The sequence below is a fragment of the Haliotis rubra genome, unplaced genomic scaffold, assembly GCF_003918875.1.
Source record: "Haliotis rubra isolate DU_JTF1 unplaced genomic scaffold, ASM391887v1 Scf3, whole genome shotgun sequence".
Lineage (NCBI taxonomy): Eukaryota > Metazoa > Mollusca > Gastropoda > Lepetellida > Haliotidae > Haliotis > Haliotis rubra.
Genome location: NW_025766968.1, coordinates 7079546 through 7223724, shown reverse-complemented (window position 1 = coordinate 7223724; position 144179 = coordinate 7079546). Strand labels below are relative to the sequence as shown.

Sequence of the window (144179 nt, the reverse complement as noted above, 5' to 3'; positions counted from 1 at the left end):
CAACCAAAAATATGAAATTTTAATGCATTATGTAATGCTTTACGAAGATGAGACTGAACGTCTTGTGACAGTTGGTGCAGGCAATGTAGAGACACGGAACAAATAAAGTAATTTTCGATCATCCGCGGGACGGAAAATCATTAAATTATAAAGCAATTGATGCAAATTTTGTAATTTTCACCTCAAGAGTCTTCACGGGATTTCAGCGCGTCAACACAGCCCTACTGTTCGACTCGAAGCCACCAACATTTGTCCGTGCGCTTTGTTTTCAACCACAAGCAGATTGCCTTCGATCTTTGTGAATACAGCTAGTTCATTAACGGCGGATTGCGGTTACGGTTGTTCAGAAGCTATGGCAGGCAAACCACAAACTCCATCCGATCACGCGCACTGATTCGCGTTTAGAACGCGCTCGCCCACAAACCTCAGTACTGTAAAAAACGGAAAAGCTACACGCAAAGTTCAGCTTGGCAACCGACAACCCGAGAGCGATCGATTCCACGAAGTTTCGAGTCTTTTGCCTAAAGTCTAATAACAAAACAGCATACTGGGCAATAACTTATTACAATTTTGCGTTAATCCCTATTGATTTTTCAAATTTCGTTTCAAAAGTCGTTCTGCGAAAGGAGCAAAGCATCTGACAGTTCAGTTTTTGCCAGAAACCGGCCTGGTGTCAGTATCGAACAAATCAAGGCAGGCTACTCTCGGCGTAAGAGTGTCAGATACGCATGCAAAAAGTTCAAACTAGCGGAGGAAAAGAAAAGTGATTTATTGCATAAATTCATATTAACACTTTTGTTTCTATGAAATGCCGTGAACACCATTTAAACTACGCGCTGGCACGAGGGACTGCAAAGAAATACATTGATGCATCTGAATCCGCCATCACAGAATACCTTCACGTGGAAAGGGAGGTAACTGAATACGAGCAGAGAATTATTCCTTTGAATTGATTTTTGGGTATGGATATTCTGCAAAATGTCATAAACGACAAATTAAATATATGGAATATTGTTTCTGTTGGTTAATAACTGTTTAAGTGCTCAATATCTATCAAAAATGCTTATTACTGAAAATAATGTTGTTCGGCTAAGATTCAGAAGATGGCGCCAATATGATACTGAACTGGACTGTTAATTTCTAAAATAAGCAGCCTATTCTTAACGTAAATATCACAATATAATAAAGTATTAAAAATGATTAATGTCAAAATTCATTCACCCCATAATAATGACTGGGCAAGATTTCTCCTGGCGATCAAGAATGGTTATCTATTTCACCAGAAACATATCGAGAATAGCAAGACCGAACTTTACTTGAGTGCGCATGCGTAATGGGGCGGAAACCCACAGAGCGGAAGTACTGTTCGGAGGCTCGTTTTCAGCCATCCGTGCGCAGTTTCAAACCATTCTTTGCTATGAAAGGAGAGAATTGAGACTATTAGTCTTTCTGCGTATCGCTAAACGTTGGTAATTTGTTACGTCAGTTGTCACAATGGGACAGGCAGTGACACGTTTAGTCTCGTGGACCTTCATCTTTACGTAGCAACACTATCACTGAATCACTTTGTTCAGTTTCAATGTACATCACAAGTTTTTATATCACTGCTTATATAACATCTTCTTAAGTTTTGAAATTAAAATAGGTTGAATATCTATCAGTTGCCATGCACTCAATAAGAATTAATCCAAGATGTTTTCATACCAAGAAACTCTTTAATCAACGTCTTTATTTTACATTAGTTCCTAACGGAAACACTGGACAAAGTTTTTAGATGAATAATCAAACTATCTTTGTAACTTCCTTAACTGCCAGTTAATTATCATACATCCTTATTCTTGGCTAATCCTAGACAGCCTACAGAAAAAGCATGATTTAACGAATTGGTTTCCAGTGCAGTTTCAAACGAATAAACAGGAAAGTTTAGTCCCCAGAACCAATAACATATCACCCATATTTACAGATGTGTCTTGCACATTTCCTATGTTGTATACGAAAGCCAGCTCTCCCAGATGTAAGTAACGATAAGTAATCCACCATCGATAGGTACTGGGTCACGGTCACCGTGACATTACAGCCTGCATTCAACCGCCCTTACCTACATCAATACAGCCCTTATGAAGGCGTCTTCTATCCACGGGCCACTGTTAAACGCCTACGGGTGGGTCTTGTCAGTTTAGGAAATAATGAATAGATTTTCACTGCGATTGTTGCCAGCGTCGGCAGGTTAATCTTTCTGGAAATGTATTTCAAATTAGTATAAAGCCCTTTTGGAATGGACCATTGAAATTCACCACTATTTGCCGGTTTATGCATCTCGGGTTGAGGCTTGTTCGTTTAAACGCCATTGTGATAGTAAAATGTTCACATACCGGTCCACGGTAACAGACACATTATGCAATAAAGGGGTATTAGTTGTCACTGACCTAAGAAAACACGCACACTTTGAGGTGGCGTTATGTCTGGCGTGTCTCCAAGTTGAACACAAACGCTGCACATACCGAGAACTCTTTGAACAGTTTAAATATGAGACATAGCATTTAATTACCGATTAGGAAAGACATCAACCTACTTCAGTCGAACAACAACATTTCTTTTAATACACCTGGTCTAAGAATACTGCCTTGGGACACACCTGTATCCAAATTGTTTCTCGGAGGCGTGTTTTAAGAGCAAAAATAAATTTTTATGATGAATTACTACATATTCTAAGTCCTCAAAAATTAATGACAGTATGTCTGTGGTTGTAAATGAAATATATTTAGTGAGGATTAAAGGAAATTGTGTAATATTTGCATCTGACACAAGTCTTCCTTAAACTGGTTACGGTGACCCTGGTGAATAGCGTATATCAATACTTTCCAACATAAGAAATTACCTATTGTAAGCATATGGTGATGAATTTCTCCTCAAACCAATAAAACCGATGCAGTCGTCCATGTTTACATTTTAGCAATAGCCGCTGTTGTCGGCATTGCCTTTCAAGTCACGCGTATGCTCACATCAAAGGACACCGTGACTTGTGACGCTCCATCATGTATGCGCTCATGGAACATGTGTCACGTCGAAACACATGGTCGATATAATTCTACGATTGTGAGATGTTAATGTTAAACTTTCCGTATATTGATGTTTAAGCTTTTATTATAATGTCTTTAGTGAAGAAAAATGAGTTTATATAAGGTCACCTGGTGTAACCAAGAAGTTATTTCATCCCTGTATGAGTGAGTGGGTTCTCACATCATTTTCTACTGTGTTAGAGCTTCAAACCTCAAAATTGATAATTGTTGTGGGCCCATCTATTTATTCATTCATTTATTCATTCATTCAGATAAAGTTAACTTTGCTTCTGTGTTTATAGCTATGTCTGAAGGACAAAAGGAAGCTTTGTGGTTCATTGTTTGTGAAGCGAGACAAATCATGACAAATACGACTTCTATTGACACAACACTTCGTCCACATTCCTATAGCCAAGTCATTACTTATCATCACTCCTACACCCCAATATACCAACATCCCTTCCCCATCCCATACTCCCCTAACCTACCCCATACCTCCCCAGCCCATACTACCCCTTCCCATTCCAGATTTATAGCCAATTTTCTATTCTATTCTATTATATATTATACTGATTAATACTATATTATCACACCCCATACTCCCTACCCCCAAACCTCCCACCTCATATACTCCCCTACCCCTACTCCCCACCCCATACTCTCCTATCTCATACCACCACACTGCCCTATTCCAAACCTCCATATACTACTCCTATCGCAAACCTCCGAACCCTATATTCCAATACCCCCAAACATCCCTAATTTTTTACTCCCTACCCTAACCTCCCAATCCTATATTCCCTCTACTCCTAAACTCCTCCAAACTCTATATATTTATTTCCTACCCTAACCTCCTCCTACTCCCTATACCTCTCTACTTACAAACTCTCCACTCTCCTATATATTCCCTATCCCAAACTTCCCCTACTCCCAATACCCCTACCTCTAAACATCCCCTAATCTTTACTTCCCCTACTACCCTAACCTCCCCACCACCCTATATTCCCTACTTCTAAAACCTCCCACCCCATATTTCCCTACCCCTAAACCTCCCCACCCCATACTCCCCCTATTCCAAACCTCCCAACCCTATATTTCCTTTACTCCCAAACCTCCTCCCTTCCCCCACGCTCCCTATCCCAAACCTCCTCACCACCCCATATTTCCCTACCCCAAACCTCCTCCCCACCCCATACTCCCCCTATCCCACCACATACTCCCCTATGCCAAACCTCCCCAATTTACGCTCCCCTATCCCAAACCTCACCACCCCATATTTACTCTACTCCTAAACCTCACCACACCTCATACTCCCCTCTATCCCACCCTATACTCCCCCTATCCCACAACATACTTCCCCTATGCCAAACCTACCCACCCCATACTCACCTACTCCTAAACCTCCTAAACCTCCTATATCCTATACCTTTATGAAACCTCCCCTATCCCACACTTTCCTAGGTCAAACCTTTCCTACTCCCATACTCCCCTATCCTTAAACCCTCCCTACGCTATACACCCCTTATCTCATCCCATACTCCTGTACCTGAAACCTCCCCACCCTATACTCCCTACCTCTAGAACCTCCCACCCTCCTGTACCTGTATCTCATCACACACTCCCTACCCCAAACCTCCCCACCTCCCCACCTCTATTTCCCCACCCCAAACCTCCCACCCCATATATACCTCTATCCCAGACCTCCCCACCCCATACTACCCAATCCCAGCCCATACTCTCCTATCCCAAACCTCCCCCACCCAATACTACCCCATCCCATCCCATCCCATACTGCCCTACTCCTAACGTCCACACTCCTACCCACACATCACATCCCATACACCCCACCCAGCTCCATACCTATTCCCCATACTCCCTACCCTGCACCTTTCTCCTCCCCCTCCCTGTACCTGTATCTCATCACACACTCCCCTACCCCCTAAACCTCCTCCCTCCTCATACTCACCCCACCTCCCAAACCTCCTCCCACCTATACTTCTATCCCAGACTCCTCCCTACACCCCATACTACCCAATCCCCCAGCCCATACTCTCCTATCCCCCAAACCTCCCCCACCTATATACTACCCCTCCCATCCCATCCCATACTGCCCTACACCCTAACGTCCTACCTCACATCCATCCCATACACCCTTACTCCCCAGCCCATACTCCCTACTCCCCCCATCCCATACTCCCCTACCCCATACCTCCCCATCCTATACTCCCCTACCCCCTACCCCTCCCCATCCTATTCTCCCCTACCCCATACCTCCCCATCCTATACCACCCACCCCTACCTCCCATCCATATCCTCATACCCCCATTCCCCTACCCCCATACCTCCCCCTATACTCCCTACCCCATACCTCCCCATCCTATACCTCACCTACCCTGTACCTCCCCATCCTATACTCCCCTAACCCATTCCTCCCCATCCTATACTCCCTACCCAATACCTCCCCATCCGATACTCTCCTCCTACCCAATACCTCCCCATCCGATACTCCCTACCCCATACCTCCTCCCATCCTATACTCCCCTACCCCATACCTCCCCATCCTATACTCACCTACCCCATACCTCCGCATCCTATACTCACACCTACCTGTACCCTCCCCATCCTATACTCCCCTAACCCATTCCTCCCCATCCTATACTCCCTACCCAATACCTCCCCATCCGATACTTCCCTACCCCATACCTCCCCATCCTATACTCCCCTACCCCATACCTTTCTCATCCTATACTCCCCTACCCCATATACCTCCCCATCGGATACCCCCCCTACCCCATACCTCCCCATCCTATACTCCCCTACCCCATACCTCCCCATCCTATAATTACTCCCCTCCAATTCTGTACCCATACCTCCCCATCCTATACTACTCCCCTATCCCATACCTCCCCATCCTATACTCCCCTACCCCATACCTCTCCATCCTATACTCCCTCCCCCATACCTTCTATCCCATCCTATAGTCCCCTACCCCCATCCTATACTCCCCTACGCCATACCTCCCCATATACTATACTACCCCCACCCTGTACCTCCCCATTCTCCCATACTCCCATACCCCCATCCTATACTCTCCTACCCCGTAACCTGCACTCATCCTATACTCCCTACCCCATCCTATACTCCCTACCCCATACCTCCCCATCCTATACTATACCTACCCATCCTATACTCCCTATCCATATACCTCCCCATCCCTATTCCTGTTCCATGCCATTCCATCCATATTCTCCCATGCCTCCCCATCCTATACCTACCTACTCCCATACCCCATCCGATACTCCCCTACCCCGTACCTCCCCATCCGATACCCCCTACCCCGTACCTTCTCATCCTATACTCCCCTACCCCATATCTCTATCCTATCCTTACCTACCCCATACCTCCCCATCCGATACTCCCCTACCCCGTCCTCCCCATCCGATACCCCCTACCCCCTGCACCTTCTCATCCTCATACTCCCTACCCCATACTATACTTACCTACCCCGTACCTTCTCATCCTATACTCCCCTACCCGATACCTCCCTATCCTATACTTACCTACCCCTTGCCTCCACATCCTATACTCCCCTACCCCATACCTGCCCATCCGATACTCCCCTACACAATATCTTCTCATCCTATAGTCCCCTACACCATCCCAGACTCCGAACTTCCTCATCCCATACATCTCTACCCTAAACCACTCCTACCCACACTCCTTATCCTAAACCTTCCTATCCCATATTCACTTACCCCAAACCCATTCTCTCCTACCAAATACCTCCTCATCAAATACTCCCCAACCCCAAATCTCCCCTACCCATACTCCTTATCCTAAACCTCCCCATCCCATCCTGCCCTACCCCAAACTTTCTCATCCCATACTGCCCTACCCCAAACCAGTACCCCCTATACCATACCTCCCCCATCTCATCCTAATACCCCCTCGCCGACCCTCCAAGTCTTACAATCACGTCCCCTCCCGCGCTGTTTACAGAGTGTTTTCACATTTTCACGCCAATGTTTCTACATCCTCGCAAAACTTACCCAGAGGCCACATTCAGCTCTTAATTTGCCCACGCTTCTTCTGTCATATCTGACACAACAAGACGAAATTTGGGTCATCGGGGCTTGTAGGGTCTGCAAGAAATGACAGGCTTATAATTGCATCGGCTAAATTTCTGTAGCTCTCATCAAGCGAGCTTCAATTTTTGAATTTAATCATTTTCAAAGAAGTCGTCTGCTTGCTCTGAAATTGACATCACCAGAATAGACCCTTGTGCGCAGCAGATTGGTGTTACGTCAAGGTCATGTCAGGTCAAGTGGGTCACGTGGCCTCTCTCCGAGGTGTCGCCTGGGACCCCGGTTTCCAATTATATAAGTTAGTACTACAATTCCTCGGATATGAAATTTCAATATGGATAGACCCCTTTTGGCTCGGGGGCCTTAGATGGGATTTGGTGATTATAATTCAAGACACGGGTTCAAGTGGCTGAATTTCTGTCACATTGTGATGTCAGTATGTTTTAGAATGTCAGGCTACTTTTTGTTATTATAATGTTTTGGAGAGCATGCATTGTCCGCTTCACCAGGCTGTGAGACAACATGGCTAATTGTAGACTTATTTCATCACAAAGCCGCTAATTTGAGGCTTTCAGTTGAAATATTCATGCGCGATCACGTTTGTGTTCATAGAGGTATTTGTATATATGTACGTAGCACCTGGCCTGATATAATAATTAATCTGAACACAATTAAATGTATATGTTACCATAATGATATGCAAACATTCGGACGGTATTTGTGGCCTGGAGTTGGGACGCGTTTGCTATAACGCCAATGAACTTCCTAAATTTATGTACTGAACATGACACTGACGTCATCAAACTAAAACACGTAACAAATTTGCCAGGATTTCGCATGTCACGTGACCATGTTTACATTTAGCTGGAGGGCAACTTGTTAACCCCAACAGGTTTTATTGTGACATTAATGGAAAGAATAACAATATGTTTCGTCACCTGTGTGTATCTTGCCACAATGTCCCATTTTTGACGTTGATACAACTCGTCAAAAGTCACTCACCCCAATGATAATATACCCCTAACCCCATATTTTAATACCTTTCTCAAGACGACCTGACGTATCAACCGGAACGACATATTCATGTCACGAACGGAGAGAAAATCCTATTTTCATACGACACTGCGAGTACTGTGTCTCGACGGAGTACAGCCGAGACGCTACCCATATGCTAAACGGGTAGACGCATGGGTGGATGGACGTCATACATCACTTGTCAATCAAGGCGTCATATTTTCAACACAAGTCGTGCGGAAAACATCTTTTCAAAAGATGATCATCCGAGCTGATGCAAATGAGCAACCGACGACTTATAACCACGTGTTAATGTCCATTATGCTACAGGTGAATGCTTGACAAACCAACACATCTTTCTTTATACACATGGAATGTTTTTCTTGCGAAAGAGCAGATCAACTAATAATTAATCTGTAAGGAGGTATAACTGCCTTCAAAGAAACGCCATATTGAAAGAATGGCAGTTACTTCCAATGTTCTTTTTGTGCAAAATCATTTGAAATCCCTTGCTTTTTAACTAGGCAGTCACAGGTGGTATTGGGTAGACACCTTAAGGTGTGTATCTTTTAATGAGGCATATACCCTACCGACACCTGCCCTATACACCACCTGCGTCCAGTAAATAAAGACGTTTTCTTATCACGCTGTGACCTGATGTACCTCTGTCAGATTATGTAAATTTGTATATGAAGACGCTAAAGACGATACACAATAAAACCCGTGTCTTATAATAAATAGCATGTCAAGCGTTGGGGTCCCACTGCTGCTTCCTTGGGTGGGAGTGTTGAAACATCCGGGTCCTTTGGTGACCTAGCAACAAGAGAGACAACTGCATGATGATGTCAGTATTGACTGCCGCACGAAAGAAAGCATACCCTCAGGTTGGAGTGTGCCTGAAACAAACAAGAAATCGTTGTTCAGTTTTGATGTATTTGAGACGAACATTATTGTTGTCTGTTAAACCAATAGTTTCCAGTGCTTCGGCGACATTTTTCAGCTGAGTGACGTTATTTTAACCTCTGTAGTTGTATGGTCAAATCCAGTTTTCTAGTGTATGTTTTCTTTTGCCTGGACATATACATGGTATAAACGGATGGGGTTCATATTCTAGAGGCACACTATACACACAGTAAATTACGGTTATAACGAACTCGGAAGGACTACAAATTTCAACTCGTCATAACCGTAGTTCGTAGTACGCCGCCCCACTGAAATTTTCAGCAAGTGGTCGACCCATAAGACAGTTCGCTATATCCGTCAGATCGTTATGACCGTGTTCAATTCAAGGGACGTTTTCCTTGAGGATCTACTCTGTCTGGTTGAAGATTATCATCGCACTCATCAGTGGCCCAACCATGTGACGGTGGACTGCAAATGTTCGAGTCTCCACCAGAAAAAAAAACTGATATCATGAACACCGTCGGAGTACCATGGTAAACAGCCATGTTACAGAGCCTGACCAGCCAGTCTATGTTATCAGTCTAGTCGCCTGATACGACCAGAATAGGCTGCTTATAACATCTTTATCCCCTGTGATTGTGTAGGGCAGCCACTGCACCCACCAGGACATAAAACTCTTACCTCTACAAAAGGCTAAGCTCTGTTCGATGTTTTTACTTTTATAGAATTGAAAAAACTTTTGATAAAACTGTTTTTAACTTGAGGAATATAGGAAAGTGCTACATTGAAACGATGTTTGCAAAGAGAGTTAACTTCCCTTGTGGAAAGATCGCGAGCCGTGGACGGTTACCCAAATTCTCAAGGTTCTCTGTTTTCTTGAAGCTGTCTTGGAGTCCTCTGACACAGGTATAGACGTTGTTCAAGCCCTGTTCAAGCCCTGAAGTCCTGAACGAGTTAATGTTAATGTATGGCACTTACGACTATCGTAGCGCTAAGAGAGCTTCGAAAATCTAGGCCCTGGTTCGTTTAAATACTCAAACGAGCGTTGTCTGTTCTCTCACACCCTGGTTCTTCTGATCTGGACTAGAAGATTCACACGGGCGCTGTTCATGTTTTCGATTACATTTTTTGTTTGTAAATAACGCTAACTAGGCCGTAAAATAACACTCACTTACTCACTCTTCACATGAACGTGTGAGGTTGGAATCTTTGAGGGATCAGTTTCTGAAAATAAAGAGTTTTTCTTAATTCAGCACAGTCAGTAATTCTTTACTGTATTTTGCGCATGACGTATGAAGAAGTCATCCACACAAAATTATACTACTCAAAATAAGTTGAGGATCACCCGATGAATATCATTCTCTCGGATAGTTAAAAGACTGCAGCTTGTTATACGTGAGTTATTGTTCGCGCTCGTACGACAAATTATGTCACATGTGATATATTACTCATCAAGCTTCTTACATATAAATCGCTATATTTGTCAGAACGTTTAAGTTTTTTCTAGATAATAAATGCATCAAAATCCCCATTTCTTCAACCATTACAAACTCAACAGATTTGATCATGAATGGTTTTTCACTATCACACAGCTTAACTGCTGGCTTTGCTCCAATGCTCTTCTTAATGCTAAGCCCATGGACGTGTATTAATTCTGTTCTTTATAGAGGCAAGTCTAGGTAGGATTCCAGTCTGTTATTTATATTTTCTCAGAAATGTTCATTTGAATTATTATAATTATTACCTTAGAGACTTGTGCGAGTCTACCTAACGGCCAACGACTGATTTGATAACATTTACTATTGAGAGTTTCTGGGACTTCAGATGCCCCACCACGAAGCATCTCAGGCAAGTGAGTTTGTTCAAGAATTGCCTCTGTTCACCCAGCAGAAAATGGGTACCCGGTGGGATAAGTCATGTGACTATTAACCTCCCAGCGCCTCATTGGCAGCTCGGGTTACCTAGTGAATGGAGTTTAGCGTATTATGAATTCAGTATAATAAAAAAATGCTTCTTGATGTGATTTTATTTTCAATACCCACTCCCACATCGACCACGGTAGTCCGACAGAAATCTTCTATATTACACAAATATCCTGATACAAGGTGTGTGAATGTAGACAAAACCCACTCCGTTTCTCTGTTTAGCAATATCAGTTTAACAAAATAATTTAATATACTGTTGAGAAAAGTATCCACATCCTCGGCTATAACCGATAGCTTTAACCACTAACACTAACCCACCTTCTAAATATATATCTGGGGTAGTCAAGTGGTTAAAGCATTCACTCGTCACGCCGAAGGCCCGGGTTCGACTCCCCACATGGGTGCAATGTGTGAAGCCCATTTCTGGTGTCCCCCGCCGTGATATTGCTGGAATATTGCTAAAAGCGGCGTAAAACCATACCCACTCACTCACTCACTACCTCATCCTACTTTAAATATAAACATCATGATCACATCCTCATTTTACAATTAAACCAGGTGTATTGAAGGACGAATCCAAAAATCTAGATCTATGTCTATCATTGAAATTACCTTGATGCATCTTAGTATCATGGATTCAAATATTCGATCTTTTTCCTTATTTTCTTTTTTCTTACGTTCTCGGATGATCCATTTTATTTCAATAAATAATGGTTACCAATAAAAAGGCAACTGTGTGATACACCCAATCTCTTGCCTCGGGCCAGAGAGCATCACGGATATCGCTGTGAGGATATGCTATCTCTTTGATGGCTTCACCTAACTTTTATGAAACCGAAACAAGAGATAGTTAATCATAATAATCCAGAGTGTTGAGAAGATTTTTTATCAAAAGAAATCAGAACTTTCATGCAGTGTGTTATCATTGCATTTTTATTAGGTAAATATCAAGGGGACGAACTCACTGATAGCATTTCTACGTTTTCTGCTGACGACTAATCTCAGTGGAGATTTAATCTTTTTTTTATCCATGCTATTTAGAATATCGAAAAAACACACACGAACGGGGTACGCTGTAGGTTGGTTGTACATCCACGAAGCTGAGATACTGGCTTCTCAGGTGGGAGTTTTATCTTAGTCTCATTATCTCACTAGCATCGTGTTTAATTCCACACGCTAGAATAGTCAAAAATTGTAATTAATATTTAATTTCCCTCCACCACATTTCTGATTAATCAGCGTCTCATGATAACCCCAGCATGTTTAACGGTAACCTTACTATTTTATCACAATTTCAACATCAACGACATATGTCGAGTTCGACAGGGTGGACTTAATAATTAATAATTATGGAGGTTTGGTAGTATCCCACCCTTGCTTGGATTGTCATATCAAGAAAACATCAATATTCATACCTGATTAAAAGAAGTCCATGGTTGCGCACACATGGGTAATTAGCTAATAGGCAGCTAATTAATGGATCAATTATTCTTCAATTTTACAAAACTAAAATTAAAACAAAAAAGTATTCTCGTCTTATATTGATCATGACTTCTGACATGAATATTGCCAATCTGTTACATGTTTAAACTTAATTGTTTGAAACTTTTATCATTGTCGAGATCATTAAAGTTTTATTCACTTTGCAAATAGGATTGTTTTGACTTGACTTCTGTCCCTAGTGTTACTTAACACAGACTTTAAGCATTTTTTAAATGTGTGTGATAAACCTCGCTTGTAAAATAAAAAGCGTTTGTTGAGGTCGAGCAGCGATGGATGTGGCCTGCAGGTGGGTGTGGTAATGTACTCTTGAGGTATAAAATAGTAAGATTGGCACAAATAAAATATTACTATATTTAAAGAATATTATTTATATTACACACATGTAGGTTCGTATTTCCCCAGACCGGGAACAAAATAAACATATTACACATACCTGCCTCCAAGTACCATATTTAAACGTATTTTGGTATGACGCGGTCGGGGATCGAACGCACTATCTTCCGCTCTCCGGGCGGACGCTCTAACCACTACACCACGGAGGCGGTCACATTGTATAGGTAGAAAGACATAATTCTGTTAAGTTAGACTTGGGTTAGACATCTGTCTAATTGATTCTACACACTTTTAATACTGTAGGGTCTGGTATACAGACTAACTGTTGGGGCCTTATCGATGTTAGTGTACGCTCATCACGCTGAGGTCACGGGTTCGATTCCCCACATACCGTATTTCCTCTAATAAGCGCCCGGGCAATTTATTACTCATTTCTCTTGTTGACCGTTCGTGTGGTCAGGAGATTTATCTACCGAGCATCGATACCATTAAACACAGTATTTACAGATCTAAGGGGAACCTTATGCCGACATAATAATTTCAGACCAGTTTGAGGTATTCAGTACATTATTTATATTTATAAATTCATTATAAATTACATTTTAATATTTCTAAATATAGATCGTAACATGTCACAATAATAACACATAAAAACCTGGATAATTTCGGGGCCCGAAAGCCACAAATACCTGCAGCTTAGTCACAGATAGAGTTACCAAGCAGCGGTGGTCTGATAAATAGGGTTGTGGATATTCCAGGGTGACAGTGGTGTTGCCGTTTACCATAGTTGGCGATTTATGAAACATATAATCTCCCAAATATGTTAGATAGGATTCAAGATAAGCTGCACGTCATGAACATTTCAAACATACGTTTTATAGGATATGAAATTACGGCTGGTGACCTCCGACTGAAGACGGGAATTATCTAATGTCAAAATACACAGTCAAATGTCGCTCAAATTGGTAATATTTCATAAACAGGAAGTGCCTATTTTCCTGAGGATGTCATCTGAGCGATGAATCAGACTCGTTCGAAGCAACACCGCAGAAAATCATCACTTGAAAGCTTTACCAGAGATACACAATTTTTAAACGCACAAAAATATTTTGAGTGGCTTTCCTGCAGTTTGGAGTACCTTAGCAAACAGACGCTTTTCCTTTCGCAAACAACTCGTAATAGTGGTGTGTTGAGCTAAATAAGTTTCTAAGTTTTATGTATTATTTTGTTATTGTTGACGTAAACATTCTATGGAAATATATGATCTTTCCAACATTGTCAGACGGAATTCCGCTGACAATATATCAAGCCATCTTCAATGTTGTCGCATTGGAAACAAGATATTTTGAAATATTCATTAAATTGGGTTGGTTTGGTCGTTGTTTAACGCCGCACTCAGCAATATTCCAGTCATATGGCGGCGGTCTGTAAATAATCGAGTCTGGACCAGACAATCCATTTGGGATAGGATGACATGTGTCAACCAAGTCAGCGAGCCTGACCACCCGATCCCGTTGTCGCCTCTTACGACAAGCTTGGGTTGCTTAAGATCATTTCTAACCCGGATTTTCACGGGTGCACAAAACTTGAATTACAGAGATATCTCTTACAGTGTAACATATTTCAAATTACATGTTTTGTTGCTCGGTTGCCTTGTTGTTTGTTTGTTTGTTTGATGTTTTCCAACTATGTAAACAATCGTGTCTGGACAAGACACGCACTCCAGTGGTTGATATTATGGCAAACAAATCGTCATGATGGCCGGCAATGAACCACGTCATCAAGCCTTGCAGTATAATCTTTTAGTCCCCTCTTGCTTGCTGGTCACAAGTTCTAACTCGGAATCCCAAGCGATTTCTAACAAAATACAACAGCGTTGACTCATGGATACTTATATTCTATACCAGATGTACTGATATGATATTGAAATATATATTAACAGTATATGCATCAGCAATTGCTTTCATGTCCATACTTACCTGAATGCCTATATCAATTTGTGCGAATATGTACACAATAACAGGTATTCAATTTAGTTCTTGCTTCTATAGAATTATCAATATTTGCATATTATTTCACATAATGCCTTTGCATCTGTCTCTGTTCCTCTCTGTATATTGTCGTTGTGTCAAAGTAAATCGACAAAACCCTTCGAGGGCCATAATGAATCACTGCTGAAAGGAGAGTCGATTGTACGATTTCGTACAATGAATCACTATGAAATAGTGATGATACTTGGTGTTTGCGAGGTGAGCGTATCCAGCCCCAACTGTGGCAGTCGTCATAACTATATACAAAACTAGCCAATTGTTCACCTGAAATAATACTGGAACATATGGTACACTTGAAAATAGGAAATCTATTTTGCGTTATTTATCCCGAAGAGTATACCTTGACCTTTTTGTCTGTAGTTACTTCTCCTTATACACGTATACTTAAAGGTCACATGCAACGTAAAACACAACTTTGCAGATTCTGATACCTTTCGGTATGGACTTACAGATACAAATCATCAAAAATGCAAATTCATCTTATAAAGTTGAAAAATAACGCGATGAAAACCCCCGCGAAATCGGAGTTCAATCGATTCACTTAATTCACCCCAGCTCTTGGGGTGAAAAGTGGTTTCAACAGCTGTGCTGCGCATGCGCAGTGAAATAGGTTCGCGCAGCCTGGAAGCGGGATGTCCGGATTATAAGGTCGTGAGCAGGAGTAGTCTAATCAGGTGTGATACTTGTACACATGACATGGTAGGATGTTTGTTGATTGCAAAATGTTATACACAAAAAAATGAGCATGTATTTACAAAACCCAACATCTCTATATATTATACACACACACAATGAGTCGTGAGGCCGCTCTGACTGGGTTCGGTATCCCGGGGCTTCGTTTCGAGGGAAGTAAACCCAAGTACAAAATATTGCACTCTTAATTTGCGATTGTACGCTTATAATTTTGTTTATATGTTTTTTCATAATCAGCAATGTATATTATATGTCATGAAAAAGTGATAATTGTGTTTTAATTATGTTTGATTTTTTGGTTGCATGTGACCTTTAATATAGATCTGTTTTCGAACTCAGAGTCTTTTCTCATCATCACTCTTTCTGCATCTATTTTCCTCTATATTTTTGTCTCTTATATTTGACGTCATTTTCGTCCTCTTGAAGCCAAGATTTTCTTCACCCTTTACGATACGGCTGAACTGTAACTTGTAATAGCGTGAAACTACACTCTCTCTCATTCATTGTCACGCGCCACCAATCATGACGTCATGCCTTTCCATTTCCCAGATTTGCCAAGCTCCATACTGCGACACTTCGTTCCCTACCGAGAGCATAACGAATGTTTCACGACGTGAGGCTTGTATGGCCTCGTTAGGAGCTGTCTGTTTCTTGGGACGATCGCCCTATAGTTAATGTGTCATTATTTTGTGTGTGTAGAGCAATAACGGGCGAATGAAAGATTAGAACAGCAATGTATGTATTCTAATAAAAAAACGCTTTTATTTCCACCTCTTCCACAGAAGTATAATTCACCAATCGTGACAAATCATTGATCCTAACGACAGAGTTGCATCCCTTTTGATACGCTAGTCATGCGTTCGAATCCAAGGTGGTGGTATCATTATTGTAGATTTAGCCAAACCATATCCGTTCTTGTGATGTCGTTTGAGATGGTGAACCTATGTGACTCTCTGTACAAGTAACACTCGCTCCCTTAAGTTGTATCACCAATTGTTCAGCCATAAAAAGTTAGTTTATTTTTACGTCCCTTTCAGCAATACACCAGCAATATTACGGCGGGGGACGACAGAAATGGGTTTCACACATTGTACTCATGTGGGGAATCGAACCCGGCTCTTCGGGCTGACGAACAAACGTTGTAACCACTAGGCTATCCCACCGCCCCCTCAGCCATAAAAAATGAGTGGGTATGGTTTTACGCCGGATTTAGCAATATTCAAGCACAATCACGGCGAGAGGCACCAGAAATGGGCTTCATACATTGTACCCATGTAGGGAATCGAACCCGGGTCTTCGGCGTGACGAGCGAACGCTTTAACCACTAGGCTACCCCGTCGCACCCTCAGCCATTAAAAGACAAACTAGGTACATGAATTAGTGTATCTATACCACACGAACACATCACTTCCAAAGTCGAGAAAGGGTTGGTAAATACACCAGCAGTAACTAGGCACCAATGTAACCAAATGGCTTAGTGTTATATATACTGCTCACAGACACGTTGTCCATTTGACGAAATATTAAACAACAATGATGGGATTGAGAGATAGCCTCTTACAATGTAGACAAGGAATATATTGTAACCGAAACCTGGAGTACGATGACTTTCAACATCTAGGTAGATTAAGCACACCATATCGCTTTCTAATACAACAATGCTAAATCGTTTCCTCAGGACGTAGTGTTAATGATATGTCTTGAGTGAGAGCCTCAAAAACATTTCATATTCATGAAGATATGGGGTGGTGGGGTAGCCCAGTGGTTAAAGCGTTCGCTCGTCAGGCTGAAGACCCAGGTTCGATTCACCACATGGGTACATTGTGTGGAGCCCATTTCTTGTGTCTCCCGCCGTGATATTGGTGGAATAATGCTAAAAGCGGAGTAAAATCCAACTCACACACTCACTCACTCACTCATAAAGATATATATGTTGATAGCAGAATCCATTGTACTATTCCGATTATTCAATGAGCTGGTGTTTGTGAATCACGATCAAATAGTGCCGATACCAGTTGTTCGCGAAAAGGTGAGCATTTCACTGCACATCTCTGGCATCCATCACAAACACTTGTAAAGGCTAGTCAATTCTTTACATACGGTAACAAAGGGCACGAGTCAAATAGGGAAATATCATAAGACATAAAGTTTTTCACCAAATTTGTCAAAGTTTTAAATGTAATCCACATGTCTGCCATAGAACGGTTTTAAAGGATTGCCGAACTCTTAAATGTTATAACCTTGATCAGCTTTTTCAGTTATGCCTTTGTTTTAACGTAAGTAAACGTATGTTTGAACACAATGCTAATGTGACGGGCAAATGCACTGGCTAGAAACATTAATATGATAATTCTTCCGTTCCGATCGTTTCCGTTGCCCATTAATTGCCGGAATAGTCGATCGACCTTTGTACTTCTTAATGTACAGGTTACTTCCAAAATAAACATGTCAATTGCATTCTCAAAGATGTAAGATTTGTTGACAGATTTAGACTGACAGAAGACCCGATATGTCAATTCTTGTTATAAACACGATTAAACGGATCAGAACATCTGTTGAATTATTCACGGCTGTTTATCTAAATAAATCCGCCTTGGCAACTCTGAATAAACACAAACCATTACCCAGTGAAGTTACAGTTCCCTAGTCATACGTCATTAATAGTTTAAAATTATTTCAATTATAACAGGTACGTAAATCGCTTCCAACAATTATCACGATCGACCCATGTTTAATTCTTTTCATTATCACACACATATTCACTCAAATTATGAATTATTTCCTTTGAAGCCGTGATAGATTTCAACCCATGAATATTCATGAGCTATTGACAAGGGTCTTCGCAGTGTACGCATGAAATACCATTAATTTCTTCACTTCTTTCCCGCTGAAGCATAACAAAACCCCACTGCTCCTTAGGGTTACACATGAAATAACGCTTGTCTCATATTATGAATGCACCTCAACTGAAGTCTTTGACCTATGTCAAGAAGTAGAGAGTCTTCGGCATGTCGTTTTATCAAGGCTACACAAGGGCCAGGCCACGTGGGAGCGAACTAATCGCTACCAAACTCTACCTCTGCAAGGTCACGATAAAAAAAATTCAATTCAAATTTTATCTGGTGTGCAAAGCAAATCCGTTTAACCCCTTCAATTCCAAGGGTTTGATACCCTTTTAGACCAAAAAGCACATTTACATAATAAATGCTTGTTCAATACAATAAGTAAATGTATACATTATTTCACAATCTGTATAATCATATTATGATTATGCAGTAATATCTTATATCTCTAACCGGATATTGTATTTAGCTGTGCAAGGGTTAAGTTAAAGTAAACACTCGTCTTTATTTATACTCATGCTTTCACGTGCACAAGTGAGTTGCTCGTCATGAGTTTTCTTTTAAAAACATGATTGTAGGAAATTTACCAGTCCATACAGATCCCCTTATATCATAGCTCAGTGTATATACGTTCATATGAGCTGAAGTAAAACATTTACCTTCTCGGGTATTCATAGCTCTTCTAGATTTATGAATTACTTCTATATAAGGAAGAATGCCCACTGATTGTGTTACTCTGAATAGATTACCTGCCCTTGACCTGATTTGTGTGGTGATACTGATATGGATGGAGGAGCTACAGGGTAGTATACAAGGGCTCCTCGTACAGCAGTCTTAAACAGATCGCAGAAAGAAGACTGCATTATGTATACACGTGTTTACGTGTCACTGTGTAATGTATACAACACAGGCTGTCGATACATGTATAACAAAGAGTGTATTCATGCATTTGCTTCAATATATAACTGTGTGTACACGTGCGTTAGCGTTCATATATACCACAGTGTGTACACGTGCATTAGCGTTCATATATACCACAGTGTGTACATGTGCATTAGCGTTTATATATAACAGAGTGTGCATACAGTATTGGTGTCCATATATAACACAGTGTGTATACAGTATTTGTTTCCATATATGACAGTGTGTATACAATATTTGTGTCCATATATAACACAGTATTTGTGTCCATATAGCACACTATTTGTGTCCATATATAACAGAGTGTGTATACAGTATTTGTGTCCATATATAACAGTGTGTATACAATATTTGTGTCCATACATGACAGAGTGGGTATACAATCTTTGTGTCCATATATAACACAGTGTGTATATAATATTTGTGCCCATATATAACACACTGTGTATATAATATTTGTGTCCATATACAACAGTGTGTATACAATATTTGTGTCCATACATGAAAGAGTGGGTATACAATCTTTGTGTCCATATATAACACAGTGTGTATATAATATTTGTTCCCATATATAACACAGTGTGTATACAGTATTTGTATCCATATATAACAGAGTGCGTATACAGTACTTGTGTCCATATATAACACAGTGTGTATACAGTACTTGTGTCCATATATAACACAGTGTGTATACAATATTTGTGTCCACATATAACACACTGTGTATACAATATTTATGTCCATATATAACACACTGTGTATACAGTATTTGTGTCCATATATAACAGTGTGTATACAATATTTGTGTCCATACATGACAGAGTGGGTATACAATCTTTGTGTCCATATATAACACAGTGTGTATATAATATTTGTGCCCATATATAACACAGTGTGTATACAGTATTTGTATCCATATATAACACAGTGTGTATACAGTACTTGTGTCCATATATAACACAGTGTGTATACAGTACTTGTGTCCATATATAACAGAGTGTGTATACAGTATTTGTATCCATATATAATAGAGTGTGTATACAGTACTTGTGTCCATATATAACACAGTATTTGTGTCCATATAACACACTATTTGTATCCATATATAACACAGTGTGTATCCAGTATTTGTGTCCATATGTAACACGGTGTGTACACAGTATTTCTGTCCATATATAACACAGTGTATGTACAGTATTTTTGTCCATATACCAAACAGTGTGTACACAGTATTTGTGTCCATATATAACACAGTGTCTATACCTTATTTGTGTCATATATAACACAGTGTGTATACAGTTTTTGTGGACATATATAACACAGTTTGTATACAATATTTGTGTCCATATATAACACAGTGTGCATACAGTATTTGTGCCCATATATCACACAGTGTGTATACAGTATTTGTGTCCATATATAACACAGTATGTATACAATATTTGTGTCCATATATAACACAGTATGTATACAGTATTTATTTCCATATATAACACAGTATGTATACAATATTTGTGTCCATATATAACACAGTGTGTATACAGTATTTATTTCCATATATAACACAGTTAGGATACAGTATTTGTGTCCATATATAACACAGTGTGTGTACAATATCTATGTCTATATAACACAGTGTGTATACAGTATATGTATCCATATATAACACAGTGTGTATACAGTAATTGTATCCATATATAACACAGTGTGTATACAGTATTTGTGTCCATATATAACACAGTATGTATACAATATTTGTGTCCATATATAACACAGTGTGTATACAGTATTTGTGCCCATATATAACACAGTGTGTATACAGTATTTGTGTCCATATATAACACAGTATGTATACAATATTTGTGTCCATATATAACACAGTATGTATACAGTATTTATTTCCATATATAACACAGTATGTATACAATATTTGTGTCCATATATAACACAGTGTGTATACAGTATTTGTGTCCATATATAACACAGTTGTATACAGTATTTGTGTCCATATATAACACAGTGTGTGTACAAAACCTATGTCTGCATATAACAGTGTATACAGTATCTGTGTCCATATATAACACAGTGTGTATACAGTATTTGTGTCCATATATAACACAGTGTGTATACAGTATCTGTGTCCATATATAACACAGTGTGTATACAGTATTTGTGTCCATATATAACACAGTGTGTATACAATATTTGTGTCCATATATAACACAGTTAGTGTACAGTATTTATGTCTGTATATAACAGTGTATACAGTATCTGTGTCCATATATAACACAGTGTGTATCCAGTATTTGTGTCCATATGTAACACGGTGTCCATACAGTATCTGTGTCCAAATGTAACAAAATGTTTGTACACAGTATTTGTACCCATATATAACATAGGCTGAAGAAGGATACTTTCTGTATACATGAGTAACGAGAATATATAACATGGGTAGAAGAAAGTATAGGAGTGTACAAATGTACACACGTCATATGTGCTTAAATATATAATTATTATATGTGCCATATGTTAAGCACAGTGTGGGGTGTACATGTACACACGTCAGTGTATATGTGCCATATCTTAATGTTTGTCACTGTGTGCTGTCCGCATCATGCACTATCAGATCAGTCATTTTATTTGTAAGGTGATTATATCTGCCATTGTATGCCCCATGTTCCTGGATCCGGTATTATATGCACTATGTCCCTGGGGCTGGTAGTGTATATACCTTGTACCTGGATCCGGTATTATATGCACTATGTCCCTGGGACTGGTAGTGTATATACCATGTACCTGGATCCGGTATTATATGCACTATGTCCCTGGGACTGGTAGTGTATATACCATGTATTATATGCCTGTCCCTGGATCCGGTATTATATTATATGCACTATGTCCCTGGGGCTGGTAGTGTATATACCATGTACCTGGATCCGTATTATATGCACTATGTCCCTGGGACTGGTAGTGTATATACCATGTTCCTGGATCCGGTATTATATGCACTATGTCCCTGGGACTGGTAGTGTATATACCATGTACCTGGATCCGGTATTATATGCACTATGTCCCTGGGACTGGTAGTGTATATACCATGTACCTGGATCCGGTATTATATGCACTATGTCCCTGGGACTGGTAGTGTATATACCATGTACCTGGATCCGGTATTATATGCACTATGTCCCTGGGACTGGTAGTGTATATACCATGTACCTGGATCCGGTATTATATGCACTATGTCCCTGGGACTGGTAGTGTATATACCATGTACCTGGATCCGGTATTATATGCACTATGTCCCTGGGACTGGTAGTGTATATACCATGTACCTGGATCCGGTATTATATGCACTATGTCCCTGGGACTGGTAGTGTATATACCATGTACCTGGATCCGGTATTATATGCACTATGTCCCTGGGACTGGTAGTGTATATACCATGTACCTGGATCGGTATGCACTATGTCCCTGGGGCTGGTAGTGTATATACCATGTACCTGGATCCGGTATTATATGCACTATGTCCCTGGGACTGGTAGTGTATATACCTGGATACCTGGATCCGGGTATTATATGCACTATGTCCCTGGGACTGGTAGTGTATATACCATGTACCTGGATCGGTATTATATGCACTATGTCCCTGGGACTGGTAGTGTATATACCATGTACCTGGATCCGGTATTATATGCACTATGTCCCTGGGACTGGTAGTGTATATACCATGTACCTGGATCCGGTATTATATGCACTATGTCCCTGGGACTGGTAGTGTATATACCATGTGTCCTGGGACCTATTATATACCATGGATATTATATGCACTATGTCCCTGGGACTGGTAGTGTATATACCATGTTCCTGGATCCGGTATTATATGCACTATGTCCCTGGGACTATGTCCCTGGGCACTGGTAGTGTATATACCATGTTCCTGGATCCGGTCCGGTATTATATGCACTATGTCCCTGGGACTGGTAGTGTATATATATGCATGTGTCCCTGGATCCGGTATTATATGCACTATGTCCCTGGGACTGGTAGTGTATATACCATGTACCTGGATCCGGTATTATATGCACTATGTCCCTGGGACTGGTAGTGTATATACCATGTACCTGGATCCGGTATTATATGCACTATGTCCCTGGGACGGGTAGTGTATATACCATGTACCTGGATCCGGTATTATATGCACTATGTCCCTGGGACTGGTAGTGTATATACCATGTACCTGGATCCGGTATTATATGCACTATGTCCCTGGGACTGGTAGTGTATATACCATGTACCTGGATCCGGTATTATATGCACTATGTCCCTGGGACTGGTAGTGTATATACCATGTACCTGGATCCGGTATTATATGCACTATGTCCCTGGGGCTGGTAGTGTATATACCATGTACCTGGATCCGGTATTATATGCACTATGTCCCTGGGACTGGTAGTGTATATACCATGTACCTGGATCTGTACCATGTGATCTTTTAATTAATTTCCCATGTACTTTGGGCGGTCGTGTAATGTACCACATGCCTATACCTTTCAATGTATTTGGCATGTGCTTTGGTCAGCCGAATGGTGTACCGTGTGGATAGATCTTTCCGTGTATTTCCCATGTGCTTTGGGTGGCTATGGGATGTACCATGTGAATAGATCTTTCAATTTTTTTCCCATATGCGTTGGCCAGTTTATGGATGTACCATGTAGATAGAGTGAATAGATCTTTCAATGTATTTTCCATGTGCTTTGATCAGTTTATGGATTTATCATGTGAATAGAGTGAATAGATCTTTCAATGTATTTCCCATGTGCTTTGATCAGTTAATGGATGAAGCATGTGAATAGTAGATCTTTCAATGTATTTCCCATATGCGATGTACCATGTGGATAGTGTGAAGAGATCTTTCAATGTATTTTCGATGTGCTTTGGTAAACAAAGGGATTTACCATGTGAATAGATCTTTCAATGTATTTGCATGTGCTTTGTTCAACCTTGGGATGTACCACGCGAATAGATCTTTCTATTATTTCCCATGTGCTTTAGTCAGCATAGGGATGTACCACAAGAATAGATCTGTCTATTATTTCTCATGTGCTTTGAATAACTTACTGATGTACCATGTGAATAGATCTGTCTATTATTTCCCACGTGCTTTGTTCAAATTAGGGATGTACCACACGAATAGATCTGTCTGTTATTTCCAACGTGCTTTGATCAACTTAGGGATGTACCACACGAATAGATCTGTCTATATTATTTCCCATGTGCTTTGGTCAGCCTAGGAATGTATCACGCGAATAGATATGTCTATTATTTCCCATGTGCTTTGGGCGGAAACAGGATGTACCAAGTACAAAGTTCTATCACACCTCCGCCTTGCACTGAATCACCCGGAACATTAAACCATTATTGATTTGTGTCGCTGTACTTCATTAAATTTCCATCAGTGAGAATAAAGGACAACTGCCCACTCGTTCCCCGCACCTGCGTGTGAACGTATGCTGAGGTTGCAAATAAAAAACTAGATCTATCCAAACTTCCAACCGATGGAACTCTCTACAGGCCAAAAATGATCTTACGAAAACATTATTTTTTTTATTGTTTACCTTTCCATCAGTAATTTATGGCTTTGAAATGAATTATACAAAACGTAAACTTGATCGCCATCGTCGTCTCTGGGAAGCAGACAATGACAGTATCCTCACCGTCCCCTCCGTCCAGATGTCACAACAACACAAACCACAGGCTATTCAAATACTTGCCTCAATGGAAGGGTTGGTACCTTTGCAGCGAGGGACTCTATCTTAGTGAATATTTAATGCTTTGTGGATGTGTGTTGTTGATTCATATTAGTGAGAAAACCTATTCCACCGTACATTAGGGTCTCAGAACACACAGAGGGTTTTTTTCGAAAGAAACCTTTTATTCTGTGATATTGGCAAAGTGCAAGGCCGTTGAGGTGGACAATCACTGATTGACAATAGTGGTCAAAACAAGCCGGGCAGCATGTCAATGGAGCCACTTGATTGGTCAGATTATGATGATGTCCAAGCTTTGCATTGTGAAGAGTTCTAGAGTGGACATTGATAGGAGCCTGTGTGTGTGTGTGTGTGTGTGTGTGTGAGAGAGAGAGAGAGAGAGAGAGAGAGAGAGAGAGAGAGAGAGAGAGAGAGAGAGAGAGAGAGACAGACAGACAGACAGACAGACAGACAGAGAGACAGAGAGAGAGAGAGAGAGAGAGACAAATGTCCCGAACATGGGTGATATATGCAAACTCTGTCCTGAACATGGGTGATATATGCCAACTCTGTCCTGAACATGAGTGATATATGAACACTACATCCTGAACATGGGTGATATATGAACACTACATCCTGAACATGGGTGATATATGCCTACTCTGTCCTGAACATGGGTGATATATGAACACTACATCCTGAACATGGGTGATATATGAACACTACATCCTGAACATGGGTGATATATGCCTACTCTGTCCTGAACATGGGTGATATATGAACACTACATCCTGAACATGGGTGATATATGAACACTACATCCTGAACATGGGTGATATATGCCAACTCTGTCCTGAACATGGGTGATATATGAACACTACATCCTGAACATGGGTGATATATGCCTACTCTGTCCTGAACATGGGTGATATATGAACACTACATCCTGAACATGGGTGATATATGCCTACTCTGTCCTGAACATGGGTGATATATGAACACTACATCCTGAACATGGGTGATATATGCCTACTCTGTCCTGAACATGGGTGATATATGAACACTACACATCCTGAACATGGGTGATATATGCCTGGGTGACTCTGTCCTGAACATGGGTGATATATGAACACTACATCCTGAACATGGGTGATATATGCCTACTCTGTCCTGAACATGGGTGATATATGCCTACTCTGTCCTGAACATGGGTGATATATGCTTACTCTGTCCTGAACATGGGTGATATATGAACACTACATCCTGAACATGGGTGATATATGCCTACTCTGTCCTGAACATGGGTGATATATGAACACTACATCCTGAACATGGGTGATATATGCCTACTCTGTCCTGAACATGGGTGATATATGAACACTACATCCTGAACATGGGTGATATATGCCTACTCTGTCCTGAACATGGGTGATATATGAACATACATCCTGAACATGGTGATGATATCCTGAACATGCCTACTCTGTCCTGAACATGGGTGATATATGAACACTACATCCTGAACATCAAACATGGGTGATATATGCCTACTACATCCTGAACATGGGTGATATATGCCTACTCCTGAACATGGGGGTGATATATGAACACTACATCCTGAACATCCTGAACATGATATATGCCTACTCTGTCCTGAACATGGGTGATATATGAACACTACATCCTGAACATGGGTGATATATGCCTACTCTGTCCTGATCTGTCCTGAACATCCTGAACATGTGATATATGAACACTACATCCTCAACATGGGTGATATATGCCTACTCTGTCCTGAACATGGGTGATATATGAACCTGAACATGGGTGTGATATATATATGCCTACTCTGTCCTGAACATGGGTGATATATGAACACTACATCCTGAACATGGGTGATATATGCCTACTCTGTGGGTGATATATGCCTACTCTGTCCTGAACATGGGTGATATATGAACACTACATCCTGAACATGGGTGATATATGCCCTACTGTCCTGAACATGGGTGTCCCACTCTGTCCTGAACATGGGTGATATATATCTGTCCTGAACATGGGTGATATATGAACACTACATCCTGAACATGGGTGATATATGCCTACTCTGTCCTGAACATGGGTGATATATGAACACTACATCCTGAACATGGGTGATATATGCCTACTCTGTCCTGAACATGGGTGATATATGCCTACTCTGTCCTGAACATGGGTGATATATGAACACTACATCCTGAACATGGGTGATATATGCCTACTCTGTCCTGAACATGGGTGATATATGAACACTACATCCTGAACATGGGTGATATATGCCTACTCCTACATCCTGAACATGGCCTACTCTGTGATATATGAACACTACATCCTGAACATGGGTGATATATGCCTACTCTGTCCTGAACATGGGTGATATATGAACACTACATCCTGAACATGGGTGATATATGCCTACTCTGTCCTGAACATGGGTGATATATGCCCACACTACCCTTCATGCGTGTCAATGACCACTCAGTGGCCACTAGAACAGGTGATGCTCTATTTAGTGTAACTGTATACTATGAAAGAATACCAGTGCAGACCTCATGAGGTCTCCTTCATCTTTCGATGTGAACTGATTGCTGGCTGTCATAAACATTGTCAACGATAATATTTATTGAAAATAAAATACTTGGTATTCAAAGTACCGTAAGGTTATTATTTGCATCAAGTGTGTAAGAGGGGGAAATAAGGAACAGGAGTTAGACACTCAGCAATATTCCAGCTCTATTGCGGCGGTCTGTAAATAATCGAGGCTGTGGATCAGACAACCCCGTGATCAACATCATGAACATTGACCTACACATTTTTACATTTTTTTATACGATGGCATGTGTCTACCAAGTCATCGAGCCTGACCACCCGATCCCATTGGTCGCGTCTTACAACAAGCGCGGGTTGCTGAAGACCAATTCTAACCAGGATCTTCACGGGTCACCATAACAGTAATATACTGAGTAATTACTGTTACAGAATGTCGCGTAATGACCACCACGGGACAATACAATTGTGTAGGTTACCATCACAGAACAATGAGTAATTGTCATAACAGGAGAAATAAATGCAAATAATTATCGTCATGGTACAATATTAGATAATTACCATTCCAGGACAATCAATCAAACCAATTCTATTATCATTAAATTCTCTCATGGGTAAATATATGAAGCTAATTTCTGGTGTTCCACGAGGTGATACTGCGGATATGGCTAAAAGCGGCGTAAAACAATACTTGCTCATATCATACATTAAATGTCATACATATGTCCGGGTTTTTTAAACAATAGGAATCTTCACTGTGTGTGATATATGTGAAATATACATGCACGTGTGTATTTAGCAGGTTCTCCCTTGAAACAGACATGCAAAATAACAGATATCCGTGCAGCCCACACTTGTATATTTCATATGAGATCCACACCACCTTCAACCTAGCGAAAAACCAAGGAGCCAAGGTGCACACACAACCTTCGATAGGCGGCGAAAATCGGGCGTGACCTTAATTAGTCCTTGACCTTTCGTGACCTCCAGACACCGGGTTAACTACCTATCATGCTGTTGCGCAATCGGTAACAAGAGAAGGCAACATGTGTACTCGCCTACAGTTGAACCGCGCTGGGATTACCATGGTAGTGGATGCGGCCGTTTATCATCACACAGGAAGCTGCAAGGTTGTGCACAGGTGTGGGGAAATAATTCGGCGTGTAGTGGTCGTATATGACAGATTAATGTAATTATGTTTTATAAGGATATGTAGTTTTAATAGAGTGAGAACAGCACCTTGGAGGATATTATCTTCCTAGCTGCCGTCAGTCACATCCTGGAGATGAATGATCAGACAAGTTGGTTTGTGGCGGATCTGTAACTGATTATTCCGATACGGAAGCGTTTTCGTTTGTAGTAGGCTGTTCCACACTGTTGTGCAAACAAATACTGTTTATCTGTGTACAAAAACATTGAGCGGCTGAACGTTGATTGCAACAGTTTTCGCTATTCGGCATCGGCATAATCGGGGGGGGGGGGGGCTTAGCCCTCCGAAATTATTTCAAGACGAACCATATCTACCTTACCTTAACTACAATTTCAATTTTCATTTTCAATACTTTCCATAAAATTAGATCGATGCTCATGCTTTTGATCACTGGATTGTCTGGTTCCAATTATTTACAGACATAAAGTCACATAGCTAGAATATCGCTGAGTGAGGCATTCAACACAAGAATCAAGCAATCAAACCATGAACTTGTGTCTACTTCTGGCAGACCAAAGATCACAATGAGAGGGTGTGAGTGAGTTTAGTTTTACGCCGCACTCAGCAATATTCCAGCTATATGGCGGCGGTCTGTAAATAATCGAGGCTGGACCAGACAATTCAGTGATCAACAGCATGAGCATCGATCTACGCAAATGGCATGTGTCAACCAAGTCAGCGAGCCTGACCACGATGTCCAATAATGTCATCATGTCCAATAATTCGGGAGTACAGTGGATATTGCGTGAACGTTGCTGTACTCATCATATAACCTTTGACATACAGCAAGTTGCGGTTATAACTAAATCAAAGGGGCAATAGATTTTAGTTCGTTATGACCGTAGTTCGTTACACGCATATCGACTAAAATATACAGCAAGTGGTCGAGACAGAAGAAACAGTTCGTTAGAAGCATGTTCTATATAAACGTAGTTTACTGTAATTGAGCAGAACTAGACGAACCCATGGCTTATCCGAAACACTAACCTTCTCCTTCGGGCACCAATGACCTGATGGCATATTCCCTATCACCCGTTGGTGGACAAAACAAACACGTTCAGTCTCACCTGCATTGGTCAATGAGTGTGTGACTGGGCTGTTGTTGTTTTTTAACTCCAGGCTCGTCTCACTAACCCGTGAAGATCTGGGTTAGAATATTGATCTTCAGTAACCCATGCTTGTCGTACGAGGCGACTAACGGGATCGGGTGGTCAGACTCGCTGACTTGGTTGACACATGTCATCGGTTCCCAATTGCGCAGATCGATGCTCATGTTGTTGATCACTGGATTGTCTGGTCCAGCCTCGATTATTTACAGACCGCCGCCATATAGCTGGAATATTGCTGAGTGCGGCGTAAAACTAAACTCACTCACTCGTCTCACTATCCGATCCAGAGACAAGTATGGGGCACTGAGTCCCTTTACTCGCCCAGCATCCCCACCGAGGACCGGGCATTGACTAGATGTATATTTACTGTACAAAACAGGTGTCCTCGTGGTTCAAGGTTCCGAGATACGGCATTTGGCAGGGCCAGGATTCGCCAATCTTGGTTCGAATCACAGATTTGATGCTCCTGTGAAAACTCCGAAGGTTTTCTTGTACGTTACTTGTTGGGTTTACAAAAGTGACAATGTATGTTCCTTACTATATTAAGCCAATAAAAGCGACATAATCCTTTCCATAATTGTACAAAATTTTAGTTAAATGCGTAATCGACGGTACGATTACGACAATATCAGAAGCATGTGTTTGTGAATCATTATCAAATAGTGATGATACCAGGTATTCACGAATAGGTGGTTGTGTCCTGCCCCACCCGTGGCCCATGCAACATACACACACGAAGGCAAATGGCCTGTTAATATGAACTAAAATTGAGAATTACATCAACACCATGACAGAAGTCCGATTAATTTTTCTGTTTTCATAACCGACTGATTTAATAGAAAGGAAGGAGTAAGCATACACTCCTAAACATCGTGTTATTCACAATAAATAAGTTTACATCCATAAATCTTGCTTTTCCTAGAAAGGAAGGGTTTATTTTAATCATCTGTTAGATTAGAAGTTTATTATAGTAAATCTGGTTCTAAGGCGACCTTCCATGGCAATACACCCTGAAACTTCAGTTACAAAAGGTTAGAATTATGTCCAAATCGAAAATTGAATTAAAACGACCTTTCGTATAGATCCTAAAAGAATTACACGAAAATATAAGAAATAGTTATTACCATATCGGACGAGATCGGAGAGAACAGAAAAATGTTTCAACATGCCTAACTGAAACGCTTTTCAAAGGCATTAATAGCAATAGTTCATAGTTACCTATGCTTTACTGTACAATGTCTACTGTATCAGGCAATGTATATCGCCAATCCCACTCACGCCTTACTGATTCCAATAACGCTAAAAGCTACGTAAGCTCGACTCCATCGGTGCATGCACCGTATCAATGCCCCCTAAAATCAAAACGTTAAAGGTTAATTTTTACGACTGCCTTGAAGAAACATCCCCCAAGCAAATACAAAACCTCTAAATCATGCAACCACAACGACTTAACGCCATAAAATAACTATAAAGATTAATTTAGCCATTACTCATTACACATTCTGGCCAGGCTACGCTGTAAAAAACAGAAACAGAGCTCGTTAGTTGTTTCCCGTTCATATCAAAGGCGGCCGCATCACTAATTGTCATTAGATGTCGATTACACCGTTGTCACGGATTTCACCGCAGACCTGTCATTAGCGCACCTGTTCATCGCTTGTATATATCAACATCAATTTGTCATCTGCTTCACTCATTTGCACGAGTCGCTGCTTTTGAATGATCTGGACAGTTTTTCTACCGTTTGACCACCCGAGCGTGCAATGACCACGCCTCTCTCATGTTGGACGTCCGCCACTCTTTGTATGGATGCGAATTTCTCAATTAAGGTGTTAGGGGACATGTGGTCGAACACAGCCAACAATTGTCAACATGTTCAAAGTCGTACGTACGGAAGTAATTTGAAAATTATTTTGCGCTCAAGTCAGATATTTCTCTTTAAAGTGCTGGTGCATCAGTGAAATGTTTGCCGGGCAGGTCATTTGCTGGGGAGTGTAAACAACCTGTAATGAGCAATAGACACGTGATGAATGAAACAGTGTCAATAGACACCGATTGTGGCATCCGTTATCACGAACAACGAATAGAGCACTCTCACACCACTGGAGACACAGATAACTGGTCCTGATAGCGGACAAACACGTCATTGAAGTATCTATTTTGATCAAAACCAATACAAATGTGTGGCATAGCTTATTTTTAAATGCTTAAAACGATCTCCATTGACCTGGATTCACAGCGCTGCACTCGTAGGAGGGTACTGCGAAACGATGTGAGAGTAGTGTCCCTTTATCACACCAGGATCAGCAGGCCATTGGTTTGAAAAGGAAGATGTATTGAGACAGGTGGCTCAGCTGACTAAATTTGCTGTGAAATGTTACGTTCCTGGAACGTGTTTGTTGGTCGAACCCCGATTTGGGTTGATTATTCATGTCTCTGGGTTTGCCGGGACCATTGGCGTACTCTGGGTTTCATCATAGTGTTTTATATTTACCACCTGTGGCACATTAAGCTTGAGATCCTGGGGTAGCCTAGAGGTTTGCTCGTCACGCCTACGGTCCGGGTTGATTCCCTACATGGGTACAATGTCTGAAGCCCCGCCGTGATATTACTGGAGCATTGCCTAAATGGGCGTAAAACCATGCTCTCTCACATCAAGCTGTGATACATAACGTAAAACACTAACTCACAAATCTATGTTTCTATATGGAGGTCGTAAACTGCAAGGCTGTTCAAAGCAGATAACTGTTAACGTTATCAAAAGGTCACCACACTGGAAACACTGCAAACTCAAGGTCAGAAACCATGATACCCATATGCAATATATCATGTAACAGTGCACTTACTTTTGCCCGAAAGCGTATATGGTTCATATGTGATAATACATGATCCTATGATTTGTAGTACATGTATTTACTGTATTTTTAAACCCGTGAAGATCCGGGTTAGAATTGATCTTCAGTAACCTATGCTTGTCGTAAGAGGCGACTAAGAGGTGTAAGAGGTGGTTAGGCTCGCTGACTTGGTTGACACATGTCACTGTATCCCAACTGCGTAGATTCATGCTCGTTGATCACTGGATTGTCTGGTCGACAATCGATTATTTAAAGACCGCCGCCATATAGCTGGAATATTGCTGAGTGCGGCGTAAAACTAACTCCCCACTCAAAAGTATTTATGTCATTTGTAACTGAAATTTTATCACTGTACAACTCTTTTTTGTTTCCGGATACATCAGGTTACGCCGCATCCTGACTGCTTGTCCTGACCTCGACATATGACCTCTCACTGCACGACCTGCACGCAGTTTAGATACAAGTGTAATCTACACACCTGTCCATGACATGCACTGGCTTAGTACCAGTTTTTAAACTTTCTGACGTCATTGGTCACGTGGTCCCCGTGCAACAACATTCAAGTTCACCAACCACATGCATTCCTAATTCTCCAGATTTCCATCCCGGCCTAACTTCCTTATATTCTCGAGTGTATCCTTGTCGAATTTCGGTCAGAGCATGTCAGTCTAGACACCTGGTACACAAGTGCATGTTTTTTATTTTATTCCCTTCTAATCAGACTATCATCCTTGTCTAAGGTCCTTGCAAAACGAAGCTATCGGTCGTTACAATTAGGATAAGGCCATCAACATGTTGAGTTGTTTCACGTCAGTCTACAATCAGAGTCACGCCCAAAATATAAAAAAATGATTTTCATGTCCACCCAATAGTGCCTCACTCTGAAAACAATAAAAATATATACTTCCCTTTTTAAAACGAAATCTTTTTTCCACCGTCCCTCCGACCAACTGGACATTGGATGGCATTTAGAAGTGATACAATTAGGATATGTTGAACAGTTATGGATGTTAACATCGGTAATATGAGAAAAGCGACGTTTCGAAGTATATTATTACTCCTTCATCAGCTATTAGGTGCCCATCATTGTCATCTCATCACTGTTGTTGCTTGACATGTACTTATATATCTACCTGCTTCGTAGTTTTATTCACCTGATGAAGGAATAAGAATATACTCCGAAACGTCGTTTCTCTCTCATTATAAATATCGACATCCATTAATTTTCACCTTTACAAACATTAAATAATACGAATTGCCAATGTGATAAGCAGTAGTACTCCAAGCTTTTGATGTTTTAGTGTTACTTTGTAATATGAAGGTTGTTTGTAGCAAGAATGTAGAAACGTAACATAATAGAAGTGGTCACGCCCCCAACTGACACTTGTGAAGATCCGGGATAGAATTGATCTTCAGTAACCCATGCTTGTCGTAAGAGGCGACTAACAAGATCGGGTGGTCAGACTCGCTGGCTTGTTTGACACATGCCATCGTATCCCAACTGCGTAGACCGATGCTCATGCTGTTGATCACTGGATTGTCTGGACCAGACTCGATTATTTACAGAACGTCGCCATATAGCTGGAATATTGCTGAGTGCGGCGTTAAACAACAAACAAACAAACCCACAACTGATGTACAGCTGGAATAATGCTTGCATAACTAACAAACGCAGCTCACAGTTTCAGCTAGTGGCAATACTGTTCCATATCACTGGTATGGCTGTCAGTTTTTTTGGTTTTTTTGTCCGTTTTACAATTTTTTGTTAAACGCCGAAATCACCAGATGAGACACTTTTAACGCACATTGACGCATCTCACTTAAGTAAGGTTGCGGTTGAAGTACGCGCCTTAATTCATCAAGGGAGACAATCAGGCATATTACAAACATTTATTCGCATTCAATGAGTGGACTCTCATCATACGCTAACTGACCAACGGACAAAATCACTCAGTAACAGTCCCATACCCTTTCAGTGCGTCTACTGTCATCAGTAGAATCGGTAATTATTTCTAACTCTCGGGTACCCATTCTACAAAGGAGCTTCAACCTATTCGAGAGACGAATCTGACAGCGCACCAGCCGAACCAGGATCATTCAGCTTCAGGCGATTCCAATTGCAAGTCCGATATTTCACCATCAGTTACCGCCTCCACCTGAACATAAACATACCGCGGAGTGAGACTGACAGACGGATAGAATCCACACCATCCAATCCATGAGGCTATATTAGTAAACAATACAATAACGACACTAAAATGAAATTAGGCATTCAAACCACACTGGCACTTTCGTTCATATTCGCTAAACGCCAAGCAACTTTCAGAAGTTTCTAAAGAGACACATTTTTTGTACAGACAGAAGGTTTTTTTCGCATTTTCAAAGTTGATAGTTACCGTTGCACATAAATATTCATGCTTGAAAACATTTACAGCTTTTTGACCTTTGGGTCCCTCTAGCCAGCACACTTAACTTCAAAGATTATCCTCTGAGGTATTCCTTTCAGTAATTCAATGAACCTCTTTCGCAGAATACACCGCTTCCCCGCAACATAAAACGTAGGTTTAGAGCAATATATGCCAGAATACATATGGTATTTTCAGTTACATAACGAAAACATTAGGAAAATGATGTTCCATAGAGGTTAAAACGTTTTTTTCTTACAAAGAATGCTATGGCCAAATGTTGTACCCAGCAAAAAGGCATGACGTTTACATGTAAACAATATGACTGTTTCACATTGAATATTTAGCTTTCATCGTTATTGCAAGGTTGATAAACGGATATGCCCTATGTAGACTGAGGGGCAAAAGAAAGTATACACCTATGTTTGATGGTTAAAAGTAACAAACAGGAAAGGTTATTCGTTTGTTGATATATTTTGTATATTTCAGTCAACTTGTGTTTTTGTTCTTAGGCCTACAGGGTTTCGACGGCGGCTTTGTGCTCGGAAACATTTTGATAGCGTTTGTTATTTATTGGTGAAATTCAATTTTCAAGTTTAACCGGCAGTTCAATCGCCTTTAAGATGTACGTGCTTGTTTCAATATGATTAGGGTGGCATCCATTGCCACAAAACTTACTTCACAAAGTTTGTATAGCTTATTTTTTTGTCATATAAAACAAAAGAAAGTTTACATTTGAATTCGGATTTGACAAAACAGTAAAACCTACAACGATTCCTTAATCAAATACATCACCAACGAGGAACCATCTCCTGGTTGTTTCACTCATAGTCACCTTCAAACTTTGGTGCATACTTTTATTTTCCTGGTTATAGTCTTATAGTACATGTAACTTCTAACAGTTCAACGTAAAATGAAAGTAAAGATCGGTGTGCGCATGTGCATAAGACGAGATCTCCAGCGTGAGAGTTCAGAGACTCGTGGGCCACTTAGCTATTCTGTAAGTCCGGCTATGCACCTTCTTTTGGGGCTCGGTGTTGACATCAACTATTCATGATGTAGATTTTGGTATTTATTGCCGTCTATTAGACAGAAGCTAGGGATTACTGTTCTATTGGTATCCTCAATGGGCTCAGGTTGTTTGGAGAAGCTTCAGCCCAGCGCTAAATTACTATTCTATCACATCAAGAGGTTTATTTCACACCTTGGGGGCGGTGGGGTAGCCTAGTGGTTAAAGCTTTTGCTCGTCATGCCGAAGACCCGGGTTCGAATCCCCACATGAGTGTCCCCCACCGTGATGTTGCTGGAATATTGCTAAAAGCCGCGTAAAACCAAATTCAGTCAGTCAGTCAGTTATTTCACACCTTGAAACTAGTTGAGCACCGCTCACTGTATTTGTGAATATAAACAAGGCGTTTTATAAAGTTTTCTTTTAGTTTATAAAGTCACATACGTATATCTACTACGGATACTGAAATCACATATGTACATATATGTATATGTTTGAATTGTCCGATGAAAATATGTATTTGGCTACCCTTTTCAATAACCCTCTCTTTGTCAAAAGATACCAATTTCACATGGAAAATAGCGATACTGGGTAAGAAGAAATGGTTGCTGCTTAACGTATCATGAGTGTATCTGATGCGGCTGTTTAGAGTTAATGTTTGAGCCAGTTTTAAAACATGTTTCCTCACAGTAGGTATGGGTGGGGGGATTGGGAAACGGAGTCATCTGGATTGATATCTCGGCCATGCACAGTGGCATGCTGGGCACGGAGTTCAGTACTTTTGGCATGTATGGCTTAGAGTTAGTATGGGCGGTAACATAGTGTCACGGAGCTGATGTTCTGTATACTGGGCATGTAGTTTAATGTGTGGGGCGTGGGGCATGGGGCATGGAGCTTGATATGTTGGACATGTGTAACGTGATGTTCTGTATCCTGGGCATATAGTTTGATGTGTGGAATGTGGAGCTGGATATGTTGTACATTCTATATAGTGGGCATATAGTTTGATGTGTGGAATGTGGATATGCATTGTATATAGTGGGCATTTAGTTTGATGTGTGGAATGTGGAGCTGGATTGATATGTGGGCATTTAGTTTGACATGTGTGGAATGTGGATATATGTGGAGCTGGATATGTTGTACATTCTATAGTTTGGGCATGTGTGGGAATGTGGAGCTGGATATGTTGTACATTCTATATAGTGGGCATTTAGTTTGATGTGTGGAATGTGGAGCTTGATATGTTGTACATTCTATATAGTGGGCATATAGTTTGATGTGTGGAATGTGGAGCTTGATATGTTGTACATTCTATATAGTGGGCATATAGTTTGATGTGTGGAATGTGGAGCTTGATATATTGTACATTCTATATAGTGGGCATATAGTTTGATGTGTGGAATGTGGAGCTTGATATGTTGTACATTCTATATAGTGGGCATATAGTTTGATGTGTGGAGCATGGAGCTTGATATGTTGTACATTCTATATAGTGGGCATATAGTTTGATGTGTGGAATGTGGAGCTTGATGGAGCTTGATATGTTGTACATATATATAGTGGGCATATAGTTTGATGTGTGGAATGTGGAGCTTGATATGTTGTACATTCTATATAGTGGGCATATAGTTTGATGTGTGGAATGTGTGGAGCATGGAGCTTGATATGTTGTACATTCTATATAGTGGGCATATAGTTTGATGTGTGGAGCATGGATATGTTGTACTTGATATGTTGTACATTCTATATAGAGTGGGCATATAGTTTGATGTGTGGAGCATGGCGCTTGATATGTTGTACATTCTATATAGTGGGCATATAGTTTGATGTGTGGAGCATGGAGCTTGATATGTTGTACATGTGGGCATATAGCTTGATGTGTGGAGCATGGAGCTTGATATGTTGTACATTCTATATAGTGGGCATATAGTTTGATGTGTGGAGCATGGAGCTTGATATGTTGTACAATCTATATAGTGGGCATATAGTTTGATGTGTGGAGCATGGAGCTTGATATGTTGTACATTCTATATAGAGGGCATATAGTTTGATGTGTGGAGCATGGCGCTTGATATGTTGTACAATCTATATAGTGGGCATATAGTTTAATGTGTGGAGCATGGAGCTTGTGCAAAATGTGTTATAGTGAATCGTGACTGAGATTTGGTGTAAAATGTGGTCTCCTGAATTATAGTTGGGAATTGCCATATGACACTGTTTGTAAGAGTGGCCCTACTATGAGAGAGACCGTTCGATATTGATTGCGTGGTCAACTAACACCCACTGACCAGAGCACAAACTATGTTCTAAACATGCTTCGTTTCAATTCCTAGCCTTGGACGTTTAATCATTTCCTTAGGCAAAAATAGCGCCAATCACTTTCAACTTTCAAAATTTAAAACGATTCTCCAGTAATAAACAAAGCTCGAGTCCACAGGTTCAAACCTCAAATTGGGTTTTGCTACGGAATGGAGAGATTGTAATTACCGGAACATGTTCATGTCATTACAGAAAGACGAGAGGTCATAGGTTCAAAAATACATTCGACCCAAAAGCGATACGAAATGGATTTAATTTGATATTCAACCACGAATCTTGTTTGTAAGAGAAATTTCTTCTTTTCCGCAATCCTTGTGCTTTGGTTAATTTAGTTCCGCAGAACTATCAAACAGATTAAAAAAGGAACGAGAGGACATTGTGACTGACATTCGTTGACCTAGGAAAATTAGTTAGAAGCACTCTCAACCACAGCCACAATGAAAGCCCTCAAACCATGTTCATTTCAATCGTGTGTCGTTCGTGACCTTACGGGGTCGCACGCGCGCTGTCCCGTGACCTCACGAGGCCAAATCACATCTCCCCTACAGATGGCGCTGGAGCGAGGATGCGCAGACAGGCTGATAACTGCAACCCCCTTCTCCTCAACCCAATCAATCAAGACGCCATCTTGAAAATTTGAAATTTAGAGTTGGATTTGAAAAGGCAAGACAAACACTCAAATTTTGATAAATCCCCTCCCCTGCACTGTCCGTAAATCAAAGTCCCTCCTCTGCTGAAAAATACCCCCTTTGCAAACACTTGACACGATGAAACGCGCGCAAAGTAAACACGCCACTGACTGCTTTATCCCCAGACTGACAATTTTTAGACAGTTTTTTGCTCCTAACAATCCCTCTGTAGCCTGCATTTTCGGGGTTCAAATAACGAACAAAAGAGATAGATCTAAACGATATGGCTTGTATTTGACGGAGGCAAATAAGTCGTGCTTAGAATTTGTATCATCCTTTGATGTTCAGTCTAGGTAGATCGGAAGGTAAACACCATACATCTACTGCTCCATTTCAGCTGAGGTACATGTAATAAAAAAGCAGGTCAGTCGCAAATTGTACACACGTTCTGTTGACAATTGCCTCAACGAACCAAGATATATTGCCATGTTCCTTGACGAGCGTCGCACCTCTGTCTCCTAAATATCATCAAATAATTGACTCGTTTACATTGATGTGTTTATTAACATGCAATTGGTCCTAAAGATATTGTGCTATTGGCGAAATAAATCGCAGCATACCTTCCCAGTAAGTAATGTACTCAGGTATAGCTTTTGAATGATGTACTACCCGACTGGATTCGCAGACTTCAATTTCGCAATCTTGTATTTCATTACCTATGTCTTTAGCTAAATCCAAACTTGTCAGTTGCAACAGACATGGATAAAGGTGCGGTGATTTAAAATATTCCAATCTTCCCATATTATAGACTAAATAGAAATCGCAAGCAATGCAAAAATTCTCCCTAGAGCTGAATGGCACCTTTGAAAAATAAAATGATTTACGAGAGCGGCTATGCATATTGAAGTTGTGTGAGAGTTATTAAACAATTATGCGACATAATTATCATTGTCTCTTTGGGATTCCTGAATGTCAATTACGAAGTGGGCGCGTCTCGAAAATTCTCTTGCAGGATAAGTTATTGAACTTGTTCTGCGATGCGGAAGTTCCGAACTCAACTTCAAACCAATTTTTATGGCTGACATGACAGTTGAGTTTGCCAGGGCCGAACCCCGAGGTTAACCAAGCGCACGTATGGATAATATAGCTAGGTGGCAGTGATAATGCGTTTTGAGATTAACAATTTATTGCCGAAGAGCCATTAAGTCATTGGTTTTGTCACCCAATGATCGTCCTTCTGGAGTTTTTTCTCTGTATGGATTTTCCATGTGACTTCTTGAAAGCCATAACGCTGTGGCCTAAGGTAGAACTGCATATATTCCCAAATAGACCACGAACCTGCGTGAGCCGCCACACGTTAGGGAATCCGTCAAAAGGATTTGGATGTCAAGAGTTGAAGTAAAACTAATTTATGCTGCTTTCAAATTATCGTGAATTAAAACTTGGTGGAGCGTAAGGCAGAGAAATAGGCATTTATTGATATCCTTTGATCTGTGGGAGAAGGGCATCACTCGTCTCGATAACTTTCCATATTTGGCTGCATTTTAGAAAATGATATAAAATCGAATTCCATTCCCAAAGTAGGTAGTCGGAAACCAACAGAATTCACATAGGGACGGTTCCGAGAGGTGCATTAACCAAAATTCCCATTGCGGCTCACAAGCCGTTTATACTTTTAGTTTTGATACGTATATAATTCGTATATTATATAAAATGTGAATTTTTTCATGTTGGTTGAATATTGCTGGTGTGACTGCTGCATCACAGCAACAAAAATAACAATAATAACAATAATAACAATACAAATTCCTTTATTGGTAGGTCTAAAATATATCTATGTATATATGTAGAGTGCGTGAAAACACATAGCTCTCTGTTTTTTTGGCATTAAACACTTTACTACTGGTCGAACCCTGGAAACGGGTGGTCCAGGCGTATTTGGCTCTGAGCGCCATTGTACAAGCGTCCTCAGCACTACGACTGTCGTAAGTCTTTGTTAAGTATGGGAGTTGCAATGATCTTTGCGCTGACATCGCTTTGTACAACGACTCCTCGATATTCGCTGTACAGAGTTATGTTTAAGCGTGTCAGGAACCTATGGTCTGGCGTCTGTTATTATTCTCCAGGTTTGCCAGCACCATGCCGTGCTCGCTAGCTTCACCAATGTGGTAACAGCGCAGGATTGTGCTACTTCGGGATTTCCTCAAAGTCATACAGACCCGATGGTATAGCCAGTGTAAAAGCTACTCACTCACCATACCTGTCTATAGTGATAGGGGAACCTTGGCATTAAAGGACACTGACCACACAATTCGGTCCTTGGGAGGTCTGTAGAGGCATACACACACTATGTTTAAAATACATCAGCAATGTTTTAACATGCATCACACAATTTTATGCAAAATTATTTTCACCTTTTTTCAGAATGTGCTCGGGGTGACCTTAACAAATTATTACTTAACTCGCCGCTGGTCACCTTTCATAGTCCAACAGCCTTAAGGCACAAGTGAACGAACCCTTTATTTGGGTTATTTGTAGATCAGAGACTTTCGTGAATACTGAATCGTAGATATTGTTTCACTAACTCAGCAACTTTGAACAGTAGAGGTTTCATGTTCTCAACAATGTTGAATAGTGGAGACAGTTTCATCAGCCAAACTAACGATATGGTTTTACGTGTTTCACCAAATCAGCAATGTTCAGTTGTAGAGAATGTTTCACCCACTCAACAATGTAAAATCGTAGAGCGTGTTTCACCGCAGTCATAGAGAATGTTTCACCCACAGATCAACAATGTAAAATCGTAGAGCGTGTTACACCGAAGTCGTAGAGAATGTTTCACCCACTCAACAATGTAAAATCGTGGAGCGTGTTTCACCGAAGTCATAGAGAATGTTTCACCCACAGATCAACAATGTAAAATCGTAGAGCGTGTTACACCGAAGTCGTAGAGAATGTTTCACCCACTCAACAATGTAAAACCGAAGAGAGTGTTCGACCTCTCAGTAACTTTAAATCGTACAAAAATGTTTCGCCTTCTCAACAATGTAAAATCGTAGCAAGTGTTTTACCTCCTCGGTAAGTTTTAATTGTAGAAAGTGTTTTGACTGCTCAGCAATGTTGAATCGTACATTGTTTCATCCACCGAGCAATTGCAATGTTGAATGTTAAACACGCGCACCCTACCTCCGAATAGGTACACGAAATATTTAAAATTTTCTTCAATACCAACAGTTTAACGACAAATTGTCTTTCAGCTTGTCAGCTACATGATCATTATCTCAGCAATACCGATACATGACAAATAATAGTTACAAATTAAATTATTACTCTTGTTCAATACGCCGGGAATTATTTCAAGACGAGACAAATTATAGGACACTATTCCTTTAATCAGATGCCACTGGACAATGTCCGACAATTTCCCAGACCCCACTTGACCGGACAACATCAAACGTCTTTGCCATCTGACCAACGGAGGTTAAGGTGAAACGCCATTGGTCGTATCGCTGGAACTGCGGCTAACCACGAAGCCAGATTGCTCAGCCCTATGTGGTTCAACCTTGGTTCAAAGATCGATGCTCAAGCAATGAAATGGACGCTGTACATCGATTCCACACGCGAGCATCTCTTCATCCCGATTAATTCCATAAGGGAAGGGGAAGAATGTAATTGGAAGTCATGAGCCTGGAGGGAAGAGTCATCGAAATGTTGACCCCCTTACTCTCCAGGACAAAGGGGATTTCGGGGAGGAACCGGCGAATCAGGATTCCGGCATTGGTAAAATTAACTCGGATTTGGTTGCCCGTAAAACTGATTGGTTTAAAGATGGTGAGGATTTAGTCGTCGACTGGCGATAAACATTCAAGTGATCAGGCATTCGTTCTCATTCTTGCTTGCCGAGTTTTAATCTTTATGTTAATATTTAACCATGGTATCGGCGTGATCAGCGCTATTGCATACAGATTTCATGTATTTTTTATATTTTCTGTAGAAGCTGAAAATTACTTGTAGTATTAACGTCTCTCGCACGCGCTCCTCTTGAGGCGGAAGTAGGCTGAGAATTTTTAATTAAAGTGAACAACAGTTCTTGGTTTTTGAAGGTTTCATCGCCTTATGTCTCCATGAACGCATTGGTATAAAGTTGCAAAATACATACCAAGTTTTAAGAAGTTTTTTGCGAGATAATGAAAATCACATACTGAAATGCTATCTGAGATTAATGCTGATTGATTTTCTAAATTCAGCGATACGTGTGTTAAGAAAATCCCTGATATACATTTCCACTTTTGGAATGGATTTTTTCATCTTTTCATATGATACACAATACTGATTTTCACATGTGGAATGCGTTTTTATGTAGAAGGACGTATTTGATTATCGGTATCAAAAGTTGAGTGTTTACATGCTGGCATATGATGCATGTATACTTACTGCTTGTGTGCATGTATGTTGGTTGTACGTTGTTAGAATGGAAGGAGCGTGCACCTCGGCGAATAACTCTACAACACATTTATTGATAGGTCAAAAATAAACTCATAAACCATTATACACTTAAAACTTTACCAACACTTGAATAATTTCAAACATTATCAAAACGTCACTGGGTTGAAAACAGTCGCCAAAACTTCAAAGTTTCAAAGTTGCTGGAATATTGCTAAAAGCGGCGTAAAACCAAACTCAGTCAGTCAGTCATTCAAAGTTTCAAAACTCCGCAGAGTTCAAATGTTTAAGTGAGTCGGCAATATTTCAGCTATATTAGGGGGCGGTGGGGTAGCCTAGTGGTTAAAGCGTTCGCTCGTCACGCCGAAGACCCGGGTTCGATTCCCCACATGGGTACAATGTGTGAAGCCCATTTCTGGTGTATCCCCGCCGATATATTGCTGGAACATTGCTAAAAGCGGCGTAAAACCTAACTCACTCACTCACTCACACACTCTGACATATCAATCCAAGTGGTCAATATATCGGGTGAGACGATGTATTTCTGTTAGTACATTAAGCCAAACATCATTCACATGGCTTGTAATAGTTAAACGTGCTTTTAAAACAAGTGTTTAATTCAGAAATTCGAGTCCTACGGATATTCATTTTTACATATCAATGAAATATCAAACAGGATCCACAAAAATGCACGAGTGAGTATGGTTTTACGCCGCTCATAGCAATATTCCAGCAGTAGCACAGCGGGAACACTAGAACTGGGCTTCACGCATTGAACTCATGTGGGTAATCGAACATGGCGTCACAGGCCAACTTTTTAACCAACAGCCTTTCCTAAATATTCATGAACTACCGATAACAGATTTAAAAGAACAAAGTTGTGTGTCATGCGCAGGAAGGGTCTTCAATCGTTAAGAATCAAATTTTCACTAAAACAAAAAAATGCAACATGGATTTTGGTACATACTGGAATACGTCTATGTGTAGGTGCATCTCAACTGACATAATTTGTAACCGCATCCATCTGACGAAAACATAAAATGGCAACCAAAAAACAGCCATTCGTGTTAGTGTAGATTCACTGACCGCATTGACTTCGAAAATCAGAAAGAACAAACGCTACCATGTCCTGCCCTCTACATACGTAATACTGCGACAGAAACAAATGGACATATTTATTAAATCCTGCTTCCATAATCTTTTTATGGAGATCATTTATTGTCATGAATTAAATCAGAATTGCACTATTGAAGAGGCATAAACCAGATAAAGCGAACGCGCATTGTGGTGGGACTGGCAGCAAGCTCCCAAGGGGTTTGTAAACGACTTTATCCATTAAAAGAAGTTCTTTATATGCAAATAAAAGTACATTTGCTTGAAAGAAACACATCTTAATATCATTTTACGAGCGTGCCAATGTGAAGCGTGGATTAGACTTGAGAGGGAGGGGGTGGACGTGATAGGGGGTCGTGATTTGAATAGCGAGGAATTGTGCAAGTCAGCTGGTCATGTTAAGACATGCAATTTTGTTTTTCTAGCGCGAAGTTAATCAAGCAGAATGGCGATAAGTTTGGTGTTCGCTCCGCTTAGTGTTTCTCAACTATCTGCCAAGCTCTGCTCCTTTCTACCAATCCTTCAAAAACGCAGATGCCTTATTAATAACCCACTCTACGGTTAATTAAACACTGCGGACAAAACACATGTGATCTTGATGCATTGATCAGAAGGGTAGGGGTATCGTAGCGCCCCGACCCCAACCCCCAATCTCTTTAACTAACCGAGAAGGCGCAAGGATGAATTTTAGGGATTCCGAACCCTTTTTCCTATTGTCTTTGGGAAGAAAGACCTGTAATGAGTCAGCAGGTTCCTAACATAGGAGGCCGCAAATGATGTGCCGAAGCATGAATGGCCGTGGTTCTCTTAGGGTTATTGGATAGCAGGAAAATGCAATTAGGCCTGCGATGGACATCTTTTTGAAAGGGGAACAATTAAAAGACTCTCCCAGTGGATGTTTTGTGGTCATGAATGTCCGCAAGTCGACCGCAGGAGGACCTCAGGCTTTGACAGTGCGTTGTGCTGGATTTGCACGTTTTTGTATTCCCTCGATCGGAAAATTTTAATCTGATTAGCGTCACAATCTATGAATGCTGCCAACATCAAAGACCATTGGTGCACTTTTTCCTTCCTGTTATATTTTCTTTACAGAAGCAGGCCCACCCCCCTGGGCTTGATTATGACGGCCATGCGCCGTGTATGCATGTACATATATCATAGCTCGGCCACTGTGGAACCTCTGAGAAAAACAGAGATATTCTAGCGGACTTATTTGATGTTGAATTTACTATTTTTTATCAAAGAGCACGCCCATTCCAATAGGCTACGGTGTCGCTTCGGGCCATGTGTTTTCATGTGATGAAATTAATATGCCTTGTAAGACAGCATAAGTTCTATCTTGTTAGATGTTACCAAACTGGAGTTGGTGTTCCAGCCATAAATAGGTTAGCTTCAACGAATGGCCTTTACTTGTTGTTTTTGGTGTTACGAAAGAGTGGCCTGTCAGCTGACAAGGTCCTGCTGAGCTACATTAAACACATTGCCGCCCTCGCATATCTTGTCCAGATATTGCTGGGATTGGGCATTATAGAGAGTGAGCGAATCCTGTTACACGCAACTGTACTCAGTATTCTATAAGTACATAAAACGAAATTGAACCGATTGAACCGGAGTGAGTGAGTGAGTGCGGAAATATTCCAACAATGTCACCGCAGGGGACACCAGAAATGGTTCACAGATTTTATCATTTGGGGAATCAAACCCGGTTTCGACACCGACGAGCGAATGTTTTACCCACTGGGCTACTCTGCCGTAGCTATGAATACATGTAAATGATCATGATGAGAGTTATCTCCCTTGATAACGGAATCACTGGATTGACACATTCTATGGGTGTAAGTTAGTCATAACTTTGCCTCGATTGAGAAGGTTAGTGTCTGGGTGCTGTTTTGCCACTCAGCTCACAACAGCTGATGTCCAGTACCAAAGCTTTCATGCTGAATCATCAGAAAACAGTTGATGAAAGATCAAAAGACCAAATGAAAGGATAAAAAAGAGCAAAACAAAAATATGTCAAAATGGCGGCATCTTGCCATTCTATAAAACAGTCACTTTGGTTCCTTGTATCTAGACAAACAACACTGACAACACTCTCTGCAAAGTACTACATCTAGTTAACACGTACTGAGAGAAAAAAGCCATTTCAACTTTGAAATTCTACTGTAACCTACGAACTGCAGGTTTACCGGTAAAGCTTTAAAGGACATTAACATCATCAGGAAATTTGTGGACTGTGTGAATTTGAATTAAAAAATCACATAGGGCTCCAGAAGATTTTTATAGATAGATTTAACAGGGAGCCTGAAGAATCGGTTACTTCACGAAACAATTTAATAAGGTCTACGTCATAAAAGCAACATAGTTTCGGAGATATGAAGAGGGCCTAGAACGTCAAGCAGAGACTCCCCGTCAACTTTACAACGAACACATTGCATAAACCTACAGTAATATACTAAGCCGATACATGCCCTCACATGCCTACATTAGTGCACGTGGCACTCATTGCTTTGACTTACGTCACTGGCGTTGAACAGGATTTTGCACCTTCCACTTACCATCAGACCAGTCCTTGTGGCATGTGTAAACCGTATATATGATAAAAACTGACTCAACGGGATATGTATTAAAACATGAAATAGGGAAGGATATACTTATGCATAAGACTATGTCTTACTTTATTGAAAGTAGGGTGTGTGGGATGGGATGGGGTGGGGAAGGGATGGAGTTGAGGGGGGCTGAGGTTGCAGGGGGTCTGGAATTTCGTTTTTACTACTATATTTTTGCTGTTAAAACTGTGAACAGAAATTTCTTTTTTTACATAGCCTCTTGCACAGATGTATCTTCTTAGGCCGGCTTTTTGTAACAGTCTTATTCTATGAAAATCCTTAGCCCCCATAACCCCACTCCCCAAACACACACATACTCTCTCTCACTCGCGTACGCACGCACACACACGCTATCAAATTGCCAGTCCTTTTAAACGCATACTTAGGTTATAACTTTCAAAAATATATTTTTAAGTTTTCGTAACACTTGTCATCTAACGTATTTTCCTTCTTCTAATGTAATCGTTTATTATGCTAGAGTTATGTGTGCCAAGAAAAATATATTAAAGTGCACTTGTTACGTTTATTATGGATAGCTTGGTACGGTGTATTTCATTTACAGTGATGCTGTGTCTCCGTGCTGGATTATAATAGGACGGTGTAGAGGACGTTTATGGCGCGCTCAAAACGATATTATAAGTTTTATTGACTCTTTACGTGCGGCAGCCTACATGTGAGTCAGGCCTGTGAGTGCTTTGTTCAGGTGTCTATGGACTCACACCTGGAGCGGCTCGGTTGTAAATATCTTCCAAAGTGCATGAGATGTGCGTCTCAGACATAGGTGGGCGGCCAGCTCTTATGTTACGTCTATCGCCTTTAGCTTTTTTATCGCACGAAATTGTTACTTTTTATTTCGATGGGTTTTTTTCTCATAAGACTCGTGGAATGATGATTGGCGTAAGCGTACTTTGATATTTTGTCCGGTATTCATATTTTCGTTTAAACAGTGCCTGATTAAATGCCGATGTATGTGAAGTAATTATGGTGTGTTGTTCGATCTCTGCTTGCAGTCTTCGACTGTGATTGCTTTTAACTATTTTCCATATACATCACGGAGGGGGTATTATTACACTTTACGTCCATGTTGGGATTCGAACCCGGGCCCTCTGGTGTGACGAACGAATGCTTTGCCCTCTAAGCTACCACGCTGACCCTTCGTAGACCAATGACTGGTGCTGCAAATTGGCAATCCGTGTTGGCAACCATTAGGATTTATAGGGTGAATGAATAGTGGTTTAGCCTAGAGGTTATAGAGTTCGCTCGTCACGCCAATTACCCGGGTTCGATTCCCCACATGGGCACAATGTGTAAAGCCCATTTTTGTGTGTCCCCAGTCGTGCTATTGCTGGAGTATTGCTAAAACCTTACTTACTCACTCACTCAGTCTGAAGATCGCACGAACAATCTGCAGTTTGGTGTTACGAACATCACCAGCGTCTGAAGAGTGAGTGAGTGAGTTTGGGTTTACGCTGCTTTTAGCAATATTCCAACAATATCGAGGCTAGGGACACCAGAAATGGGTTTCACACATTGTACCCAAGTGGGAAATCGAACCCGGGTCTTCGGTGTGACGAGCCAACGCTTTAACCACAAGGCTACCCCACCGCCCTGCGTCTGAAGAGGTACTAAACAGATGAAAAAGAACAAACGAGACGGAGTTATCAACATCATGCGCATCGATGTACTCAACTGGTATACGATGACAAGTGTCAACTAAGATCCTGTTAGTCACCTCTTGCGACAAGCACGTGTTGCTCAAGAACAATTCTAACCCGGATCTTCACGGGTTAAGAGAACTGTGAAGGACGTGTGAAGGGTACGGCGTGTCCTGTACATGCATTTAACACACGAAGACAACAGTCCTTGCATGTCTTTTGTTGCTAAAGTCCACTAGCATAGCTATGGTGCTGGCAAACCATGTAGAGTAATCAAAACGAATATGGGATTCTAACTCATTATCTGGAACGTCAGGGAGAGGCAAATCTGTTTTAATTTCGGCGCCTCAGCCGACTGGACCACCCGTGTCCCGAATGGGTTTAAGAAATGACAAGAAATATTCTCCAAATTATGAAAACACCCCTTGCCTCCTTCTACAATATTACATAACCAGTTCCGCAATACGTTTGCTTAACTGTGCGGAGACACCAATGTTTTAAATGTTCTGTTCTTTCGTAGATTCGTTTGTTTAATTGTTTGTTTACTTGTTTGTTTGTTGGTTAACGCAGAGTCCAACCATATGACGGCAATTGTATATATTCGAGTCAGGACCAGACAATCCATTGATCGTTATCGTGAACAATAAACCACGCCACTGGAGGCCACGCAATTAACAAAGTCACAGAGCATGTCCACCCGAGCCATTTAGGCCTTCTTACGACTAACATAGGTTGCAGGGGGGCTGTTTTAACCAGATATTCCCCGAGAGGGGCACAATAGACGTTATTAATGAGCACATCATAAATCACTTTAAAAAACCATTAACTCTTTTCTTTTCGTTTTTTTATTGGAAACATTATACCTCTATTTTCACGGACTTCACGTAGTCTCGTCATTTATATATCTGATGATAAACATTGAAATAAGGTTATTTGAATGGCCACTGGATCAAATTATGCATTCTTCATCACTTGATCTCACGACTCTAGTCGTAGGGGAATCGCTGTTAGAACATGACCCTTCTTTGCGGTACGTTTATGCAATAAATATTTGATTTGAATGATATTGACAAGAAATATCTGAAAGACATGGCAACTAATCAATGTCAATTTTTTAACGCATGTGGTTCACAGTTCGTGCTGTTGTTGTGTTAGTTGATGCAATTTTAATTCACGGAGCACAGGGAGCTCGGTATTCATCCTGTGTTAGTAAAATGTTCGGCCTCAGAAGGTGTAGCATTCTGAACTCGAGACAAGGGTTCGTGTGAACTGTTTTTATCATAAGAGTAGGGTCTGACAAGTTTCATTCCATCTGAACATCCGTGGGAATTTCATATCAATAAAGTATTATCTATTTGATGATTGTATCATAAAAATATATTTGCAATACAGACGTGGTATAAAATAAGTCCCAAATGAGTTATATAAAAACATAACATTTCTGGAGAGAGAATAAAAACGTTTAGATGTAGATTTTTTTTAAATGTTGTAAGCTAGGTATGTTCTTTGTAACACTTTTATCGACCAGTTATGAATACGTTAAGCGTTATTGTTGCATGTTTACACCATTACCGGCTTGTATCCTTATCAATAAACCAGATAAGATCGGATTACAGACTGCTGTGCCTCCCCATGCTAAAAGCCATACAAAATATCTTCAGAGTGTCAGACGCTCTTTGAACCGCAATAGTCACGCGATGTCAAAGAAATTAATCTCTGTCCGTCGATTACTGAAAAACGGTTTTGTATTTTAATGAGAACTTCATTTGGAGGTAACGATCAATAAAATTGGTAAAAATTAAAGACATTTAGTGAATCATGAACAATGAACAATCGTATGAATACACATCATTATAATGAAAAACATGCAGTCGAAGATTCTGTAACGGGTTTGCCTGGTCCAGATTCGATCATTTACAGAGAACGGTGATGCACCTGGAATATTGCTGACCGAGGCGTTACAGAACAAACAAACGGAAACAAAACAAAACAAAACAAGTAATTATCCTGTCAATTTCATCATCATGTCCATTACAGTCACGCCTTACCACCGTGAGGGGGATCCTACACAACCAACACTACTTGCCAAGAACTACTCCAGACACCTGGATCTACTGAAAACAGGGGCGGCGGGGTAGCCTAGTGGTTAAAGCGTTCGCTCGTCACGCCGAAGACCCGGGTTCGATTCCCCACATAGGTACAAAGTGTGAAGCCCATTTCTGGTGTTCCCCGCCGCGATGTTGCTGCAATATTGCTAAAAGCGGCGTAAAACCATACTCATTCACCACTGAAAATATTGCTAGAACATGGATGTGAGTCTAATTGTCTAATATTACAATTATGTATTTTCCTGTCCAAAATTTACTTAGTGACATTTAACAACAGACATGTATGGTTTACGAGAAAAAACGAAAATTGATTAATTAAAAAGATTATCATTATTGAAACTTTGGTTATTTTTTAGAAGAAAAGAAAACTGGTGCGACTGATTGGTTTGGTTATTGAGAAGAACCCTGATGCAATGGTGTCAAGTTTCGTTATTATTACTGAGAAGAAAAAAGATGCCAATGAGTTTGAGTTTTGTTAAAAATCTAATGTCATTGATTAAAGTTTGGTTATTACTGGAGAGAAAACTGATACTATGATTTGAACTTTGGTTATTGTTGAGAAGAAAATATGCGATTGCTTAAAGTTTGGCCATTGTTAAATTTTCAGGCACCGTTCTGGTATCGAACCATTCTGTTATTGTCGCATTCAGTAAATTCCTCTAATACCAGCACAAATCGGGCAAGATGTGCGTATTTTCATCCTACTCGCCTCTACGTGTAATTTGTTTTGACTGGTTATTGCATCAAGTGTTGATTTTAAACAGAAACGACCAGATTTTCAGGAAGCGCGAGCGCTTGGAATAGGACATAACATTAGCCAGCCATGTGCGTTAGACCTTGCCATTTGAATTTGCTAATCTGTGATATTTGAGAAAACAACGAAAGCCACGGTGAATTACATACAGTTTGGTTGTCTCAAGCGAGAGGAGGTTTTCCAAAACACAATGTAACTAAACAAGCGAGCTCCGGATAGTCTTAAGGTTAGAAAAATAACGCCGATGTTTTTGAAACGTGTTTTTTATAGAGTCACAGTTGCCACTTAGGGTTGACCTTATACGATTGCATGAATGTTTTTGGCGCCGACTGAATAAGTTAAACTTTTTATGCGGTTTAACGTGTATGGTTTAGTCAAAGGTCTGGCCTTTCATGGCATGTTCAAACTGTACCTCTTAAATGCCTAGAGAATTGAAATTATTGCAGGAATGAAGCATAAACTCGAAGTTAACTTGGTGCCGAGTGCCTGGTTTTATTTCCACCTTTTTGAAGGCTGGAGAAATAGACTTTGATGAATGGTCTTTTTTGTTTATATTTAAAAAGATGTCTTTGAATTATTTGCACTTTAATTTATCATGAACATTTGTAAATAGAATTCATGAAAATACGGGTTTCAAAATTAGACTAAAGCTGAGCTTCTGAAACATAATTTTGATAGTAATACAAAACCCATTTAAATTGAAAAGGAGCCCCAGTCAGATGAGAAATCCTGAACCGAACCTGAGGGAATCTAAACTTCCTTTATTTAGAGCTTTATTATTGCAGGGAGGGCCAGGCAGTAGGGAAAATATTGTGGTTCAGGGACTGTGAGACAGACTAGTTTAAAAATATACTCATGCCAATAATGGTTGTCACCCCCTTCAATTTTTTTAATTGGAGAGGGGGTGTGGGGTGGGGTTGTGAGGTGTGTGGGGGTTGGGGTGGGGAGGGGGTGACAACCATTATTGGCATGAGTATAATTATGTCATGCTTTTCGAAGAATATACAATAAAAATCTCCCAAAAATAGTTTTACATCGTACTTTGTCGCACAAAGACGTTTTTCATAAGCATGACCTAACATACATTGTATATATACTGCGTTTAATGAGCAAGACTATCACAAAGACTGAGCGAAGACAAATTGTTGTATGTAAATAATACTAGCTAAATACGTAACTGGAAGCGTGGGTGTACTGTCAGTCATTATAGCGGCGTCCCTTTGATCAGTCCATATCTCATAACTCATAAGAGTAATAATAAACTGTATGTAACAAATTGTGAAAGATGTGTAAATTGTTAAGCAATTATCAATGAGATACGCCTGACCTTGGGTCAAGGGTGACGCCATCTTGTTAAAATGGCCGCCGCGGAAAAGAGGCATTTCGCGGCCTTTGCCTTGATGTTGTGGGGGTGATGAGAGACATCCTCAAATCCGCCTATCGCTGGCGCCAGACAAACACAGCATCATAACACTATTCGTGATGGAGGCTAATATTTTGACTACATATTGCAAAACATCCCTCGTCAAAGTGGCGTCGGGAGGGAGTCTCCGGCGTGATGTGTACGGCATGACTGTTACCTTGGTATCTCCCCTTCTGTCCTCACGTCTGTCACTTGTTTACTTCACACAGTTTACATGTATCCACCATACTGCATCTGTGGTATTTTTGTGATTACTTATTTGATATACATGCCTTTAATTAAAGTTCAATATGGCTTATAGCAAGTCCGTGAAGATCCATGTTTGAATTCGTTTTCAGCACCCCATGTTTTTCGTCCAAAGGGATCGGGTGGTCAGGCTCGCTGACCTGGTCGATGCATGTCATTGTATCTCAGTTTCGTAGATCTATGCTCATGATGTCAGTCACTGGATTGTCTGGTTCAGACTCGATTATTTACAGACCGGAATAGCTGCAATATTGTTTGAGTGTGGCGTTAAACAATAAATAAATAAAGTTAATGCCGATTTGATGCTAACTTTTTATTCATGCCAACGTTGGGATATATGCTGTGAAGAAACGAAGCCGATAAGAACGTGCAAGTACAACATGAATCAAGCTATCCGTTACTCCCTAGCCTACTGTCTATAGTTTGCCCAGAAGAGCATCATTACGTACCTGACTCTCCTTGATCAGTTCATTCTGAAATCTTGACAGCTCGAACACAAGTAAAACATGGAGGCCACTATCATTGGTAAGTACATCACCCAACGAGCTATCCATGGCCAGTACACCAATATCCCTCCTATCCATGGTCAGTGCACTAATAACCCGACTATCCATGGCCAGTACACCAATATCCCCCCTATCCATGGCCAGTGCACTAATAGCCCGACTATATGAGGTCAGTGCACAAATAACCCGACTATATGTGGTCAGTGCACTAATAACCCGACTATCCGTGGTCAGTGCACTAATAACCCGACTCTCCGTGGTCAAGGCACTAATAACCCGACTATCCGTGGTCAGTGCACTAATAACCCGACTATCCATGGTCTGTACAACAATATCCTTACTATCCATGGTCAGTGCACTAATAACCCGACTATCCGTGGTCAGTGCACTAATAACCCGACTATCCGTGGTCAGTGCACTAATAACCCGACTATCCGTGGTCAGTGCACTAATAACCCGACTATCCGTGGTCAGTGCACTAATAACCCGACTATCCGTGGTCAGTGCACTAAAACCCGACCCATCCGTGGTCTGTACAACAATATCCTTACTATCCATCATCAGTACACTAATAACCCGACTCTCCGTGGTCAGTGCACTAATAACCCGACTATCCGTGGTCAGTGCACTAATAACCCGACTATCCGTGGTCAGTGCACTAAAAACCCGACCATCCGTGGTCTGTACAACAATATCCTTACTATCCATCATCAGTACACTAATAACCCGACTTTCCGTGGTCAGTGCACTAATAACCCGACTATATGTGGTCAGTGCACTAATAACCCGACTATCCGTGGTCAGTGCACTAATAACCCGACTATCCGTGGTCAGTGTACTAATAACCCGACTATCCGTGGTTAGTGTACTAATAACCCGACTATCCGTGGTTAGTGTACTAATAACCCGACTATCCGTGGTCAGTGTACTAATAACCCGACTATCCGTGGTCAGTATACTAATAACCCGACTATCCGTGGTCAGTAATGTAATAGCCCGACTATCCGTTGTCTTTGTACTAATAACCCGACTATCCGTGGTCAGTGCACTAAAAACCCGACTATCCATGGTCCGTACAACAATATCCTTACTATCCATGGTCAGTGCACTAATAACCCGACTATCCGTGGTCAGTGCACTAATAACCCGGCTATCCGTGGTCAGTGCACTAATAACCCGACTATATGTGGTCAGTGCACTAATAACCCGACTATCCGTGGTCAGTGCACTAATAACCCGACTATCCGTGGTCAGTGCACTAAAAACCCGACCATCCGTGGTCTGTACAACAATATCCTTACTATCCATCATCAGTACACTAATAACCCGACTATCCGTGGTCAGTGCACTAATAACCCGACTATCCGTGGTCAGTGCACTAATAACCCGACTATCCGTGGTCAGTGCACTAAAAACCCGACTATCCGTGGTCAGTGCACTAATAACCCGACTATCCGTGGTCAGTGCACTAAAAACCCGACCATCCGTGGTCTGTACAACAATATCCTTACTATCCATCATCAGTACACTAATAACCCGACTCTCCGTGGTCAGTGCACTAATAACCCGACTATCCGTGGTCAGTGCACTAATAACCCGACTATCCGTGGTCAGTGCACTAAAAACCCGACCATCCGTGGTCTGTACAACAATATCCTTACTATCCATCATCAGTACACTAATAACCCGACTTTCCGTGGTCAGTGCACTAATAACCCGACTATATGTGGTCAGTGCACTAATAACCCGACTATCCGTGGTCAGTGCACTAATAACCCGACTATCCGTGGTCAGTGTACTAATAACCCGACTATCCGTGGTCAGTGTACTAATAACCCGACTATCCGTGGTCAGTGTACTAATAACCCGACTATCCGTGGTCTGTGTACTAATAACCCGACTATCCGTGGTCAGTAATTTAATAGCCCGACTATCCGTTGTCTTTGTACTAATAACCAGACTATCCGTTGTCTGTACAATTATGTCTTTACTATTCATGGCTAGTACAGTAATAACCCGACTATCCGTGGTTAGTATACCAGTCATAGGAAGCATATGTCCATGCTCCGAAACTAATGAAGAATTTCTCATAATGGGTAAGTGATAGCGTCCTTATATCTTCGAACTCAATCAATCATTTGGTGATGGTATGACCTTCAGGTATTGTATTGAACCTATAATAAAATATAATCTATTACCTGGGGCTGTCAATGATATCCAGTCGCTTCTCAGATTGCGAATTAAAGACTGGTTTTGCTAGTTACTTCAGGAATTCATACTCGAGTAGCTGAACTGTTTTTGTATTCGTCAAGTCTAATCAGGATGAAATTACCACCTCGATGAAATTGACAGTGTCGTTAGCAGTGATATGCAGAAGAGACGGCTGACAAAGCATCAGGCATCCAAGCAATGTACAAGCCGTGTAGGATGACACTGACCTTACCAAGGTAACAGGAAACAGACCCCCTTTGTCAGTCTGCACTTAAGTCGAAACTGAACAGATCAACTTTTAAAATGTAAGAAACAAATGAAAATAAAGGATAACAATTACAGAATTGTTCCTCATTCCTGAAAGGTACTTGGAATTGTCGTCACATCGTATTACATTACGGTATCGTGTTACGGTTCCACATCATGTTACGGTGCAACATCGTGTTACAGTATCATATCGTGTTACGTAAAAAATCGTGTTAAGGTACAGCATCGTGTTAAGGTACTACATCGTATGACAGTATCACATCGTGTTAAGGTACAACATCGTGTGACAGTATCACATCGTGTAAAGGTACAACATCCTGTTAAGGTACAACATCGTGTGACAGCATCACATCGTGTAAAGGTACAACATTCTGTTAAGGTACAACATTGTGTGACAGTATCACATCGTGTTAAGGTACAACATCCTGTTAAGGTACAACATCGTGTGACAGTATCACATCGTGTTAAGGTACAACATCCTGTTAAGGTACAACATCGTGTGACAGTATCACATCGTGTAAAGGTACAACATCCTGTTAAGGTACAACATCCTGTTAAGGTACAACATCGTGTGACAGTATCACATCGTCCTGTTAAGGTACAACATCCATCGTGTTAAGGTACAACATCCTGTTAAGGTACAACATCGTGTGACAGTATCACATCGTGTTAAGGTACAACATCCTGTTACAGTATCACATCGTGTGACGGTATCATATCGTGTAAGGTACAACATCCTGTTAAGTACAACATCGTGTGACAATCATCGTGTAAAGATTGTACAACATCACATGTTTAAGGTACAACATCGTGTGACAGTATCACATCGTGTTAAACATCCTGTACAACATCCTGTTAAGGTACAACATTGTTAAGTGACAGTATCACATCGTGTTAAGGTACAACATCCTGTTAAGGTACAACATCGTGTGACAGTATCGGATCATGTTAAGGTACAACATCCTGTTAAGGTACAACATCGTGTTACAGTATCATATCGTGTTAAGGTACAACATCCTGTTAAGGTACAACATCGTGTTAAGGTATCATATCGTGTGACAGTATCACAATCGTGTTAAGGTACAACATTGTGTGACAGTATCACATCGTGTTAAGGTACAACATCCTGTGACAGTATCACATCGTGTTAAGGTACAACATCGTGTTAAGGTACAACATCCTGTTAAGGTACAACATCGTGTTAAAGTATCATATCGTGTTGCGTTACAACATCCTGTTAAGGTACAACATCGTGTGACAGTATCACATCGTGTTAAGGTACAATATCGTGTGACAGTATCACATCGTGTTAAGGTACAACATCGTGTTAAAGTATCATATCGTGCTATGATACATCATACGTCACAGTGCAACACCATGTTACAGAGAAACGTCATTTGTTAAAGTTGGTCGGTTCGTTTGTTGTTTCACGCCACACTCAGTAATATCCCAGCTATATGGCGGCGATCTGTAAATAAGACAACCCAACAGCATGAGCATCGATGTACACAATTGGGAACCGATGACATGTGTCAACCAAGTCAGCGAGCTTGACCACCCGATCCTGTTAGTTGCCTCTTACGACAAGCATGGGCTACTGAAGACCCATTCTAACCGGGATCTTCACGGGTCCATTTGTTGAAGAACAACAGTAAGTATCTGTGTTGTGTAAGAACGCTCTCAGCAGTATTCTAGCTATGTGGCTGCTACCTGTATGCAAGCTAATCGAGGCAACACAAACTAGTGATTAACATCATGAGCATCGATATGCGCAATCGGAATACCAATATATACCTCAGTCAGGTCAGCAAGCCTGACCACCCGATCCCGCAGATCTCCATTTTTTTAAGGAACGCAAGTTTTGCTAAAGACCAATTCTGTCCCCGGATCTTCAAGGGGAAAATCCTGTGTTACAGAACATGGTACAATACGGAGTACAGTACAGCATCACGTATTACAGAAAAATCACGTGTTGCAGTACATCAGGTGTTACAGTATAGCACCTTGTATTACAGTAATTAGGTGTTGCAGCACAAAGCAATATGTTGCAGTATGGCATCACGTATTACAGTAAAACACAATATGTTACAGATTAGCATCACGTGTTACAGTACAACGCCATATGTTACAGTATAGCACCACGTGTTATAGTACAGCACCACGTGTTATAGTACAGCACCACGTGTTACAGTATAGCACCACGTGTTATAGTACAGCACCACGTGTTACAGTATAGCACCACGTGTTATAGTACAGCACCACGTGTTACAGTATAGCACCACGTGTTATAGTACAGCACCACGTGTTACAGTATAGCACCACGTGTTACAGAACTGCATCAGCACCACGTGTTACAGTACAATACCACGTTTATAGTACAGCACCACGTGTTACAGTACAGCACCACGTGTTACAGTATAGCACCACGTGTTATAGTACAGCACCACGTGTTACAGTATAGCACCACGTGTTACAGTATAGCACCACGTGTTATAGTACACCACCACGTGTTACAGTATAGCACCACGTGTTATAGTACAGCACCACGTGTTACAGTATAGCACCACGTGTTACAGAACTGCATCATGTGTCACAGTACAGCACCACGTGTTACAGTATAGCACCACGTGTTATAGTACAGCACCACGTGTTACAGTATAGCACCACGTGTTACAGTATAGCACCACGTGTTATAGTACAGCACCACGTGTTACAGTATAGCACCACGTGTTATAGTACAGCACCACATGCTACAGTATAGCACCACGTGTTATAGTACAGCACCACGTGTTACAGTATAGCACCACGTGTTACAGAACTGCATCATGTGTCACAATACAACGCAGTATGTTACAGTTTAGCATCACGTGTTACAGAACAGCACATTATCCCACGTATCTGTACAACATTAAACACCATTTCAACCTGAAATACTAGTCCTGATTCATCCATGTCAGTTTCCCACCCTGGAAGGTATTTAAAGTACACCAGCAGACACAATCTTGATTCTGTGATCACCGTAAGGGTGGGTCAAGTAGGTTTCCCTGACATGTAATCTGTTCGATATCTGCTAATAAAATACGCTTAAATCCAACAAACAGAATTAATTCCCAACTCGAGTATTACCACAATAAATGCACCCACTTACATAATCAGAAACACGTAATGCAAACACATGAGGAACTGGGTCAACATGTTCAGTCTATCTTCCTGCACGATACATTAATGTATGAACTCCGTATACAGACGATTCTTGTTGATAACAGCTCTGCGCCGTATACCAAGGTATCAACACGTGTTTTTACGCGGCCCGGTTGCCCAGCGCCTCTTGAGCACAGACCCAGTTTATTCTATAAGAAGTCACAAGTTGACTCGGAGCGAAGACCGAAGCTTAGGCGACATAAGATTGCTTTTGAACCCGTGTGCTTCGTAAGAACATAGCTAATATGTCGACTGCGGGACAGACCCTGACTGATCTACCCGAGAAGGCAGGTGATCCTGCAGGTCGAAGTGACAGCATGTTCACAGGAACACCATAGTCAGTGTGGAATTTAGAGATTTAATGTGCAACTCTTGCCCTCGTAAGGAGGCACGGGACCACTGAGGACAACCCCGGTCTCATATATAAAAGAAGACGTCAAAATGCATTTCAGGAGCGCAAGAGATCAAAGGAAACAACAAGAAACTGTAGAGTCTCTTCCCGACTGGGGGCTTTGTCCTCAGCTGATTGCACGCCAGATTCCAGGTTCGAGTCCGCTCACTTCCCCAACTGTAATCATAAGATTGTTCGAACATACTTCCTTTAAACCGTACAGGGAGTGAAGGGTTGCGCTAATCTGGCCATTAAACACAGGAGATGTTCTGAAGGTTTCCAAGACACACCCGACATCTAATTTCTGACAAATGGCGGCTACAAAGCCCTCCGGTCCTCGTAATAGCTGCGCCATAAGAATTACACAATGCAATAAGACGTCTTGCTGGTTACTTTATCTGTCTCCGACCCGAAGCACAGTGAAAGAAGATACCATGCCATTCTGGCTCAACTGACTGTGTAATCCCCCTATTGTTTGCGAGGTTGTAATCGCTCTAATCCTCGTCTCAGCGTGGTCCCATAAGTGTAAGGTTTTTTCCGGTTTTAGTTTTAAGACGGGTAGGAAATTGTATGTTGGACGTAAAGCTCAATAAATCAAAGTGTTGAATTTAAGATTTCTGTCCCAATTGCTGTGTCAGGGAACTCAATCCAAGTACACCAACCAGTTCTGACTTCATGACATCTCATCGGACAAACATTGTTTTGTAAAACCTGTCAATAAAACAGAAATGAGATAACAGACAAGAATGAAACAACAGTACGTTCAGTCAGTACATATACTCTGGATCACGCAACATTGGGGATGGTATACGTGATTGATATAGAAGTATATGCATCAGTTTGAAATCTGAAACAGGTTTGCTCCTTAAAGTAATTAACCTAACGAGATGTAAAGATAAGGGTGAGTGAGGGAGTATGGTTTAACGCCGCCTTTAGCAATAATCTAACAATATCACGGCGGGGGACACCAGAAATGGGTTTCACACATTGTCACCATTTGGGGAATCGAACCCGGGTCTTCGGCGTGACGAACGAACGCTTTAACCACTGGGCTACCCCACCGTACCCCGTACAGATAAGGAACGTATTCGCAACGGACCCACCTTCCGCATAGCAATATTGTTATAATATTTTCAGTTAAAGTTATTGACTTGTACGCCACACATGTTACACCCGATGCAACAATGGCATGTTACCGTGCTAAAACGGATAGCTATTGGTCTAGGTTCGAATCCCAGGCTCACTAATGATGTTTCTGGGTTTGTCAGCACAGTAGCCATGCTCGTGGATTTACCAAGTGAGTGAGTTCAGTTTTACGCCGCACTCTGCAGTAGTCCAACTGTATGGCGACGGTCTGTAAATAATCGAGTCTGGAACAGACAATCTGGTGATCAACATCATGAGCATCGATCTACGCAATTGGGATACGATGACATGTGTCAACCAAGTCAGCGAGTCTGACCACCCGAACCCGTTAGTCGCCTCTTACGACAAGCATGGGTTGCTGAAGATCAATTCTAACCCGACGGGTTGGATTTACCAAAGGTGTAAGCACCAAAGCCAAGCATCACCTCGTGTGATTTAGCTGAAATCGTTTCCACCTGGCTTTAACAGTTTAGATACACTGCCTGAAACTGTTATTGTTGATAGTGGTTGCACATTATTGCAATTATTTAAAAGCATTCGTAGTTTAATCCAACCAACTAGCATTGACATCCCCTCTACCATGACAAAATGTAACACGAACGGTTGTGCGTTAGCTATAATACGTGATCTGGCATCGAGTTAGTCTCATGTTGTGTGTAGGCTGCTGATTTGTATTCAGAGGTCACTGATCATTGCACTTAAGTTGAACTTAACTAAAGTGCCTGACTATATATAAAACCATCAAAGTACATGTATTTGCATGGATTCAGCCCATTCAGATCATGTAGCACAGCAGATTTGAAGGCAGAAACTCAAATGTCCTTCAAAATTCTGCTCAACAGAGTCTACAGGCTCTCGGTCCACAAAGCGTTCGTAGCATTACGACCTGTCGTAACTTTACAGTTTATCATTGGCTTACGAATGACATACTGCTACGAACGTTTTGTGGATAGAGCCCCTGTTCCTCAACCTTGTTCAAACCTGATACTATAAACGCATTTTGCGTTCTTTAGACGAAATACACACCTCTTGAAAATATTATCAGATTTCTGTCCAATATGGATACCGGATCTTGGCATTTCATAACCTGTAAGGTAATAATATCAGTGTTTCGAAATACTAACCGTTCTGGCTTCAGAAATAATGACTTTCTCTTATTCATTTCGCAGTGATGAGACTACTTGAATAAGGTAATATTATTGCCATTTGAAACCTCTGAATTACAATGAAGAATTGAATCTAACCAAACCAGATTATATCAGTGTCAACATGCAATAGAGGAATGTGGAACACAGCTGTATTCACATTCTTAGATAGTCAATATATAGCAATCAAACCCGGACCTTCGGCGTGACGAGTGATTGGTTTATCCGCAAGATTACCAAACTCCCTTGATAATATTTAAGGTCGCATGGTGAGAATATACCGTTAAACGTTCAATTTGAATGTATTTAAGGCGTTATGACTTGATCCTTGTGTTCCATGGCCCCTGTTCTTGAAGCGATGTGACGACAGTGGAAGTCTACGTAACAGTAAAGCCTTACTAACACCTTAAAGCTATGATCGCTTTGTGAAAAGGACCCTTGATGTCGTAGGTCTGAGTATATTTAACACATGTGTATATACATTAAACACCAACCTCCAGACATCTTCAAATAATTCCCGATTAGCATCATATTTTACTTATAATGATCCAGAGGATCACATCAACACCGCAGCCTATCAAGTGACATATCAATAAACGAATCTGTATGACTCGAGACCAAAAGTAATCTCCAACCTTCCATCTTGAAAATGTACCCTTTGTAGATAATCTGTAAATATGGAAGCTCGTCTGATGTAAGAAGATAAAAGGCAGATAGGACGGTGATTGGCTCCCGGTTGCAAAGAAGCGAGACGTTTAATCCATAACTGTTAATATCAGTTACAAATATTTACTGAGATATGCTCGCATTTCATACAGAGATTTAACGCTTGTGAATATGGTTTCTCGTGTCGCCCTTCTGTTCAGCGTAGCACTCGAAACCAAGACCCGGGGGACAGAATGAAACTGTTGCCTGACCTGGTGGTAAAGATTAGCTTCAGAGTACAACCTTGTTGGGCCGCAAAGGTCACTAGGCATGGCATGGAATGTTTTCACGACAGTGATCTTAGATCTTGGTTTTCAGACATGAAGTGAGAGAGCAGCGAAAGAGGATCCGTTTGGTTCACAGAGTCCGTGTTGACTGTACATAATAACTGTTTAGATGGGAGTGTTGCGTTCCGTGGGCGGAAAGGTGGGTGAGTGAGTGAGTTGGGTTCGCCGCTGTTTCGTGAAGTGGTTTTGTTGGAAGAATAAAAGCAGATACATTTTGTTTGTTGAAGTACTGTTTGTGTGTTTGTCCGATCTCGATGGTCGCTTGTTACAAGCATGGGTTGTTGAAGACCATTTCTAACCTGGATCTTCACAGATCACCATAACGGTAAAATACTGAGTATTTACTGTTACAGAATATCAAGTAATGGACATCACAGGACAATGAGTATTTGTCATCACAGGAGAAAAAATACAAATAATTATCGTCATAGTACAATACTGAGTAAGAGGCGGTGGAGTAGCCTAATGGTTAAAGCGTTCGCTGGTCACGCTGAAGACCCGGGTTCGATTCCCCACATGGGTACTATGTGTGAATCCCATTTCTGGTGTCCACCGCCGTGATATTGCTGTAATATTGCTAAAACAGGCGTAAAACTATACTCACTCACTCAATACTGAGTAATTACAATCACAGGACAATACTGATTCTAAAAGGGGATATCCATGGGTAAAAAAGCAGAGTTGCTGGTCTTGGACGAGTAGTGCTGACAAAGGAAGGATCGCAGTTCGAATCGGGATGATCACAAAATCCCGGCACATATAAGGGACGTAACTCTATACAGTGATTAGCATCGCCTGAGATGTAAGACCTTACAAATAGAGCAGCATCTCAATAACTTAAGTTTTGTGTCCACAGATAAATACATGAACCTATTGATGCTTTAATCAGTTTTAAGTCACGTTATTGCTGTGTGTGATGCTAAGAGTGGATAGGTGATCCGGTTAATTTGTATTTGTAACGATTGTGTGAGTGAGTATGGTTTTACGCCGCTTTTAGCAATATTCCAGCAATATCACGGCGGGGGACACCAGACTTTGGCTTCACATATTATACCCATGTGGGAAATCGAATCTAGGTCTTCGGTGTGACGAGCCAACGCTTTAACCACGAGGCTACCCCACCGCCCCTATTTGTAACGAAAGCTCATATCAGTCATTGGATTTTGTGGTCCAGACTTCATCATTTACAGACGCCGTCACACAGTTTAACTGTGAAGCGTTAAGCAACAAACAAACCTCCCACCAGTGTAATATTCAACGATAGAGACACCATTCACACACACGTGAAAGAGGCTTGCGAAAGTAAGATATTTGAATCTTCCCACCGAGACGTGCTGGTGGTGAAATAGACAGAAGAGAATTAAATACTGTTCACATTACTGTTAATAATTTAAAAATGAGATGGCAAAAACTATTCTATAAGATTCTACGATCAAAGAAAGACTAGTTTGTTCATCATACGAATTGATCCAAGTACACGTATAGCCAATAAACTAGTTTCTGTTGACAAGTGTTTACTTTGGGGTATGCATTAAGTGCCAGCACGTTCTGCATAAACACGCTATCTTTATGCATGCACGTAATACATTACGCTCTACTTTAGGTAACTCTGCATAATCAAATACTTAAGATATATCACAACAACTTTTCCACCATAGTTCCTATTAATTTCATCATTCATCCGCCGCTGAGAACGCCGGGCGGAAAACGTGTTAAGCGAGGGGGACTTAGCACTTCTCCCTGTCTGACCAGCCTAATTCTTAATTTTAATCCCACAGCCATTTGCCTTCCTCTAAGGAGGGATTTAAAAGAAAGGGGTTAGCAACCTATGTCATTTCTGGAGAGAGAAATGTGAAAATTTGAATATGGGGATTAATATTCTTTGTAATATTACCAATAATAGCACTGGCATATCCGCCACGACGGACAGCTGGGCTTAACCCATTACCGTATGACGGCCACAGATGTTCTGGAAAAATACCCTCATTTTTACGGATTAATCAATTTGTCTCAAGTCTTTAGAAGAGATAAGTGAATTAGGGAGGACAGGGCACCGAGAAGTATGCCGTTCTTATGTACCAGCTTAAAGTTCAATGTGAACAATCAGCGTATATCGCAAACTCCGGGCGTAAAATTCAAATGTTCTATAACAGTGAGTGAGTGAGTGAGTGAGTGAGTGAGTGAGTGAGTGAGTGAGTGAGTGAGTGAGTGAGTGAGTGAGTGAGTGAGTGAGTGAGTGAGTGCGTGAGTGAGTGAGCGAGCGAGTTTTCATCGCAAACTTTTCTCCTGAAATACAGTGAATGGGTTCCATGCTTTTCGCAAAATAACCTGGGAGCACCAGATATCGTTTTCACACATTGCACTCAGGGAACAAGCGAACGCTTAAATTTTAACCGCTAGGCTATCACACCTGAAAACCATTTATGCATTTAAAATAAACAGAGCAAAGGCAAGCCTGTCAATTAATAAATTTATTTTAAAATATTGAATACAAAATACAACCGAATTCCTCGTGCAAACACAATGTACATCAATGATTTGAAATCGAGGGGTTGTCACAGTACACATATATCAACATTTTCAAATAGTAACAAGTCAAATACCGACACCACACGTTGAACATACGGCATCTTACACGGCATGTTATCATTCAACTGCATTTTCACCACATAAATCAAAATCTAAGACAAACTACTACATGTACTCTCACTTCTCCGTAGATGTAGCAGAAGCAAAAGATCCCACATTAAGATTTACAGATTACAAACTCCCATTCTAAGAGCTATCGACAAATGTAAAATCGTTTGCTCCTGGGGTTTTTGGTTGCAATCAAATTCCTGTTAAGTTATATGGAGCGTTAACACAGTGTAGAAAGAAGATAGTCCTTTGCAAGAAACATGCCGAAATTTTACTCTTCGCGCGCCTGAAGTGACACGAGTAATTTAATATGTTGAAATGAACAGATCGGGTGCAAAGAAAACAAATAAAACATATAATAAGTTGACAGGGGAAATACACTTTGTCCTATTCAAAACGTCTTTGCTGGGCAACTGATACTACCATTTTTGTTGGAATGATGGCGATGGCCTGTGTTGTACGTTAGTGTGACGCCTACTGGAAAGACGTGCGCTAATAGATATCGCAGTACGGTTAAAAACAATGGCTCAGTTGACTACAATGGTTTTACAATTGCAAACATGTTTCTCTTCCAGTTAGAGGCTGAACACCATCTTAACGAATTTTCAAGCTGTCAGCTTTGTAGTGGTGGTAACAAAAGCATACGCGTATGACATGATGGTTAAAGGCATAACGTCATAAAGGATCCTGATAACACGAACACTTGCCATATCGAAGAGTGAGTAAGTTGAGTTTTACGCCGCTTTTAGCAATACTCCAGCAATTTCACGGCGGGGGACACCAGAAATGGGCTTCAGACATTGTACCCATGTGGGGAATCGAACCCGGGCCTTCGGCGTGACGAGCGAACGCTTTAACCACTAGGCTACCCCACTGCCCCTATGTCGAAGGAATCTACCCCAATGAAAGTTTCCTTTGTAAAATATAGTAAAAGGTCGGTTGAGGTCATAGGGGAGAGAACTGATTGCTGTTATCGAAATTGTGGTAGTTATAAAAAAACCCAGTAAATTAATGTAGCTTTGTAATAAAATAATAAGAGCATTCCTGATAATTCTATTATATTTAATAAACAAAAGTTTCATCATGATGAGAATGTTCTTGACTTAAAAGTTGCCCAAAGTAATAGAATCCGCAAACAGCATAATATCCGCGGGTATGGTGAACATTCAGTACGTGGATCACGCGTTATAAAATTATTTCTTTGATTTAAAACTTATCAAATAAGATGAAAGCTGATACTAAAAATGAAATTTCTAACGCAAAATGTTTCATGTTCTGAACGTTTCATAATTCAAATTACCCACAGAAAAAAAACAAGTTACGACCGGCGATAAGGTCACAAGTACATTCAAAACAAACTCAAAATATATCACTTTCAGAACCTTGAAACGAGGAAAGACGGCCAACGTGTACTGGATCGTTCGGATATATACAACACCTCTGTCAGACACGTGAACTAATAAGTGATATTTATATTAAGTTGGTTTGAACACTAATTGTGAAGTTGAGTTGAATCAGGTGTTAGTATATCTTACAGCTAGCATCCCCCTCATGTAAACAGTCCCACGGGCATCAAAGATGAAGGTAAGTCTCCCAGCTTTGGATCCGTGATGCAAATCTGCAACTGCTCGTTACCAACACCCGCAATATCAGAAGCTCCCAAGTAGGTAAGCATCTTTGCTGCACTCAAAGAACCGCAGCGCACGTCTAGGTCATATCCTGCTGCAAAAAACATAGTCCCAGCTTGAAATATATTCTAAACTTTGATGATGGTAGAGTCTTTTGATGGGTGATTTTGACGCAAATGAGGTGAAAACTTGTCTCGAATTATCCCGCTACTTGTGATCTGCAATATTTCGTTGAAGGTCTATTTTGGAATTGATTTCATAAGCAGATCCCCTATCAGGTAAGCGGCCGTAGTTATACCAGAACAGCTACCTAGAGGGATGGTTCTGAGGGCACGTTCTGTGTACGGTTCCGCGAATTTAAACGGTTCTGGTTCGCTGAGAAACTAAACAGCCCTTTACGTGATACTGACGAAAAGATGTTACAGGTTAATGCTTGCTGTTGATTATAGCAGATCCTAAGAGCGTCATGAACATAAAAAATCATCCCCGAACGTGCCTATCCCTTTAACAGTTCCCATGTTTCATAAAAAAATATGATTTGTAAAATGAAAACAAAACCTTCGAGGGAATAAATAAAAAGTCGATTTTTAATAAATGAACTTGTTACACTTAGAAACTTATGCTTGATTATTGATAAGAATTTGGTCCAATTACTTCTGTTTCGGTTTGTTTTGTCACTTATATGTAAATAATACATTCCCCATCCTGAAACAATCAGCCGCTCATCAGATCATAACAGTAATATGGTTCCAACTGAGTCTTATGATCGAGATCTCAATTTAAAATGGCCCCGTACGTTGGAAGCAAGTGTTGTGCGAACCTTGACACCACTGTTTAGAATAAAACACGTGTAACTTTACATGTAAGTCTAACCGACTTTCAAACAATGATAATGGTTTCTACAAGTCTTAATGTCATCGACATCCTTCCTATCCAACGACCATAGACAAATATACTTTCTTTCCTTTCAAAACGGATAAAGAGATGCTGGCAACATGATGGTTCCATGGCCGTTGTTGAATGCAAGACTGTGTATTTGCTAAAGCACATATTGTTTTTACAGCCCTCGCCATATGCACTTTCCAGAGGGCTAATGACTTTACCATATGCATGTAAAGGCACACTTGTCCCGCGTAAAAACTTCGCTCAAGTGATCTTTTTCCTTGACATAAGCGGCTGTACCGTGTACAGTGTTGATACCGCTGATACAGTAAATTTGGGATCTTTTAAGTTATTTAACTTAAGGTGCCACATATTTTAAAGACATTTTATCATCCACGTTTGATTCGTGAAATATTTGCCAGTATTGAAATGACACACAATATTATAGTTGTACATTGGCGTTTTCAAACCGTCCGACGAACTATACCAAATAAAACCGTATTCTTGAGCATGTTTCAAGCTCGTTAAAACTTTTTAAAAAGCTTATTTTTCAGTTATTTATTTTCATTATTTACCTTTTGTCGTCACAACTTTCAATTTCCTGACAGAATATTGCGGTTTACATAGGAAGACGTCATCAACATGCATACACAGAGACAGTTTTCAGGAAAATTTATAACACGTTCATGCTTAACTCGTAAACAACAAATGTGATGGCTTCGACCGTGAATAAAGTAATCATTCCCTTTTTCAAATTAATGGAAATTTTCAGGTTTTCGACATAAAAGCACTTGACTGGTTTAACACCACGCGACAAAGTAATATCAAAAACCACAATATCAAAGGGCATTAAAAAAGCGACCAAACACGGGAACAATAATCTAGTTTTATACAACTTTAAGTAGATTGGCAGCCAAATGAAAAATGGCATTAAGGAAACGCATGTACCCCGGAGTTGTCAGTGGGTTCCCACGCCTCGCCAGTTCGGTACTGAGAGATCCAAGAACCACGACAGCCGTTTGCGCAATTCATAAGCAGCGAGTACGAAAACCAAAATGCCCATCTGGTGCATCGTTGCTCTACCAGCTGTAGATGGGCGCGTTGGATTTGCATATCCGAAACTTCGGGCTGCATTTGTGAAATTCTTATTTGGAGTGACGTGAGACAGTAGACGTCACACTGTAACGTCACGTTGACGTAATTACGTCTTGCGTCGCTCCGGGTTTGTTACGATGTATATGGAAATGGGGTGTTTAGGCCATGTCGTAATGTTGATAGGAAATGACATCCGGATTTGCTGATTCACCATATTGCAACGTTTCATCAGGTGACGTCATGAATTCATCAGGAACCGAAACGCATCCTGTTTTGATATTCTGGTAAATGAGGCTGAAAGCAATTACCATAGAAAAGATTATGTCTGGGGCACTAGCGAGATTTTTTTTAAACGATCATAGTTGGAAGAAACTGTGAAACTGTATGATATGACATTGCCCTCTCCATAGCTTTTAAATGTGCGTTTCATGTCCGTCGATCCTCTTTGCAGGCATTTTATTAACAGGCTCAAACCCTTCACAATTTACGTACAAAAATTCCTTGGTCTGCCACTTTCTTTTGAAATATAAAAGCAGCTTTCTCGTTAGGAAATGAGATAAATGAACAAAATTGACCATTTTAACTACAAATCCTACAATTAGGTTGCAAGGCACAATATAAGGATGAAAGCAGTTAACAGTTATTAATCATTAACCGTATGACTTCATCATCTTTTACAGTTATTCGCATGTCTGTGGTCTCTCTCTGATGAAGAGAGCGGAGCATCCCGAGTCCACTGCAACAGCCGCAACAATGAAGTACCGAGTCATTTATGGCCGCTTCGTCATCTTTCTCCCATCTCTCGTCAAGGCATTGTTCTCGTGTCGGCACCTGGCGTCGCGCTTTGATGTTTTCGCCAGAGGATTAAAACACTGTCAAATGAGGCACATTCACCCATTTCTGTAGTTCCTTAAAAACGACGGAGGATCGCAAAAGAAAAGGCCCAGCAAGCATTCTCCATTGCCTGACGTCGCATAGCTCCTAGGAAGCGTTACGTCAGCCAGAGTGTGTAATGTATACTCTTGTCTATGGGAAAGTACGGAAAACGAGCTTTCTGATCAATCTGGCTAAGACAGCGGAGGCAGGTTGCGTGCAACCGGTGCATCCCGCCCTGGCTTCCAAAATAGAAACCCTCATCCTGCATTTCCGGTCTCTCTCATTCACTAGATGATTATTCCAGTCAATTTGGGAAGGTTTTGACCTGTACACCTCTTGTTGGGGTTAATCGTAGGTGTTTTAAGGTGGTGGAACTGTACCCCGAGATTCCTCACGAGTTTTGTTTGTTTGTTCCCAGCGCGTGTGCATCGAGTTATATTTTGAAATGCTGCCTCATGCTTCCCGCGCTTTTTATCACCTAAGAGTGCGTGTGTATGCATGACCAACCTCTTGAACTGAAAACATTACAAAACCATTACATCGGGTCATATGTGCTTGAAAAAAACCCCGTAAAAATAGAATCTTAACTTAACTTTGGGCTTAGACGCAAGGACGACAGTTTTATATGTGTTATTCTTTTATAATTCTCACAGAAATTGGTTGCCATGGTTTAAGGTAACCAGTGAGCGAAAAATGGTTATTTATGAAAGATTCACAATAATTTTAATTTTAATTTTTAAAAAAGAGTCGTAACGGTGACGTTTCTGCAGCTAAACTGCACCGTTCTCAAACGAAAATTCAGCACCGTCACAGACAAGAAAAGAATGCCACATTTGCAGGCTTCTAACCATCTGAGATACCATCAAGCGTAAAGTTCGGAATTTCTCATTAAAAGCAGCTTTGATCCACCTCGGCTGTACTGAGGCTTCCGTTGACAAGTTTTCGTTAACCCGTTCGTGCAGCTGCGAAAAAGACAAACCCCTGTTCTACCGTTTGTGTGATTAAATCTGATTGCCTGTTCCCGTTGCTCATTTATTACGTCACGACGGTCGAGTTTAGGACAATACCGCTCCCGCTTTGTCCGTCGCTATCTAAACGCTATTTACGTATAGAAACGCCGTTTATGAACTGCAAACCCAGTTAACGGTAGTAAATTATGCATATTCGCGCCAGCTCGTCTTTACCGCTGTTAATTTGCTAAGAAGTAGCGCAGCGTGTTTGGATCTGAGGACATGCTAACTGCTCCGCGCTTCTCTTCGTCGGTGAGTATATGTAGACATTTTGCTTTTCTTTGTCGTTATCAACCTCCACATAGTTGCTTAGTTGGTACCGTTGGGTCTTGCAAAGTTTTTGTTTACCGTTAGAAACGGCCCTGCCCCTTTGCATTTAAGAGCAGTGGGGGCTAGCGGTTGCTTTCATGGATCTTCAATAAGTGATAGTTTGGGCGCTGAAATGCATTTCTGTCTGATTACATAAGAGCAGAAGGGCTTGCCTTACACCCTCTCCCCGTATTCAGCGCACGAAATGGGCTGACCTATCGTCGAGACAGTCTTTTCTGTCGTAACCTCAGCCCCACTTGAATGAATAGAGGTGATTATTTACCCAAATACACCCGCATACTGCTTCAGCGCACGGGTAGATCGTCTGCACACCCTCTAAAGCAGGTACAGGGCTGGCGGGTGAAAGCAGACGACTACGCGTTGAATCTCGCCCCTTCTCTTCTGTCGTCTGCCAGACCGTGGTGTGATGTCTGCGCGAGGTGGAGCATTGGTTCAGAACGAGGTCACTTTAGGTTAATTTGCATAGGCGGGAGACAAACGGCGGAATAGCTCTCGGGATTAAAACCTATTACACCAAATCTACACAAGTATAAAAATTCATTTTGTACCGTTCTCCCCTTGAAATGATGGACAGGCCTGCAGTGAAATGTCAATATCACTATGTCCCGGGTGCCCAGTGTTAGATCTGTCTAAGGGTTAAGGATATTTGCTTTGCAAGGTGCGCTCTTACACGGCTCTCTAAACTGCCGTCTGCCAAACGCACCGCGGTTACGTAACCTGCATGTGTGTCTCAAGGAGGATAGCTAAGCTATATTTCTTGTTTGGAGGGGTTTACAATCCCTGAACTAGATAAAACACAAAATCGAGATCATGGAGGGATATTTTGTTTTTATATGATACATTAGTGGTAAACGTTTACATTATTTTGATCTATAAACTTTACTTGTGACAATCACGTTTTTTTTAAATAATTCATATTTCTGATAAAAATACTACATTATTTGAATCTGTCTTAATATGGCTGAGCTGATAAGACCAGGAATTATATCATTCTTTGAAACTTTGCTTCTAAAGTAATGGATTTTTGGTTTGTTTGTTGAAATTCTTTTAGATTCACAGTTTCAACAGTATTAGGGGACGATGGGCATTTCCGATGCTTATAAATACACACAATCACAGACAAAACTAATAGTTCATATGTTTGAAACTATTCGGTTGACATAAGTTTTTATGTTCAGTAGCAAGTGATCAAATAAAACAGCATGTTTAACTTCAAAATAGCGGAACATAACTTGGATACGAAACTTCATAATTGTTTTTTTATTATGTATGTTGTTTTCAAGGGTCCATAGTTTTATCGTTCACACTATTCATTAATGGCAATCTCTGTGCCACCAGATTTTGCACTTTAAGAGCACATTAAGGGGACACTGTGCTTGGCTGGCGGCACCAATTGTTTGACATTTTTATCGTAGTTTGACATACATTTCGTTTGTTTAGCAAAACATTATATGTAAAGGGAAATATTGTATTGGGGAGTTGTTCCATATAGCTTATTTACCACGGGATTTGGCCACGCTACGTCGCCCCACACTGTGAACAATACAATCTCAAATGTAAGGAAGAAACGAAGCAATAGCATAGAACCAAGCCACATCCAGATATCGATTTTGTTTCCGTGAGTTCTTTTCTTATTGTATACAACAAAACTTAACAGATGTGAACACCATACGCTATATATGTGTGAAGAGAAACACAATATGAATTGGATTGAATGAACTGTTTATGTGTATCTGGTGACACATTTATGAAACATAAATCGAGAACATCTGCTTTTTCCGTTTGATGTGTTCGTCAAATAGCTATCGAAAAGTACGCGAATAACAGATTTCTTTTAATTTGATAGGGCAGAAGCAAATGGTTTTTATCAGAGATTCGTGTTAAAGATATCGATCTGTGTTATACCTACAACGTTTGCTGACCCAGGTGGAGAGTATGCGTCTCGTTTCATCATGTCAATTCACCTAGTTATAAAACCGACGTATATTCGCGTATGATATTCAGCTGTTGGGATTACTGGATTTGAACATTAAGAATATAAACAGGTTGTTGTAAAACAGATTGTTGGTATATATAAAAGATAATGCACACTGTTTGTAAATAACCATCAATATTTTGAACCATGAGCTAATTTAATTATTTTATTATTATATTTTATTTGATTATTTAAGACACACGTGAAATCGTTCATTATTTTCATGTGTTTCTACGGTCATTTTAGACGCCGTGTAATTATTGAACCCTTGAAACTGTCCGGTTTGAGGAAAGATACATAACAGTTGTAATGAAGAAATCAACAAGGCCATGTGCATGTAATAGACCTGGTGCTATGTGCTCAGTTATGCACAAACACTAATTGTGATATTAAACATATTCATTCTGTTTTAAATCATTTTTGAACTGTGGTATTATCTGTTTTCAATCACAAGAAATTTGTCAATATCAAATTTGAGGTATGTAACATTATGTGCCTTCAGCTCAAACTAAATATAAACTCCAAACAAACACAAGGTACATGCCCAAATACCATATAAGAATGTGATAATTTAGATGAGGTTAAATTTGTATCTACAAGCTATGTACGAATCCATGTTGAAATGTACACGAAAGCTGCAACCGCACAGGCGCTCTGTTTGCACTGTATAGGGAAATGAACAAGCCTGGGGTGGTTATTGACAAGGGAGAATGTAGACAATGACATGATACTAACTAGTTTATCAGTCGGTGTACTCAGGCATAGTCTAATCATCACGGGGGTCGAGCAAGCACTAATAAGGCAAAATTAATTTGCATGGTAGGTCAGTTTAACGCGCTTGTGGTCAGAGGCGAACGAGCAAAACACCTCGGTCAAAGCGGTCAGCTGATGCTGCGAACCTTCCTGGTCTTTTGGTCTGCTGGTCAGACTTAGGTGGAATGGTCATTTGGGAATGGCCAGACGGTTCTACAGCATTTCGGACAGTGTCCCTCGCTACTGTTTAGGATTGGGTTAATCGTTAATTCTCATACAAAACCATACACATGAATTGTGAGTTTTTAAAAGTAGAAACTGGTGAATACTATTTTAGTAAAAACAATTTGGTTAATAAACAAAAATACTCTAAATCAGGGAATGTACCATCAAAACTTTGAAACAAAGATGAAAAGAAATATGTCCACATATGGACCAAATTTTGTTAATTTTTTTAAAATTGTTTTCAGTTTTCCTATATTTATATAATAATTATTTAACATTGGTCGCCATCATTCTGCTTTGCAAATTACATATTTGTATCTGACTATTGTAAGGCAATTTGACAGCTATACAATATATAATTTCCCACGGTTTTTAATCTGCCTGGATAGAGGTTGGAGAGGCAACTTGAACGACACACCGCCTCTCAACGACCACGCAATAGTTAACACATCATGTGTGTATTTGACAGCAAATTAACCAAGCCTTCAGGCGGTGCTGGCATTTGTGGATAAGAGGGCTAAAAAATATCGGCTAATACCGCAGGGGGCTCTCCATTATATATACCAGCCTTATAGAAACACGATAATTGTACTAACTGGAATAAAATAAATATACATTTGATCACCCTCCCAATATAATAAACAAAACGTTTTCCTCAATTTCCGATTTTGTTTAATCGTTGATTTTAATCATATATTTTTATATGTTCGAATTCCTATCATCGATTGGACAGAATTCCATACATTGTTTAATTTAACAATTACGCTGAATAGATTCTGTTTTTCAAACAAAATAATTAGTTTTTTTACTGCAAATAGCACACGTGATTTTATTATCTATTTAATGGAAAGCATGACTTGGTTGTACAGTCTGGACCATATCAATGTGATAGGTTTTTTTTGTGGCACTATGGAATTTTGCTTGACTGACATAGGTGTTAAAACTCCCGCACATGGTGTCAACACAAGTTCAACCAAGGATGTTATATTCAAATATTCAGTGTTTTACAGATAACTGAAGGTCAGTGACGTGAATTGGGACTTAGTCGACATCGTTTCGAAAATATATGCTCACGAGAGACTGAACACAAGTCAGTGGTACCGTGTTCTACATTGCATGGTTGACTTATTAAAGGCTGATCAATGTTTATATACATAAAATGCACCTGTGATCTGTAAATTTATATTAACAGGTGTTACAAATGCAGGTATCTCTGATCATATCTGCAACACACCTTCATATCTCTTTTATGGGCTCTCCCGCACATATGAGGCTGTTAAACATCAAATAATTAACATAGAACACAGAAAATACGTTTACTTTTATATAAGTGTGGCAACGGGGGAAAATCCCCATATTGAGTAATTACATTTTGCTATAAAACTGATGGATCTTTTTAATTTTAATCAAACGTAACTGATGTTTGATGATAATGATTCCGTTTGATCCTATGTTCGAATCAGCGACGTCCTTACCTGGGTATTTGTGAAGTGTCATACCAGTGTTATAGTTTCAAAAGTACATTTAAAATGGCAAATCCTTTCTTGAACATGTACATCGTCAAATATTGTTTCACTGGCTGAAAATCGACATTTGTCATATAACAGCTAAGGTAGTTGAAATTAAAATTATGAAATAAGGAATATGGTTGTGAGGATTGATTTGATGCACATAAAATTTCTTGCTTCATGTATACGAGCTCGTCTTTGCAGTCGTAAAACTGAAGTATCGGGTTATAAAATTCAACGAGGTAAGTTTAAAGATGACTATGTAAGTAATTCAAGAATGGGTATTGGATTGAATCATATAATATGCAATTTTAAAATATCATTGTCTTTGATCTCAGTCGTGTAACATTTAACAAGATATGTTGCAGCGAAATCAGGTAATAACGACAAAACAGGTATTTCAAACCAAGTGCCTTCATCTTCCATTTCTACAATGGAACCAGTTTCAAAGTCACAATGCACGTATTCGGTATCAAATATTATGTCCATATCATGTCAATATCACGTCAATATCAGATTAATTCCACCATTACTCTAATCTCCAATCATCTTTCCATGTATATTGCATGGATGTCTAAATCATATTTCATATTTATAGCACAGGCCTAACCTCGCCTGGGGTCCTTACCTCGTAGCCTGGTATAATTAAATTATTTCTGTGTGGTCACACCAGAGAGTGATTGTCCCTGGAGTGCTACCAGCAGGTCCTGACCACAGTCCGAGTTCGGCCACCTCCCCCTTTCATTTGATCTCCAACCTCATCTGACCACTGGAGCCGTCAGGTCGGGACTAGGACTGCTAATTGTGATTGAAATGCAAATCCGGCCCAAGGCTAAACTAATGAAAACGGAATATTGAAGAAATTACCAGTCTTTATTGTCTGGGCATTAAAGACGCCCTTCTCGTTTTGGTGCTTATGCTTCTGTTTTTCAGGCACAAAATCCGAAGCAGCCACTATGATGATTATTAAGACAGATTTAGAAAACATGCCATCAAATACTTCTACAGATCGATTAACAGTAACATACCAGATGCAAACTGTAATAAAAGCAAGTTAACGATCTGAAATGAAATGTTACACAGAAAATTTGACATCAAAGAAAAACATAACCACAAAATTTAATATATATGTAATGTCCTTTTTTTCTAAATGTTGATTGTGTTTCACTGAATATTATTATCGAGTATGTATCATTGCAAGATGTTAATTGTGGTGCAACTCTGACTGAATCTTACTGAAAAATATCAATGTGAAAACAAAATACATGGTATTGAAGGGCGTTTTGCATGGGCCTATATCAATGTAAAAAGACAAGATATGAATTTGAAAACACCAAGTAGACTATCGAAACAGTTTATTAAGAAGTATATGTAAACAAGAGGCGAAATGAAGACGATACATGTGTTGTAAGAGAGTTCCTCGTCGTTGGTGTCGTTAGCAGCGGTTGGAGTTACATCTACCGCCCCAGCATGGTCACTAGAAGTGGAACGTTTTCATCGTTGTTTGAAACTTCTTTTACTAAATGATATTCTTGAAAATGATAGCGGATATCTTCACAAGATGGATTTCATTTTGAAAAAGTTTTATGTTTCAGTTTTGAGTGGAACTGTTTTTAGACTGAAAAAAGTGAAATGTGATAACAAGGTGTGATAAATAGCCATTTTAGACGTCTTTTGAAATAAACAACCTTGATTACATGTCGAGGTGTTAAAAAACTATTTGTATCATTTTGATATGATCATTCAAATTCAAGTAAATCAGAGGCTTGTATATTTCATTTGTTCAAATCCCTCTACATCATAGGCATGTACATTTCACTTGTTTATTTCAGCCTCCATCTTCATGGGCATATTTCCGTAAATCAATCGCGATGTCCGAAGCCAATCTCTTATCTGATCATAATTCAATCATAACTGACAAAGTCTGACATTTTGTCCACTCTTTATCGCTTGTGTCAGTCTGAAGGGCGGTCAGTTCTGACCTACAGTCTCATTACCTCCCCCTTGACCACAGGTGACCTCATCCCCCACCTCTAAACTCACCCCCAACCCCCTATACACCTTTAACCTCGGTCCAACATTTATGTCTAATTGAAACGGCTTGACTAATCAATTTACCGAATGACCCCCAAGACCGCTCACTGTGATCCCGTTTGCTTTTCCGTTCGCCCCCAAAACAGAATAAGCATAATGTTACTATGATGTACAACGTAACCCCGTTAATCTGGACTTAACTGCCCCTCTTAAATTCTGGATTACTTAATATCAAGATTAACGAATCGTATGTACCTAGCACTGAATATCCTTCATCATATATAAACGTATATAACTGTACATATTGCGGGGGTTCCAGATTACCGAGGACTTGATTTATAGAGTACATTATTCCCAGCTTATAAAGATAATGGCATAATATACAATATCCAGTTAGATTAGTTTTATACTGAGGCAAATATATTGGAAATTGGTACACATGCACCCCACTCAAATCTCAAATCTCCACAACCTCTGATGGTTGATCTTTGTGAATACCATTAGTTTGATTGACACATGTGAATACCAGCTTTGAATAAGGCAGGCGTCCGTGTCAGGTGAGAGGTGTAAGTGACACAACAGGTAGTTCCACCTGCAACTTTCAGACACAACACCTAGATACAGTCAACCCTGATTTATCTGCACATCTAGACAGTCGTGTCATATTCTGTAGTAGCGTGACTTCTCCTCATAACTTACGTCTCTTTAGCGTCTATTGTAAAATGAGAATTTTCATTTTTAAATGACCTTTTGTGAAATTTATGCTCATTTTGACAAATCCTCAGGTACTGTCCAAATTATTAAGCCTTCAAGTTCTAAATTTCTCACCATGTCACCTAGATGTCATATCTCACGACTCATCTTATAGGGTTTATGAACCTGTAAATTCACTCATTAAGAACACCATCAAGGAGTGTCGAAGACGATCAAGGCATCTATTAACTTTGTGTGAATCTTCTTGTGTCGAAGCGAATGGTTCATCACAAATATACCATAAAACTGGATGGTCGAGAAACAGCTGAGTACGTTCGAATTGAGTTTCGAGATAACAATATTTCGTAATAGCCGATTTCGTTTCAACGAATGTCGATTTCGCTTACTTTACTAAAAACCCGACAACTTTTTTTATGAATGCATAACTTGAACATACCTGTACTGATATTTTTCTAAACTGATCTAAATTCACCTACTATGTTTTTAATACGCTTTTAAGACGAGCAATTCCAAACAATCTAATCTGAACAACTAATTTCCTTCTATTACACATTCTGACCCAACGGTCTAGCAACATGTATCACTCTTCCACGCAATGCATTTATCACATCACTATCACTTTGTTGTATATTTCATATATGTTGATATTAATTACCCACTCAGACCTGTCTCATTACTGACCCCGGTGCAATATACATTGATATATTTCACTATCAGTGTGAAACTCCACTTATCATGTATTGTCTTTGACCGCTAATATTTGATAACCGGCGGTCCGAGCCCGTTGTCAATGCTTATTAATCAATATCGCACAATTCATGAAATGGGTCGAGTATGCAAAGAATGTAACATGTGGGTGTTACAGCTGTAACAGACAGCGAGAGTTACACGTGTCATGTTTGTTAAACAATGTAACATATACTTAGATATACCCAAATTATATGTCTGTTTACTAATTCTCATACATTCGAAGAAAGTTGAGGATCAAGAATTTAATGCATGATGGCAGACTTAAGGATGGCTTCTGGTTAATTCAAACCCCAAACTTTAAACTTAAAAGTTTGTCAGCATATTTATCATATTTTGTATGAATTTGCTTCTCCTAAACTTTAATGGTACGATTATAGCAATATATAATAATATTAACAGAGCATAATAATATGTATTGCAACATTATAAATATATGTTATTGCTACTTATTCAATATGCTGAAAGTTTGTGACAATAAATTTAATTCTTTCTCTTTTGATGAACCGAACAAGCAATTAACTGTATATCATTTACCCCTGTAAAAGCCTCTAGGGATGAAATCCGACAAAAGGTGCTTGGGAACTACCTAACGTCTATTTAGAGCCTGTGGAGACATTTGACTCGTACACTTAACATTTAAAATGTATGTGATATGAGTTTTGATGGAGAGATAGAACTTTCAAATGATAATATTTTTATGAAATATAAACCAAACCTTTGTTACTGAATCATTTCCCTTAGTATATCCAGTCTTTGTTGAATTGATCATTTAAATGTTCTTTCGAAGTATGACAATTTAGTGTGTATTTAATCAATATGTAGAATGTTTTCACACATTCCACTTCAATACGTTTCGTTTCACCCTTCCTATACAAAGGAATACATGTCAGTTTATAGTGATATTAGCGTCGCATATAATGATGTTATGGGATAAATTAAAGGGTTTGGAGTATTGTCCTGTATTCCTATAGTATGCAAAACTCCTTCGCTATATGCGCGTAGTTCCTTTGATGTACTGAGCAAGAAAAGCACTGAAATCTTCAATGAATGCAACGAGATTTTGTTTCGGATATTTTTATAGCGAGCCAGCAACGCCCCATTGTTAGATTTGCGATAAACAGCCGCATTTTGTACACATTAATGCCTCATAAACCGAAATATTTTTTTCTGATTTTTTATCAAGAATGCATCACCTTTTAAATTCACCTCATAGGGTTAATGAACGATGTTTTATTTCACTTGATGCACATTTCTATTCGACGAGAAGGTATTCCTATTCTCTATGTGCACTGCAGCTATAAGTGCCATATCACGGCCCTACGGTGTTAAATAACTGTGACTATACGCTCTAGAGTCGTAGCAAAACGTCAAGTTTATTTAACCCGTGTTCATTTCACATTTACATGCACATAGCAATCATCCCCATGAAATAGACATACTTGGCCCAGCTGGGGGGTGGTTCTACAATTATATTTAATTTGAAATTGACACTGTAGATTTAGTTAGATATATCTCCAGTGATGGTATCACCTCCATGGCTCGAATGCTATTTCTTATGATTATGTTGTATTACGTAGGGGGTGACAGACTGGCCTGTAACAAATGGCTTTACTCAATAGAGGGATAATTTGCTATTTATCTTACGGTCGTTATGGCTGTTTATCTCATCATCTCTATAATAAGAATAAATTACCTCGTGACCTTTAAGGGTAAAAGTCGGTGCTTGCAGCTGACTTTTTGGAAGTGATTATATAAGTTGAAAACGCGACACCGTGCCCTTTGAAGTTTATACAGCCAAATTGTTTTAACTCCTTACAGGCGCTGGATTTAGTCTGTATTGAGATTTGATTGTATCGGTGCTCGTTGAGGGTTTAGATTTGTATTCTAAGTATGTGTATTACGATGAACAGGTCTGTGGTCCAGTTAGATTTCTAGTAGGGGGACTATTAACATTCTTTGACTTTAAACAAGGGTTGGAGCGAGGTGACAAGACAGAGGACACGACCTTGTGAGATTTGCCCCAAGGTCAAAAAGGATATGAAAAGTATGAATGAGTTAAATTTAGCTTGCCAGCCCCGACAGATTGGAGTGTGAGGCATTTAATGAAATAACAGCAGAGTAATGTGACTCAGTTTGGGTAAAGGTTGTAGTATTTTTACCCCGTGTCATTTTTGATGATTGGCTGTTACGGGGCTTATAAGCCTATTTATAGAGGTCGAACTGGGGCGTTTAAATAGTACATAGTGCAGTAGGGATCACAGGGGCATGTCACTGCTGAATGGGGGGATGTAATTTCAACCCATTATTGGACATATGTTATGTGATTGTGCACAGGAGCTGTGTGGTGCATGAATCGAAATTAGATTTCAAACTGTTATGTTATTTGTGTACATTAATCTTACTTTGGTCCAGCTGCGAGTACGGTTGAACAAATGAGGGTCTACAGAATAACAAGAACGTGAACCCTTACATAAGCTCAGTACGAAAGTATGTACTTTGTACAAATCGTGACACGCTAATAAAATATTTTGTATTTGTATTGTGCAAGGTAAAATACCTTCACACAGTGTTTTAGATTCATGGACACTGTCCTAGAGAACAATATAACTCTGTTAATTACAAATGTATAAACATGCATATCGTAGTTTGTATTCATTCAATATTTTTTATTCTATTTTTTGTGTGGTGATGTCATGTGTTTTTTGTTCTGATTGTGCAACGATTTTTAAAGGAGTTAAGACTTTTTCGTTTCTTGTTTTGACGCGTAACATCATAATCAATATGGCGTCAAGTCTAATATCTATTATATCAACCCATTTCTCATATCAGTGTCAAACCTTTATGTCTGAAGGTATTTGAATAAGAATATTTTAATTAATCCAAACTGTCCATGTAGTTTATCTAGGGCTGAGGTATTCATTGTCAGCGTGAACAGAATATTACATGTGTAACCAGAGAATAATCACAATATCGTTAAAAATATCTGACAAAGAGGTAACCGTCTCAACGATAACCTTAACCTAGAACCTGACACATTCTATCTTAAATTACTCCCACCCATACACATGTATATAGATATGCATATAGTGTACATATCAGTCAATCAACACGTGACAGGCAGGCCATGAACGTTATTTATGGTTGTGCTGATACTATCGGATTTTCTCACTGTAAAGCATGTGTCGTTCGAGCTATTGTACATTTCACCATACTGCAACAGCACAGCATGTCTGTTTCACGTGTTAATTACATCATGGCAGGTTCCAATTTCATTAATCATTCTGTGCTTAGAAACAGGGTTACAATGTGTTTTGTGAATATGATTTATGGCATCGTGAAAGAACGACAGCCAAAACAATACATCCTAAGTGTTTAAACGGTTGAGATATTATTGAGTCTTAGAAGATACCTTAAAGTTTAGAGATTTATTTAAATTATATACAAGAAGAATATCATTACTCCAAAAGAAGAATCTTCACATTTACATATGCGACACATACACTCAAGCATCAGCTTCGAATGATAAGGCACTCTGATTGCAAATATTGACAAATCCCATTAAGCCTGAACAACCATCCCTATTGTGCCAATTTGTCTACAACATAAAATCATTCGCAGGAACAATAAGCGAGACATGTAATAGAGACACATCAACCCAAATCAACGGCAAATAAATCATAATCTCCTTGGTCGATGAAATGAAAAATTTATAATATTTTCGGGCCCCCTTAATTTATCTGTAATGTGAGACGGTCAAGAGAGGAGATTTCATTCATGCGCCATAATGGCGTCATTCATCATGACAAGAACAAAACTTCATGCCATAGGAGAAAAATCAAGGTAAAAATTAGAAGGGCCACGGGGTATTCCTGTTTGAACCAAATTAAACAATGAAGCTACATAATGCATAACACCACAGGGCGTATTGGGACCTGTCTTGTCGTTTCAAAGCATCCAGATTTTTAATCGCTTTATTTGTTTGTTGCATAATTGCGATATTTGTAATGGTTCCGTCACAAAATAAATAATGTATGACCACTCTCACAGACAATAAACACTCTGTTAAGCATACTATGTTGTAGTTTTTTTACAATAATGCATTCTGATTTTTCTTGGTTATAAAGCAGGAAATATTTTAAATGTGCAAGTCTCTATCCATTGTGTTCTCGGCAAACACTTAAAGGAGCGATGTACTATTGTTCAAGGCATTTAAATATCTTGATTTCCGGTAATTAGACCTTTTCATGTCGGTGATCATTTTTAAAGCACGTACTTGAATATATATGTACATAAGTAATGTAATTTATACCTGTTCATATTCATGTGTTGAGAACAAGTAATAACTTACATAATCCATGTTTAGGTCCACAGACAGAACGGTAACATGATTGGGATATGGCCAACACATGTATATGTACCCAGGATCACCAGATTGAGGTGATATACACGAGGCAACTACAAACAAGCAAGAACAAATTTCAAACAATCCAACCAAAAGTACAATATGTGTTAAAATTCATAATATGTAATGTTCGTAGCAATATGTTCAGAACATTTAGATCTTAGCAATTAATTAAAAATTATTTTATTTTATATACTGTTATCACATATATTGGATAGTGAATAAAAATAAAGTAGTATAACTGGAGGCTTTGATATTACAAGTTATTATATTAAAATTAGAAAATTTGGTTTGAAGTAACCGATTTATATTTATCTGCAACCTGTTAAGTTTTCACATAAGTAAAATGAGTAAACGTGTTTTAATAGATGTAAACAGAGACATGTATTTCAGTTACTAGTACTCCATACAAATATCCCAACAAAGCGATTTGCATGAATTACTTTGTTATTAAATCTTTATTTTTTCATCTTCAAAATTGTATTATATTACACTTTTATGAACATGGCGTATACCAGAAAATTTAAAACGGAAGGTTATAATTTGGATACAACTGTTATGCACAGTCAACTGGACATAGACATCAAACTATTGCTATTGACAACAGGTGGTTGAATGCGGTACAATACAAGCTGTGTTGTTCAAAGGATATAGCCCACAAGCCCGCCCTATGCCGGAGAGAATAGGCTCGACGCGGCCCTTTCCGTGTTGAAATCTGATACGCGTCTGCTATCTACATAACCGTAGGCACGCCCCCTGAAATATCTATCCCAGCGCTGCGTGTAATTTTGTACAATCAAACTTAAACGAAAACTTGCTGTATAAAACATATATATCGACTTTTATGTGTTAATAAAAACACCAACGTAATAATCTAACGACTTTTTAAAGTTAAGGCTAGTATACCTTCGAAAGTACAATTTATCATCAGTTTTAACTTTTTGACGTAACAACACAAACTTCAGTTTCGTTCTCCACGAAAGTTCGTTTGAGAAAGATTTTGTACGCAATAACCGTACACCTGTCGCTAACCAACAAATCCGATAATACGACTGGATTGGATGGCTGAAAAAACTTGTTCTGGTGTTTTATGTTCACCTTCTGCAGCCAGTACAACTCCACACACCTGTTGTATTTATATATATATATATAAATATATGGTTGTGTTATTATTGTATTTCTAGATATACATGAACAATTACGATCCTAGAATTCATACATAATCTGTTAAAAAAACTTAATATCCGTCGATTAATTACAACCCAAACAACGCTGATATGTTTCATAATTCAACTTAGTTATATCGAGCATATCGACTGCCTGTACTATAAACGTTTTATTGTATACACATATGTTGTATAATATGTCTCTTCACGTTTTATAGACAATGGACATTGATTAAGCAACAATAGATTCTGAAATCATTAGACACATATGAACATATGTATTTAATTTGTTTATTAATATTAGATGTAATGCACAATACCAGAGACTTACAATTTGTAGTAACGAAATATATACGACCTACTACTGTTTCAAAGTTCATGTTGAGGTCCTGTGTTATTATGAGTGATATCACTGGAGTGGTGGCTTAGTCACATGGTTGAGGTGTTAGCTCAATACACCTACGGGGTTTGTTTTCATTCTTGGCGCACATATTATGGTATTTCCCAAGGACTCCTAAAACCGACTTTAAAAAGCTAAACTCATTCACAAATATACATTATCAATCAAAATAGGTTGCAGAAAGGGAGATCCAGGATTTTGAAAAATGGTTGAACATAATACCCAAGCCACAAAGCAGCTTGGTCGAGGACGGGGTATGTGTGGGTAGTGGGCGGAGTTGGGGAGACGCAGAGGGTACCCCCATCTGGATCACGAGGGAGGTGTATGTCTGATACACAACAAAGCTGAAAATATGTTCGCATATGTACCTAAAACATATCCACTGTGCTATGAATATATCGCCTAACGTACCGTATAACCGTATTTACCCAAATTACTTATCGAAGCTCAGCTGTCTCAGCCTTCTAGATGGAAGGGACATAACTCCTGCAAAGACGAGAGTGGAAGAAAAACAATAAAGTTTCTTACTGTCTAACCATGCAATAAAATATACAGTAACATAATGTATGCATTATATACAAAAGATAATATTTCTTAAACAGTTACTCCTAATCCGGATATTCTTTAATGCGAACGATTTCACGGAGAACCGTACCGTCCAGATTGACGAGGTTTTAATGTACATCTATCGCAAGGCTATATCTATCTCAAATCCACCCTCCATAATCCATCACTCGACTTCTTTTCAATGTATCTGCAATCAACAGACTAATGATAATGTACAACCTTAATATACTGTAAATATCTCGAAAAAACATTCTTTATTTGTCTGTGTAGATTCCAAATCACAAACATCGTTTTTCTTTGTGCAACACCATGTAAACATTGGATATCATAACCTCCAAGGTTAGAGCTCCCTTGTTAAATCCTTTTCATCCGATCTTCGCGCGCACGCACATGCATTTGTCATACGGCGAGTCTGAGCCACGCGAGATTTGCGGTTACAACCGCGAGAAGAGTTGGGCATTAGAAATAGTATTAAACACGCTCGTGATGCCGGCCAGTAATGCAAAGCTCACCACTAATTCAAGCAGTTTCCTTCCAAGAGAGAGCCGCACAAACCACAAAAAGCATGTAACGGCTAATGCAAATGTATTCATTCATCGCGGATCGATCAAACCCGTTTGAATTACCATTTAACAAAGAGGCAGCCGCCCTATTGAAATATGTTGCCAGCCGCGAAAATTTCTCCGATTTTTTTCGATATTTTTGTATTAAAACTTAAACAAAATCGTTATAAGTGTTAAAGAGGCAATAGTTGTATAATAATGCGAGTTGGATAAAAAAAATTACCGATTCACGCTTTGTTTGTTGATGAGAAGGTTTTAAAGAGCTCAAGTTAAAAAGTAATCGCTCAAAAGCGATTTACCTCATTGCGCATGACACTTGACCTGTTTCCGGTTCACATGGATTTGAGAGGAAGCGGAAATCAAACGCCAGGAGACGAGTGAGGTGTGATTAGTTTGTATTGTTGGAAAATAGTTATTAAAACCGTATTAACACATTATCATATCAGTCTGAAATGCGAGTGACTTTGCCAAATCCGTCTTCTGGTAAACTATCTATTGTAGAAAGGCATAAAAACCTTTGGTTCCTATTTTCAGTACAATTGGCACGCGTAAAGCACTATGCGAAAACCGCACCTTAATCAATTGCAAACTGAAATATGCATTTGAAATGCATTTGGAAATTTGCTGTATTGATAGCTGTTTTGTTTGGGAACCGGATTGATTTTTTGACAAGAAGTTCTTTCAGAGAATACAGACCATCGGCCACGGGGTGTCCATGCGCGAGGGGGCTATTCTTTTAAAAGCGATTAAATGCATATTTTGTAGGTTTGTTAGTAACAAAGGAAGCCAAGCAAATGCGCGTTGAACTGAACAGACAGTTGATGTAAACCCTTTGTCTCGTTCATAAAACCTGACGACAGGAGTTCTCTATGCATTTACTGAAATGTTTCTACTTGCACAACCGACCAACACAACGTTAAATCAACTTGGGAACCATTGTGAGAAGTGCGTGGTTTTCTGACTCTTTGTTCAATATGAAAGATAAACACTAAACAAGTGTAAATTAAGACCCAAGTTTCATGTTTTCAAAACGACAGCTTTTCAGCGTACATGTCTGTCGCGAGCATACGGGGTGATTACATTGTATTTTCATCACAATTAGAAGTGAAAGTCTGTGTTGAAAATGCCTCAAGTATTATATAATTACAATCCTATTATTCAGTAATTGAGAGTTGAAAGATTCGTAATTAATCAAATTTTGTTCCATGACAAACATGTTGTTTTGTGTTTTTGTTCATTTTTTTCAATTCGACCTGGGAAGAGCTATGACAATTATACCCCTTGTCGTTAGGAAAATATCAGGGAATTTGTTAATCCTGTTTCCCACAAAACTAACATTACCACGATGCCCATATGGAAACTGTTGATTGTTGTGCAAGAAGTGTCATTTATTCCACCACTAACGAACTCACGTGCACATATTCAGTAATTGTAAAGTTATTGAAATTCAACTAGATTTTCAATGAAGGGTTTCAATTAATTTGTCCATTGTCCGACGATGTTCAGTTCAACAACACAAAAAACGTCAATAAACCGTTTTTTTCTGTGTTTTTTTAATAATTATTTTTTATTTGTCTGTGTGTTGGGGCCAGGGGACGGGGGCTCTCAATCGGTTAGAATGAAGCTTCTGTCTCAGTAGAAGTTTTAATGTTATCGTGTTTATCAAACTGAATTCTTCTAGAGGGTACGCCTTTCCCGAAACATTAAGTCCATTAGACAAAGTAACTTTAGTTCTACCTCAATCTTTAATCGAAGTATGTGTGTTATTTTAATTTATGGCTAGATTTGTCTTAAAATGTCTAATCGCTGAATGCATGGTTTAAATCCAGCTAGGTACCATGCAGGAAGCAAATGTACTGTAAGTCCCCATGGTCCCTAGTATGGTGATCTACCTTCAGTTTTTGGCAATCTATAGCCTGGTTTTATGTTGTATTATATTCTATAGTTAAAGAGATTTTAGTTTTTAGATACTAGTTTTATATCTATCTCTGTGATATTCTCGTTGTTCTTAATGTCCTTCGTGGACAGGCTTTTATATTTAACTTTATGCATCATGAACCTATAACTTGTTTTAGTGCCGATATGGCTGAAATACTGCCGATATGACTTAAAATCTAAACTCACTCGCTCACTCTCTGAATTCTTCTGACGGTGAACGAATGGGCTTGGTTTACGAAAGGTTCATGAAACAACAGTGATTGGTGTGAAAACTCACCTTGGACACAGACCACGTCGTTGAGTGTGGAGTCTTCATGAACGTAGTTCAGCATCCCCCAAGGAATCATACTTACATTTGGTTCCACAAAGCGATCTTAGCGCTACAACGATTGTAAACCTAAGTTTGAGTTACGATCACCTTAGCTCTGAGATCCCTTTGTGAAACAGGAGCTTTGTTCTTGTCGATTTCGTAGGGGGACAACCATCTTGGTGACTTTGTTGACGGCGAACGATAACACCCCGATGTCATGGTATGTGTCGGCGTCCGGGACTGCGCTGACTGCGCCGGTGACAACAGTCGCTCAATTTTTCAAACACTCTGCGAGTTTGTCTGCTGAAGTGTAGGGTGCTACGACTGAAGCGACAGGAACGACGTCAACGTCTGCCCTTGTGGTATAGTTGTCAAGAGCGTCAGCCCGAAGAGCGGAAAGTCGTTGTTCGAGCCCTTGGCCGTATCGAACTTCAATATGGCACCTATTATTTCATTGGCTTTGGTGCTGTAAAACGACTGTTCGGCATGCAGTTAGTCTGTGTCTGTGTGAGATACCCATGTGTATCTGCGGCATGGAACCTCAGTAAGTTAGGGCCATGAAACTGGTATTCATAATAATAATGATAATAAGTGCATTTATCATGAACTAGGTGAATGTTCATAGCGCTGCCAAATATAATCTGATTATAACCCAAGCTGTCTGTGAGGCGCTAGAAGGTTAATAGTCACATGCCTTATCCCACCGGGTACCCATTTTCTGCTGGGTGGATAGAGGCAATTTTGAACAAACCCACTCGCCTAAGGTGGGACCATATGTATGACGTGTGCTTCGTTGTGGGTAAGGACTGAAGTCCTAGAAACTCTCGGGAGTCAAGCTGCCAAACACGGCCACCCATCCAAGGACTCTCCGCGCCCAACGTTGCTTAACTTCAACTGATTTGTGACCTCAACTCTATGCACAGGACCACACACCGCCACCATGCCGTCTAATGCAAGCAGCAAAACATGCCTGGCTTTGTTAGTCCGAACACTGGAACTTCTTGCCACCTCCCCTCATTGTTGATAAAATAAAACTTCTTACTAATCGCTGCGACTTTAGCAAATCAGAAATAACTGTCATTCACACAAACTTCCTCTCTGATGTCAAATGCCAGGTCACAAATGGGTCTTTCCTCCAGATTAAATTTTGATTTTCTTACTTTTAAAAATTCAAATATTCTTTTCTTGAATTGCCCCGCGTTACTAACCAAATAATGAAAGGAACTACCTCCATTGATCTGAAGCTGAACGCATGTCTGGTTCATACAAGGACAATCACATTCTTTGTTGTACAGCATCTTTGGCAATCAGAATGTAACCAGCTTAAGACGTTATGGCCAGGAGTTGACATTGTTATTGAAACGTTACTCTATTTCAAGCTTGGCCTGGTCACAAAGCCCTAGAAACTGGAATAGATGACTAAGAGAGTTTATAAAGAACACGTTCGAAATAATCGCCAAACTTGGAAATGAAATTTGTGATAAAGGTTTCAGAATCGGAAGTGTCTATGACCGGATCTGTTAACTCTTAAGCTCAGCGCATGCGCGGGCGGAAATTCATTTTTACCGGAGTTACGCCTGGTGAACCTTATTCAAGTGTGCGCGGAATTTGAAAGAGGCAATCTAGCCCAGTGCTTCCCGCATCACTGGATCGTTCCGTTATCTAAGTAGATTAATCTAAAACTGCTTCTCCTTCAAAAGACCTTTCACCTAAGTCGCATTTGCTACAATAATGCATCGGCCATCTTGTTTTTTTCTGCTCTGTACTCACTTCAGAAGAGCAGAGCCTTAATGACTGTAGCCAGTTACATGTGAAGCCAAAAGTTTCCGGAGTTATTGCCTTGAACTTTAACAGAACTCTCGACAAAATTTTCCCGTGAATTTTGCGGCGAGGCATAAAAAGGAAACTGTCTATTAATAATCGTGAACTTCAAAGAGTGCGAGTAGGAATCGATCTCGTACAAATTAGCGTCCATATCTGTAATCGGGCGATTTGGCAGTGTCGTTACACCACCATCTTCAGTGTTCTGCAATTTATAACCGAAATCTAGATTCTTATCTCGACTTGTGGATAAATTGTGGTTATTGATGACAGAAGGTGATGTAGATTTCTGTTTTAATTTGTGTAGCGGGCACGATTTTACATGATGGATTTCAATTCCTTGCTTGTCAGTTTCAAATGAAGTTTCCACAGATGTAAACCGCAAATTGCCGTTTCCAGAAACTTTCATGATGCCACGGATAAGGTTGACAAATATGACAAATGACCTGAAAAAAAATCCAATTATTCCAGAATGTGTATTTTGCAGTTTGAATAAGGGGACGTGGCCGAATACTAGAAATAATGATCTTCATTATCAATCATTTTTAACATCATTACAGGTTAAATCTTTAAAAAAAGTTGTAATAAGGGTGACAAACGGCAAATTATTAATCATGTCTTGAGAGAGCATTACATTTCTAATTAGTGATCAAATTTTACAAAGCTTTATGTATTTCTTTTATTCTTAAGGACACGTTTCAAATATTAAATATTACGATTGGATTGACTTTCCATGAATGATAAAAACTGTAATGATACACAACCATTATTGACCAAAATGTGAAGAAGCACTTTTTGCATTGCCGATGCTCGAAGTGTGTCCTAGAATACAGCACAAAATTATCCTATATGTCATTGTACATTTCTGCTGCTGATATTACAATGTTTCGAGAAATAAATATGTAATGATGTCAATGAGAACGCTGACTTGAAGGCATTCTGACTTTTCTGGACTTCTGAACACTTCTGTAAACTAACCAATATATCTGTAACTCAGATCATATCAACTTTGAAAAATAAAAGGTTTAAAGATACACATTCTTACTCCACGGGGATATATATCCATCAAGTTGAGCAAGGCGGATGGTTGTTTATGTTGCTCAATCTCTTGTTAGATATACGTGCAATGAAAAATCTATCGTCTATCTAATATACTTTTTTCTTCAGTCTGGCCTGGGGTGTTTTTTTTAACCTCGATTTAATCTGCCGAATTGATGATATAAAAAATTTGAATATGACTATATCAACATGCATATTTGATCGAAAACGTTTAAAAAAATGTACATTAGTAATTTCTTTTACAAGAAATATACGTAAAGATATTACTTAATCGGATGCTGAGATGGAATACACATCAGTCCTAAGTTGTATTATTCTTCGACTCATATAGTGCACCAAAACATATACTGCTATCATTTAACGTATTTTAGAAATTGTTTAGAGCCTGTGTTCGGTAACCAGTTCATGTTTTAAGAAGTAAGTTTCTTACCCATTATTTCGTTAAATTCATTCTCCACTCTGTTGAAACCTTAATTCAATTAACTGTGAAAACACTTCCTCATACTTGTATATGTGCCTCTAAGTCCATCACTTGCTTGATAACCGTGTTAGAACCTTCGCCGACACGTCGCTCCTATTGTAATAAAAGTTACCAAGCAATGCATTATTAGCCTTCATTACAGGCAAGGAACCAGGCTTGCTGACCTGGTTAATCGTAGATCGATGCTCATGAGGTCAGTCACTGGATTGTCTAGTCCAGATTCGATTATTTACATACCTGTAGAAAGAACATTGCTGAATGTGGCGTTAAAAAGCAGCCAAACAAACAGACTTTTTAAAAATACAGTTTTAGACGTCAATGACCCTTAACCCTTTTGAGCTAAATAAACAATAAACACTAATTAAGACACGCAAGCATATCGTACAGGCATTCATACCCTATTAACGTGTGACGTAGCTTTGCAAAGGTTAATGACATCAGGTAGCGTGACTGGGACATACAAACCACACACCTGTCAGTCAAGTGTTACTTGTGCCCAGGTGTATCTAATGTACACGCTTCATTTCGTGGCAAGAAGTAGAGGACCCTGGCTAATAAATAAGTCATTTCGAGACGGTGGGTGGCGGCCGCCGAACGGGACAAAACGTCGGGCTGATGAAGGCGACTCGCTGAAACGCTGATGCTCTTTGCCAGTTTCATGGATGGAGATTCTTTTCAAGAAGCCTCACAATCCACATCCGTTTCAGTTAGCAAAACATCTAGATTTTCGTAGAATCCAGGATTTACTGCAATGTAGATTTATTTATTTATTTATTTATTTGTCCGTCCATTTATTTATCCATCCATTCATCCATCCATCCATCCATCCACCCATTCATTCATTCATTCATTCATTCATTCATTCAACAGCTTACAGGAGCAATGTTGCATCATTTCGTTCATGTGTTTTTAAGAATATGTTTTCTAATACTAGACTGAAAGCGGGTGTTTTGTTCTCATACTGGTCATATATCAACATAGGTGTCTTCTGACTGCTGTTTCTACACCGAACCCGCGACACTTAAGAATCTGATCAAATATGTCGAAGCTTTAAAACTTCACTCCCCGCGACCACCATAAAAGAACAGGAGGTATCACATCACCTTGGCTCAGACCGCAACCCTATAATTATTGTAATGGAAACAAATTGAAGAAAAAGTTAGCCTTTGTCAAAGAACTAATTGGTTTTAATTACATACGGGCGCCTTCAGATCATGGAGAAGGGTGTATTTCATTCTATGTAGGCCTGATACCCACAAACAGATTTATCTGTTCGTGACAAGACATATAAAGAAGCAGTGGTTTAGCTGAAAACTCATTATGTAATTCTAGGTTTTGTCTTGCTTTAACAATATCTGGCTCGGCCTGGAGACGATACCTCATTATACGTAACTGTTATGCTTGTAGGCTATGGAAGATTTTGGGCATCGTGTTTCTTAATGGGTATTTCCACTAAACATTAGTTCGGGTAAAACAGAAATAGGTGTCTTTATTCTTGCGGAAAGTCTTGAATGACGTGAAACATCTTAAGTTATGCACCACACATATACTACTAGATGTATACATCTGTGTAATCAAGTCAAGCATCGCTACGTGTCCATTTCCACATATAGAGCATATATATTTGACTTTGTCAAAAATGAAAGATAAAGGATATGAAACTGATAATTTCAAATGGACATATTTAGGGAAGAGTGCAAATCTTATTTCCAGGTTAATGCATCATGATTACGAACAACGAATATTTTATTATACTATCTTGATTTAATTCAGTACTTCGCTTACTAGTTCAATTACTTGATAATGAGTGATTGAGTAAGTTTGGTTTTACGCCGCACTCATCAATATTCCAGCTTTATGGCGGCGGTCTGTAAATAATCGAGTCTGGACCAGACAATCCAGGGATCAACAGCATGAACATCGATCTACGCAATTGGGATACGATGACAAGTGTCAACCCAGTCAGCGAGCCTGACCACCCGATCCCGTTAGTCGCCTCTTACGACAAGCAGTGGTTGCTGAAGATCAATTCTAACCCGGACCTTCACGGGTTCAATTACTAGTACTTGATAAGAGCGTCAAGATAAGGACATATGGCCTTTCTTTAACTTTAACTGTTATGATAGTGTAAATAAAGATACAATACCATTTCCATGTGCGGTTCCGATTATATTATGCATGCTTGTGATGAAGAGGCGAGCGTATCCTCGACGGTGGCACAATCACACGAAAAGGCAAGTAAATGGGTCACCAATAAACGCAGGACTGACTGACTGAGTTTGGTTTTACGCCGCTTTTAGCAATATTCCAGCCACATCACGGCGGGGGACACCAGAAATGGGCTTCACACATTGTGCCCATGTGGGGATTCGAACCCGGGTCTTGGGCGTGACGAGCCAACGCTTTAACCATTAGGCTACCTCACCGCCCCTAAACGCAGGAACATGTGGTACTGGTCAAAACAGGGCATTGCAGGGCACTGGCCACGGTCACCAACAACATGTGGAGATCCGGGTTAGAACTGGTCCTCAGCAACCCATTTTTTGTTGTAAGAGGCGACTAACGGGATCGTTGATTTCATCATATCTCACTTACGTAGAACGATGCTCATTATGTTGATCACTGGATTGCTATAATGTTGCTGGGTACGGCGTCAAACAACAAACGAACCAAGTAACCGACAGAATCCAAATCAGCAGTGTAATCCTAAAGGGATGTAGCGTTTGGTAGAAAGTGGATTTTATATCAGAAGGTTTCTATAGTGTCTTGAGAAAGTGTTCTATAATCACCATACCCCCGGGGAAGGTCCGGATAAGAAGTGGTCTTCAACTTATGCTTGTTTTAAGGCGTCTGATGGGATCTGATATGGCCAAACTCACTAACTTGGTTGATGCAGTCGTATCCCGGTTACGTAGATCGATGCTGCTCACGGTCATTCACTGCATTGCATTGCGTACTCCAGACACGGTTATCTACAGACCGCCGCCAACCTGCTGGACTATCGCTGAATGCGGCGTTATACAAAAGCGAACCAACTAACTCTTGCGAATGCACCGTTTACTTATATATACTGACCTCATACAGACCCGGAAACAAATAGATCCAAAACTGCCAATGCAAGTCTAGAATAGTCTGGATATTTTCATTATATTTTCTTTTCATTATGAACGTTTTTTCGGTAAAATATGTTCATGTGTTGTTAGCCATGGCCTCTGGTATGGTAACCCATACATCAAGTATGATGATGAATTCTAATTAATATGTCATATTCTGTTTGTCTTTAACGATTGATAACAAGGTATACGTTTTCCTTCAAGCTAACGAGGTTTAACTGTATTTCTGTAAATACGCCTAGTTGCTGACTCACAGATGGTATCATATCAAATTTGACATTTTTTATTCATTCGACCCAAAATAAAAACTCGTCTCTAAGGTTCATGAGGTAATTCGAAGGCAACGACACCGTCGATGAAAATCACCCAAGCAAACACAACACATAGCTACTTGATACTACACTCTCTTACTATCTGTTCCCCACATATGTCTCAGAACACTCACGCTTTTTGCATGAGTCATATTTTGTAGTTTAGCAGTCATATCAATGTCAAATGTGACTCTAAGGGTAGTTTTACAATCATCAATGTCATCCACTAAACGTTTTCATAGCAAGGCCTGGTTAACGTTAGAGCGTTACAGTAGTGGTGCTTTCTAGTTAACCTACTGTCATAAGCCCTAATGTAATATTTCCGCCACAGCGGACGGACAGTTCCAACAGGAAAAGATCCAGTTCCTCTTGGGAAAGGCTGATACAGCTACGTTAAGAACATGTCAGGATGTGCTCTAAATCGACATTGTCCCTAAAATATCTGCCATCTTATTGTCTTTTTCTGCTGGAACAGCTGTTTTGTGGTCGTAAATTTCAATAAGGACGTTGACAAAGACCACGTTCCTGCTGTCTGGTCGTGACAGAGGACCCACCTTCGACCCCGTTCACCAGCGCTCTGGAACAAGATTAGCCAAGCAATATGGCACAGTACTTGTAACAACATACACTGGCGGCCATTACGGGGCATTAGATTGAAATAAAAGCGCGCACGAGGGACCCCAGCCCTAGCTTTTCATCGCGGCTAATCTAATTGGTTTCGCGCAACATGGATGCAGTGCCTCCTCTTGAATATGAAATATAACAATGTCCACCAAGAATGAAATTTGATGAAGTTTTCCTCACTTATGACGTCACGGTATTCTCGCGAGATCTGACCAGATTGAGATTTATGCTGTGAAAATGGAACGGTGTTTCTCGAGATGACGCGAGACAGCTTGTTTCCTGTGTGGCACTTTGACACGGGGTATTCAAGACGTATCTAGATCCTGTGGCGGATTTGTATTGTATAATTAGGGACAAAGGGAAAGACAATTTGTCAATGCTTTTCACCGATGAATAGGAAGAGGGAAACAGACGTATGCAACGTGTCTGGCATAATATATCTCTTGTCACAAATTATTGCCATGCAGCGTGAAAGCAGAATGCATGTCGTAATCATGGTTCTAAAATACCGCAACACACGCGTGGTAGTGAAAGAGATTACACGTCCTGTGGTTTCAGCTTCGCAGATAATAAATTCTACTGCACGTGCATGCATTCGTTTCGCAACCTTGCAAGTCCTTTTTCTCTGAGTCATTATTGTATCAAAAGACCCGTTTTGAAACTCGGGCTTAGGATTCTGAAATTGATGACAGCCTGCGGTTTTCCCTTTCAAATTTCAGCTCACAAAGAAAGACACAAGCTGGAGATTCTGTTTTTGTGCCTTTAATATCGTTATGGAATTCGGTTTGAAGGACATGAGACGTAAATGACATCATTAAAGACGACACCGAGAACATTGTACCTTTTATTCAACAATACACGTTACAACTCACTATAGCTTACCAAAACCCAGCTCTTTGATTAAGCGTATCTTATCTTCTGCACCAGATGTTGCACATTATATTTGAGACGTATATTCAAAATACACTGTTTAAAAATCCATCTCGGCGTCTTTGACAGGCATTGAAATCCCTAAAACAGGCATAAAATGCGCGCTGATTTTTTCCACGGGATTATATATTCTATCACGTGGTCCCTATAGAGAAATGAAAGTTATTTTTATCAATAGCTTTTTTTGAATTTCCATTCTGTTTTGTCACTTTCATGTGAAAAGTCAAAGCTATATAGCTTACCCAAGAGAGAACCTTTTAGCCGTGTGAGTTTCCCCTCTATATCAGCGTCTTTGCAGATCGCTGAGGTGTCTTTCTATCAAGGACATGCGAGCTTGACGTATGTACATTTCTTTGCCAAAGTGACAATTTTATGAACAAATTAATGTGATTTATGTCAGGCGGTGTCTTTGAAGCTTAACGCTGGTAATTATGATGGTACTTAGTGATTAAATACTGCTTCGGAGCCTGCATTAACATCTTATGTAGGGCGTAGGCCCATGCAGACATAAACACGCGTGCCTTATGGACGGATTAAGCGGATGAATTGAAAATCTTGCAGACTAGCTAGCGGGGAAACAAATTCTAACCTTGTAATACTATTGTTTACACCCAGACGCTTGAGGAAAACATTTATGAAATCTGGATTTTAACCAAACACCACTCATAAAAATTAGGAAATGCCGAAGCTGTCGAAACGTTTGAGTAACTGTGGTACTTTGAGTTTAGAGAGAATTAATATCAGTTTCAGCGGGTTTTTGTTTGTTCTTTCGTTCGTTTGTTTTTTTGTTTGTTTGTTGTTTAGTTGGTTGGTTGGTTGGTCTTGTTTTTTTAATAACAGTCTAGTATTTACAGGAATATTAATATTCAGTTTCTTTCCGTATTTAGGACAGTTAAATAGCGTATGTGATATATTTCATCCGTTGTTGAATATGATGATGATGAGGAGGAGGAGGAGGAGGAGGCTGAACACGAGGTTCGAACCCACAATTAGTTGATCATGGTTGCTAAGGACGCACAACCCCCACCACCACTCCCACCCCCCGAGCGTCTCACACCAGTAGGGTACTTACGCTGTCCAGGAACCTTTTGAATAATGAAAAGCCGTATCCAGTAATATATCATCCATGTTTATTGCCGATTTCTCATACCTTTTAACTAACAACAAATGGTCAACAAATTACAATAATCTACCGATATGTGCGGGGAAACACACTTACAGGACATTAAAAAATGACATTGCTTTATTGCTAAGTCCCACTTAAAAAGTGAGAGCGTCACATGAAACGAAGAACAGCTCAGCAAACCCTAAACGACCAAGACGTTTTATTGCGATATTCCCACCGACTCTGCCCCTCAGCACTACTGTCAGGGAAAACCGACAACTTTGATCCCAGATTTCGTGTAAAGGAGTGTGTACATCATACTGCCGGACACGTGTTGCGTGCGACGCCGGCGTAAGTCACGTGCTAAACTACCTCGACTCCGACGTAATGCTACTATTACTTCAGAATTTGGAGATTTATTCCTGTTGAACCCCAACATGACTGGATGAAATGGACGTATATTATGACCATTTTATATGTAGTTGTTAACTAATTTTGTAGGTACCATGTTACGATAAAGCTGTCAACTCTTGTCTGCGTTAACATATAAACGTTAAATGATTTTATTCGAGTCTTGCTGTATGTTCGATGTGCTTTTTACAGCCACTCAACGTGCAGGGTTTTTTTACACTTTCGGGAGCTAAATTTGATATTGTTTAAACATCCGTTTTATCTTATATTTGTTTTAGATTTAATTTGGGTTACAGGTTGAGACATAAATCTTGTTAGCAGCCAGGATGAATTATGACATCATATAGTAGATTTCTTTTCAGCTTTTGTTCTATCATAAAATATATGCCAGTGGGGTAGCCTTGTGGTTAAAGCGTTTTGCCGAAGTCTAGGGTCGATTTCCCCCATGGGTACAAGGTGTCAAGTCCATTTATGGTGTTGCTGGAATATCGAAAGCGGCATAAAACCTCACTCACTCATTCACTCTTTATATGTTTCTGGAAGTGTAGGTGAATATTATTAAATTCCTGTAATTAGTTGTATATGGTAAATTCATCTGATCATGTTCTTATATATATTTCAACTTATGTTAAGTGACCAACATCAACGACGTCCCGGACTCATGGTCCTTTGAAATTTATTATTTTATAACTTGATAGGACACTCCCAAGCGACGCGACTGACTGTGATAATGTTTCTGTTTCTCATCATCAACTTTACTGTCTGTAAACAAGGACTCTCATAGTTTAAATATTTAAGACTCATCATTTTCAATCCTCCAAATGTTATTGAGCAAAGATTTTATGAAGGGTTTTCTTAGCAGAGGAGTTAAGAAATGTATGCACTGAAGCTGTAGCATTGTAGGAAGAACAAACACGTAACCCATGTCATTTGTCGAAATAATAGTGTCGCGTGAACGTTAGGGATCTAAGGCCCCCTCACTGTACAATTCAATCGCTTAAGGATCATTACTTCTATCTCGCGACTTGGTGAACGGAAATTCGGAATTCTAGTCAATGGCTACTGGAAACTGCTTTTTAAATAATTGTTTGTAAATTGCCTAGTTGAGGTTTTGTGGCAAGTATTCAATTGATGGGGAGTTTCGTGATCGTTGAGCATATTAAAGAAACATTAGATACGTGAGTATTTCCAAGGCGAACACAACTTTGCAATACCGCTTTAACTATAGAAGCCCTTCAGAGCCAAGAAGGGGGTTAGTCAGGGTGACGCTCTAAGTGTCAGATTATTCGATAATGATAAAACGTTAACTGGCTACACAATAAGTAGCCAATCTTACTGATTGGGTAGATTCAACCAACACAAAAGGGCGATAGTTCGTTCAATGATCACAGACCCTGATTACCCATAAAGAATCTCCAACTTTGCATCTCTTAGGTTTTGGGCTTTAAAATGCTTTGTTGGTTTTTGCTACTGAAATACGTGTGACGTGGTTCAGCTGTGTGACGCAACATTTAGAAGTCAATTAAGCGTGGTTGGAGCGCTAAATCATCATTAAGAAATTCTCAAAAGCAAATGGCAGTTTTCCAAAAGGGAGTGAAGCTGCATATGTTTTTTTGTGCTTTTCTTTGCATCCTGTCTTTCTTTGGTTCGTAGAAATATTATGAAGACGATCAAAGCAGTTCATTCATTGACAAACATTCATCTGTCTGATTATGTGCATGCGATTTGTGTTTTTAGACCGTTTCACCGAAATGTCCACTTCGTCTCCTTTCAAACAAGACATTATTTTGGTAGCTCCGTTGATAAGTTTTTTAAGGGTGTACACAATTTAGATCCTATACATTACGGACGTCAGTAGAGGCAGGCATGCGTGCATGTATATTAAGTATTCTATAACCATTCAACAACGGAGATTTAACAAAAGATTTATTAATCATATTGGTTTATTACAGAAATACCTTTTGGAGATCTTTTCCCAAAGAGTAATACTTTCTTGATATCTTCCTAAAGCTTTATGTTTGACTTTATCATTATACACACTACTCCTTGGTACGTTATGAACCTGGAACACTGTTGATAAATAGTCAATCGATACCACTAAGCAGCCCTTAGTACAAACCCTGTCTATTTCCATTGTTCATATATGAACATATAGCTCCATAAAGGCCACTTTGTTGTCAATTTCTCATCTATTGTGTCTACAATAAATATTCTCCCTTGCATTGCACATTGTTAGTCGTGTTGCTTTCAAAGGTTGAAGACATTGTTGCCACTGATGGATTAATTGATTTCTTCTACTACATGTCTCTCTACCAGTAGACAATTACCGCGGTAAATGTCATCAGCGCTGCGCTGTCTCTCTGCTTCAGCTCATTTGGTGAGATGCCAGCTCTAGTATGGTACAAACACAGTCGTTAGAAACATGAGACTGGTATTTATGTCGAAGATATATCAAATTTCATAATTCAAAATTTTACGTTTAGATATGTGCGCATTACATTCGTGAATGGAAATAGTCTTAAAGGGTAAATGTCATTTTCAACAATTTTAATCTATACTCATGCCAATAATGGTTGTCACCCCCTTCATTTTTTTTATTGGAGAGGAGGTGTGGGGGTTGGGGTGGGAGGGTGACAACCATTATTGGCATGAGTATATATAAAGCTGCAATTTGCGTTTCCCATATCAGCATTGACAAGTGAAAAATAGAACTTGTCCTAAAGCAAATATATTATATCTTTATAAAAGTTAAAGCAATATTTTATCGTTCCTGCAGAAATAATGTTTAACGCTGCAACCTCTACCCAGTCTATGTCCCAGAACTTATTTACAAGCATCATTAGACCATCAATTACCTTTAGCAATAACAATAACTCTAGTCTAAATGTTATGTAACAAACAATACTCTAAATCATTCATAATATGGCCATAACGGTATTCCTTGCTAATGAAGACCGACATGGCTCTTGTCATGAAAGCATCCCATTGGCATGAGATGAAGATGGTGCGGAGCGAGCATATGATGCCACTACTTCGTTCCTCCTCGCCCATCACTTAGTGGCTTGACAACAGAAAGGCTCACAATTACTTACGTCATTAAGCGATGTATAAGGCTGGCTTACAAGTGATATATTTAAGCTACATTAAAATGTGTCTCTCGTGTAGCATTCCCTTCGTTATTTATGGACTTACGTCTTGGGTGAGTTTTAGATTCTTGTACGAATCTTGCTCTGAAGATGTTTGATCAGGGTTACATTCAAGGCTGCAGTGAAGCTTTGTAAAAGTTGTGTGTGGGTATGTGAAGGACAGTTCCACATTTGAACCATCTTTGACAATGTTTCATGTAATTCCTTATTTTCACTACTTTATGTTCCTGTGTTTTGTGCGGTGAACAGTTGGCTTGCTTGTTCTATAGACAATTGCTATGAGCTTGTTCAACAGACAGTGGTTAGTTACTTGTTCAACACAGAATGGTTTGTTACTAGTTCAGCATAGAGCGGCTAGTAACTAGTTAAACACAGAGTGTTAGTTACTGATTCCAATGGTAGTGGTTTGCTACTAGTTCAACAGACAGTGGTTACTTACTAGTTCAACAGACAGTGGTTACTTACTAATTAAACACAGAATGGTTAGCAGCTAGTTCAGCATACAGTGGTTAGTTACTAGTTCAACAGACAGTGGTTAGTTACTAGTTCAACAGACAGTGGTTAGTTACTTATTCAACAGACAGTGGTTAGTTACTAGTTCAACAGACAGTGGTTAGTTACTTGTTCAACAGACAGTGATTAGTTACTTGACAGTGGTCAACACTAGTTCACAGACAGTGGTTATTTACTAGTTCAACAGACAGTGGTTAGTTACTACTAGTTCAACAGACAGTGGACAGTGATTAGTTACTTGTTCAACAGACAGTGGGTTGCTACTAGTTCAACAGACAGTGGTTAGTTACAGACAGTGGTTTGTTGCTAGTTCAACAGACAGTGGTTGCTACTAGTTCAACAGACAGTGGTTCAGTGGTTACTAGTTGAACAGACAGTTACTGATTAGTGGTACTTGTTCAACAGACAGTGGTTACTTTGTTCGACTACTGGTTAGTTACTCTTTCAACAGACAGTGCTACTTTCAACAGACAGTGGTTACTTGTTCAACAGACAGTGGTTTGTTGCTAGTTCAACAGACAGTGGTTAGTTACTCTTTCAAGATTAGTTACTAATTCAGTGGTTAGTTACTAGCTGAACATAGTGTGGTTAGTTACTAGTGCAACCTGCAGTGGTAAGTACTAGTTCAACATACAATGGTTACTTGTTTGTTCGACAGACAGTGGTTAGTTACTCTTTCAACAGACAGTGGGTTGCTACTAGTTCAACAGACAGTGGTTAGTTACTTGTTCAACAGACAGTGGGTTGCTACTAGTTCAACAGACAGTGGTTAGCTACTTGTTCAACAGACAGTGGTTAGTTACTAGTTCAACAGACAGTGGTTAGTTACTTGTTCAACAGACAGTGGTTAGTTACTTGTTCAACAGACAGTGGTTTGCTACTAGTTCAACAGACAGTGGTTAGTTACTTGTTCAGCAGACAGTGGTTAGTTGCTAGTTCAACAGACAGTGGTTTGCTACTAGTTCAACAGAGAGTGGTTAGTTACTAGTTCAACAGACAGTGGTTAGTTACTTGTTCAACATAGAGTGGTTAGTTACTATAGTTCAACGGGCAGTGGTTTGTATACTTTCAAGATTAGTTACTAGTTCAGTGGTTAGTTACTAGTGCAACCTGCAGTGGTTAGTTACTAGTTCAACAGACAGTGGTTAGTTATCTGTTCCACAGGCAGACACTAGTTGTTACTTCTACATACTTCTAAATACGTACTACTTCTTCAGCCAAAGATTAGCTATTAATTGTACATACAAGGGTTACTGGTCAGTTCTGAAGAATGTAGTTCCACAAATGGTGATTATTACCGGATCTTAAGGCAGTGGTTAGTTGTTAGATCAAAATACAGCGTTGAGTTTGTAACAAACAGCCGAGAGTAGCCACTACAGACAGTGAACAGTTGCACTATAATGTGACATAGTATCATATATATAGTATACATATATATACTATGTGATGTGAAAATTGGAAACAAAGCCCCCACCTAAAGGAAAATAGATCACACGAACGTTCAGTGTAGTTGGTTTTGTTTTAGGAAAAAAAACTATTTGAAAAAGCAATATAAATTCATTGAATAGTGCTACAACCTTATTACAAATAGAACACAAAAAACAAATACGATATCGTTACCATCCTAACAAATGCTTTTAATCGACGTTAAGCAAAGCGAGGTGAGTAAACAAAATAATCAATGTTTGAAACAGTTTTCCGGTCAAGTTGGTGAGAAAGATCTGTCATTTTTCTGGCAAATAAGAATGACTCATTGCACTTAATACAAAGCATTAGACACTTGACCAAAATGCACGGCCTTTGGGTAAACCTCGAGTAATATAATCAATTCTGCTATGGCTGAGTTCAATAAAGGAAAAAGGTATATCTGATGTTCAACCTCAGGGATGTAATGCATGGTGTTGTTCTAAAGCACGTCTCTGCTGGCGCCTTTGAGCATCGTCTAAATGGCTTTCTTCTCAAAACGAGATAGGGCTACCATAGGCCTAGGGTAATGATGAACAGTTGGGTACAATGCTCCAGTCATGTATTGGGCAAATGTACTTGTCAGATCTTTCAGTTAGAAGGGGAACCGTAACCTTTGGACAAGAAGCCCACAAATCAACAGCCAACTCATTAGGGCAACGTCGAGCTTCCCCGCAGAAGGTTGGTTAATGTCACACTTGGGGCAAAGCAAAGCCCCTGGGGCAAACCCTCTCGCGTATAGACTTTTGAAACTGTCCAATCAGATCGGTTCTTCTGACGATCGATGCAGGGTTACTGTAGAAGATTGAAATTTAGTAAACATTTCAAATGCCGATGGATTTGACTTAATGACACAAGATTTCGTTTGAAGTTTATCTATATATATCTCCGATTTGGGTAAGCAATTCACAGTCCGTATAAATATAAATTGCCATTTGATTCTTATGTTGGAATCTGCTTTTGATTTATACCATTGGTATTTTCGATTTTGGTATTGATAAATGTGATCCGTTGGCATTTTTGTCAAATATTTTTTAGGCTATAGCTTCAAAACATTTTTTCTTTGAAAGGAGGAACCGAAGACGTTTATTTCTTTTATTTTTCACAAACAAATCTATTTTCGGATATCAAGCACTTCCAAAGAACAGTGTACTTTTGGGGTGTAGGGAATTTGGGGCTAGAGGTTTAAAGCTGGGGATGAATTACTTTCGTTGAAAACTCCACCTTTCCCCCGAGACGTTCATACTGTTATAATGGCAACACAGAAATTTTAATGCACTAATTGTCAACGTTTGAAAAACCTTTAATAGTATTCTGAACCTTAAACTTTCAAGATCGTAATAGTTTCTTTGCATATTGACTTCTTCTCTCTAACTTATTTCACTTTGGGTTCCTCCTTCAGGAATATGTGAAGCCGTGAAGTCTTTTCCTCCTAATGCTATGCCTCGTGATTTTTTATTGATTACCATTCACTAAATGAACATCTTTTGTCATTTCATGGCGTTACTGTATTCTTTGAAACTACCTTTAGATTAATTAATATAAATTTGCTCCTTTTTGATTTACAGAATGAGTAATAGATTTCACACCATCACATGTACATTTCGGTGTAATTTGGTGGCAGAAGGCTTTTTCATCCCTTCTGATTTATGATAATGAGAACGTCCATGTCTTTTGTTTGATGGACACAATGGAGAGGACAAATGGTCACGCTTTTCAGGAAAAAAGTGAACGAACAAAAGACAGTGGTCAAGTGAATGGGCGGGGGTCAGTCCTTATTGACCCGTTCATTACTTCTGATATTGGAGATAATTGGGCACAACATTTGGTGTGGTTTCGGTTTGGTCTCATACATCACGTTCCTGCAGATGACTGTGTAACATTTCATTTGTTGAAGACGCCGTTCCAGACTCTGAAATACGACTTGAACATGATAGCAGACTCATTTCATCTTTTTTAAATTCAAATTCAGATGCCCGTTTTGAAGTTTTGACCAGATTGATACATTTAAATCGCATCTTGAAAATGTGTTGGAGGATTTTGTAATTACAAAAGAATAATCGTTGATGTACGCCATCGTATGATCATGATGCCAAATACTGGATTGTTTGGTCCAAGCTCGACTACTTACAGACTATTATATAATGTTGGCGTTACTGGGTATAGCGTTAAACAACCAACAAACAACATATTGTGAGAAAACCGACAGTATTTTTAAAGATCTTGTGGTTATTTCACACGTGTGTGTACTCCACAAAATGAAGAAAAATGGAAAAAGACATTGAAATGGGATATACATTTTCATCAATCTTACATATGATGCTCTTAGATTGTTGACTGTTATGATGAAGATACTGGTTTTCATCCTCCCTGGCGTTCGGCATGAACGGGATAGATACAACCAGGACTGGCCGGCTCGGACTGTGTATAAGTAGAGTACCCACGTTAAGCTCCGGTATGGTAGAGTGTGCAGTAAGACGGCATAAATCCCCATAAACACATACCTGAATACAAGTTGCTGTAGAAGTGCAGTAATCTCGGACCCGAGGTAAAACCCAGTTTACCTTACCAATGGTATTTTAAAATCCTTTGGTATCCTAATCATCTGTAGGAATGACAATCGGATCCTTTTCACTTCCTGAATGTGTTTAATATCATGTGTAGGACGACTGTTGTTCTATCATGCTGTCCTATCATTAGTAATACTAAGTTATAAGTTAAGCTTATAAACATAATTATAACAATTCATTTTCAATATTATTCACATTTATATTATTCCGTGCCAGGGTAAACAGTGTTTCTTGCATGTTTACTCACGTTTAAGGTTATATGTACACAGAACTAAATTCACTATTTAGAAATACTATATGACGCTTCTCACAAGTGTTATATCAACGACATAATAACAACGTATTTGACACCCATTAGTGCACGAAACCAACAATATAACTATTTCGAAATATAAGGCAGTGCTGAATATTCAAGATTTGCACAGACGAAGTCATGCGTTAGAACCATCTAATAGTATTTATTTCTCGTTTAAAGGTACTTGTCAATTTCGATTTCTTAATATATTCACATTAATAGGACCATACATGTTTAACGGGTTGTAAGAAACCTTCTTGTTGTATTCCGTCCAAGCGTTCATACAACCCTATACATATTACATTGTCGTCATACAAGTATTGAAGCAAAGGCGCTTGGCCTCATTCAAACCTTATACGACTGTCAACCTATCAATTTCAACCTTCTAACGGGCTGAGGTGAGTTCACATTAAAACTGGTATTTAATCATTTATTCCATATCAAACTTTTGTAAGTGGAGAATATTTTGCTGATAACAACTGTTGTGAGGATGGGTAATGTCAAGCACCTGGAATGTCGAGCTGTTTCTTCACCTTCAACATTGAAATTCAACTCGCATTATCACCGGTCATGCATTTGCTATTTTTATTTTCAGTTCAATTCAGCATTCAGAGAAACTTTTCAAACCCTAATGCCACTTTTATGACCAACTGGGTGTTATAATGGCATGCAGAGTAAAACGCTTTTAGTCAGAAGCCAGCCAAGATATGATTTATGGGAGATTTTTTTTTTTCGAATTGAATAAATCAGATTTATTTCATGCCACCATGTAGGTACAGGTTTTGACAGAAATGCATGTCAGGTCGCCTCTCGTTCCAACCTTGATTCTCCGCGTCGCTTCTCGGTTCTAAATGTTTTTCAATTAGTTTATTTGTTAGGAGGGTGTCAAGTGGCCTGATTACACAACCACCCCTTGTATCACCCCGAAATCGCAAATATTTCGCACGAGGGCAGAGCATGAAATGGAACCCCAGTTGGTCGTGGATCGTGACCAAGATGTAAAACCCTTCTGCAAACTCCCCTGTTCTTAAGTGGGGGAATGACACCTTTTCCTTGGCCATTTTGTTTGTAAAGCTAATTTGCTTGAAGCGCCATTGCATACGGACTATAAACCAATTAGGGAGCCGTGAAGTTAGGGCACCCACGTTCGTTGATTTTTGTTTACTTTTCTTTTCAATCGTTTGCCTGCATGGCTTCGACTAATGCAGTGTGCAAATTTGGCGAGAGCAGCTTCCCATTAGGAGCAATGGGTTGTCATTTAGCTACCTGAAAGATATGTCATTGAAATTCGTGTCACTCGTCCAGTGATACATGTGTGGATTGGTGCACTATTTCAAATGAAATGACATAAAGGTGCCATATGGTATGTAATTTATTGACGTGTATTTCACATTAGCTGAACATAAAGATAATCTACTCTTATAAAACGTGATATTCGTTCATTTAGATATGTTTGGTGGATATTTATATGTGTGTATATATGTGCGACATAATGCAATACAGGCTACGAAAAGATTTCACGTCCACACCAACATTGCTGTGTCTACACTTATATTATGAAGATGATAAATAAAAAATAATCTTATGACGAAAACGATTTCATATTTTTTTTAATCATAAGAATGAAAATGCAGAAATTTGAAAAATCTGTTATTTACAAACATAATTTTTAATTCACAATTTCTCAAAATATACATATAACAGTAGAAAAAGCGTTTATGGAGAACATATGGTTTTAACTTTGTGAAAACATTAATAAAATTAATTACACCGGTACCATCATAAGGCTGTGAGATATGCTAACGGTAACTAAAACCGTTACAGTGGCCATTTACAGCAGAGATATAGGCTTACATTGGAAAAATAAAGATGCGAATAGGTAAAGGAAGAATGAGTTTGACTAAAGACATGTTGAATGTTAACGTAATTAATCTAACTAGAACAAATTGGGAGAGAGAATTCGTCCAATGTTTCGTTGAATCCAGGGTCTTCTTTCCTAAGTTACAAAGCATGCTAGGTACAGGTGGCTATGGAATGTCATTTTGCATGAGTACACTAGTCTGTGTTAATATGGCTTTGAATAAATTATTGTACCAATGATAAATGTGATTTCTTTAAGTTAAAACAAACATGAGTACACGATATATCAAAGTTTCTTTATGGAACCCCAAAAGTGTTACATATAGGTAATCACATGGCATTTTATACATTATTACGGAGCTTACTATATCATTTATGACGAAATGTGAACAAGGTTTAATAACAAATCATTTAAAGTATACTTTATATAATGAATTTGACCTTTTCCTTTTTAAAACTGTGTATTAGTAAAAAGGTCGCTTTCCTTTCATGATAAACCTAATAATACTTTCACAAGAGAAGTTGTAATGATGTGGTTGTATATTTCTCCACAGGGCTCATTAAATCTGCAACTGGAGTTTCAAAGTCAACATTTATTATAAGTGTTAGAGCATATACCTATGTGTAAATATCTACAGAAGGCTTTCCTTTGATCCTGAAGATTTTCAGGTTATTCAGCTGAGAGGAGTAAGGACAGCTCAGATCTGTTGCCATATTGTGAAACAGCCCAAGTTTAAGTATATATTAAAGTGTTTATCGCTGTATGTTTGTAAATGTGAACAATGCATATTTTGTTCTGACAATTTACCAGGGTAAGAAAAGGAGAAAACACTTGTACTTGCTTACATTAGTCAGAGGACATTCGCATTCCGATAGGGAATGGAAAATCCATTTTTAAAAATCAATGAAACATGAATTTCAAAACTTTATTCAGAAAACATTTAATAACACAATTGTACATCTTAAAAACCCTGTACATTTTGTGATGCATTGATCAATCGGACATCTCTGCTAAATGTCTACCTTGTAAAACATCCGCTGGACAAAAGGAAGAATATACTTATCTTCGACGGCGGGTAAAATAAAACGAGAATTTGGTTATTCAGATATGATGTATTTCATTCGGGTGTCTTAGTTGTGTGTTGGATCCAGAGTGTGTAATGTTTCCCTGACTGCTTGCGGCCATGTAAAGTTTTGATACTGTATATATTTATGTATAAATTCCAATTTTAAAATGTTAACTTCCCTATTCCAGCAGTGTATTTGATAAACAATCTTTGTGATATATTCTACTTTCAATTTTTCATATAATATACATTTACATAAAAACACCACTCCAGACATATTTATTAGAAATTTAAAATGACTTTAATCAGTATAAACGGATGAAAGAAAATTAGGCCTGTAATATTTCAGTGATGCAGCTAAATGGATTTGGTTCGAAATTGTATTCATGTATGTGGCCATTATTCACATTTTTTAAACAATTCGTATATTCTCCCCCGGGATCTCTCAAAAGTTCATGGCAGTGTTCAGTTATTCCCACCAACACTTAGACCAGGAATGGTTATCTTTGAAGATCAAAACTGCCAATGAGCCCCGCTGTGGAGAACACCAACTGTGAATGTCAAACCATCAAAGGAAATAAAAATTTCAGACTATTACGTATTACACTCGATAAATGGCACACAGCTTAATAACTGTACGAACACAACATATATTGTTTCCAATAGCAAGACTGCCTAAGAAAGCAATAATAATGGAATCGGTAAGTTTTAGAAACTGTTCTAAATACGAGTAGATATACGAGTAGGTATTATCTGTTTGAATAGGGACACCGGATCCATTGGCATGTGTGGAATCATGAAGAGTCAATAAATGCTGATGTTACATTGTCTGGCCACAATCAAAGTTCACCCTACTCTCTACTAATTCCACTTACCAAAACGAATCGTGGGAACTTCACGTCCGTGGGTGCCATTTTGTGTTTTTGAAAATGACGTTATGACAATGTTGACGGTCATTTTCACATTAGCACCGAGGAAGAAGGTCATTTAAGGTGTCAAGATTCACCATGTTACTGAGTACTCCGACGACGGTAGCTCGTGTCAACGTGGTTAATTCTATCCAGGTTTACAAATACCTCTAAAGGCGACAAATTACTGGCGCACGCTCCTAATGCGATCGAAGTAAATGTTGATAAAATGTAATTGAACACTGTGATTACGGTTCGGAAAGGAGCTTACCTTCAAAGAAAGGGGGGATATTTGGTTTAAAAAGGGCTAAAAGTTGTTCTGAGAGATGAAGTGAGAACAGCACCCTGGAATACTCCACTAACTGTCATTTGTCAGCTCTTGTTTTCAATGACTGAACGCTAGCTCTCCAACCACTCATTGGGGCCTTTATGCTCCGTGTTCGTTTAATTAACTCCTAACAAAGCTTTCCTACTTGGAAAAAAATAGCGATCGATCGGTCTTTTCTTGTTCCCTACCAAATCCTGTCGATCTTAGTATAAATAATAAATGAAATTTGGCTTAGCGTCCGGCAAGCAGAATCGCTTCTGAGTCCACGAGAATTAAGACTGAGACATTTGAAGCGAGTATTGTCAAAAAGACTACAAGATTTGTACGATTTATACGCCAGTGGGATTCTAATATCCACCACAGAACCCACAGGGAAATGTCGTGGTTTTTGTCATTTATTGACCAAGGGGAGAGCGGAAAATTAAAAGCTGAAAGCTGGAGAAGTGTTTCCCTCCGTCGTTGTAGAACTGCCTGCATGGGTATCATATGGCTGGAACCATCGCTACCTACCTCTCAGGCTGACACTAATAGCAGTCGAGTATGACTCTCTGACTGTTTGGAACACCAGTGTCGGAGGTGGGGCACTCAAGACCGCTTCACTCACGCCCCCGTTTGCTTCGCCACAAGAAATAGTTCACTGTTTAGCTGATACATATTAGACGTATTATGGAACATCAATGTGTTTTCTTCTTTGTACTTACATTAATAAAATAATTCAGTTTTTATATTGCAAGAGGTTGCTTCTAGCAGATTCTTTTATGATTATCAAAAGGTTTCGTCTCTTTAATTTACATAGTCATGTCAGTTTTTTCTCGTTTTTTAATCTGTTTTTCTGGATATTGTTAGTGATGTCTGTCCTGATTATTCGGATTCGATAAGAAGTTTAAGTGTCTGGTGTGTAGAAACTTTCTGACGTATATCCTTTACAGGTCATACACTGAAGAATGTGTCCCTTTGATGGGATATACATAAGTGTTCTCTGTCTGGTGAGACAGAACACCTTCGTAGCTTGCATACTTGCAGGTAGATCAAATCCAAAGAGTATCTTATTCCACAATATCAAAGCCAGTGATTAACCTATAAAACAACGCACACAGAACACCTAAAATACAACAGACTTGAAAACATACACCAACACAACCACAGCTCTAGATCTGGAGTAGGTTTTCAGCTTTTAGCATTTCGCTAATGTCACCCTCAATAAACACATAAGCAATTCATTAATCTTAATGTGTATATTAATGTTTTGAAAATTTTCATTGATCAATAAAGGTATAATTTCAGTTCAATTTACCTTTGAAATATGATTGAACACACAATGGATTTGATCAAATGCCACCTACATTACCCATCCCATCCCTACCCAGACACCCAAGAATCATATTGCTCGTAGACAATTATACTTTAGGTATAAACTTTCCATCATATCTTGAACTGAAAACGTTTATTGTTTGATTATCTTATGATGACAATAGAATAAAAGCTATTTATTTAATAGTGCATTCAGAGAAAGTTTTCCAACATAAGGACCAATGACAAGTTTTATCATCCAGACGTCACGGGAAGAAGAAATCACTAAATCACTGTGCTCAGACTAAATAACTGATCTGTTACCTCATCTCTCATTCAATGAAACAATCTGCATGGATGGCAATAAATTTAACATTGCGTATCGAAGCTGTTTTTCTAGAGAGTGTTGGTCCATGACTGTCCATGCCTGACCATAACTGTCAATGACTGTCCATAACCAAGCTGATATGGTTAATCATACACTCCAGCCAACACCTGATGTGTTTAGCATGGGATTCAGGAATTCGTACATTGCATGCTGGTGTTTCTACTGTATTATGAGAATAAATACATGGCCAAACACGCTGAAAACCTTCACATCGTGTGAGAACGGGACTCAGGGTTAAGATTACATTTTAATAACATGCGTAATCTCTCTCTACACAGTTCTCTCTTTATTCCAAGTGGCCTGGTTTCAGCAATATAACACGATACCTTCTATCATTATCGGGCCTCTAAACACGGACTTAACTGCGCCCAGAAGTTAAGACAATTTTTCTCCCAAATTTCTTTTCTACAAAATCCCCTCAAAAAGCTACAGCTTCGTAAATATTCGTAGGGTGTGGCTGTACATGCGAACCCTTCAGCGAAAGATATAAAATATCGATGACATTAATATTCAATACGCACAAAGATTACAGGATTTGGATATGAAACGGAGAACGTTCATTTGTTAGGTTGTAGTGACAAGCTTAATAGTTACATAAATCAGAAAAGCATAGAACATTTTTTACGACAACTATTCATACAGATTTCGGGCTGTTGAATACCGCCGTATTGTAACAACGTATAGAAAGTGCATATTTTCTGAATTGCATTCCGTAACCCAGATGCATGGTGTGTCTTGGGCCAGGACCTCCTTTATCCCATAGTCAAGGAAAGCCTAGTATTAAGGAATTACCACAAGAGGACCTGACCCAGCACAAAGTTTTACGATGTTTTCTTATGACCTAAGATCGCACCAGCCCAAATCTGTAGTTGCACAATCACCCTTCGGCTGACATAAGTTTTAGGAGCCAGATTAACAACGGTGCGACGGGGTCGGCGCGGGTATCAAATTTCGTCGGAGGGCTTGTGTGGGAAAAGCCGTGCTATTAAAGCCTTCACTTTGCGTCAGAGGTTTTTTCCTTCGTCTTAACGGTATATAAACAAGCACAAAGGAATACTGCCTGTTTGGGATAGACATTGATCCCAATGACATATTGACATTATGCCTCTACGATCGTTGAAACGATCGCGATAAGATAGGAGAATGCAGACAACCTTAGGTTCACCTCTTATGACCTGATACGTGCTGAAAGTCACACACCGGCCATGGTACTGATTACGTCTGCTCGGCGGACGTAATAGCAGACGACAGCAGTTTGAACATCCCGCGTCTCAGGGAAAAAAAACATATCAGTGAAGTTTGAACCTTTACTTGTTTGCAACCCACCACCGGAATTTCAAAGCGAAACGTTGCGTTTTAAGCTAGAGAAGCGACTGCGAAAAAAAGACTCGGCAAAAACGATACAGACGGAGGGTGAGATCCCGTGCCAAGGGTTGAGTTGAGCTATGTGAGGATCCTCCCGATATGCAGTCGGCACGCTTACAGGGGACGTCAGAACCATTGTATCTCCTGGCTGACTTGCTCTGAGGGGTTGGTCATAAAAACGTGATGAAAAACACCTCCTGCCCCTGGGTGAAGGGGTAGTTCATGGAGCCGTGGCCCCATAGTTCCGGGTTACGTCTTAGAAAATAACTACTTTCGACTGTGGAGTGTATTGAAATTTACGTAGGCGCGAACACCTCCGATCCCGGATTTGTATTTACAGTGAGAGATAATCGTATAGGTTCATGTGTACTTTTACGTTTTATATGGCGACCATGGTTACACAAAATTGGTTGTTTGTTCAAAATACTATGTCTATCAATCATTATTTGATAACTACTTACCCGAATTTAAAGATACCCAAGACACGTGTTTGAGTAAACGATATCATGACGTATTTTTTTATATTTATTGAATGCAGATAAGTTTATGTATCTGGCACCTTGGACCATGGTCAGATTTAACGGATGAGAATTTACAGTAGTGAGATGTAAGGATGGAGTCATTTAATAAAAAAAAACAGCGGACAGTTTGATCAAAAGAGAAGAGATGTGGGGAGAAGCGTCTTTGAACAATATAGACATCGCTTTGAAAGCAAATCAACCCTCCTCATATCAAGCAAGCGAGCCGTAGTAGATGTACTGGTGACCGCTGTTTTATTTTCTGTAAATCTGCTTGCCTTTAGTTCCCATTTTACGTCTTATTTCTCCGCTAATCCACCAGCTTTATGCCTCATGCTTTATGCCATTAAGCCTCGGCGTGCGCATTACAGTCCAAGGGACATAACTCGCAGACAGCCGAAACAAAAATGTCGTGACTATGAGAGCGACACCTGAAATGCCTGCTGACCGGAGGGGGTTCCTTTCATTAATAATCTGGTCGGGTGGTCCTTCCTAGTCTCATTGTATAATGTTAAATATCAACACTGATCCTATTATTTTAACAAAAATGTATTGTGACGAATATGACGCAGTAGCTCAGTAATAAATAACCAAAACTAAATTATATATCTGTCTTTGCATGAACTATACAAGATCTACGGCGGTTCAAACCAAACTATTATTATCAGAAATGCGAGCAGCATTTTTCGTATCCTGGGTAAACGTACTCGAGAAGATGATCATGATTAGCCTTTTTTCATCCCAACCAATAGTCAACGGATAGTTTAATATGTCATAACCACCACCACTACCCACTACTAAAATTATATTAATAGCATTTGTTTTTATATTATTAAAATAGTCTACAGTCTTCACAACAAAAAATAAGCATAAAATTATTATGATCCTAAACGTTCCATTGTTCAGTACAGATGAATACTGACTTCTTGTGATGAGCAGGTTTATGTGTATGGAAAGTATCGCCACTTTCATAACGAACAGGAGGAGTGGAACTTTAGAGTAGTATTTATAGAACACTTACCTTGATTTGTAGTGTCCCCCACACAAACTGATGCCATCGCCCTTACAAAATACCCCACCCTAAGAAACTGATTACTCTACCCACATACTCTGAATATATCACAGAGTCAGGCCAACTGAATATATCATACACATGGTAAATATCTCACCCACCTATACTGAAAATACCATGCGCCTATACTGACTACCTCACCCATTTATACTGTATACGTCATTCTCTTATACTGAATACCCCATCCACCTATACTGACTACCTCACTCATTTATACTGTATACGTCATTCTCTTATACTGAATACCCCATCCACCTATACTGACTACCTCACCCATTTATACTGTATACGTCATTCTCTTATACTGAATACCCCATCCACCTATACTGACTACCTCACCCATTTATACTGAATATGTCACCCTGACTATCTCCCCCACATATACTGACTACCTCATCCAATTATACTGACTACCTTACCCATTTATACTGAATATGTCACCCATTTATACTGAATATGTCACCCTGACTATCTCCCCCACCTATACTGAATACCTCATCCAATTATACTGACTCCCTTACCCATTTATACTGTATACCCCACCTACCTATACTGACTACCTCACCCATTTATACTGTATACCCCACCTACCTATACTGACTACTCCCACCCATTTATACTGTATACCCCAATCTACCTACCTATACTGACTACCTCACCCATTTATACTGTATACCCCACCTACCTATACTCACTACCTCACCCATTTATACTGTATACCCCACCTACCTATACTGACTACCTCACCCATTTATACTGTATACCCCACCTACCTATACTGACTACCTCACCCATTTATACTGTATACCCCACCTACCTATACTGACTATCCATTTATACTGTATACCCCACCTACCTATACTGACTACCTCACCCATTTATACTGTATACCCCACCCCCACTACCTATACTGTACCTCCTATACTCACCTCACACATTTATACTGTATACCCCACCTACCTATACTCACTACCTCACCCATTTATACTGTATACCCCACCTACCTATACTGACTACCTCACCCATTTATACTGTATACCCCACCTACCTATACTGACTACCTCACCCATTTATACTGTATACCCCACCTACCTATACTGACTACCTCACCCATTTATACTGTATACCCACCTACCTATACTGACTACCTCACCCATTTATACTGTATACCCCACCTACCTATACTGGACAACCCCACCCATTTATACTGTGTACCCCACCTACCTATACTGACTACCTTTATACTGTACCCATTTATACTGTATACCCCCACCTACCTATACTGACTACCTCACCCATTTATACTGTATACCCCACCTACCTATACTGACTACCTCACCCATTTATACTGTATACCACACCTACCTATACTGACTACCTCACCCATTTATACTGTATACCACACCTACCTATACTGACTACCTTACCCATTTATACTGTATACCCCACCTACCTATACTGACTACCTTACCCATTTATACTGTATACCCCACCTACCTATACTGACTACCTTACCCATTTATACTGTATACGTCATTCTGTTATACTGAATACCCCACCCATTTATACTGAATACGTCATTCTCTTATACTGAATACCCCACCAACCTATGCTAAATACGTCACCCACTTGTACTGAATACCCCACCCACCCATACTAACTATCTCACCCACTTGTACTGAATACCCCACCCACCCATACTAACTATCTCACCCACTTGTACTGAATACCCCACCCACCCATACTAACTATCTCACCCACTTGTACTGAATACCCCACCCACCCATACTAATTATCTCACCCACTTGTACTGAATACCCCACCCACCCATATTAACTATCTCACCCACTTTGTACTGAATACCCCACCCACCCACCCATACTAACTATCTCACCCACTTGTACTGAATACCCCACCCACCCATACTAATTATCTCACCCACTTGTACTGAATACCCCACCCACCCATACCCACTAACTATCTCACCCACTTGTACTGAATAATTCCCCACCCACCCATACTAACTCTCTCACCCACTTGTACTGAATACCCCACCCACCCATACTAACTCTCTCACCCACTTGTACTGAATACCCCACCCACCCATACTAACTTCTCACCCACTTGTACTGAATACCCCACCCACCCATACTATCTCACCCACTTGTACTGAATAATTCCCACCCACCCATACTAACTATCTCACCCACTTGTACTGAATACCCCACCCACCCATACTAACTATCTCACCCACTTGTACTGAATACCCCACCCACCCATACTAACTATCTCACCCACTTGTACTGAATACCCCACCCACCCATACTAACTATCTCACCCACTTGTACTGAATACCCCACCCACCCATACTAACTATCTCACCTACTTGTACTGAATATGTCACCCAAATAATACCTTGCAAGATCAAACTGATTTATATTAATTTACCTTTTCTTGGCAAACAGAATGTCTCACCTAGTCAAACAGTGTACCTCAGCCAGTCAAACCGAATACCTCTCCGAAGTACCATACAAACTCAGACATGTACACTGTAACCTTCAAACCGAACACCTCACCAGGTTAAATTAAAGACCTGACCGAGTGAAACAAAACTCCTTCACCCATCCGAAATGAACACCTCACCCAGGCATATTATACAATCCTGTCAAAATGAATGCCTCACCCAACCAAACTGAATACATGTATCTCACACAACCAAACGGAATACATGTATCTCACACAACCAAACTGAATACATGTATCTCACACAACCAAACTGAATACATGTATCTCACACAACCAAACTGAATACATGTATCTCACACAACCAAACTGAATACATGTATCTCACACAACCAAACTGAATACATATATCTCACACAACCACACTGAATACATGTATCTCACACAACCGAAACTGAATACATGTATCTCACACATCCAAACTGAATACATGTATCTCACACAACCAAACTGAATACACGTATCTCACACAACCAAACTGAATACATGTATCTCACACAACCACCAAACTGAATACATGTATCTCACACAACCAAACTGAATACACGTATCTCACACAACCAAACTGAATACATGTATCTCACACAACCAAACTGAATACATGTATCTCACACAACCAAACTGAATACATGTATCTCACACAACCAGACTGAATACATGTATCTCACACAACCAAACTGAATACATGTATCTCACACAACCAAACTGAATACATGTATCTCACACAACCAAACTGAATACATGTATCTCACACAACCAAACTGAATACATGTATCTCACACAACCAAACTGAATACATGTATCTCACACAACCAAACTGAATACATGTATCTCACACAATAACCAAACCTGAATACATGTATCTCACACAACCAAACTGAATACATGTATCTCACACAACCAAACTGAATACATGTATCTCACACAACCAAACTGAATACATGTATCTCACACAACCAAACTGAATACATGTATCTCACACAATAACCAAACTGAATACATGTATCTCACACAACCAAACTGAATACATGTATCTCACACAACCAAACTGAATACATGTATCTCACACAACCAGACTGAATACATGTATCTCACAATAACCAAACTGAATACATGTATCTCACACAACCAAACTGAATACATACACACAACCAAACTATCTCATCTCAATAAAACCAAACTGAATACATGTATCTCACAATAACCAGACTGAATACATGTACCTCACACAACCAAACTGAATACATGTATCTCACACAACCAAACTGAATACATGTATCTCACACAACCAAACTGAATACATGTATCTCACACAACCAAACTGAATACATGTATCTCACACAACCAAACTGAATACATGTATCTCAAACAACCAGACTGAATACATGTATCTCACACAACCAAACTGAATACATGTATCTCACACAACCAAACTGAATACATGTATCTCACACAACCAAACTGAATACATGTATCTCACACAACCAAACTGAATACATGTATCTCAAACAACCAGACTGAATAAATGTATCTCACACAACCAAACTGAATACATGTATCTCACACAACCAAACTGAATACACGTCCCTCACACAACCAAACTGAATACATGTATCTCACACAACCAAACTGAATACATGTATCTCACACAACCAAACTGAATACACTCACACAAACCAGACCCAATGCCACATTAAATCACACATACTCACACAAACTGACCATGTCATGAGCACCCAACGAATTATAAACCCCATCAAGAATCTAAGCAAACATAAAACCCTAGGGGCTAAAGAAGACATACATCTAATGATACCGTAGACCTTTATGTAAAATCAATAGCTAATAGTCACAGTAAATATACGAATCGAAACAGCTAAACCGACTATCTCATAGTGTCACTGACGGATCCCTTATATGCTCCTAATAGGAAGCTCGCAAACCTATTGTCTGCACCTCAAAATCAGCTGATATTATTCATGCCATTCTTATTTTCGTAAAGCATATAAGCGGATTCTTTCTGGTTTAGTTACCTATAATTCTTCGGAAAATGGGAAATTCTGTCTCTTGGGTTTGGATTCTGAAAGAAGAAAATATTGCTTGTGTTAGAAGACGAAGTGTAAATGCCACCGTGTTACGAAAAACACATCCTCTATTTTGGGTTTAAACAATGATCTGAATTAGAGGAATTTGAAATATGTTGCTGAGATATTGGAACTGTCAACCGTATTTAATAAGTGACATATCGTCAAAGATTGAACTGGTGGGCCCGTTAGATTTACTTCTTTGAAGGGCATGTTAGACTTCATTCTCCACGTTATATTTAGTCAAAATTGCTTTTTTCGTCAGTATTATTCACTTGGCAAATGGTGAAAATCTTTATTTAATTTAGTTTGAACCTACACGTAGCAGCATATTAGCTTTATCAGAATCCATGTGTGTTCATTATAAGTCTGTGAGCACTGGTAACAGTGTTCAGGCCATATCCCAACGGCGAAACCGGATACCAAGATAGGCTGACAGTCACGCATACACGCATACACGCATACACGCATACACGCACGCACGCACGCACGCACGCACGCACACACCACCATCACCACCAAAGTAATTTAAACCCCAAAATCCACGAATTCTATATATTTTATAATATACAGGTTTCACGTAAGACAAAATTTGCAACAGAAAATTATATAATCTGTAGAAACTAGTTCATCTTTAAATCTAAAAAATTCCTTACAAAATCTTTTTACAAAAAAAAATATAAATAAAGAGCAAACGAACAAGCAAATACCGAACGTCTTAGGCTAAATATCATATTTAAGTGAGTTTGTCTGCATTTCAGCCCCAGCAGTAGATTGTTTTGACAAGGAAATGCGTGTTGATTTTCATAGACAAATGTCAGTTGTCAATATCAGACCTTGCAGCTAAACAGGTAACACATTTCATGTATATGTACATCGCTGACATTTACAAATGCTATAACAATGTTATGTAAGATGATACTAAGCACATTCACATACACACATGTCAGCATGTCAGTATGTCCAAATAATGATATAACAAAACACGAGGAAGTCGAGATGATGACTTTATGAATGGGAGACACGCCTGAATGGAGATATGTCTTGGCGAGATAACAACATGGGAAAACTTTCACGTTATTTTACAAACTCGTTTTCACTCGAGTAAAATAAAACAATACTGCACTTGTATAAAACTTATTAGATAACAAATTAGGTTAAATCAGACGGTTAATGCAGGCAAGCCCTGACTCCGTCAGATAGAAATATAAAATATCGTCAATCGACATGTCTTGATGAGATGCAAGCAGTTTCGTCTTGATGTAAAATTCCCTGAAACTTTAACTTTTTGTCATTCCTCTAAAGACAAAAATAATTCATTTCAAAAACACAAAGTCTTCAGCTTTCTGACTGAATAAACATTTAAGTCTGGTTCAGTTATAAAATACACACCTTATAACTATAAAAGCGTCCGTTGGGTATATCATTTTCCTATCTCTATCAGAACAGATAGAGTAAGGTTGTTGTGGGGTAGTACACTGGTTTAAGTGTTCACCGTTGCTTCTAAGGCCTGGTTCAATTCTCTACATATATTGCGGCCACATGCCCACGCGGTATTGATGGAAGATTGGGCAATGCGGCGTAATGCCATTTTCACTCACAACGTGAACAAAATAGTTTCTGAAAAATGGAAAAGAAAGTTTGATGTACACCACACGGATCACAGTCCAGATACACCGCATGCAGCTCAATATTACAAAAAAATATTCATTGCAGCAGTCTTTTAACCCACTGACAAACCAGTGATTGATGTTATGAGCAAGGGCCACGCAGTCAACCAAGTCAAAAACCCTGATCAACCGATCGCCATTTACAAGCATGGCTTACTGGAACTAGTAAAGTTCCTGAATCATAATATGTTCCCTTCGGCCCTACACTGCCTGTAATGTGAACGCTGTAAATGAAGCAAGTCTAGATTTCCATAGTCTTAATCTCCCATATCACTTGGGATCCTTTTCAGTTTAAATGGACCTATTGTTTCTCAATAGTTATAATACTTCCAGAGACTAAGTATATTGAGGGAACCATCTTATTTTCTCTCTTATACAAGCGCTCCAAATAAAGCAAGTCTAGATGTCCTCGGGTTCTGAATCTTTCTGGGGCTCCTTTTCAATTTAAATGGAGCCCTTTGTTTCTCAATAGCTATATATTTTCAGAGACTGAGGTAAGTCTAGTACTCGGATTCCCCACTAGGAAGCACCATTACGAAGCGATTGGTACTGGCGCATGCTGTTATTCCACGAGTGTTCCGAACGCAACGTCGACGTCGTGCAGATTTGCATGTACTGCAGCACGTAATTATTCTAAGTGACGACAGTAACCTTTAGCTGCTATAAACATACCACTTGTCACAACTTTAGAGAAACATACAAACGTCAAGTAGGTGACACTACATGGTTTGTAAAAACATCCCCCTGAACTATGTACTCTTCGAGGCGCAAAAACATGTCTCATGGTAGGAAATCTCCTAGCAGGCTTAAAATGCATATTTTCTTAATGCCTGTCAACACTAAGTGCTTTTAGCATATCTTTTGTGCCCCTTTTTTCAAGTGTGAATAACATCGTCTCCCATGACATGTACATTGCATGTCAATATCACTATGCGCATTACAGCGGCAGGGGTGAAGGTCTTGTACATGTCATGCCCATGCTCTTCAAGTGCATGTCGTTACCAAGTAAACACGGTAGATGTCAACGCTGCTATGTGGCAGCATGAACATACGCAGCAGCCCCTCACGACGTTCTCGTACCTTAAGCAGCGAGGGTCCAGGTTCGAATTTGGTCTGATCATAATTCGTGGTCTGGAAGCACCATGTTCGATTTCGCTGGATACATAAAGACGTGTTACGGCGTCACGCCGAAGACCCGGGTTCGACTCTCCACATCGGCGCAATGTGTGAAGACATCGAACCCGGGTCTTCGGCGTGTCGAGCGAACGCCTTAACAAGTAGGTTACCCCACCGCCCTAGACTAACAACTAGTCTCTGAAATGAACATATTTTACTGAAAAAAATGTTCATAGTAAAAATATATATATATAATGAAAAGGAGCCCTGAGACTTTCTTCATTTTCAGGTCTAGACTTGCCACATTTTCTAGACTTGCGTGGGCTTTCTTGGATATATTTGCTTCAGGGTCTGTACGAGAGACTACCACCGCCCCTGCAATGCTATAGCTTTAAATGAAGCGAGTCTAGATTTCCACAGGTTCGGAATCTCCCATTTCACTTGGGTTCCTTTTCAGTGTAAAGGAACTGTTCGTTTCTTTTAAAATAAATTTGCATGTGCTGCAGCACGTAATTATTCTAAATGACGACAGTTACCTTTAGCTGCTATAAACATCACACTTGTCATAAGTTTAGAGAAACATACAAACGTCAAGGAATAATTATATATATATTCAGAGACAAAGAATAAGTCTAAGACATCGTTCCATGCATTTTCTTCTATTCGTGAGATAACTGAACGTGTGTTGAAACTTAGCATATGGATACCTTCACCAGCGAAGTTAAAGGAAGTTCATATTGCACACTATTTCAGGAGACTGTCTGCCGTGATGTAACTCATATTCGGTTGAAACCGTAAAACCTAAATCAGTCGCTGTTACTTTCCAATGTACATGAAACTCACACTGAGTCAGTGAGTGAGTTTGGTTTTACGCCACTTTTAGCAATATTAAAGCAATATCACGGCGGGAGACCCCAGAAATGGGCTTCACACAGTGTACCCTTGTTCGGAATCGAACCCGGGTATTCAGCGTGACGAGCGAACGCTTTAACCTCTAAGCTACCCCTCGGCCCCTATTCATATATGAAGATCCTGATATAGAAATGCAAGCTTGTTTATTGCAGGCCCCGGTGTGGCATAATACTATTAATACATTCATGTTGATGACTCATGCACGATTATATTTACAAATCACTTATGTCATATACTATCATATACTATGCACCACACAAGACGGGCTCAAAGAGACGGACAAAATTCTAGATGACAATATAGGTTTAGATCACACCGTTGCGTTTATGGGTCGAGTTTTACGTGCAGGAGAATGTCGTCGATTACTTCGACCGAGAAGCCAGTTGTCATAGGATAGATCGGGCGAATATTACTGACTCAGGAATTTTATTCATGCAAATCGCGTTCCTGCTTTTTCATAAAGCTATGAAATAAGTACTGGTGTATAATATTTAATAATGAAATATCAACTTGGCAGTTCCATGTTTGTTTTGTACAGATTGTCAATAACCAACATTGCATGTAACGAACAACGTCGGTATTTCATACGAACACCTTAATCATGATGACATTGAAATTTGAAAGATATTAAGCTTTAAACAAAATCAGAGAATGTTTTGTAAAGTTTTGAAAAATTAAATTTTCAAGTGTATACCTTCTTGGCTTGGCATTTTTAATTTATTTTTTTAAAGCAATATCACTTTTTTTAAAGCAATATTATTTTTTTATGTTGCATAACTTTATTGTAATGAATTTTCAAACGCAGAGTTCCACTCATTTCAGATCGATCTCGTGATTTTTTTAAACCTCTCTTCAGGCTATTGTGTTTTTTATGAGTCTTGTTGCATGCACATTAAAACGTATTCTAAAGAGAAAAATTCAAGCGTCAGACTGATTTAGGTCATGTAAATATCAGATCAATGCAGTCGTATTTCGTTATTGTTCAGAACTTATACCATGAACTGTATACATACACTGTAAATGTCATGTACATTTCTGATTTTACGACATCAGCGCATTATCGTCTTTGCCTATTTCATATGTAAGCTTTACATGCCAGGTGCATGTGTCAGGGCGTCACTTTGCCTCGAGGTAATAAAAAGAGTAGTGAAAGGTTTTTAATGTTTTTTGTCCTTGTAACGATTTATGATGCACAAATTTATGCTATGTCTTCAATAGCATATCTTGTTGGCGAATCCAAATATGAAAGTCGATACATGTACATATTTGATAGCATTTATTACACACTATGCAACAAAAGGCGTGTTTGTGTGAAGAGAACATGCACAAATATATTTACACATATTCGTTCTTCACATATGGAACTGACAATAAATAAACCGTAGACTATCGAAAAAAAGAAACCACTATCAAGTAACAGAACCTAGTCTGAAGAGATATGTTTATTCATGTCGGCGATGGCCCCCCACGAAGATGAAATCAGCAAGTGTGCCTAGCAAACCACGTGTATCCATTCATATCTCCAAACAGATAATAAATTTCACTGTCTCGTCTAATACAGGGAGCGTCTGGAGGGGTGTATTACATAATCCCATCAACTGAAACCCGACACCACACAGGTGTTGAAATTAATCACCTGTCATTAGAAGTTTGAAAGAAAGTGACATGACTGCGAGGTTTATGATTCGCGTGTCAAATGCTAGTGTTATTGACTGTTATTTTCACTCTTTGGGAGAGTGAACTATGCAATGTGAGAAGTCTTCACTCCTCTGTAAGTGACCATACTGGAACTGGTCCATCAAAATCTATTGCACAGGGAAACGCCATTTAAACTGACAGTCAAAAGAAAGTATACAATTAAAAACTGGATTTGACCTTTATTTTGAAAGGTCTAAAACAGAGCTGTGATCGTTTGATCAAATGCATAGCCGTCAAATAACCATTTCTTATTAGTCTATAATTAGTCATCATCAAACATGGGTTCAAACTTTTGAGGTATAAAATATTTTAGATGGTGAAGCGAAGTATTTTTATATGTCGAGATTTTTCATGTGGGCAGTGATGTTTCTGTAGATGTTGCATTTTCCACAGACTTTTACATGCATCCAGGCTGTGATGAGGAAAAACACTCGACTAGCTTACTCAAAATCATAGTTTTAACTCGACCAATCGAAAAGCCAAAAGAACCAGTTGTTGAACTTTACGAATTTGTCAGAGGACGAGCTAGCCTTTTTACGCCTTTGCAATAAACCAGCAAAATTTTAGCAATACTCCAGCAACATTCCAGCTATATCAGGTCAGCAAACACTTGAACTGGGTTTACACAATGTACCCATTTCAAGAATCGAACCCGAGACGAACGAACGCTTTAAGAAATAAGCTACTCAACACACACACACACCCACACCCACCCCACCCCCCCTCCACTCCATCGCTATAGAATATACCTATGATGTACTTATATGTAATGTATGTACATGGACTGTTGACATAGAAACGTCTGGTAAATTGCAAGTGCGGTGACACATTCTGGGTGTTTCTTCTCGATTGAAATGAATGAAACTTCAGTCGAGGGTATGGTGGGGGTCGGAGTTGATGGATGTCTTGTAAATGTGAATAATGAGTGAGTGAGTTTAGTTTTACGCCGCACGCGACAATATTCCTGCCATATGGCGGCGGTCTGTAAATACTCGAGTCTGGACCAGACAATCAAGTGATCAACAGCATGAGCATCGATCTGCGCAAATTGGAACCGATGACATGTGTCTACCAAGTCAGCGAGCCTGACCACCCGATCCCGTTAGTCGCCTCTTACGACAATTACGGGAAACGGAAGATCAATTCTAACCCGGACCTTCACGGGTCTGTAAACGTGAATAACAGATGGAATAATGCAGAAAAAAACAAGTTCTATGGATAGTCAACTTCTTTACTGCAATGAATGCGACGTTTCGGTGTAGATACGAACACAGTTATCAAGCAAATAGATATATGTATCTTCATCTTTAGAACTTCTCTCAAAGGAGATGGAATAATGTGTTCTGTCCCTTACGTCATAGGTGACCGCAATCGAGTACTTTCGGTAAAGTGAATGGAGTTTAAGTCACAGCGTGTAGATGATCGAGTCTGGAGCAGACAAACCAACATTGACAACAGACTGTCTGGGTATGATACTCAGTGAGTGCACACTGTGGATACGAACGTCAGCAGACTGGGAATATCTGCCACCCGGAACAGCCAGGGGCGAAATCGTAAAAAAGATGTTGTGACGGGATCGCTAGACAGGGTCACGGGGCCAGAGGTCTTCAGCAGTGTGACATGTCTGCAAGTAATAACACGGGCATTGTTACGAACCGTTACTGAGTGGTATCATATGGTTTCTTGTCATTAAACAACCATAATTCTGAGGACAAAAGAAGGTCATATTATATTACTGGCACGGAAAGGTGTATGGTTTCTGGACGGAATCAGGATATTTTTCTCTGCTTATTAGACGGAGTCAGGACTTAAGGGTACTTCATGGGCTAATGACATGTTGATGGTGAGTAGATGAATTAAGGACTAATGGATGGGTACTGGACGGACTTATGACATGGTGATGGTGACTAGATGGATTAAGGACTTATTGATTGGTGCTGGAAGGCCTAATGACATGTTGATGGTGAGTAGATGGATTAAGGACTAATGGATTGGTATTTGAAGGCCTAATGATATGTTGATGGTGAGTAGGTGAATTAAGGACTAATGGATGGGTACTTGAAGGCCTTATGGCATGTTGATGGTGAGTAGATGGATTAAGGACTAATGGATGGGTTCTGGACGGACTTATGACATGTTGATGGTGAGTAGATGGATTAAGGACTAATGGATGGGTTCTGAACGGACTTATGACATGTTGATGGTGAGTAGATGAATTAAGGACTAATGGATGGGTTCTGGACGGACTTATGACATGTTGATGGTGAGTAGATGAATTAAGGACTAATGGATGGGTACTGGACGGACTTATGACATGTTGATGGTGAGTAGATGAATTAAGGACTAATGGATGGGTACTGGACGGACTTATGACATGTTGATGGTGAGTAGATGGATTAAGGACTATGGGTGGGTACTGGACGGACTTGTGACATGTTGATGGTGAGTAGATGAATTAAGGACTATGGGTGGGTACTGGACGGACTTATGACATGTTGATGGTGAGTAGATGAATTAAGGACTAATGGATGGGTACTGGACGGACTTATGACATGTTGATGGTGAGTAGATGGATTAAGGACTATGGGTGGGTACTGGACGGAACGGAGAATTATGGGTGGTTACTAAAGGGAGTTAGGATATATATATGATACCAGATTGATCAACGATATGTGCATGCCTGTTTTCATAGATGGGGTAACGACATGTATAAGGTTCCTATTTGTTGTAAGTACATATGAGTTTACCTCGACGACTGAACCACGCCTTCATATTTAGTTACTACCTATAGATGGGCCCTGGAGACATTTGATATTATCAAACCTATTGCAATTTATTTAAAACATGTCTTCAATGCAAGAAATGTCACCACAACCACCACGTGCATATAATTGTAGCAAGTGTATTTGTACTATAGGTCTTTAGGCCCGAAATACTGAATAAAAATGAATCTGAATCTACTACCTAGAGATGGGCCCTGGAGACATTTGCTAGCTGTTGATGGTGGCGGGATATAGTCGGGGTAAAGACGTGTGGATGGTTACTAGACGCAGTAGGGACTACAGGTGTGGTATTTCTGCAGACTATGGCCAGGAGTTTCATGGTAATGAGATATGGTAATATCATATGGTTGGTAGGCATGTAATGTCATGTGTTTGTGAGATTGGTAATTTCATATGGTTGATAGTCATGCTAATATAATATGGTTGGTAGGCATGGTAGTATCATATACTAGTAGTTGGTAAGCATGATGACATCATACGGTTAGTAGGCATGGTAGTATCATATGGTTGGTAGGCATGGTAATATGATTTGGTTGTTAAGGATGGTAGTGTCATATGGTTGGTGGTCATGATAATATAATATAGTTGGTAGGCATGGAAATTTCATATTGTGATATCATATGGTTAGTAGGCATGTAATTCCATATGGTTGGTAGGCACGGTGACGACATATTGTTGGTAGGCATGGAAATATAATGTGGTTGATAGACCTGGTAATATGATATGGTTGGTAGCATGGTAATGTCGTATGTGTACAAGACATGGTTATATTTTATACACCTCACAGTGTATATAGAGATGTCATGTGATAACTGCACATGGCAGTTTCATAAGGTAACTGCTATGCTAATGTCATAAGCTCTGCTGTCACTGTAGCAAGCCCACTGAGCAAGAGTAATCCTGAACGGGAACTGCTCAGAACAATGTAGCGATGTAACGATGTAACAATGGTTGCCCTATATTCCTTGCCAGCAGGCAACATTTACACTGCTCTGATTGTCAGTAAAGATAAACAATCACCCAACAGAAGAAAACGCTTGTCTATTGTGGATGTAGATATGCAAGCGAAAGTCAATATTTACAAAGTGTGGCGTCATGTGCAACAAGTGTTGCAGGAACTGCTGCTATAAAGATCACAGTTGCGGAGACAGAGTGGGTCAAGTCATAACCCCTGATAAACCCTCAAAACTACTCAGCGTTGCATCGACTGTTGCACTGTACAGACGTATGGCGAACACCCCCACCCCCACCCCTTACCCCGTCGAGACATAACACAATGTTTTATGAGAAACTTGTTATCTGCTCTGAAGAACATTGGCTTCCGACCATTTGATATTCTGGAAGGTAGCTTTGGTGTTTTGAAAAAATATAATTTGTTCCGAAAGATACTGAAAAAAATAATTTTGCACCAGTTTTACAAATGTTGTTGTGTAAAAGTCTTTTGAGAAAAACAATTGTTCAACTCCTTTCTGATAAAAAGGTGTGTTGAAGGAGTTAACAAAACCTGTTCTGTTTATGACAAATATGCAGGCTCCACTGAGAAGATGAGATAGAGGTTGTCTACTGAGACGGGTTCCAGCCAGACATGAATGTCTAGCAGTGTAGCCATCCCCCAATATCGGATAGTTCATTCACATTGATTTGACGTGTAAATAACTTAAGATGAATCATGTCTGTACTGAAAAACATGATTATAAACTTTTTTGCAGGCTGGAGATATTTCAGTCAAAACAGGGTAGATAACTCTCCGTGTTATATACAATTCGCTGCTAAGGGAGTTTGCATTGTTAAATATGTATGCGAGCAACAGTTCAGAAAGAAATCAACCAGAAAAGTGTCTGTATTAAGATCATACCAGGCAATTGCCTATTACGTATTTAGATATGTATAATCAAAAACTGTACATATACGCGACAAAAATCATTCTCTGTTCATAGGATATTTCTGCTAAAACTGAGCCAACTTACGAGCCCAGCTATATCAAGCGTGTGTCACGAATCGCTATCAAATAGCGATGATACTAGGTATTCGCAGGATATCATATCCTGCCTCGTCACAAACATTCAAAGTCAAGTCAATTGTTCGTGTGAATTGACACGGGAATACATGGCAGAAGTCGAAAAAGGGAATTGTTTCCTTCATAGTTTTTGGCACAATACGTGAAATTTAGAAATGTCCTGATTCCCAAGACATCTCATAATACAACTCTGACACTATGAAGTTCATATTCATGTATTTTTTCTCCTTTAAAGTACTTTTTACTGCCAATAATCATGACTAAAACACTACAACACGCGGTTTTGATCAGTGTAAATCTATAATGATTCCTCTGAAACTAAATTGAAATTCTTTCAGACTCAATCCATCATTTTCCCGCAAAGTGATTTGACGATAAAAATAGAGCATGTCAAACACAGCTCAACAGCTTGACACTCTAATGTTACAAAGCGCCTATCTTCTCCATATTGCAAACCAGTGTTTCATGGGCTATTAAAATCATTACCCTATATTTACACAAATTTGGTAAAATATAAACCTCTTAACGGAGCTGTTCAGGGTTCCCCAGGGGGACCAACAGAAGTGCCGTATCAAGAGAATATGAAAAGAATTATGCAACGCGAAATGACACCCTATTTAGACTGTTTTAACCTAGTGTTTTTTATGCCTAATTACTTCTCCTAAATAGGCCGTGCAAAATCAATTTCCGTTTTCTGGGTGGCGGACAAAGAAAGAGACAAATAGCGGGTATGGTTTATTTCTCAAATCAATACGCCGTACTTTAAAAGGCGTCAGATTAGGTAAAGTGTTTGGTAGGGGAAGTCGTTATGTAATTTGAATAGGCGTAAAATGTGTTTGTGTTTTGCAATGATATTCATTACGTGGGGAGACTGGCATATTTGGACGATCAGGTAACTGCAAATAATCTCCTCGATGTGGGGTCCGCCAAAACGCTCAATTGTATTCTCATGATGAATCAGTTAGCAGAAAGACAACCAGAAATTGATAGTTAGTTGTAATCCGCCGAGCTATCCTGTTGCTTGAGTTATGTGGCTACGGTTCCCGAGATGCTACGGACAATATTAACCGTCATTCGGAGGTGTGGTGCGGTCTGACAGATGTTCAGTATTATTTGCACAGCCCGGAAACAAAACAATTTGATCACTGCCGTTATGTAAACACACGACACGTTAAACCTCACTACCACGATACCTTAACTTACGGATTATAATTAAAGTATTTAACAAATTAAACATTGAACGTTATATTATTATCTTTTAAGTATTTAATTGAGGATATAATTTACAAGTTTATTTTATCTTGTTTAAATTCAATTTGTTCTTGTTCATTAATTTTGATTCCAAATGACTTTAAAATTCGTCAGGAGGTTTCATTGTAAAATTACTCAACGAAAGTAGTGCCGTTTCCTTAGCAAATTCGTAGTTATGTAAAAATCAGAATAAATACAAATAGATCGTATTAAGCTAGCTGTTTAACATGGTTCGTTTTACTGCACATTGACTCTTACAAACCCGTTGAGTTAATAATTATTTTTATTTTTCAAATGATTTTCAGAATGAATGAGTTACAATCACTGCAAAATCGCTTTTTGAATGGTTCACTTCGCCTATTTCAATTCTGATTCTGATTCAGAAATGAACACGTTAATCCACACATACAAAGTACATTTATATCTAGTAGTATTCAGAGGTGATACCGACCCTTGTCCGATTTTGCACATCGAGTAGCACTAAGAAAGACTGTCTCACTATAAGATCTTGTTATACACTGCAGGACAAATAAATATATACTTTTTAAAATTGGATTTGAAATTTGAATGTGATCCTCATCTTCCTTGAGATGTCATATGTACGTCACTTGTGGTGAGATACTCATCACCGTCAAATGACCATTTCGTGGTTGTTTTATGATGATTTTTAACCACTTTCAAACATCGGAGTATTCTTTCCTTTGAGGATACAAGTATAAAGGTATTTACATGGTTATATCTGGTGATAAAAATAAGCATATTATATTCTCAGTATATATACAAAGTCTAATTTATAAGTCTAGTTACAATGGAGCGAAGATCAACTTATAAACTCTTATTTACGACGTGTCATGTATAAGGTTAGCTACTCGTCAACTAGGGTCTACTTATCATCTCGTCGTTACGACGTGCCATGTATCAGGTTAGCTATATTTTACTAAGACCTACTTATCACCTCGTTGTTACGAAGTGGCATGTATAAGGTTAGCTACATTGGAACTAAGGTCTGCTTAACATCCCAATGTTACGAAGTGGCATGTATAAGGTAAGTTACATTGGAACTAAGGTCTGTTCAACATCCCAATGTTACGAAGTGGCATGTATAAGGTAAGTTACATTGGAACTAAGGTCTGTTCAACATCCCAATGTTACGAAGTGGCATGTATAAGGTAAGTTACATTGGAACTAAGGTCTGTTTAACATCCCAATGTTACGAATGCATGTATAAGGTTTGCTACATTGGAACTAAGGTCTGTTTAACATCCCGATGTTACGAATGGCATGTATAAGGTAAGCTACATTGGAACCAAGGTCTGTTTAATATCCCAGTGTTACGAAAGGCATGTATAAGGTTAGCTACATTGGAACTAAGGCCTGCTTAACATCCCAATGTTACGAAGTGGCATGTATAAGGTAAGCTACATTGGAACTAAGGTCTGTTCAACATCCCAATGTTACGAAGTGGCATGTATAAGGTAAGTTACATGGCCACTGTGGCGCAGTATACTGTGTAATATTACTGAGTGAGTGTAATGCATAAGGTGAACTGTGAACTACTTCCACGTTGTGCCCCACTGCAGTGTACGCATTTACCAGGTGAGCTGAGCTACTACACACTGCCCGCGATCATTTTATTTTATAAGACTTTGGGGCATGCATTTATACAATCACATGATAAACCATCCAATCTAGAATATGTGAAAACTTTCCAAACTTTAGTTGACATGCTAAGGTGCAGTGTCGAGTGTCTGTGTCTTGTCAGGTGAGCTACAGAGCCTCTGACACTAGACATATTCCATATTCTCAGGTCTCTAGGGTTCAGCATCCAAGCCTTATTAAATTGTCACTCTGCCAATGTCGCCATAAAATGGTTTTACCGACACATAAAATCTGTCAAAACTTCGCAGATATATTTATTCGTCCTCCAAGGGAGAGAGCAAGTTGTACTTTACCCACACGGTCACCGAGAAACTTGATCCAGATGAAAACTGGTCTCCTGTGTTGTCTGCCTATCAATCGGGATATTCTCCCTTTGTGACAAAAGCTTTTAGAAGCATTTATTTGATGCAGATTTGTGATTTTTTCATAAATATTCCAAACAGTTAGGCGCGTTTTGCGTTGTTAGATGAACAGGACTGCCCTAATAATGTGCGGATTGTCAACTTTTTACCTTTAAATTGTAACTTTGTGAGCACTTTCTGTGTGCCTGTCATAGGGCGTCATATTGACTTTTCATACGATATCTGGTTTAACAAGTTGAGGTGATTATTGCAGGATGGTTTTAACTCTCCAGACACAGGGCACATCTAGGATTTCACATTTAGAATGTATGCCTTCAGTAATATGTTACATCGGGTTTCATTACATAATGAAGTTAGTCGCCATTTGTTAAGTTACCTTGTTTCATAGGGATCTGTTTCGTCAACATGTTGCTGGTGTGAACCATTAATTGCGTGATTCAGAACTTTCAACATAAGACCCTAGGGGGGCACATTGCATTATGAACTTAGACTCACGGACACATCAGTCTAGACATGCCAGGGTGCATAACGTGGTGTTTTCGATAGGGCTGTGGGCTGGACAAGGCGTCTCTACGCGGGGCCCTCTCGCTGACTGTCCGTGTTCGATTACCCAAATGGACCCAACGTGTTAAGTCCGTTCATCGAGTCTCGAGTCGAGTAATGTATAGCCGAGTAGTAAAAGCTGGGTAACACCATACCAACGTTTCATGTTTCGTTCAAAATTTCAACAGTGGTTGTTGTGAGTTGTTCAGTGTGCAAAATAGCCACTGGCCCCCTAGCTCGTGGCTAGTAAAAGTCCAGTCGGGCCAGTAAATCTCCACAGTCATTGGCCGACTAGCTAGTGAATTTTCATGAGGTCATTTTGTAACTACATATTGTATATCACTCTCTCCGACTTGTTAAGCTATAATACACTTTTAAATCATGCAAGATTATGGCCTGATAAACATGTTCATCATATTGATGATGAAACCCGTGTGATGCAGACAATATCTTATTCTCATCTTTTGCTTTGTTACTACATTCAAATTTTGGGCTACTGAATTCTTTGTGGGCTAGTAACTTTCAGGCATAGCTAGCCCGACTGGCTAGCATAATTGAGAAACTATTTCGCACACTGGAGCTGTTACACAGAGAAATGCGTAGAGTGAAACCTCGTTCATCCGTAAGGCGTCATTCCGAATAAGATACATTGTCTGAATTAACGAGGTGATGTGGGGGAAATCCCAAAGTGATGATGTTTAGTTTAGAGGCTGATCACTGCTGAAACCGGGGAACACAGATGTTGTGATGTGTTATCATATTCAGTGCCAATCTAGAATTCGAACCCTCCATTTGCTAAATGTTAAGATAACACAGTTTAAGACATCTTATGTCTTTGTTTAAAATCACGTTTATATATCCGACAGAGTATTTTCTACGAAAATATTACCTTAGTTTGATTCTGTAGCTGTGGAGTGAGTGAGTTTAGTTTTACGCCGCTTTTAGCAATATTCCAGCAATATCACGGCGGGGGACCCCAGAAATGGGCATCACACATTGTACCCATGTGGGGAATCGAACCCAGGTCTTCAGCGTGACGAGCGAACGCTTTAACCGATAGACTACTCCAGCGCCCCCTGTAGCTGCGGAAATAAATATCAGGAATTTATATACAGACCATCGATATTTGGACTTTGCATACATTGTTGCAAATATCGAAAACGTGTACATTTGTAGGTGTGTTGAGTGGGTAGGCCTACTTTGAAGTTGTGTTATGTTCCACACCTGCATTTGAATTATTTTTTACCAGATTTCGCCCTTTCATATATACTGAGGGAAACAAATAGGGGATCACATGAAGGGACAAGTGTTCCTTTATTTTTTCCCAGGTGTCTTCAACAGCTTTGTATCATATAGCTTGTGAAGAAACCTGGAAAAAAATAACTTTAAAGGGAACACTTGTTCTTTCATGCGATCCCTTACTTTTTTCCCTCAGTATATTTAGGAGCACGGATGAAATAGTCGTCTAAGGCTTCATTGCTGTGCAGATTTGCATCCCTTTGCCACACCAGAAACTTATGTCAGTTTGTTCGAGTCACGGCTTGCCTTTATTAAGTGCTTAACCAAAACAGTAAGCGTGTACCACCAGCATCACCAGCATCACATACTTCGGGGTGGTAGGGTGGCCTAGTGGTTAAAGCGTTCGCTCGTCACGCCGAATACCCGGGTTCGATGTCCCACATGGGAACAATGCGTGAAGCCCATTTCTGGTGTCCCTCGCCGTGATATCGCTGGAATATTGCTAAAAGCGGCGCAGAACCATACTCACTCACTCACTCGGACATCCTGCCACAAGTTGGCTCGCCGTACTTTTACCTGAATACTAAGCGGCGTTAAACCCAACACACTCACTCACTCTTGGGTCATTTTGAATTGACGTGTCCTTTATGTTTGTTTCAGCTCCAGCAACAGTGGATATTTGTGTCGGCGAAGACCAGGCGTGTTGTGAAGCTACGGAGCTGTATCTACAACTGTTTGTTACAATTAAATCAGTCCTTGGTTTGTATGGCCCGTTGTTTTACTTCCGCAATGATGTTCTTTGGTTCCTGTTTGGTTCATAAGACGGGCTCAACACGAAGTTATAGATGGGTGTGCCCAGAATCTTTATCGGAATATAATTGATGAATCATACACAAGAATGGGCCAGCGACAGCTAGATATATTTGTAGTGACAACTCATTAACTCAAGCTGATACCAGTTGATATTCAATGAAACCCCGTTAATCTGGACAGGATCATTCGTCCTGATAAACAATTTCTATAAGAACCAAAGTAACTTTGATCTGTACACATGAAAGTGTTCGAGTATTCTCTACGAAAATATGACCTTAGTTTGATTCTGTAGCTGTGGAGTGAGCGAGTGAGTTTGATTTTAAGCCACTTTTAGCAATATGCCAGCAATATCATGGCAGGGGACACCAGAAATGGGCTTCACACATTGTACCCATGTAGGGAATCGAATCCGGGCCTTTGGTGTGACGAGCGAACGCTTTAACCACTAGGCTACCCCAGCGCCCCCTTCAGCCTCAGACGTATCCAAGCCCAAAAACCTGAAATTTTACTTTTTCATCAAACGAATGTATTTTTTATATCAATGAGTTTTCTTTCCCTTTTGACACTAATTGATTCAGGAAAAACATGGCAGATATGCGGATCTGGACTTTGGAATTCCACGTACACTTCTTCAACCTCCCCATTGTCCTCTGTGGCCTTGGTTTGGTACTTCCAGACCTCTTGGTGCAGATCAGGAGAGTGCCCGGGTTCTCTACCGGAGGCACATCCCTTTTGACACTCCGGGTAATGCAGAAGGCTCCCGTGTTGGGGAGTCTCCATATTCTCCGAAAGATTTTCGATAGATACGACACGGCATCGTGTCCTGAGAGAAGTCCCATTCGTTGTCTGGGCTGCCTATAAAGTAGGCAAGGGCTCTGAGCTGATGATGAGCCTAATCAGCCTGACGGTGCCAAGACCACCCGAATCCGCTTTGTTGCATTCATCTATTTAAATCTTTGAAAAGATGCTGAGAAAAATTATTGTTGATCCCATGCAATCGTGTCAGCGTTGTGTCTTCGTATCTCACAGATCACATATGTATCAATGAAATCTTACATAAAAATCCTGAAATACGCAATTGGTTTTATGTTCTTCATTTCGACGCATTTTCATACAACGAACTCTATCAGAATTTATTCAGTGATGAAACAAACAAGGTATCAGTAAATTAAATCACACCGAAATGGAAACATGCCTGATTGATATCTACATATTTCCTTTCGCACAAAGACGTGAAAGGAACGGAGTTGATCATTCCGCAATAGCTGAGTTGAAGATCCTTCAAATATTGACCTCAGTACCGGATTGTGTGTCATTCAATATTCGTACTCTCGACCATAAGGTTTAAGGCAGTGCTTGTGTATTTTCTCGTCTCCACCCTCTGAGGCAGCGGTCGGTTGGAAACAACTAAGTAAAACAGTTACTATAAAACGTGTAAATGCTTGGGCATTACGTGAACTATAATTCATATAGTTTAAAATGGTTCACATTATGAGTGAGTGAGTGAGTTTTATGCTGCTTTTAGCAATATTCCAGCAATATCACGGCAGGGGACCCTAGAAATGGGCTTCACACATTGTACCCATGTGGGGAATTGAACCAGGGTCTTCGGCGTGATGAGCGAACGCTTTAACCACGAGGCTACCCCACCGCCCTCACATTATGAAAGTTCGAGGAGTATTTAAGTCATATGCCAGTGTGTCAGGTTATTATGGGAGTAAATCCTGAAGTCATGCACGTTTTCGTAGTCAGGCATGGGTGTATTGAAACAAACGGAACAAAAACTTGTCATAAACATGTTTAACGGAAAAATATGTTGCATTTTCGTGATAAAATATAGCAAAAAGGATCCAAGAAACATGTTTTTCATCTATTTATCCCGTTCATTCACATATGTACTTACAACGCATGTTATTTGAGCTTAAATTATTATAACAATCCGTTAGAACAAGATATAACATCTCACGAACACGATTTCTGTCGACGTTCTGTAGACACCAGTCATTGTTAACAGGGATTTATCACCCACTGTATGTCCAAACAACCAATTCTAGAACCATAAACCTACCTAATCAACTTTTATGCCTCTCGAACAGAGAAACCCTAGAGGACAGTGGGCATCCTTGTCACAGACCTATCACCGTAGGCAAACACAAAACCAGAAATTGAATATCCGAAATATTCCCAGTTTCAATTATCCTCGTGTCTGCATGATATCCAATACGCATCAAATATAGCGTAAGACTGTCAAAGATTCATTATAACTCTATTTGCGCTATAACCATATCTTCATTATACCTCGACAATGGTCGTTTACAAACGCGCAGTATCTAAATCAGACGGCAGACTTCGTCTACCTTCTTCTGATGCCTTAAATAAATGTCATACCAAACACTGTTCCTACGTCTACCAGCTGCGGCAGTATATTCCTGACTTATCGGAAATTAGTTGGTTTACTATGTCGCCGAGTTTAGAATTGTCTTCGTCTGAGTGATATATATTTCCTTTGATGGCTCGTGTGAAAACGACAATGGTCTTTCGAAAGTAGGTTGCGCTTGGTTTTATATTCCAATAGCTTCATCCAGATACATCCTCAGGTGTTTCTTCCAATTGCGGTATTTAGGTTTTAGTTTCAAAGTAGGTTTCTTTCGATAATTAAATATGATATTAGAAATTCAAAAGGTTGATTAATTTTATATAAATGTCAGACACTGTACCTACTAAATCTCTAATTCGATAAAAGGTGAAATCAGCCATGCTTGATTTGATGATGGTTGTGTTGACTTATAAAAGATATGGGTGACTATTAGATAGAAAAAAGAGAACTGTGAACTCTTGGTATTACAGATTTTATTTTAAAACGCTTTGAAGTGAATAATCGTAAGTCAATTAATAATATAGTGATAATGATTATTTGCCCGTTTTCCGAATGCCCCGAACGTTTTTCTAATCATATATTACATTTCAATGTCGTCATACTTTAACTGTGCCGGGAGTAATTAATGTTATAGTATTGTTTATACAGGGTTTCTCAATATAAACTGCTAATGTGAGCGACAATGACCTGACCAGTGGTCATGGGAACTTTACAAAAAGAATTACATCATAGTAGCTGGAGACCCTATAGTCCGCCAAGTAGAAATACATCCATAATGTAGCATAATGCATAATTTGTTTTGACATGTTTTACTTTGGAAGGTGATAGGTATGACATCCAGTACCACACGTTGGTTGATGAACCAGTAGGTGATAATGTCAAACAGTAACACCAGTTGGTTGATGAACCAGTAGGTGATAATGTCATCCAGTACCACACGTTGGTTGATGAACCAGTAGGTGATAATGTCATGCAGTAACACCAGTTGGCTAATGAACTAGTAGGTGATAATGTCATCCAGTACCACACGTTGGTTGATGAACCAGTAGGTGATAATGCCATGTAGTAACACCAGTTGGTTGATGAACCAGTAGGTGATAATGTCATACAGTAACACCAGTTGGTTGATGAACCAGTAGGTGATAATGTCATGCAGTAACACCAGTTGGTTGATGAACCAGTAGGTGATAATGACATGCAGTAACACCAGTTGGTTGATGAACCAGTAGGTGATAATGACATGCAGTAACACCAGTTGGCTGATGAACCAGTAGGTGATAATGTCATGCAGTAACACCAGTTGGCTAATGAACCAGTAGGTGATAATGTCATGCAGTAACACCAGTTGGCTGATGAACCAGTAGGTGATAATTTTATGCAGTAACACCAGTTGGCTGATGAACCAGTAGGTGATAATGTCATACAGTAACACCAGTTGGCTGATGAACCAGTAGGTGATAATGTCATGCAGTAACACCAGTTGGTTGATGAACCAGTAGATGGCAGTGATACCACCCAGTAACACCAGTTGGTTGAGGAACCAGGAGAGGGCAGTGATATCATGCAGTAACACCAGTTGGTGGATGAACCAGTAGGTGATAATGTCATGCAGTAACACCAGTTGGTTGATGAACCAGTAGGTGATAATGTCATGCAGTAACACCAGTTGGCTGATGAACCAGTAGGTGATAATGTCATGCAGTAACACCAGTTGGTTGATGAACCAGTAGGTGATAATGCCATGCAGTAACACCAGTTGGTTGATGAACCAGTAGGTGATAACGTCATGCAGTAACACCAGTTGGTTGATGAACCAGTAGGTGATAATGTCATACAGTAACACCAGTTGGTTGATGAACCAGTAGGTGATAATGTCATGCAGTAACACCAGTTGGTTGATGAACCAGTAGGTGATAATGACATCCAGTACCACACGTTGGTTGATGAACCAGTAGGTGATAATGTCATACAGTAACTCCAGTTGGTTGATGAACCAGTAGGTGATAATGTCATACAGTAACACCAGTTGGTTGATGAACCAGTAGGTGATAATGTCATGCAGTAACACCAGTTGGTTGATGAACCAGTAGGTGGTAATGTCATGCAGTAACACCAGTTGGTTGATGAACCAGTAGGTGATAATGTCATGTAGTAACACCAGTTGGCTGATGAACCAGTAGGTGATAATGTCATGCAGTAACACCAGTTGGCTGATGAACCAGTAGGTGATAATGTCATGCAGTAACACCAGTTGGCTGATGAACCAGTAGGTGATAATGTCATGCAGTAACACCAGTTGGTTGATGAACCAGTAGGTGATAATGTCATGCAGTAACACCAGTTGGTTGAGGAACCAGGAGAGGGCAGTGATATCATCCAGTAACAATAGTTGGTGGATGAACCAGTAGATGGCAGTGATACCACCCAGTAACACCAGTTGGTTGACGAACCAGTAGATGGCAGTGATACCACCCAGTAACACCAATTGGTTTTATTAACCAGTAGATGGTAGTGATACCACCCAGTAACACCAGTTGGTTGACGAACCAGGAGAGGGCAGTGATATCATCCAGTAACACCAGTTGGTTGATGAACCAGTAGATGGCAGTGATACCACCCAGTAACACCAGCTGGTTGACGAACCAGTAGATGGCAGTGATACCACCCAGTAACACCAGTTGGTTGACGATCCAGTAGATGGCAGTGATACCACCCAGTAACACCAATTGGTTGATTAACCAGTAGATGGTAGTGATATCATCCAGTAACACCACTTAGTGGATGAACCAGTAGATGGCAGTGATACCACCCAGTAAGGCCAGTTTGTTGACGAACCAGTAGATGGCAATGATACCACCCAGTAACACCAGTTTGTGGACGAACCAGTAGATGGTAGTGATATCATCCAGTAACACCACTTAGTGGATGAACCAGTAGATGGCAGTGATATCATCCAGTAACACCACTTAGTGGATGAACCAGTAGAGGGCAGTGATACCGCCCAGTAACACCAGTTGGTTGACGAACCAAGAGTGGGCAATGATACCACCCAGTAAGACCAGTTGGTTGACGAACCAGTAGAGGGCAGTGATATCACCCAATAACACCAGTTGGTTGACGAATCAGTAGATGGTAGTGATATCACCCAGTAACACCAGTTGGTTGACGAACCAGCAGATGGCAGTGATACCACCCAGTAATACCAGTTGGTTGACGAACCAGTAGATGGTAGTGATATCATCCAGTAACGTTTAACACCGCGCTCAGTAATATTCTGAGCATCGATCTACGCAATTCGCGGTATACGATGACATGTGTCATGCAAGTCAGCGAGCCTGACCACTCGATCCCATTAGTCGCCCCTTACGACAGGCATGGGTTACTGAAGACCAATTCTAACCTGGATCTTCTCAGGTTGAACCAGTAAGTGATTTTTACGTCATCCAGCATCACCAGTAGGTTGATGTTGCCATGTAGTGTCACCAGTGGTTTCATGAAGAACTTATCATAACCATACAGTGTCACCAGCATGTTGAAAAATGGCTCAATGTTTCCACACAGTGTCACCAGCATGTTGAAGAATGGCTCAATGTTTCCACACAGTGTCACCAGCATGTTGAAGAATGGCTCAATGTTTCCACACAGTGTCACCAGCATGTTGAAAAATGGCTCAATGTTTCCACACAGTGTCACCAGCATGTTGAAGAATGGCTCAATGTTTCCACACAGTGTCACCAGCATATTGAAGAATGGCTCAATGTTTCCACACAGTGTCACCAGCATGTTGAAGAATGGCTCAATGTTTCCACACAGTGTCACCAGCATGTTGAAGAATGGCTCAATGTTTCCACACAGTGTCACCAGCATGTTGAAGAATGGCTCAATGTTTCCACACAGTGTCACCAGCATGTGGCTGTTTCCACAATGGCATGTTGAAGAATGGCTCAATGTTTCCACACAGTGTCACCAGCATGTTGAAGAATGGCTCAATGTTTCCACACAGTGTCACCAGCATGTTGAAGAATGGCTCAATGTTTCCACACAGTGTCACCAGCATGTTGAAGAATGGCTCAATGTTTCCACACAGTGTCACCAGCATGTTGAAGAATGGCTCAATGTTTCCACACAGTGTCACCAGCATGTTGAAGAATGGCTCAATGTTTCCACACAGTGTCACCAGCATGTTGAAGAATGGCTCAATGTTTCCACACATGTTGTTGAAGAATGGCTCAATGTTTCCACACAGTGTCACCAGCATGTTGAAGAATGGCTCAATGTTTCCACACAGTGTCACCAGCATGTTGAAGAATGGCTCAATGTTTCCACACAGTGTCACCAGCATGTTGAAGAATGGCTCAATGTTTCCACACAGTGTCACCAGCATGTTGAAGAATGGCTTAATGTTTCCACACAGTGTCACCAGCATGTTGAAGAATGGCTTAATGTTTCCACACAGTGTCACCAGCATGTTGAAGAATGGCTCAATGTTTCCACACAGTGTCACCGGCATGTTGAAGAACGACTCAATGTTTCCACACAGTGTCACCAGCATGTTGAAGAATGGCTCAATGTTTCAACACAGTGTCACCAGCATGTTGAAGAATGGCTCAATGTTTCCACACAGTGTCACCAGCATGTTGAAAAATGGCTCAATGTTTCCACACAGTGTCACCAGCATGTTGAAGAATGACTCAATGTTTCAACACAGTGTCGCCAGCGTGTTGAAGAATGGCTCAATGTTTCCACACAGTGTCACCAGCGTGTACCACACGCTCTGCTTAAAACAAAAAATTCAAATTCAACCCTGAAACATAAATGGCAATCCCCTAAAATGACCTGCGTTAGCGCAAGTTACAGCTTTGTATGAGCACCAGCCGTCGTTCTTTAGGATGATACTGTATGCAATCGTCATTTACATTCCACGCTGCTCTGGGGCGGTGGGGCAGCCTGGTGAATAAAGTGTTCGCTTGTCACACAGAAGGTTCGAGTCCCCACATAGAGTAAAAGTGAAGCCCGTTTCTTGTGTTCCATACAGTGATTGCTGGAACATTGCGGCGTAAAGCTATATTCACTCACTGTGAAGTGCTCTAACCGTTAAAACCTTTGTTACATCGAAGGTTCGGGTTCTAATCCCTACAATATGTTGTGTCCACGAATCACCTATAACCATGACTAAATATATGCAAAATATTGCATAAAACCCCGCTCTTACACTTCAATTGCTTGAAGAGCTAAAGAGTTTTATTTAATCCTCGTGCCCTTAAAAACATATTTCTTTAATGTACGATATGTGGTTCTTTGGCATCAATGACGTACTGAGT

At 39.8% G+C, this 144179-nt stretch overlaps 2 protein-coding genes across 3 annotated transcripts; one reads left to right on the top strand and one right to left on the bottom strand.

Annotated features, from left to right (window-relative positions):
- The first annotated feature begins 71598 nt into the window (after positions 1–71598).
- LOC124282485 lies at positions 71599–137559 on the top strand. 2 transcript variants are annotated; one of them, XM_046718492.1, is made up of 3 exons: positions 71599–71789; positions 136329–136427; positions 137060–137559. In XM_046718492.1, the coding sequence occupies exons 1-3, from the start codon at positions 71760–71762 to the stop codon at positions 137282–137284; spliced, it is 354 nt and encodes a 117-aa protein (XP_046574448.1). In that variant the 5' UTR covers positions 71599–71759; the 3' UTR covers positions 137285–137559. The 2 variants fall into 2 exon arrangements, 1 of the variants encoding a protein (XP_046574448.1); XR_006900168.1 differs by lacking the exon at positions 71599–71789 and adding an exon at positions 106561–106698 and having other exon boundaries at positions 136329–137559.
- A 2296-nt stretch (positions 137560–139855) lies between these two features.
- On the bottom strand, positions 139856–142725 carry LOC124282529. Its single transcript, XM_046718543.1, has 2 exons — positions 142259–142725; positions 139856–141113 (listed from the first exon to the last, which is right to left on the bottom strand). Exons 1-2 carry the CDS (start codon positions 142723–142725, stop codon positions 139856–139858), a joined length of 1725 nt encoding a protein of 574 aa, XP_046574499.1.
- Positions 142726–144179: the final 1454 nt, after the last annotated feature.

Coding starts and splice junctions, on each gene's coding strand:
- LOC124282485 (XM_046718492.1), top strand. CDS start 71,760: ATGCTAACTGCTCCGCGCTTCTCTTCGTCG. Junction 71,790..136,328: donor CTCCGCGCTTCTCTTCGTCG/GTGAGTATATGT, acceptor TGTTTGTTTCAG/CTCCAGCAACAGTGGATATT. Junction 136,428..137,059: donor TACAATTAAATCAGTCCTTG/GTTTGTATGGCC, acceptor TAATTGATTCAG/GAAAAACATGGCAGATATGC.
- LOC124282529 (XM_046718543.1), bottom strand. CDS start 142,725: ATGCTGGTGACACTGTGTGGAAACATTGAGCCATTCTTCAACATGCTG. Junction 141,114..142,258: donor TTCAACCTGAGAAGATCCAG/GTTAGAATTGGT, acceptor CTGGTTCATCAG/CCAACTGGTGTTACTGCATG.